At 46.0% G+C, this 144179-nt stretch overlaps 2 protein-coding genes and 4 long non-coding RNA genes across 7 annotated transcripts; all 6 read right to left on the reverse strand.

Moving 5' to 3' along the window:
• Window positions 1–10335: 10335 nt before the first annotated feature.
• On the reverse strand, window positions 10336–40988 carry LOC116958485 (mucin-2-like). Its single transcript, XM_076063335.1, has 14 exons — window positions 40151–40988; window positions 35119–35244; window positions 33265–33391; window positions 31756–31793; window positions 28069–31290; window positions 26966–27110; window positions 26225–26363; window positions 23679–23780; window positions 22791–22985; window positions 20503–20748; window positions 19723–19876; window positions 12855–12981; window positions 11346–11383; window positions 10336–10880 (listed from the first exon to the last, which is right to left on the reverse strand). The coding sequence occupies exons 5-14, from the start codon at window positions 28184–28186 to the stop codon at window positions 10336–10338; spliced, it is 1809 nt and encodes a 602-aa protein (XP_075919450.1). The 5' UTR covers window positions 28187–31290; window positions 31756–31793; window positions 33265–33391; window positions 35119–35244; window positions 40151–40988.
• A 10444-nt stretch (window positions 40989–51432) lies between these two features.
• LOC142922545 (uncharacterized) lies at window positions 51433–53180 on the reverse strand. Of its 2 annotated transcripts, XR_012940149.1 has the most exons (4): window positions 52891–53180; window positions 52618–52701; window positions 52188–52340; window positions 51433–51679 (listed from the first exon to the last, which is right to left on the reverse strand). It is a non-coding gene; the product is annotated as an uncharacterized LOC142922545 (long non-coding RNA). The 2 variants fall into 2 exon arrangements; XR_012940148.1 differs by having other exon boundaries at window positions 52618–53180.
• A 4614-nt stretch (window positions 53181–57794) lies between these two features.
• LOC142922546 (uncharacterized) lies at window positions 57795–61378 on the reverse strand. Its single transcript, XR_012940150.1, has 5 exons — window positions 61285–61378; window positions 60733–61167; window positions 59464–59980; window positions 58808–59324; window positions 57795–58297 (listed from the first exon to the last, which is right to left on the reverse strand). It is a non-coding gene; the product is annotated as an uncharacterized LOC142922546 (long non-coding RNA).
• Window positions 61379–67839: 6461 nt separating this feature from the next.
• LOC142922550 (mucin-6-like) lies at window positions 67840–77229 on the reverse strand. The gene is made up of 11 exons (XM_076063336.1): window positions 74598–77229; window positions 73768–73836; window positions 73544–73650; window positions 73083–73166; window positions 72646–72801; window positions 72014–72151; window positions 70496–70625; window positions 70028–70077; window positions 69873–69902; window positions 68947–69050; window positions 67840–67989 (listed from the first exon to the last, which is right to left on the reverse strand). Exons 4-11 carry the CDS (start codon window positions 73150–73152, stop codon window positions 67840–67842), a joined length of 828 nt encoding a protein of 275 aa, XP_075919451.1. The 5' UTR covers window positions 73153–73166; window positions 73544–73650; window positions 73768–73836; window positions 74598–77229.
• Window positions 77230–92535: 15306 nt separating this feature from the next.
• LOC142922547 (uncharacterized) lies at window positions 92536–96636 on the reverse strand. The gene is made up of 3 exons (XR_012940151.1): window positions 95998–96636; window positions 93160–95505; window positions 92536–92647 (listed from the first exon to the last, which is right to left on the reverse strand). It is a non-coding gene; the product is annotated as an uncharacterized LOC142922547 (long non-coding RNA).
• Window positions 96637–103715: 7079 nt separating this feature from the next.
• On the reverse strand, window positions 103716–107270 carry LOC142922549 (uncharacterized). Its single transcript, XR_012940152.1, has 3 exons — window positions 106685–107270; window positions 104717–105944; window positions 103716–104428 (listed from the first exon to the last, which is right to left on the reverse strand). It is a non-coding gene; the product is annotated as an uncharacterized LOC142922549 (long non-coding RNA).
• Between the last annotated feature and the right edge of the window lie 36909 nt (window positions 107271–144179).

A 144179-nucleotide genomic window follows, 5' to 3' on the forward strand; every position in this document is an offset into this window, starting at 1 on the left:
GTCTCACTGATTAACACTGAACCCTATGGGAGTCTCACTGATTAACACTGAACCCTGTGGGAGTCTCACTGATTAACACTGAACCCTGTGGGAGTCTCACTGATTAACACTGAACCCTTTGGGAGTCTCACTGATTAACACTGATCCCTGTGGGAGTCTCACTGATTAACAATGAACCCTGTGGGAGTCTCACTGATTAACACTGAACCCTATGGGAGTCTCAGTGATTAACACTGAACCCTATGGGAGTCTCACTGATTAACACTGAACCCTATGGGAGTCTCACTGATTAACACTGAACCCTGTGGGAGTCTCACTGATTAACACTGAACCCTGTGGGAGTCTCTTTGTCTGGCTCTGTGAGCCATCTCACCGCTCAGTGCTGAGGTAGGCTGTGACGTCATGGGGCGGGGCACGTGACACCAGGCAGGGAGGCGTCTGATTGGTCACCTGGCGGCTCACGCTGGGACCCAGGCGCGTGGTGAAGCCGTCGAAATACCTGGGGGGGGGGGGGGGGGAGAGTCACGCCCATCGTGAACCCAAACCACTAACTCACTAACTCACTCACCAACTCACTCACCTACTCACTCACCCACCCACCCAATCACCTACTCACTCACTCACCTACTCTCTCAGCCACTCACTCACTCATCTACTCACCCACCCACCCACTCACCCACCCACTCACTCAACCACTCACTCACCAACTCACTCACTCACTCACCCACTCACTCACCCATCCACTCACTCACTCATTCACCCACTCACTCACTCACCCACCCACCCACCCACTCACCCACTCACTCACCCACTCACCCACCCACTCACCCACTGACTCACCCACTAACTCACCCACTTACCCACCCACTCACCCACTCACCCACTCACTCACTCACCCACTAACCCACCCACCCACTCACTCACCCACCCAATCACCATCGTTTCAGGCCGGTCCCGAGAGAGAGTTTCACGGCGGAACAATAGACCAAGCTCCCCTCCCTTTCTTCCCGGTTCAGTTTATTATCCCCATATTATTTTTTCCTTTACTCACGGGGCGCCCGAGCAAGATTACGCCTCGAGCAACCCGTGAGTTCACGCCGGGTAACAACGACGTCGGCAGCAGCAGGAGTGCCGACGGGAACAACGAAACCACGCGCGCAGGTGTGTTGTAGCCGGCTACCATCATGGCTACACACACGAAACTGGAGAACCTCACACGGCAGCACGCGATCGTCGCGTTCCCTCCATCGGAGGTGTCCGTGGAGGCCGTCGCAACCGCAGTGGCGGGGCATGTGGGATGCTCCGCCGTCCTCGCAGCCCAGAGAGAAAACCGTGGCGTCACCGTCTACGTGGCGGAGGAGGGGATGGTGGCGCGCCTGGTGGAAGCGGGGCTGACCATTGGGGACGGTTTGTTCCTGACGTGTTCCCCGCTCGCGACGCCCGCAGTCCGGGTGGTGATTTCGGGCGCACCACCTTTCCTTCCAACCGCGGACATACAGAGGGATTTGCGGAGGTTCGGCACGATGGTGTCGAGGATTACAATGCTACCTTTACGCACGACGAACCCGAGGATGGCGCACGTGATGACACTGCAGCGCCATGCTTTTATGATTCTAAAGGGCGGTGACACTGAGCTGAATGTGACTCTTAAGTATAATATAAAAGGGCACATTTACATGGTGTATGCATCCTCAGCTTTGCCGCTATGCTTCGGGTGTGGTGGAGTCGGACACACCCGGAGACATTGCCAAAACAAGAAAAGCGGGAGCGACGCTCCTGCCGTACCACCCACACCGGCGCGTGAGGAGCAGAGGCAGCAAGAGAAGCTGGAGCAGCAGCAACAGCCGCAGCGGCAGAAGCAGCAGCAGCAACCGCAGCAGCAGCAGCTGCAGTAGCAAGAGGGGCAGCAGCAGCAACTGCAGCAGCAGCAAGAGGGGCAGCAGCAGCAGCAGTCCACCCGAGGTGAACCGCAGGAGCCGGCGCCCAGCTGCGGCGCGCCGGCCCCTGGGGACGACGCCGCGGGCTTTACCCTGGTCTGGAGGAAGAAGCGAAAGGCCAAGGAGGGCTCTGCAGTGGGGGATCGCGCCGGCGCTCCCTCGAAGCGGACGGCGGGAGCCGGGAGAGCTGCGTCGAAGGAGACCGTCGACGCCGAGGCGGTGCCGCAGGAGGAGGAGATGGACCTCGACGGCGGCTGCCTCGACTCGTCGGACGAGGACGAGAGCGCAGAACATGCGAAGGATCCGGCGGAGGGAGGGGACCGGCCACCTGCCGCGGAGGCGCCTGACGCCGCCGCGGCTCCTCAGGTTGGACCGCCGCCCCCCCCCCCCCCCCCCCCCGTGACGTGGCATCGGCGACGACGATGGCAGTGACAGCGGCCGCGGCGCCGGTGGAGGAGAGCCGCCCTGGACCTAGCGGAGTCTCGGCCCCAGGTGGCTCAGCGGAGGCGGTGGTGGCCGAAGCCAGTGCCGCATGCGGAGATGGCGACGACGACAACGAGCTGGAGGAGGAGGAGTTCGGGGAGTTCGACGGCATCGACGGAAGGGAATGCGCCAGGAGCTATGTGTCGGTCCCGGAGGAGAGGGAGATCCCCCTCGGGGAGATCCTCCGCTACCTCCGGGTCAATTACAGGAGGAAGAAGAAACCCTTGGAGACCTTCCCAGATTACATGGCCCTCCTGCAGGGTGCGCAGAAGATTGTTCGGAAGCCGGCAGAGTTCAGTTGCACTGAGCAAGAGCGCTACCATCTGAAGGCGCTGGTTACAATGCTGAGGACGCATTCCCGCGTCCGGCCTCAGAAAAAACCGGGCATCAATCTCCCCTAATACGTCATGGCCTCACACATTAGAGTGGTGAGCCTCAACTGCAATGGTGCTCGCAGTGATAAGAGGTGGCACCGTATCTGCCTGTTTCTCAAGGAGCAGAGAGCGGACGTGGCTCTCCTCCAGGAGACACATTTTGATGATGCGCTGCAAACCGCTCGACAGCCCCTGATGGGCAGCCAAAATTTCTTCAGCAACGGAGACGGCGGGCTTGCAGGGGTCGCGGCTGTGTTCGGCTCGAGCTTCTCCCCCAATTGCGTAGCCTTTAGGGAAGTTGTGAAGGGCCGCCTGATGACGGCGGAACTCAAGGTCAATGGCGTGTGACTGAAGTGCATCAATCTGTATGCACCAAGTAAGAGCCGAGAGAGGGGGGAGTTCTTCGCCGGCGCCCTGCGGTCCACTCTGGAGGCTGGCGTCGATGAGGACGTCGTCACCTTGGTCGCCGGCGATTATAACTGCACCCTTGCCCCGGCCCTGGATCGGAACGGCGATGAACCGCACCCGGAGACTGCGCGGCCGCTGGCCGACGTGGTGCAGTGCCTGGGTCTGGTGGACACGTGGCGGCTGCACCACCCGGGGCAGCGGCAGTACTCGTGGTGTCGCGTGACTCCCCAGGGGAGGGTAAGCCTTGCCAGGCTCGATCGGATTTACGTTAGTGCCGGCGCGGCCAGCCTGCTGGGCGACAGCACCATCACCCCGTCCGGTTTTTCAGACCATCACCTCGTGAGTGTGCGGCTGCGGTTCCCCGGGATAGAGCGCCGCAGCGCCTACTGGAAGCTGGACGTGCGGCTGTTGGACAATGAAGGGTTCAAGGCGACATTCAGGGCCTGTTGGGCTCGTTGGGAGGCCGGTAAAAGTGCCTTCGTCTCGGCACGGCAGTGGTGGGAGGACACAAAGGCCCAGGTCAGGGCCCTCTGCCTGCAGCTGCGGGGCCACTACGCGACCGTCGGGGCGGAGACAGAGCGACGGCTGGGGCGTGAGTTGCTGCTGCTCGAGGGAGAGTTGGGCTTGGTCCAAAGCGCGAGCGGCAGCGGCGGCGACCCTGATGACAAGGGGAGGGTACTGCTGGGGAAGCAGCGGCTTTTCCGAGCAGTCACGGACCAGCAACCCCACGACTTTTTTATGCGGGAATAGATTGCATCATTTAATGCACATGGACGCGCCCTCTAAATATTTTTTTGGGCTGGCAAAAAAACCCCCGGTCGGGAGGAGCATTTCGGGACTAAGGACCACGACAGGGGAGGAGGCCACGGAGGAGGGTGAGATTGCCAGGGTGGCGAGGGATTACTATGCTGGGCTTTTTAGCGAGGGCGTGGTAGATAACGAGGCTGTGCGGGATCTACTGGAAGGAGTCCCCGCTCTGGAGGTCTCGGATAGCGAGCGTCTCGACAGCCCCATCGCTCTGACCGAGCTCACCAACGCAGCGAATGGCCTCGCGACTGGCAGGGCCCCGGGGTTAGATGGTTTGCCGGTAGAGTTTTATAAAGTCTTCTGGAATGAGATTGCTCCCCACCTGCTCGAGGTGCTGGAAGAGAGCCTGCGAGAGGGAGAATTCCCGCTGAGCTGTAGGAGGGCCGTGATCATGCTGCTGCCCAGGAAGGGGGACTTGAGGCGCATTGAGAACTGACGGCCCGTCTCCCTCTTGTGCGTAGACTACAAGATCTTCGCCAAGGTCGCGGCGAATCGGCTCAAAGCGGTTGTGGGGAAACTGGTTGGCCCTGAACAGACTTATTGCATCCCTGGCCGGTGCATTTACGACAACATCAGCACGGTCAGGGATGCAATATCTCTGATTTTCATGGCAAGGAATCAGGCCTCCTCTTCATGGACTTAGAAAAGGCCTTTGATAGAATTGACCGCACGTACCTGGGGAAGCTGCTCACCTCTCTGGGTTTCGGACAGTTTTTTTTGCATATGTGAAGCTCCTGTATGAGGGCACGTATAGTCTGGTAAAGACAAATCAGTGGCTCGGTCCCCCCTTCCCTGTGACGAGAGGGATCAGGCAGGGGTGCCCGCTCTCAGGGCTCCTCTACGCCCTGAGCGTTGAGCCGCTGGTGCGCAGGCTGAAGGAAGTTTTACCTGGGCTCGCGGTTCCAGGCCCGGGGAACGTCGCTATAAAGGTGTCGGCCTATGCAGATGACGTGTGCGTGGTGGTCAGCGACGCACGAGACCTCTCAACGCTCTGCAGGGCTGTGGCGACATTCGAACGAGCGTCCGGCGCCAAGGTCAACTGGGAGAAAAGCGAGGCCCTCTGCCTGGGAGCGCTTGGCGTCGTGCGCTCTGTGCTCCTCCCCGGGGCAGTCACGTGGCAGGACGAGGGTGTGCGGTACCTGGGGGTTCACCTGAGCAGACCGCGGGCGGTTGAACGAAACTGGACTGAGCTGAAAGAAGCATTTGAGGCCAAGCTGTCGGCATGGACAAAGCTGGCCCCACTACTGTCCTTCAGGGGGCAGGTACTGGTGGGAAACAACCTGGTGGTGTCTGTTTTATGGCACCGGGCTAAAGTCCTTCAGCCCCCTGACTGGTTGCTCCGGGGGACGGGCCATTCGCTCGTCCACTTCGTCTGGTGCGGTAAGCACTGGATGAAGCCGGGCGTGCTCCACCTGCCGGTGCGAGAGGGCGGTCAGGGCCTGGTGGATGTCACCGCCAAAGTTATGTTTTTCAGGCTGCAGGCCGTGCGGCGCCTGTTGTACCAACGAGAGGGACCCCAGTGGACAGCGCTGGCCCTCAGCCTGTTGAGGGGTGCGGGCGGGCGCCTGGGGTACGACAGGGAGCTGGTCCTATTGGACTTGGACCTTGTTGACTATACGGGGCTGCCCGAGTACCATCGGAGCTTACTGGACGCGTGCCGGAGTCTTGCGTGGGACAGGGCGAAGCCGCGGGATGGCCTCGCACGGTTCCTGCGGGAGCCTCTGTTCTTTAATCGACTTTTTGCAGGGATTAGGGAGGAGAGGACGCTCGCCCTCCGCTTCACCGGGGCGGGGGTGCGGAGGGTGGGCGACCTCGTGAAGTGCCGCGACTGCCGCCTGGCGTGGAAAACCGCGGCGGAGGTGAGCGGCACTGCGGGACTCCGCACCATGCTCGCGGGGGAGAAGTTGCTGCGGGAGGCGCTCAAAGTAATGCGGGGGCTGTGCTTAGTGGTGTATGTGCCGGAGGACCGTGGCACCGAGGGACCCCCCACCCCGACCCCCCCCACCCACCTCTACCCCCCCCACCACCCCCCCCCCCACCCTTCCCGGGGCTCCTCCTCTCCTGCGCGCAGCCCCCCGGGCGCTACGATGCCGGAAAGCTGCTGCGGCTCGATCAATGCAAAGACGTGGCCCTCGAGGGCGCTCCGAAGAAGGCGCTCTACGAATGCTGCGTGAAAGCGCTCCACTGCACAGAGCTGGCGGACACGCCGGACATCAAATGGAGGGCTCATTTCCCCCCCATGACTGAGGCCCACCCCCAGTGGGAGTGTTTTTACAAGTCCCCCGTAACGAAGCGCTGCGGAGACCTCCAATGGAGGCTCGCGCACTGGACGCTGCCCTCTGCCGTGTGGCTCAGCAAGATCACCCCCGGGGCGTCGGACCTGTGCGAGTTCTGCGGCGCGGTCGAGGACCTGGCTCACCAATATCTGGAATGCCCACGGCTCGGCCCGCTGTTTCAGCTCCTGGGAACGTTTTTTGTGAAACTGGGGGTCCCCTTCTACAGGAGCCGTTTTGTCTGCGGGGTGCCTTACCTGACAAGCAGGTGGCACCACTTGGTGAACTTTGCCATCGCGCAGGCGAAAATGGCTATATACAAGACCCGCAAAAAGAAATTGCAGGGTGTCGCCGACAGCAGCTGCTCCGCGGTGGCGGTGCTGCGTGGACATCTTAAAGCGCGCATTCGGTTGGAATATGAATATCACGCCTCCGCCGAGGGCGCGCTGGCCGGCTTCCTTGAGCGGTGGGGGGCTGGCCAGGCCCTGTGTACCGTCACGGACGGCACGCTGACTTTTACTTTTTGAACGCTCCTGGTGCCCGCCCACACGTCATGCGAGCCGAGGCTCCTTCTGGCAGCGTGGGGCGAGCATGGACTTGTGTGGCGTTTTTTTTTGAGGATTGTGTTTTTTCTATTGTCTGTGCGCACGCAGGGATGAGTGGAGGTTGCGGTGTAACTCTCACTTCATCCGCGCTATGAAGTCCGTGCTTGTATGCACCAGTTGTGCCGTCGGTCGTGCGGGCGTTGACGTGCTTTACCGGTGTCGTTGTCATTTTTTGCTGTTTTTAGCTGGGACTACCCCCCCCCCCCCCATAAGCCTGGCGCGGATGACGCCCGGTCGCGCGCGTCGTTTGAGAAGGGGTTTTTTTTTCCGTGTACGGGATGCTGTAGGTGACCGCGTGTGTGCAGCCGCCCAGTGTCGTTTTTTTTTCCCCCCATCACCGTTGCTGCCTGGACTATGATCCAATGCACTGTGGCTCCACTGCAATAGCAGGTGGAAGCCTGAATAAAGGCAGTCAAAAGTCAAAGTCTCTCTCCCCGTGTCTCTCTCTCTCCCCGTGTCTCTCTCTCTCACCGTGTATCTCTCTCCCCGTGTCTCTCTCTCCCCGTGTCTGTCTCTCCGTGTCTCTCTCTCCCCGTGTCTCTCTCTCTCCCCGTGTCTCTCTCTCTCTCCCCGTGTCTCTCTCTCTCTCCCCGTGTCTCTCTCTCTCCCCGTGTCTCTCTCTCTCCCCGTGTCTCTCTCTCTCCCCGTGTCTCTCTCTCTCCCCGTGTCTCGCTCTCCCGTGTCTCTCTCTCCCCGTGTCTCTCTCTCCCCGTGTCTCTCTCCCCCCGTGTCTCTCTCTCCCCGTGTCTCTCTCTCCCCGTGTCTCTCCCCGTGTCTCTCTCTCCCCCCGTGTCTCTCTCTCTCCCCGTGTCTCTCTCTCTCCCCGTGTCTCTCTCTCCCCGTGTCTCTCTCTCCCCGTGTCTCTCTCTCCCCGTGTCTCTCTCTCCCCGTGTCTCTCTCTCCCCGTGTCTCTCTTTTTTTTACGATCAGAAGAAACAAGAAGATGCTCGGTGTAGTCGGCACTTTGCTCCGTTCATGATTTCGGGTTTTTTTTTAATGCTTTGCTTTATGTAACACCCCCCCCCCCCTTTTAAATGAAAGACCCAACATTTTTTTCTTTTTTCTTTCCCCTTTCCCTCTCACTCTACCCCCCTCTCTGCCCCCCTCTCTCTCTACCCCCCTCTCTGCCTCTCCTCTCTCTCTACCCCCTCTCTGCCCCCTCTCTTCCTACTCCATTTGGCTCTCTCTCGCTCTCTCTTTTTTCTTTGTAACTACGACAAGTGCTGCATCTGCACGCAGCCCTTCCCACAGTCAAACGGCCTCCGACGGGTAGCTTAGATCTGCATGCAGAGCTCTCCGTCATCTGCCACCGAGCACACGGCCTCCTCCAGCGCCCACTGCTCCTTGAAGGCCGGCACGGCGTGGGTCAGCCGCGCGTGGCGGAACTCCAGCCACACCCTGGCTCCGACCAGAGCGCGGAAGATGCCCAGGCTGCTGGCTGGACGTTGCCCCTCCAGAGCCACCTTCCTCGCCCTGTATATGGCGAACTTGGCGTAGCCGAACAGCACGTTGACCAGCCCCTGAAGATGTTGGGGTCCGTCGCCCTTCGGGTATCCAAAGATGAGGACCGTCGGGGAGAAGTGGAGGCTGAACCTTAGGAGGATGTTTCTCAGGACCTTGAACAGCGAGTCCAGGCTCTTGCACTCCACGTATTGGTGCGCCACCGTCTCCGCTTTACCGCAGAACCGGCACTCCGGGGACGTGTCGGTGAAGCGCGCCAGGGAGAAGGTGGTGGTGACGGTGCCGTGGGCGATGCTCCAGCTGAGGTCGCCGATGCGGTTGTACGTCGGTCTGCAGTAGAGTTGCCTCCAGCGAGGCCTCTCCGGAGAGACGCAGGGCAGGGCTTTCCTCCAGGCATGGTCCTTGTGGCTCCTCAGGGTGTCGTGTTGGTGGAACCGGACCATGTAGGAGTAGAGCACCTTCCTCTCTCCCCGTGTCTCTCTCTCTCCCTGTGTCTCTCTCTCTCCCCGTGTCTCTCTCTCTCCCCGTGTCTCTCTCTCCCGTGTCTATCTCTCCCCGTGTCTCTCTCTCCCCGTGTCTCTCCCCGTGTCTCTCTCTCTCCCCGTGTCTCTCTCTCTCCCCGTGTCTCTCTCTCCCCGTCTCTCTCTCTCCCCGTGTCTCTCTCTCCCCGTGTCTCTCTCTCCCCGTGTCTCTCTCTCCCCGTGTCTATCTCTCCCCGAGTCTCTCTCTCCCCGTGTCTCTCTCTCCCCGTGTCTCTCTCTCCCCGTGTCTCTCTCTCCCCGTGTCTCTCTATCCCCGTGTCTCTCTCTCCCCGTGTCTCTCTCTCCCCGTGTCTCTCTCTCCCCGTGTCTCTCTCTCCCCGTGTCTCTCTCTCCCCGTGTCTCTCTCTCCCCGTGTCTCTCCCCGTGTCTCTCTCCCCCCGTGTCTCTCTCTCCCCATGTCAATTACACACAGATACATACACAGATACATACAGATACAGATACACACAGACACACACACAGACACACACAGATACACAGACACACACATATACATACAGATACACACAGATACACACAGACACACACAGATACACACAGACACATATAGATACACATAGATACACACACAGCCACACACAGACACACACAGATACACACAGATACAGACAGATACACACAGATACAGACAGATACACACAGACACATACAGATAAACGTCTTCATTAACATAGTAGATTAAAACCAGCGTTCAGGGTTTGTGACTTGGTGCTCACATAATCGCAAACATTTAAGCAAGCAAACCAATTACTTTAAGAAACAAGAATAGACAATTTTGCATTCTCCATGTTTTTTCTTTATACGACTTAATCCCTCCGCCCCAGGAGTGATGGCACAGAGGTCACAGCGTTGAGTTGGTACCACTGTTCACCTGGGTTCGATTCCAGGCAGCTGCCTGTGGATATGTATATGGTCCTCAAGTGCAATTAATTTATTGACTGTCTGGTCACCAATGATTTATGCACTTGATTTAGCTCAATTCCAGCTGTGAGATAAAAAATGTCAGGTTGACTACCATGCAAATTACCTCACTCTCATTAGCAGAGCGAGTCGGAGGTTAAGGTGTGTAATATGTGTGTGGACATTAGAAATAGCTTCAAGGGATTTGTGAGGTCGCTTTATAATATCCGTTTTTGTGGGCTGTTTTCAAACACGAAGGACTGAACTTCTCTGGCAGAGTTCCATTCGTCTTCTGACGTGTCACCAATACTAAAATCAGGATAAACTGGGGGGGGGGGGGGGGGGGGAATTACACCAATAAATTTCCATCCTGAAACCCACCATCAAAGCATAAGTTACCTTCATCTGGCACTGGGGATGTCGGTGCTGTTGACAGAGGAGCAGTGGTTGCTGGAGAAATCAGCGAGCAGCAAAACCTGACCTTGTAGTTGTAGCAGAATGGCATGGTCTGATCCGTGTGTGAGCATTTCAACCCCACGTCCTTGTTACAAGTGATTGCCTGGCCCAACTCCTCCCAATGGTGTGTTCGGGTATTTGTCCGCACGGCAGTCGATGTTTTCCACCAAGAATTCCGGTGCGCAGACAACTTTCCCTGAGGCTATGACCTTCTGGTACGACTCCTCGTCGCCATCGTTGTCGGCGTCCGGAGAATGTTCGCTGTACCACTCAGACCAGCTTCCTGAGCAGGGCACTTGACTCACGCTCGTCGTCGCTGTTGGCTGCTGCACGGTGGCACCTTCAACCGGAGCGCCCACCGTGGTCGAACGTCCCTTGGGCGGTTGCATCGGAGCCACGTCGGGCACAGCTGTGCTCGAGCCGACGATGGGTGGCTCGGTTGGGAGCGGCGGTACGGCGGTGGTGGTGGTGGTGGCGTTGTTCACGTCGATGGGAGTTATCCCGCACTCCACGGAGTCTTCCACCTCCCCGAGTTGCAAGCAAGTTTTGGTGGTCGCGCAGTACTGATCGGGGTCTAATTCTCTTGATATGAAGGCGCCCAGCTCGTACAGTTGTTCGTGGTAACAGCATCCATCTGGATATAAAATATTAGTGAGCGTTATGGGGTCGGGGGGGGGGGGTTGTAATAACTGGCTTTTGAGCAATTGATTGCTCATTCCACTGCTAACACACTGCTGGGTGGACAGAGGCGAGGGGGGGTTTGAGAAACCTTCACCATATTTTCAACTTCTGCGCTGGGAGATTGAATCAAACTGGCAGCCTCTGGATTGCAAGCCCAGTATGCCAAGCATTACGCCGCAGCAGTACACCAATGTTGGTTTAATCGCACTGGTTATGCAATTCATTCGAGGGTGGCTACGTATTATGAAAGAGATCGCAATAATATCAGCTAATGACACGTATGCAAAAAGGTGATTTTGAGACAACAAAAGGTGACCATAGCCTCGGTCTTCCCATCGTGCCTGGGCATGTCACAGGCCATCTTAAAGAAAAGGTTCCCCCCTGTCCCTGACATGAAGGAATGGCTGTCCTTGGGTACCTGGTATTTCGCAAAGCAGCTCAGCATTGTCGCATGTGCTGCAGTCACACAGAGAAGACACACAACAAGGGCAATTATACAGGCACATGCCGTTGTATTTATAAAATAATGTTCAAAGTGAATGTGATACTGGAGAGAATGAGCACTCAAGCAGAGCACATGGATGGCCGTCGGTGTCCAGTGGAAGAGGTTCAGTAATTCCGCACAAACCGATGGCTTTTCAATCACCAGTGCGCATACTCATGCCGTCTGCTGCTGCATGCAGCTTAAATTATCACGCAAGCAATGTTCCGACCGAATGTTTTCAGTTTATCTTTTGTGTTGCAATTGCCGCGATTGGGGATTTACCTTGTGACCTACGTTGTAACAGGACTGTAAATTATCATAATATAAACTATCTACATAAATAAAGATATTTAACCTGTATGTATCAAAAACCTCTAGTGTACTTTCCGACAAGGTAGGAAGCTGAAATGTGCTACCCAGTAAACTTTTATGACACAAATAGCAGGAGAAACAATCTGAATATTCGAGATTTTTTTTTATTTTAAGGCCCCCAAATCTCTATTTTAAGCACTCAATAAACATGTTTGTTCGTGTCATTCAGCAGAAACCATTCAAAATATAACATTGCGGGTTTTTTTCTTTTGATAAAACGTTAAACAGCAATAAAATTCTATCTTTTATTGTTTTTGAGACATTTCGGATTCAAGTGGTTTTGAATGAAAAAATAACACATGTTATGATGTTCAAATCTGAATAATTCCAAAACGGTAAAAGATAGGAGCTTCCCCTCATAGAATATAAAGTTCATTTTTTTGTGTTCTTTCTAATAAAAAAAAAGAGCGTAATCTTTAAATTGAGCGATTTCTGATGGGTACGTCTTTAAATATAAGAAGTTGAATCAAGTTGTCAACACATTTGTGTTTTTTTTGCGGAAAATACCTAATTTTTTTAGTAGGTGTTAGTGTCTGATCGTAGATAAAAATTGTAAAAAAAAACATCAGGTTCATTTTTATATTTATTGAAAACTTGTGTCTGGCGAAGACAGGCTTAATGAACTAATTCTAATATAAACAATGATAATTATTTTTTCTTATTTTACCAGGTAAGGCTCACTGTACCTATTCAGCTCTTTTTCTTAGAAGCCACCTTGCCCACAAGTGAGAGCCCAACAAAGTGGCTTATCACGTGTCAATATATATCAGCCAAATCCTCTAAATGCGTGTTCCTTAATGTGGAGGGAAAAACCGGAGGACCCCGGGGAAAAATCAACGTGACCACGAGGAGAGAGACACGCAAACTCCAAATATAAAAGCGTCAGGGTCGGGATCGAACCCACGACCTCCTGCATAACAGGCGAGGCAGTCAACATCTCCTAGCCACCGTGCTAACCCATCGCACCACGGCAGCATCCGTGCATTCGGGACAGACGAAACATGTCAAATGGACGCGATGTTGATCCTTGAGCACGCGGTGTCAATGTGGGTGAAAGCAGAGGGATCTCACCAGATTTGGCAAGTCTTGACGATGTGGATCTGCTGCCTGGCCAGGATGACGTCATCCTCAACAAAGCAGCTGCAGTTGGTTTTTGGCACGCAGTATTGCGCGTCTGGCGGGCAGTGCGGGTAGCAGCCTGCAGCAAGAATAGCGGTGAATCGTCATCCCTACGGCTCGCACCAACACCAGGACTACCGTCACTACTAAGACCAAGGGGCCATCCATAAATGACGTCACGCGATTTTGGACGATTTTTGACCCCCCTACCCCCTTGTCACACGGCGTCACAAAAAGTCAGACCCCCCCCCCTCAAATATGACGTTACAAAGTTCTGCATTCTGATGTTGTAGGAGTGTTGTTATAACAATTCTATATTTATTTAAAGTTGCGCATTTTTATGTGACGTCACATTTCTCAAACCCCCCCCCCCGTCACACATCGTGACGTCATTTATGGACGGCCCCATAGCTCGCACCAACACCAGGACTACCGTCACTACTAAGACTAACACCAACCGCCATTCACCACTAGTGGCGGTTACATCACCACGGCACTTGTGCCATGCTAAGGGGCCATCCATAAATGACGTCACGCACCTGGGGGGGGGGTCAGACATTTGTGACGATGTGTGACGGGGGGGGGTTAGAAATATGACGTCACGTCAAAATGCGCAACTTAATTAAATAGACTTTTTAAGCAATGTTTTCTCCTACAACATCAGAGTGCAGCATCACATTAAATACGCACTACAATGACAATAGTTTAAAGCGATTTGAAGCATATTTTATTTTTGTGGGGGGTGGGGGGGCAGAGCTTTGTGACGTCATATTTGAGGGGGGGTCTGACTTTTTGTGACGCCGTGTGACTAAGGTGGGGGGGGGGGGGTGTTAAAAAAAATCGTCCAAAATCGCGCGACGTCATTTATGGATGGCCCCAAAGTGCACTTTGAGGTCACGTGAAGTGGCGAAGGCCCACTGGCAGGAGGTCACGGAACAGACCCAGGTGCCACGGGTTGAATGACTGGGATGAGTGGCAGATGCACCAACTGTGCTTCCCACTGCGCCACTGTTCTGCGTTTTAGCTGCTTGTTGTTGTGAGCGTCGCTCCTCTGCCCTCCTTTATTGCTGGAGGACGACTGCCGCCAACTCCCCAAGGAGCGTCCTTCTCGCGCCTCCCACAGGGGCCGATCTTGACACTGCTGCTGCTGTTGTTGTTTTCCTCGCACTTTCTGTTTATAGGTGGCGTCGTGTCGCCACTTTCGAAGGGTTTAGCCAGAGATCAATCTATTTAATTTTTGGTCCGTGTTTTAGGCAACTGAGAAAATGGGAGACGTCTTCTGGCGTTGCTTGGCACAAAGGGCAGCAGTTTGGGTCGTTTGGGTCGATTCGATTTTGGTAATCGGCGAGCATGGAGCAGTGACCTGCCGCTGCTCGTACCAGTTGTCGGTAAGTCCAATCAGCTCCACATCCTTCGGCTCCACATGAGTCCATCTTTTCTCTAGCCTGTGCCATGCCCGTTTAGTCCCATATATCTGGCCAAACAGATGCTCCTTGGGCATGTGGTGGCTTAGCATGCAGGCTACATAACCCAGCTAACGCAGCCAACCACTAACACCACCACTACCGCTATTAACATTGGCAACCAATGCCATCAGTACTGGCACCACCACTGCCACCACAACTATCACAATAATGGAGCGTTTTGTAAGGTTGCACTCAGGGTCAGCAGATCAGAGGAGGTGGACAAACGTATGCATTCAGAGGATGTTGATACTGACGATGATGACGACGATGACAATGATGACGACAAGAACGATTATGATGCTAATGAGTTGATAGTGATGATGCAGTCAAAACAAACCTTCGATGGGAGGCAGGGAACCTTGGTTCAGTTTCTGGAGGTGGCTGCAGGTGCTGGGAAGGGAACTGCATGGATTGCAGTGCCACGTGCATTCCGATTCCTCGTTGTAGAAGTCGCAGAAGACGGCTGAAGGTGGGGGGGGGGGGTGCGTCGCGCGGAGGGGAGAGGGATTAACAGAGGTAACATCATAAGAAACTCATCATTGGCATCGATCTCCGCGATGCCTGAAGGGTTGCACCACTAGCTCGGCACGACATCCAACGTTTCTCACCGCGCGCTAGGGGTTTCTTCAGGAATTTCATCTGCTAGAGAAGCTCGTAGCGCGCGAAGCAAAATGTCGGGAAAATCGTCCGGAGCAAAACGTGGAACGACCCGAAAAACACACCGTCAGGCTATGTGTGTGTGTGTGTGTTTGTTGAACTTCTTTCCCACCGTACGTAGCCAATCGTGCTAATCGGTGGTGTGGACTATACGGTAGACACCCTCTTAACGACGGCATTTGGTTCAACAAAACCGGTCATTAAGTGATTTGGTCGTTAAGCGAGTATAGTAAATACAGGCAAGTCCCCGGGTTACGGAAGGGTTAGGTTCCTGAGCAATATCCACAATCCGAATTTTCCGTATGTCGGAAACTGAACCATTTTCCCCGAAAATCACGATGAAATCCCACATCCGGAAATAGTTGTGCCTCCCCTACGGTTTGCACTCAGTGCTGTATCGTGCTGTTGTCCGTTTTCTATCACTACCCATGTCGTATCGCAGTACATACGCTCTGCACTTCTTATGATTCTTTCATTTGATCGAATATCTACCCTAACACTGCCCATAATTAAACTAATGGAACATAAACTGTATCCAATTGTTGATTTTAATATTCATTGTTAACAGAAAGCAGTCACTTCCGAATGTTTACCGTGCATTTGGCTAGACCTAGACTTCACATACAAAAAGACAAAGATCCCCCAGTATCGCCTTAACAGACTTCTAGGGCAAGTGCTGAGTCGCTGAGAGCAGAGTTGCTGTGTGCAGAGTGTCTGAGTGCGGAGTCTCTGTGTGCGAAGTCTCTGTGTGTGGAGTCGCTGTGTGCAGAGTCTCTGAGTGTGGAGTCGCTGTGTGCAGAGTCGCTGTGTGTGGAGTCGGTGAGTGCGGAGTCGCTGAATGTAGAGTCTCTGTGTGTGAAGTCGCTGAGTGCAGAGTCGCTGTGTGCAGAGTCGCTGAGTGTGAAGTCGCTGAGTGTGAAGTCGCTGAGTGCAGAGTCACTGTGTGCAGAGTCGCTGAGTGCGGAGTCGCTGTGTGTAGAGTCTCTGTGTGTGAAGTCGCTGAGTGTGGAGTCGCTGTGTGCAGAGTCGCTGAGTGTGAAGACGCTGTTTGCGGAGTCTCTGAGTGTGGAGTCGCTGTGTGCAGAGTCGCTGTGTGCAGAGTTTCTGAGTGCGGAGTCGCTGTGTGCAGAGTCGCTGAGTGTGAAGACACTGAGTGTGGAGTCGCTGTGTGCGGAGTCGCTGAGTGCGGAGTCGCTGAATGCGAAGTCTCTGAGTGCAGAGTCGCTGAGTGCGGAGTCGCTGAGTGCGGAGTCGCTGTGTGCGGAGTCGCTGTGTGCGGAGTCGCTGTGTGCAGAGTTGCTGTGTGTGGAGTCGCTGAGTGTGGAGTCGCTGTGTGCAGAGTCGCTGAGTGTGAAGACGCTGAGTGTGGAGTCGCTGTGTGCGGAGTCGCTGAGTGCGGAGTCTCTGAGTGTGGAGTCTCTGAGTGCAGAGTCTCTGAGTGTGGAGTCTCTGAGTGCGGAGTCTCTGAATGCGAAGTCTCTGAGTGCAGAGTCGCTGAGTGCGGAGTCGCTGAGTGTGGAGTCGCTGTGTGCAGAGTGTCTGAGTGCGGAGTCGCTGTGTGTGGAGTCTCTGAGTGCAGAGTCGCTGAGTGCGGAATCGCTGAGTGTGGAGTCGCTGTGTGCGGAGTCGCTGTGTGCAGAGTCTCTGAGTGTGGAGTCGCTGTGTGCAGAGACGCTGTGTGCAGAGTCTCTGAGTGCGGAGTCGCTGTGTGCAGAGTCGCTGAGTGTGAAGAAGCTGAGTGCAGAGTCTCTGAGTGCGGAGTCTCTGAGTACGGAGTCTCTGAATGCGAAGTCTCTGAGTGCAGAGTCGCTGAGTGCGGAGTCGCTGAGTGTGGAGTCGCTGTGTGCAGAGTCGCTGTGTGTGAAGACGCTGAGTGTGGAGTCGCTGTGTGCGGAGTCGCTGAGTGCGGAGTCTCTGAGTGCGGAGTCTCTGATTGCGAAGTCTCTGAGTGCAGAGTCGCTGAGTGCGGTGTCGCTGAGTGTGGAGTCGCTGTGTGCAGAGTCGCTGTGTGTGGAGTCGCTGAGTGTGGAGTCGCTGTGTGCAGAGTCGCTGAGTGTGAAGACGCTGTTTGCGGAGTCTCTGAGTGTGGAGTCGCTGTGTGCAGAGTCGCTGTGTGCAGAGTCGCTGAGTGTGAAGACGCTGAGTGTGGAGTCGCTGTGTGCGGAGTCGCTGAGTGCGGAGTCTCTGAGTGCGGAGTCGCTGAATGCGAAGTCTCTGAGTGCAGAGTCGCTGAGTGCGGAGTCGCTGTGTGCGGAGTCGCTGTGTGCGGAGTCGCTGTGTGCAGAGTCGCTGTGTGTGGAGTCGCTGAGTGTGGAGTCGCTGTGTGCAGAGTCGCTGAGTGTGAAGACGCTGAGTGTGGAGTCGCTGTGTGCAGAGTCGCTGAGTGTGAAGACGCTGAGTGTGGAGTCGCTGTGTGCGGAGTCGCTGAGTGCGGAGTCGCTGAGTGCGGAGTCTCTGAGTGCGGAGTCTCTGAATGCGAAGTCTCTGAGTGCAGAGTCGCTGAGTGCGGAGTCGCTGAGTGTGGAGTCGCTGTGTGCAGAGTGTCTGAGTGCGGAGTCGCTGTGTGTGGAGTCTCTGAGTGCAGAGTCGCTGAGTGCGGAATCGCTGAGTGTGGAGTCGCTGTGTGCGGAATCGCTGTGTGCAGAGTCTCTGAGTGTGGAGTCTCTGAGTGCGGAGTCGCTGTGTGCAGAGTCGCTGAGTGTGAAGAAGCTGAGTGTGGAGTCTCTGAGTGTGGAGTCTTTGAGTGCAGAGTCTCTGAGTGCGGAGTCTCTGAGTGCGGAGTCTCTGAATGCGAAGTCTCTGAGTGCCGAGTCGCTGAGTGCGGAGTCGCTGAGTGTGGAGTCGCTGTGTGCAGAGTCGCTGTGTGTGAAGACGCTGAGTGTGGAGTCGCTGTGTGCGGAGTCGCTGAGTGCGGAGTCTCTGAGTGCGGAGTCTCTGAATGCGAAGTCTCTGAGTGCAGAGTCGCTGAGTGCGGAGTCGCTGAGTGTGGAGTCGCTGTGTGCTGAGTGTCTGAGTGTGGAGTCGCTGTGTGCAGAGTCGCTGTGTGCGGAGTCGCTGTGTGTGGAGTCGCTGTGTGCAGAGTCTCTGAGTGCGGAGTCTCTGAGTGCGAAGTCTCTGAGTGCGGAGTCTCTGAGTGCGGAGTCTCTGAATGCGAAGTCTCTGAGTGCAGAGTCGCTGAGTGCGGAGTCGCTGAGTGTGGAGTCGCTGTGTGCTGAGTGTCTGAGTGTGGAGTCGCTGTGTGCAGAGTCGCTGTGTGCGGAGTCGCTGTGTGTGGAGTCGCTGTGTGCAGAGTCTCTGAGTGCGGAGTCTCTGAGTGCGGAGTCTCTGAGTGCGGAGTCTCTGAATGCGAAGTCTCTGAGTGCAGAGTCGCTGAGTGCGGAGTCGCTGAGTGTGGAGTCGCTGTGTGCTGAGTGTCTGAGTGTGGAGTCGCTGTGTGCAGAGTCGCTGTGTGCGGAGTCGCTGTGTGTGGAGTCGCTGTGTGCAGAGTCTCTGAGTGCGGAGTCGCTGAATGCGAAGTCTCTGAGTGCAGAGTCGCTGAGTGCGGAGTCGCTGAGTGCGGAGTCGCTGTGTGCGGAGTCGCTGTGTGTGGAGTCGCTGTGTGCAGAGTCGCTGTGTGTGGAGTCGCTGTGTGCAGAGTCGCCGTGTGCGGAGTCTCTGAGTGCGGAGTCCCTGTGTGCAGAGTCGCTGTGTGTGGAGTCGCTGTGTGCAGAGTCGCTGTGTGTGGAGTCGCTGTGTGTGGAGTCGCTGTGTGCAGAGTCGTTGAGTGTGAAGACGCTGAGTGTGGAGTCGCTGTGTGCAGAGTCGCTGAGTGCAGAGTCTCTGTGTGTAGAGTCGCTGAGTGCAAAGTCGCTGAGTGCAGAGTTGCTGAGTGCGGAGACGCTGAGTACGGAGTCGCTGTGTGCAGAGTCGCTGAGTGCGGAGACGCTGAGTGCGGAGACGCTGAGTGCAGAGTCGCTGAGTGTGGAACCGCTGATAGCAGAGCTGCTGAGTGCAAGATAGGTGGGGTGCAGAATAGACAAGAGCGGGGAGAAGTCAAGTGTATGTGACCGTAAAGAAAAGAGATATAGGAGTGCCTACAACTGGCGCGAGACAGCAGAAATAAAGTGTAAGCAGGTGACTTATTACTCCGTGTCGGTGTGAGGATTTTTTAAAGACACTAGACTATATAGCAGTGTACACTACACTACTATACACTACACTACTATATACTACACTGCTATCCACTAAACTACTATATACTACACTATACACAACACTACTATCTACTACACTATACACAACACTACTATATGCTACACATTTGGCTCTATGGAGGCCCGTGGTTAAGTGATTAGTTGTGAACAGGGGTGCTCGTTAAGAGGGGTTCTAATCTCCTGTGAAAACACATGCGGTGATTTTTTTAAATGGTCGCTGTCATCGTGGCCATCATCATCATTATCATCCTCGCTTCGGCAACCCAAAGCCCCCGGTCGGTCAGTCCGCATTTGCTGGGAAGTCGCTCCCTCTCACACGAACCGTCGTGTCGGGACAATGGCGCCGTGGGAGATGCGCTGAGCGGCTGAGCAAACCGTTCATTGCCCGAGGCCGAGCGGCCGGGTTTGAGGAGCAAAGAGGACAAACGAGCAGGCCGGTGAGTGGAGCGACCGTGACCACCTACCGCCCCCCCCCCCTCCCCCTGTCACATGCATTCCACTCACGGCAGCGGTCGGGAGTCCTCCACTTGATGCACACGCCGGCCTCGTTGCAGACCTGGGCGTACGCAGCCACCGCAGTGCAGAAGCACTCGCAGTCGCTGCCATCGCATGCGCACGAGTCGTGAATGCACGCCTCCAGGAACGGCGCATGGTCCACCTGGGTCAGGACAAGGGGAGCGAGGTGATATTGGAAATCCGCGATCAGTCGCCGACAGAAAGACAAGGGAGAGGCGCAGCCACGTCGGGTGTCGAGGACGTCCACAAAACAACAACAACCGCCGTTCACCACTAAGTGGCGGTGACGTCACCACGTCAGGTGAAGAAACGGGACTCTCCGGAAGACAGCGCTGTCTTCCGGACAGTCCTGTTTCTTCACCTGAGGAAGGCTACTTGTGTTGTGGCCAAAACGTCGTGAGAATTTATTCTGTTATTATTTTTTAATTATTATTTTATCTCCATTCTACGTGACTTTACCGAAAGAACCCAGAAGATGAATCCCTGCAGTCACGAAAGCTTTAAATCGAAATATAATTGTGGCTGTGTCGGGTGGTGGCGGATTTAACGACACATTTATATTCACACGATCTAGCCCAAAAAAAACCATATAGTTGTATGGTGCACACTACCATGGCCACGGGGAAACCACAGACAAGCAGGAAGGCAGCCAGAACCAGTGTCAACAATTGCCTAAGCTCTGTGGTCATATATTTGGGTGTCTATTTATATCATTGACCCCTCCACTTGCTCCTCATGCCTTCTCATCGTGGACCATCGACGACCCACGGGTAGTGGGTCGTGGCATGAGCTGAAGACGTCACTGGCGAGGACGTAACACTGGCGCAGCGCCCATGCTTGGCGGTGCGGATTCTGCTGGCAAGACTCCGCCGCCTCTGTCATGGCGGCGCAGCTCTCCTTTATCCTCCAACTGTTGCCGAACGCCAGCACGGACGCGGCCGTGGAGCCGTCGGCCGCTGTCAAGTCGTCGCTGTTGCGCCCATTGTAGTTGCCGCAGAGGCCGCACAGGGTGCTCTGGGGTGGGGTGTGGGGGGGGTCGGGAGCGGGGTGGCACCGAGCCGTGAGCGAAACGAAGCCGAGAGTTTACGACTCCCGGGCAGCCCAAAGGGGGTGACCCCCTCGGATTCGCGAGAGAAACTGTATCAACTTGAACTCGTTTGATCCTAATCTAATGATTATAATTATCCGGTGGCTTCCGGTGGGGAGGGAGGGTGCAGATTTTCATAAATGTCGGAAAATCACCAAACATCATAATTTAAAATAACCTCATTTTGGGCATTCTTGTATGACATAACTTTTTTTAGGTGTTGCCGTATGTTTTCAGCGTTTACTATCGTAGTGTAGTAGTATAGTAGTTTAGCATAATAGTGTAGTAGTAGTATAGCAGCATACTAAAGTAGTATAGTAGTGTAGTAGTAATGTAGTAGTATAATAGTGTAGCAGTATACTATAGTAGTGTGATGGGACTTTGTAGGATGAACGTTGAGAGATTTATAAGGGGCACGGGATGACCAATAAGGTCTGAATTGGTCTGTAATAAGGTAGGGCACTAATAAGGTGTTGACAGGTATGAATCTAAGATCGGCAGTTCATGCGCATGTGGAGGAGTAAAGTACGCAGCTCCGATCTCTTCCGGGACATCTCGCCGGTGTAGGACTTTCTAGAACTCCCCTCTAAGAGGCCGTTCCGTCGGCATGGTTATAAGCAACCATTTGCAGTGCTCCACAATTCTCTTTGTCCCTAACACCTCTCTTTGTCCGGGCAGTTGGCTCGGCAGTTGAGCGAGTGGCTCGCAATCGAAAGATTGCAAATCTCTGGTTGGGAGGTGACAACTCGGCCTCCATAATCCGTCTGGGATCTATATGCTGATTAAGACTCTTTGGGGAAGTCTGAATAATCATTTGAGTAGGATAAAAGTGTGGGTTTTTTTATTTAAAAAATACAGTGAGGGAAAATAGTATATGATCCCCTTCTGATGTTGTACGTTTGCCCACTGAAAAAGAAATGATCAGTCTATAATTTAAAAGTTAGGTTTATTTGAACAGTGAGAGACAGAATAACAACACCAAAATCCAGAAAAACGCATGTCAAAAATGTTATAAATTGATTTGCATTTTAATGAGGGAAATAAGTATTTGACCCCTCTGCAAAACATGACTTAGTACTTGGTGGCAAAACCCTTGTTGGCAATCACAGAGGTCAGACGTTTCTTGTAGTTGGCCACCAGGTTTGCACACATCTCCGGAGGGATTATGTCCCACTCCTCCTTGCAGATCTTCTCCAAGTCATTAAGGTTTCGAGGCTGACGTTTGGCAACTCGAACCTTCAGCTCCCTCCACAGATTTTCTATGGGATTAAGGTCTGGAGACTGGCTTATAATCTCTCGCTCACCTCCATCTAACAATAATAAGCGGAATAATTAGTATTATTCTACACGCACAGGTTTCGCTCTCCCCGTTGAAAAGACAGAACTCGGACACGCGATTAATAGTAGACGAGTGGGAAAGGAAGTAGGAAAATGATCCCGGTGCCAACAGCTGCCCAAGCCCTACGGACCTCGATGTGTTAATGTTTTTCAGCTAATTATTAAGTGCTTATACACATATACACAAAGACAACCCATGTGCCCGAGAGGGCAACAACAACAACACCACTACCCCATGCAGATCAAAACAGATGGCTATTAATCCACGTGCTCCACTGCCAACTCTTGGCGAGCCAGGGTGTGGATCCTCCTCAACGCCGCATCCTAGGGGAAGGGATATTCGCAACATCTGTGTGGTGATCCGCCAAACCCTCGCTGCTGCCTCCACGGAGCTTGATCACACCGCGGGGGAGGCAGCCACGTCCAGCAGCAGCATAGCAACCACCGTCCATTTCTATCTCCTGTACATTGCACCACCTTGGCTTTGGCCCTGACCGTGTACTTGGAGTCGACCTGTGACGAAGATGCTTGTGCGCTGGTCCCACGTGACCATGACGCCACCACCACCTCCAGCACCATCACCACCAACCACCACCAAAATCACCACCAACACCACCACCGCGACGCTGACCTTGTACTTGGAGTCGACCTTGACGAAGATGCTCGTGCGCCGGTCCCACATGACCATGATGCCGATGCCGGTCTGCACGATGCGGTAGAGCCCCACCGAGTGGATGGTCAGGTCATCCACCATCGCCGGGATCTCTCCGGCCACGGGCACCACCATCACCTCCCCGGCCACCATGTGAACCTCCACGTTGTAATCCTGTAGTGGACGAGGAAGGGAGAGAGGGAGGGAGAAGACGGAGGGAGGTGAGGGGGGGGGGGTTACAGAGGGAGGTGAGGGGAGGGAAAGTTTGAAGAGGGAGGGAGACGACAGAAAGAGCCCAGTGGCCAAGCACATTCGGCATGGACCCTGATGCCAGGGAATAAACTAAACTGGCGATGGGGGTGAGGGAACCTGTCGTCTAAACTTCCTGGACCTCCCCTGGCCCGTGGATACCGCGAACTTTTGCACTCCCTCGTTTGCACACTCAATTGCTATGCTAAGAACAAAGAGCCAGCGAAGACTTACTCTTTGGTTCTATTCGGTAAAGTCACGTAGGTAAAAAATAAAACAACAAAAATCACGACGTTTCGCCACAACACAAGCGGCCTTCATCACAAGCGGCCTTCATCAGGTGATGAAGGCCGCTTGTTTTGTGGCCGAAACGTCGTGATTTTTGTTGTTTTGTTTTTTACCTACGTGACTTTACCGAATAGAACCAAAGAGTATGGATCCTTGCAGTCACGAAAGCTTCAAATCTAGAACAGCATAGACTTATCGAAGAAACCAATCGACTCGCGCGTACACCGAGACGCGCAAGCTCATCAACTCGCAGCGCTTGGAAAGCTCGCGCTTAACCCAGCCCGCGTCGCAGCGCGGTCAGCCAGCCATTGGAGTGGCTCTTGACTTCACCTTGATGTAGAAGCGGATCGCCTTGGAGCAGCTCGAGTCCACAGCGCTGCAGCCCTTGCCGGTGATGATCTGAAAGTTGCCCTCGGCTGTGGAGCAGTAGTCCTGGTCGGCACAAAGCGAGCGCAATTAGGTGATCCATCCATCCAATCGTCGTGCATCCCTCCGTTCGTCCATAGGTAAATCCGTCCATTATGTGCGATCATTCTCCCCCACCCAGTTGTGGCGCTGCCTGCTGTAAAGTGTATAGTGTACTATACACTATACAGTAAACATTACTATACACCACTATACGCTACACTACACACTATACTATACACTACACTATACACCACTATACACTACACTACACACTATACTAGACACTACACTATACACTACACTATACACTACACTATACACTACACTATACATTACTATACACCACTATACACTACACTATACACTACATACTACACTATACAGTAAACATTACTCTACACTACTATACACTACACTACACACTACACTATACACTACTATACACTACTATACACTACACTACTATACACTACTATACACCACTACACTATACACTACCTTATACTACCACTACACACTGCCTTATACTATTATACACTACACAAGTATACTACACTACATACTACACTATATACTACACTATACACTACTGTACTACACTGCTATACACTACACTACTATACTACACTTTACACTATACACTACACTACATACTACACTTTACACTATGTACTACACTACACTATATACTATACTACATACTACACTTTACACTATGTACTACACTACACTATATACTACACTACATACTACACTTTACACTACATACTACACTACACTATATACTACACTACACTATATACTACACTACTATACACTACACTATACACTCCACTACTAAACACTACACTACTATACACTACACTTAACACTGCTATACACTGCACCACTGTACTACATATTCTTGGTTCTTTCGGTAAAGTCACGTAGAAGGGAAATAATAAAATAATAAAAGTATAAAATAATAAAATTATCACGACGTTTCGACTGCAACACAAGCAATCATCATCAGGTGTCAAAACCACAGCAAGAAAATTTGAAAGAAAAAACGCCACTTTTTTCAAATTTTCTTGCTGTGGGTTTCACACCTGTTGATTATTGCTTGTGTTGCAGTCGAAACGTCGTGAGAATTGTACTATTTTATAGTTTTATTGTTGTATTGTTTCCCTTCTATGTGACTTTACCGAAAGAACCAAGAATATGAATCCCTGCAGTCACGAAAGCTTTAAATAAATTTTTTACTATACTACACTTTAGACTATGTACTACACTGCACTATATACTACACTACATACTACACTTTAGACTGTGTACTACACTACACTATATACTACACTACATACTACACTTTACACTGTGTACTACACTACACTATATACTACACTACTATACACTACACTATATACTACACTTTACACTATGTACTACACTACACTATATACTACACTAAATACTACACTACACTATATACTACACTACTATACACTACACTACTATACACTACACTACTAAACACTACACTATACACTCACTACTATACACTACTAAACACTAGACTACTATTCACTACACTTAACACTGCTATACAATACACTACTATACTACACTTTACACTATGTACTACACTATATACTACACTACTATAGACTACACGATACACTACACTACTATACACTACACTACTAAACACTACATTACTATACACTACACTAAACACTACTATACACTACACCACCATACTACACTTTACGCTATGTACTACACTACACTATATACTACACTGCTATACACTACACTATATACTACACTACTATACACTACACTACTATACACTACACCACTATACACGACACTACTATACACTACACTATACACTACTAAACACTACACTACTATACACTACACTACAATACACTACACTAAACACTACTATACACTACACTATACACTACTATACACTACACCACTATACTACACTTTACACTATGTAATACACTACACTATACACTACACCACTATACACTACACTACTAAACACTACTATACACTACACCACTATACGCTACACTATACACTACTATACGCTACACCACTATACTACATTTCTTTTGAACTGCTTGTTGTGTTTAGTTTGTTGTCCTTACCCCGCACCTCCGATTAGCACGGTTGGCTAAGTACGGTGCGAAAGAAGTTCAACACACATGTAGAAATGTCGATGTTTGTAAGTCCCGACCAAAAACCAGTTTCCTCTCATGCACTTTGATCCTCTGGCTCTTCTTCTGCCCTTCACACCCCCCCCCCCCGGTTCATGCTTATTCTTCTTTGTGCGTGGCACCTCGAGATTTTATCGTGAAAGGCGCCTGATAGTCACAAATTATTGTTACGGATTCATTATGAATTAATGAATTCACTCGCCCGACGTCAGTCCGTGGCGTGCGTGAGCAAGGCGCGTCCGTTCTGGTGCCCACCTGCACGATGCTGGAGTCGCAGTTTCCGTCGAAGACGAACCTCTTGCCATCGAAGGTGATGTAGTGGCCGTCCCCGTACATGCGGCACGTGCCAGGGCGCTCGGCCGAGTTGCAGCTCCACGCGCCGCTGCCGCTCGTGCTGCACCCGCGCACGCGCGCGACGTCTCAAAGGGAGGGGGCGGCGAGCCCTTCAAACCCCTTAGCCCAATATTTTCTCTCGGAATAACAACATTTTTTATATCCCAACGGGTATTTGGTCAAGTCTAAGGAGACTCAAAAGTAGGTGGCTTCCGCGCCACCCGGATATGACGTCACAGGCCGGTCCCGGCTGCTTTCACAATGTCACGGATGCGCTCCTGGAAAACCCCGTCCTCGCAAATCGGATACCTTTAATTCTCCCATAAATGGCAGAAACAGTAGACGCGTCGCTTGCCCGTGTGTATTTTTCCTCCTTATCAGCCACATTCAACGGGGTTTAAACGGTACAAAATTCACCAACGCACTTAATAATTATACAAAAGCTCGCTGCGCCAAAATGACACTGGAAACTGGACCATGTCCAAACGTGCTCGGAGTCTTGTCGGAAGACGCGCCGTAATTCAAGTTTCTGCGTCCTAAACCTATGCAGGTGAAGAAATGCTGTTGTCTTTCCCCCCCCCCCCCACACAAAGCGGTAGCCATCTTAACGCGCAGCCACCAGGCTCGGGACAGCCGCGCCGCGCTAAGCCCCCACTTGCTCACCACACGTTGCAGTCCACCTTGATTGTATCCCCCTTGCCATAGACAATGCCGTGGTGCCGGCACGGGCAATCCTCCGCGGGATACAGTTGCCGTTGTCGTCTGGGATGAATCCATCCCCGCATGGGCAGTCCGATTCGCACGGCGGCTAAGACGGAGGCCGAGAAGTGGGGCAAACAACAGAGGAAGAGTAAGAAGCCGGGGATTCGCCTTTCGCTCCGAGCCATCCATCGCGCAATGCCTGTGCTACTAGTCTGGCCAAGAGGGCATCGAAGAAGGTCGCTTTTTCCTCTCCATGTCAAAGTCCGTCTTTAACGCCGAGCAATTATCACTGTCGCACGAAGGACACTTTTCGGCTAAGGTTTTCCCCTGCTGATGTCGTGGCTGTAGTGGAGTGCCCAGTGACTGCCTCACTGCTGCAGCAGAGAGAATTCGGAGTGAATCAAGTTGTCACGGGGGGCGATCGATGCTCCAGCACTCACCGATTCACTCCAGTCAGCTCCTGATTGCTCACCGGCAGTCAGTCGCCTGCTGGTCGCTCTTCTATCGCTACTACTACCGTGGTTACTCGTTCCCGTGAGCTTCACTCGCCCGTGTTGAAGACTCTATCTCTACTGGACACTAACCGTTTCGTCCCGTCCATACTGTGTTCAACCACCACCATCACACAGGTCAAAAAGCTTGTGCCCTGAAGCATACGATTATCACTGTTGCTAAGCACAGACCAAATAGCTTAAAAGCCAGTAAAGGACATTTGCTAAAGTCTGAATTCATATCCCACGGTTTAATACTTTATGTCCCCATGCTCAATGCATGACATGGGCAAAAGACAAAGCTACCCGAGTGGCATGGAACAGGTAGTAAGCCACTTTGGTCTGCGCTATTTCTAAAGAAGAGTAGCAAAGCGACGCTAACTTTATCCTCTTAAGCCCTCTTGTCGTGGCCAGCAGCCCTCAGACATTGGCTATTTAACTGCTGAATCATATTGCTGATGCTGCTACTGCTGCTGCTGCGATCATACAAGAGAGCATAGAACAGAACCCTCTGAGTGGTGGGTGAAAGCCAACCCCGTGGGCTGTGTCTAAGGGGGGGTCGAGTGTACTCACGCAGGGCAAGTTGATGGTCTGGCAGGTCCTCTCGCAGGCCTTCGTGTGGCTCCTGCCTCTCAGGGCGCTGCCATCGACCAGGAGTTGGAGGGCATTTTCGACCTCTGCCCAATGACATTTCACCATGGAGGACGTCAAATACAAAATATCCCGTGCCGCCATTCGCGAAAAGAGTAGCAGGCCAATGCGCACGCTGGGCACGTCAAAAACACAAATTTGCCAATTTCGAACACAAAAAAATTGACCGCAAATTACTCGATTAGCATCACAACGACAACAGCCGCTATTTGCCACTAAGTGGCGGTGACATCACCATGGCGCATGTGCCAGGCTATGTGCACGTTAAGGCCATCATGTGAGGTGTGTTGAACGCTAACCGCCGGCAGGAGGCCATGGGACAGACCCTCCTGGCACCATGAGAAACGGTGCGATTGCCAAAGGTGTTCGTGATTTAATTCTGTTCGTTGAGATGGGCCGAGGTTGCCCGGGAGGGAGGTAATTCTACTGTTGAGCGGTGCGAGGGAAGAAGCGGACAGAGAAGTGGACGTGACCTGCAGTGTGGTGAGTGGGTGGGTGGCTGAGTTGGGTGGTGAGTGTGGGGAGAGCGGCAGTGTGGCGGTTAGCGTGCTGCGCTATGGACCCGGCGACCCGAGTTTGATTCCCGCTCACGACCAATAACGCTGGTGAATATCTGAATCGGTCCTGGGCCTCTCCTAGGTCGACTCAGCTGTGCTGGCCTTGACCAGCCCCTGAAGATGTTGGGGTCCGTCGCCCTTCGGGTATCCAAAGATGAGGACCGTCGGGGAGAAGTGGAGGCTGAACCTTAGGAGGATGTTTCTCAGGACCTTGAACAGCGAGTCCAGGCTCTTGCACTCCACGTATTGGTGCGCCACCGTCTCCGCTTTACCGCAGAACCGGCACTCCGGGGACGTGTCGGTGAAGCGCGCCAGGGAGAAGGTGGTGGTGACGGTGCCGTGGGCGATGCTCCAGCTGAGGTCGCCGATGCGGTTGTACGTCGGTCTGCAGTAGAGTTGCCTCCAGCGAGGCCTCTCCGGAGAGACGCAGGGCAGGGCTTTCCTCCAGGCATGGTCCTTGTGGCTCCTCAGGGTGTCGTGTTGGTGGAACCGGACCATGTAGGAGTAGAGCACCTTCCTCTCTCCCCGTGTCTCTCTCTCTCCCTGTGTCTCTCTCTCTCCCCGTGTCTCTCTCTCTCCCCGTGTCTCTCTCTCCCCGTGTCTATCTCTCCCCGTGTCTCTCTCTCCCCGTGTCTCTCCCCGTGTCTCTCTCTCTCCCCGTGTCTCTCTCTCTCCCCGTGTCTCTCTCTCCCCGTCTCTCTCTCTCCCCGTGTCTCTCTCTCCCCGTGTCTCTCTCTCCCCGTGTCTCTCTCTCCCCGTGTCTATCTCTCCCCGAGTCTCTCTCTCCCCGTGTCTCTCTCTCCCCGTGTCTCTCTCTCCCCGTGTCTCTCTCTCCCCGTGTCTCTCTATCCCCGTGTCTCTCTCTCCCCGTGTCTCTCTCTCCCCGTGTCTCTCTCTCCCCGTGTCTCTCTCTCCCCGTGTCTCTCTCTCCCCGTGTCTCTCTCTCCCCGTGTCTCTCCCCGTGTCTCTCTCCCCCCGTGTCTCTCTCTCCCCATGTCAATTACACACAGATACATACACAGATACATACAGATACAGATACACACAGACACACACACAGACACACACAGATACACAGACACACACATATACATACAGATACACACAGATACACACAGACACACACAGATACACACAGACACATATAGATACACATAGATACACACACAGCCACACACAGACACACACAGATACACACAGATACAGACAGATACACACAGATACAGACAGATACACACAGACACATACAGATAAACGTCTTCATTAACATAGTAGATTAAAACCAGCGTTCAGGGTTTGTGACTTGGTGCTCACATAATCGCAAACATTTAAGCAAGCAAACCAATTACTTTAAGAAACAAGAATAGACAATTTTGCATTCTCCATGTTTTTTCTTTATACGACTTAATCCCTCCGCCCCAGGAGTGATGGCACAGAGGTCACAGCGTTGAGTTGGTACCACTGTTCACCTGGGTTCGATTCCAGGCAGCTGCCTGTGGATATGTATATGGTCCTCAAGTGCAATTAATTTATTGACTGTCTGGTCACCAATGATTTATGCACTTGATTTAGCTCAATTCCAGCTGTGAGATAAAAAATGTCAGGTTGACTACCATGCAAATTACCTCACTCTCATTAGCAGAGCGAGTCGGAGGTTAAGGTGTGTAATATGTGTGTGGACATTAGAAATAGCTTCAAGGGATTTGTGAGGTCGCTTTATAATATCCGTTTTTGTGGGCTGTTTTCAAACACGAAGGACTGAACTTCTCTGGCAGAGTTCCATTCGTCTTCTGACGTGTCACCAATACTAAAATCAGGATAAACTGGGGGGGGGGGGGGGGGGGAATTACACCAATAAATTTCCATCCTGAAACCCACCATCAAAGCATAAGTTACCTTCATCTGGCACTGGGGATGTCGGTGCTGTTGACAGAGGAGCAGTGGTTGCTGGAGAAATCAGCGAGCAGCAAAACCTGACCTTGTAGTTGTAGCAGAATGGCATGGTCTGATCCGTGTGTGAGCATTTCAACCCCACGTCCTTGTTACAAGTGATTGCCTGGCCCAACTCCTCCCAATGGTGTGTTCGGGTATTTGTCCGCACGGCAGTCGATGTTTTCCACCAAGAATTCCGGTGCGCAGACAACTTTCCCTGAGGCTATGACCTTCTGGTACGACTCCTCGTCGCCATCGTTGTCGGCGTCCGGAGAATGTTCGCTGTACCACTCAGACCAGCTTCCTGAGCAGGGCACTTGACTCACGCTCGTCGTCGCTGTTGGCTGCTGCACGGTGGCACCTTCAACCGGAGCGCCCACCGTGGTCGAACGTCCCTTGGGCGGTTGCATCGGAGCCACGTCGGGCACAGCTGTGCTCGAGCCGACGATGGGTGGCTCGGTTGGGAGCGGCGGTACGGCGGTGGTGGTGGTGGTGGCGTTGTTCACGTCGATGGGAGTTATCCCGCACTCCACGGAGTCTTCCACCTCCCCGAGTTGCAAGCAAGTTTTGGTGGTCGCGCAGTACTGATCGGGGTCTAATTCTCTTGATATGAAGGCGCCCAGCTCGTACAGTTGTTCGTGGTAACAGCATCCATCTGGATATAAAATATTAGTGAGCGTTATGGGGTCGGGGGGGGGGGGTTGTAATAACTGGCTTTTGAGCAATTGATTGCTCATTCCACTGCTAACACACTGCTGGGTGGACAGAGGCGAGGGGGGGTTTGAGAAACCTTCACCATATTTTCAACTTCTGCGCTGGGAGATTGAATCAAACTGGCAGCCTCTGGATTGCAAGCCCAGTATGCCAAGCATTACGCCGCAGCAGTACACCAATGTTGGTTTAATCGCACTGGTTATGCAATTCATTCGAGGGTGGCTACGTATTATGAAAGAGATCGCAATAATATCAGCTAATGACACGTATGCAAAAAGGTGATTTTGAGACAACAAAAGGTGACCATAGCCTCGGTCTTCCCATCGTGCCTGGGCATGTCACAGGCCATCTTAAAGAAAAGGTTCCCCCCTGTCCCTGACATGAAGGAATGGCTGTCCTTGGGTACCTGGTATTTCGCAAAGCAGCTCAGCATTGTCGCATGTGCTGCAGTCACACAGAGAAGACACACAACAAGGGCAATTATACAGGCACATGCCGTTGTATTTATAAAATAATGTTCAAAGTGAATGTGATACTGGAGAGAATGAGCACTCAAGCAGAGCACATGGATGGCCGTCGGTGTCCAGTGGAAGAGGTTCAGTAATTCCGCACAAACCGATGGCTTTTCAATCACCAGTGCGCATACTCATGCCGTCTGCTGCTGCATGCAGCTTAAATTATCACGCAAGCAATGTTCCGACCGAATGTTTTCAGTTTATCTTTTGTGTTGCAATTGCCGCGATTGGGGATTTACCTTGTGACCTACGTTGTAACAGGACTGTAAATTATCATAATATAAACTATCTACATAAATAAAGATATTTAACCTGTATGTATCAAAAACCTCTAGTGTACTTTCCGACAAGGTAGGAAGCTGAAATGTGCTACCCAGTAAACTTTTATGACACAAATAGCAGGAGAAACAATCTGAATATTCGAGATTTTTTTTTATTTTAAGGCCCCCAAATCTCTATTTTAAGCACTCAATAAACATGTTTGTTCGTGTCATTCAGCAGAAACCATTCAAAATATAACATTGCGGGTTTTTTTCTTTTGATAAAACGTTAAACAGCAATAAAATTCTATCTTTTATTGTTTTTGAGACATTTCGGATTCAAGTGGTTTTGAATGAAAAAATAACACATGTTATGATGTTCAAATCTGAATAATTCCAAAACGGTAAAAGATAGGAGCTTCCCCTCATAGAATATAAAGTTCATTTTTTTGTGTTCTTTCTAATAAAAAAAAAGAGCGTAATCTTTAAATTGAGCGATTTCTGATGGGTACGTCTTTAAATATAAGAAGTTGAATCAAGTTGTCAACACATTTGTGTTTTTTTTGCGGAAAATACCTAATTTTTTTAGTAGGTGTTAGTGTCTGATCGTAGATAAAAATTGTAAAAAAAAACATCAGGTTCATTTTTATATTTATTGAAAACTTGTGTCTGGCGAAGACAGGCTTAATGAACTAATTCTAATATAAACAATGATAATTATTTTTTCTTATTTTACCAGGTAAGGCTCACTGTACCTATTCAGCTCTTTTTCTTAGAAGCCACCTTGCCCACAAGTGAGAGCCCAACAAAGTGGCTTATCACGTGTCAATATATATCAGCCAAATCCTCTAAATGCGTGTTCCTTAATGTGGAGGGAAAAACCGGAGGACCCCGGGGAAAAATCAACGTGACCACGAGGAGAGAGACACGCAAACTCCAAATATAAAAGCGTCAGGGTCGGGATCGAACCCACGACCTCCTGCATAACAGGCGAGGCAGTCAACATCTCCTAGCCACCGTGCTAACCCATCGCACCACGGCAGCATCCGTGCATTCGGGACAGACGAAACATGTCAAATGGACGCGATGTTGATCCTTGAGCACGCGGTGTCAATGTGGGTGAAAGCAGAGGGATCTCACCAGATTTGGCAAGTCTTGACGATGTGGATCTGCTGCCTGGCCAGGATGACGTCATCCTCAACAAAGCAGCTGCAGTTGGTTTTTGGCACGCAGTATTGCGCGTCTGGCGGGCAGTGCGGGTAGCAGCCTGCAGCAAGAATAGCGGTGAATCGTCATCCCTACGGCTCGCACCAACACCAGGACTACCGTCACTACTAAGACCAAGGGGCCATCCATAAATGACGTCACGCGATTTTGGACGATTTTTGACCCCCCTACCCCCTTGTCACACGGCGTCACAAAAAGTCAGACCCCCCCCCCTCAAATATGACGTTACAAAGTTCTGCATTCTGATGTTGTAGGAGTGTTGTTATAACAATTCTATATTTATTTAAAGTTGCGCATTTTTATGTGACGTCACATTTCTCAAACCCCCCCCCCGTCACACATCGTGACGTCATTTATGGACGGCCCCATAGCTCGCACCAACACCAGGACTACCGTCACTACTAAGACTAACACCAACCGCCATTCACCACTAGTGGCGGTTACATCACCACGGCACTTGTGCCATGCTAAGGGGCCATCCATAAATGACGTCACGCACCTGGGGGGGGGGGTCAGACATTTGTGACGATGTGTGACGGGGGGGGGTTAGAAATATGACGTCACGTCAAAATGCGCAACTTAATTAAATAGACTTTTTAAGCAATGTTTTCTCCTACAACATCAGAGTGCAGCATCACATTAAATACACACTACAATGACAATAGTTTAAAGCGATTTGAAGCATATTTTATTTTTGTGGGGGGTGGGGGGGCAGAGCTTTGTGACGTCATATTTGAGGGGGGGTCTGACTTTTTGTGACGCCGTGTGACTAAGGTGGGGGGGGGGGGGGGGTGTTAAAAAAAATCGTCCAAAATCGCGCGACGTCATTTATGGATGGCCCCAAAGTGCACTTTGAGGTCACGTGAAGTGGCGAAGGCCCACTGGCAGGAGGTCACGGAACAGACCCAGGTGCCACGGGTTGAATGACTGGGATGAGTGGCAGATGCACCAACTGTGCTTCCCACTGCGCCACTGTTCTGCGTTTTAGCTGCTTGTTGTTGTGAGCGTCGCTCCTCTGCCCTCCTTTATTGCTGGAGGACGACTGCCGCCAACTCCCCAAGGAGCGTCCTTCTCGCGCCTCCCACAGGGGCCGATCTTGACACTGCTGCTGCTGTTGTTGTTTTCCTCGCACTTTCTGTTTATAGGTGGCGTCGTGTCGCCACTTTCGAAGGGTTTAGCCAGAGATCAATCTATTTAATTTTTGGTCCGTGTTTTAGGCAACTGAGAAAATGGGAGACGTCTTCTGGCGTTGCTTGGCACAAAGGGCAGCAGTTTGGGTCGTTTGGGTCGATTCGATTTTGGTAATCGGCGAGCATGGAGCAGTGACCTGCCGCTGCTCGTACCAGTTGTCGGTAAGTCCAATCAGCTCCACATCCTTCGGCTCCACATGAGTCCATCTTTTCTCTAGCCTGTGCCATGCCCGTTTAGTCCCATATATCTGGCCAAACAGATGCTCCTTGGGCATGTGGTGGCTTAGCATGCAGGCTACATAACCCAGCTAACGCAGCCAACCACTAACACCACCACTACCGCTATTAACATTGGCAACCAATGCCATCAGTACTGGCACCACCACTGCCACCACAACTATCACAATAATGGAGCGTTTTGTAAGGTTGCACTCAGGGTCAGCAGCTCAGAGGAGGTGGACAAACGTATGCATTCAGAGGATGTTGATACTGACGATGATGACGACGATGACAATGATGACGACAAGAACGATTATGATGCTAATGAGTTGATAGTGATGATGCAGTCAAAACAAACCTTCGATGGGAGGCAGGGAACCTTGGTTCAGTTTCTGGAGGTGGCTGCAGGTGCTGGGAAGGGAACTGCATGGATTGCAGTGCCACGTGCATTCCGATTCCTCGTTGTAGAAGTCGCAGAAGACGGCTGAAGGTGGGGGGGGGGGGTGCGTCGCACGGAGGGGAGAGGGATTAACAGAGGTAACATCATAAGAAACTCATCATTGGCATCGATCTCCGCGATGCCTGAAGGGTTGCACCACTAGCTCGGCACGACATCCAACGTTTCTCACCGCGCGCTAGGGGTTTCTTCAGGAATTTCATCTGCTAGAGAAGCTCGTAGCGCGCGAAGCAAAATGTCGGGAAAATCGTCCGGAGCAAAACGTGGAACGACCCGAAAAACACACCGTCAGGCTATGTGTGTGTGTGTGTGTTTGTTGAACTTCTTTCCCACCGTACGTAGCCAATCGTGCTAATCGGTGGTGTGGACTATACGGTAGACACCCTCTTAACGACGGCATTTGGTTCAACAAAACCGGTCATTAAGTGATTTGGTCGTTAAGCGAGTATAGTAAATACAGGCAAGTCCCCGGGTTACGGAAGGGTTAGGTTCCTGAGCAATATCCACAATCCGAATTTTCCGTATGTCGGAAACTGAACCATTTTCCCCGAAAATCACGATGAAATCCCACATCCGGAAATAGTTGTGCCTCCCCTACGGTTTGCACTCAGTGCTGTATCGTGCTGTTGTCCGTTTTCTATCACTACCCATGTCGTATCGCAGTACATACGCTCTGCACTTCTTATGATTCTTTCATTTGATCGAATATCTACCCTAACACTGCCCATAATTAAACTAATGGAACATAAACTGTATCCAATTGTTGATTTTAATATTCATTGTTAACAGAAAGCAGTCACTTCCGAATGTTTACCGTGCATTTGGCTAGACCTAGACTTCACATACAAAAAGACAAAGATCCCCCAGTATCGCCTTAACAGACTTCTAGGGCAAGTGCTGAGTCGCTGAGAGCAGAGTTGCTGTGTGCAGAGTGTCTGAGTGCGGAGTCTCTGTGTGCGAAGTCTCTGTGTGTGGAGTCGCTGTGTGCAGAGTCTCTGAGTGTGGAGTCGCTGTGTGCAGAGTCGCTGTGTGTGGAGTCGGTGAGTGCGGAGTCGCTGAATGTAGAGTCTCTGTGTGTGAAGTCGCTGAGTGCAGAGTCGCTGTGTGCAGAGTCGCTGAGTGTGAAGTCGCTGAGTGTGAAGTCGCTGAGTGCAGAGTCACTGTGTGCAGAGTCGCTGAGTGCGGAGTCGCTGTGTGTAGAGTCTCTGTGTGTGAAGTCGCTGAGTGTGGAGTCGCTGTGTGCAGAGTCGCTGAGTGTGAAGACGCTGTTTGCGGAGTCTCTGAGTGTGGAGTCGCTGTGTGCAGAGTCGCTGTGTGCAGAGTTTCTGAGTGCGGAGTCGCTGTGTGCAGAGTCGCTGAGTGTGAAGACACTGAGTGTGGAGTCGCTGTGTGCGGAGTCGCTGAGTGCGGAGTCGCTGAATGCGAAGTCTCTGAGTGCAGAGTCGCTGAGTGCGGAGTCGCTGAGTGCGGAGTCGCTGTGTGCGGAGTCGCTGTGTGCGGAGTCGCTGTGTGCAGAGTTGCTGTGTGTGGAGTCGCTGAGTGTGGAGTCGCTGTGTGCAGAGTCGCTGAGTGTGAAGACGCTGAGTGTGGAGTCGCTGTGTGCGGAGTCGCTGAGTGCGGAGTCTCTGAGTGTGGAGTCTCTGAGTGCAGAGTCTCTGAGTGTGGAGTCTCTGAGTGCGGAGTCTCTGAATGCGAAGTCTCTGAGTGCAGAGTCGCTGAGTGCGGAGTCGCTGAGTGTGGAGTCGCTGTGTGCAGAGTGTCTGAGTGCGGAGTCGCTGTGTGTGGAGTCTCTGAGTGCAGAGTCGCTGAGTGCGGAATCGCTGAGTGTGGAGTCGCTGTGTGCGGAGTCGCTGTGTGCAGAGTCTCTGAGTGTGGAGTCGCTGTGTGCAGAGACGCTGTGTGCAGAGTCTCTGAGTGCGGAGTCGCTGTGTGCAGAGTCGCTGAGTGTGAAGAAGCTGAGTGCAGAGTCTTTGAGTGCGGAGTCTCTGAGTACGGAGTCTCTGAATGCGAAGTCTCTGAGTGCAGAGTCGCTGAGTGCGGAGTCGCTGAGTGTGGAGTCGCTGTGTGCAGAATCGCTGTGTGTGAAGACGCTGAGTGTGGAGTCGCTGTGTGCGGAGTCGCTGAGTGCGGAGTCTCTGAGTGCGGAGTCTCTGATTGCGAAGTCTCTGAGTGCAGAGTCGCTGAGTGCGGTGTCGCTGAGTGTGGAGTCGCTGTGTGCAGAGTCGCTGTGTGTGGAGTCGCTGAGTGTGGAGTCGCTGTGTGCAGAGTCGCTGAGTGTGAAGACGCTGTTTGCGGAGTCTCTGAGTGTGGAGTCGCTGTGTGCAGAGTCGCTGTGTGCAGAGTCGCTGAGTGTGAAGACGCTGAGTGTGGAGTCGCTGTGTGCGGAGTCGCTGAGTGCGGAGTCTCTGAGTGCGGAGTCGCTGAATGCGAAGTCTCTGAGTGCAGAGTCGCTGAGTGCGGAGTCGCTGAGTGCGGAGTCGCTGTGTGCGGAGTCGCTGTGTGCGGAGTCGCTGTGTGCAGAGTCGCTGTGTGTGGAGTCGCTGAGTGTGGAGTCGCTGTGTGCAGAGTCGCTGAGTGTGAAGACGCTGAGTGTGGAGTCGCTGTGTGCAGAGTCGCTGAGTGTGAAGACGCTGAGTGTGGAGTCGCTGTGTGCGGAGTCGCTGTGTGCGGAGTCGCTGAGTGCGGAGTCTCTGAGTGCGGAGTCTCTGAATGCGAAGTCTCTGAGTGCAGAGTCGCTGAGTGCGGAGTCGCTGAGTGTGGAGTCGCTGTGTGCAGAGTGTCTGAGTGCGGAGTCGCTGTGTGTGGAGTCTCTGAGTGCAGAGTCGCTGAGTGCGGAATCGCTGAGTGTGGAGTCGCTGTGTGCGGAATCGCTGTGTGCAGAGTCTCTGAGTGTGGAGTCTCTGAGTGCGGAGTCGCTGTGTGCAGAGTCGCTGAGTGTGAAGAAGCTGAGTGTGGAGTCTCTGAGTGTGGAGTCTTTGAGTGCAGAGTCTATGAGTGCGGAGTCTCTGAGTGCGGAGTCTCTGAATGCGAAGTCTCTGAGTGCCGAGTCGCTGAGTGCGGAGTCGCTGAGTGTGGAGTCGCTGTGTGCAGAGTCGCTGTGTGTGAAGACGCTGAGTGTGGAGTCGCTGTGTGCGGAGTCGCTGAGTGCGGAGTCTCTGAGTGCGGAGTCTCTGAATGCGAAGTCTCTGAGTGCAGAGTCGCTGAGTGCGGAGTCGCTGAGTGTGGAGTCGCTGTGTGCTGAGTGTCTGAGTGTGGAGTCGCTGTGTGCAGAGTCGCTGTGTGCGGAGTCGCTGTGTGTGGAGTCGCTGTGTGCAGAGTCTCTGAGTGCGGAGTCTCTGAGTGCGAAGTCTCTGAGTGCGGAGTCTCTGAGTGCGGAGTCTCTGAATGCGAAGTCTCTGAGTGCAGAGTCGCTGAGTGCGGAGTCGCTGAGTGTGGAGTCGCTGTGTGCTGAGTGTCTGAGTGTGGAGTCGCTGTGTGCAGAGTCGCTGTGTGCGGAGTCGCTGTGTGTGGAGTCGCTGTGTGCAGAGTCTCTGAGTGCGGAGTATCTGAGTGCGGAGTCTCTGAGTGCGGAGTCTCTGAATGCGAAGTCTCTGAGTGCAGAGTCGCTGAGTGCGGAGTCGCTGAGTGTGGAGTCGCTGTGTGCTGAGTGTCTGAGTGTGGAGTCGCTGTGTGCAGAGTCGCTGTGTGCGGAGTCGCTGTGTGTGGAGTCGCTGTGTGCAGAGTCTCTGAGTGCGGAGTCGCTGAATGCGAAGTCTCTGAGTGCAGAGTCGCTGAGTGCGGAGTCGCTGAGTGCGGAGTCGCTGTGTGCGGAGTCGCTGTGTGTGGAGTCGCTGTGTGCAGAGTCGCTGTGTGTGGAGTCGCTGTGTGCAGAGTCGCCGTGTGCGGAGTCTCTGAGTGCGGAGTCCCTGTGTGCAGAGTCGCTGTGTGTGGAGTCGCTGTGTGCAGAGTCGCTGTGTGTGGAGTCGCTGTGTGTGGAGTCGCTGTGTGCAGAGTCGTTGAGTGTGAAGACGCTGAGTGTGGAGTCGCTGTGTGCAGAGTCGCTGAGTGCAGAGTCTCTGTGTGTAGAGTCGCTGAGTGCAAAGTCGCTGAGTGCAGAGTTGCTGAGTGCGGAGACGCTGAGTGCGGAGTCGCTGTGTGCAGAGTCGCTGAGTGCGGAGACGCTGAGTGCGGAGACGCTGAGTGCAGAGTCGCTGAGTGTGGAACCGCTGATAGCAGAGCTGCTGAGTGCAAGATAGGTGGGGTGCAGAATAGACAAGAGCGGGGAGAAGTCAAGTGTATGTGACCGTAAAGAAAAGAGATATAGGAGTGCCTACAACTGGCGCGAGACAGCAGAAATAAAGTGTAAGCAGGTGACTTATTACTCCGTGTCGGTGTGAGGATTTTTTAAAGACACTAGACTATATAGCAGTGTACACTACACTACTATACACTACACTACTATATACTACACTGCTATCCACTAAACTACTATATACTACACTATACACAACACTACTATCTACTATACTATACACAACACTACTATATGCTACACATTTGGCTCTATGGAGGCCCGTGGTTAAGTGATTAGTCGTGAACAGGGGTGCTCGTTAAGAGGGGTTCTAATCTCCTGTGAAAACACATGCGGTGATTTTTTTAAATGGTCGCTGTCATCGTGGCCATCATCATCATTATCATCCTCGCTTCGGCAACCCAAAGCCCCCGGTCGGTCAGTCCGCATTTGCTGGGAAGTCGCTCCCTCTCACACGAACCGTCGTGTCGGGACAATGGCGCCGTGGGAGATGCGCTGAGCGGCTGAGCAAACCGTTCATTGCCCGAGGCCGAGCGGCCGGGTTTGAGGAGCAAAGAGGACAAACGAGCAGGCCGGTGAGTGGAGCGACCGTGACCACCTACCGCCCCCCCCCCCTCCCCCTGTCACATGCATTCCACTCACGGCAGCGGTCGGGAGTCCTCCACTTGATGCACACGCCGGCCTCGTTGCAGACCTGGGCGTACGCAGCCACCGCAGTGCAGAAGCACTCGCAGTCGCTGCCATCGCATGCGCACGAGTCGTGAATGCACGCCTCCAGGAACGGCGCATGGTCCACCTGGGTCAGGACAAGGGGAGCGAGGTGATATTGGAAATCCGCGATCAGTCGCCGACAGAAAGACAAGGGAGAGGCGCAGCCACGTCGGGTGTCGAGGACGTCCACAAAACAACAACAACCGCCGTTCACCACTAAGTGGCGGTGACGTCACCACGTCAGGTGAAGAAACGGGACTCTCCGGAAGACAGCGCTGTCTTCCGGACAGTCCTGTTTCTTCACCTGAGGAAGGCTACTTGTGTTGTGGCCAAAACGTCGTGAGAATTTATTCTGTTATTATTTTTTAATTATTATTTTATCTCCATTCTACGTGACTTTACCGAAAGAACCCAGAAGATGAATCCCTGCAGTCACGAAAGCTTTAAATCGAAATATAATTGTGGCTGTGTCGGGTGGTGGCGGATTTAACGACACATTTATATTCACACGATCTAGCCCAAAAAAAACCATATAGTTGTATGGTGCACACTACCATGGCCACGGGGAAACCACAGACAAGCAGGAAGGCAGCCAGAACCAGTGTCAACAATTGCCTAAGCTCTGTGGTCATATATTTGGGTGTCTATTTATATCATTGACCCCTCCACTTGCTCCTCATGCCTTCTCATCGTGGACCATCGACGACCCACGGGTAGTGGGTCGTGGCATGAGCTGAAGACGTCACTGGCGAGGACGTAACACTGGCGCAGCGCCCATGCTTGGCGGTGCGGATTCTGCTGGCAAGGCTCCGCCGCCTCTGTCATGGCGGCGCAGCTCTCCTTTATCCTCCAACTGTTGCCGAACGCCAGCACGGACGCGGCCGTGGAGCCGTCGGCCGCTGTCAAGTCGTCGCTGTCGCGCCCATTGTAGTTGCCGCAGAGGCCGCACAGGGTGCTCTGGGGTGGGGTGTGGGGGGGGTCGGGAGCGGGGTGGCACCGAGCCGTGAGCGAAACGAAGCCGAGAGTTTACGACTCCCGGGCAGCCCAAAGGGGGTGACCCCCTCGGATTCGCGAGAGAAACTGTATCAACTTGAACTCGTTTGATCCTAATCTAATGATTATAATTATCCGGTGGCTTCCGGTGGGGAGGGAGGGTGCAGATTTTCATAAATGTCGGAAAATCACCAAACATCATAATTTAAAATAACCTCATTTTGGGCATTCTTGTATGACATAACTTTTTTTAGGTGTTGCCGTATGTTTTCAGCGTTTACTATCGTAGTGTAGTAGTATAGTAGTTTAGCATAATAGTGTAGTAGTAGTATAGCAGCATACTAAAGTAGTATAGTAGTGTAGTAGTAATGTAGTAGTATAATAGTGTAGCAGTATACTATAGTAGTGTGATGGGACTTTGTAGGATGAACGTTGAGAGATTTATAAGGGGCACGGGATGACCAATAAGGTCTGAATTGGTCTGTAATAAGGTAGGGCACTAATAAGGTGTTGACAGGTATGAATCTAAGATCGGCAGTTCATGCGCATGTGGAGGAGTAAAGTACGCAGCTCCGATCTCTTCCGGGACATCTCGCCGGTGTAGGACTTTCTAGAACTCCCCTCTAAGAGGCCGTTCCGTCGGCATGGTTATAAGCAACCATTTGCAGTGCTCCACAATTCTCTTTGTCCCTAACACCTCTCTTTGTCCGGGCAGTTGGCTCGGCAGTTGAGCGAGTGGCTCGCAATCGAAAGATTGCAAATCTCTGGTTGGGAGGTGACAACTCGGCCTCCATAATCCGTCTGGGATCTATATGCTGATTAAGACTCTTTGGGGAAGTCTGAATAATCATTTGAGTAGGATAAAAGTGTGGGTTTTTTTATTTAAAAAATACAGTGAGGGAAAATAGTATATGATCCCCTGCTGATGTTGTACGTTTGCCCACTGAAAAAGAAATGATCAGTCTATAATTTAAAAGTTAGGTTTATTTGAACAGTGAGAGACAGAATAACAACACCAAAATCCAGAAAAACGCATGTCAAAAATGTTATAAATTGATTTGCATTTTAATGAGGGAAATAAGTATTTGACCCCTCTGCAAAACATGACTTAGTACTTGGTGGCAAAACCCTTGTTGGCAATCACAGAGGTCAGACGTTTCTTGTAGTTGGCCACCAGGTTTGCACACATCTCCGGAGGGATTATGTCCCACTCCTCCTTGCAGATCTTCTCCAAGTCATTAAGGTTTCGAGGCTGACGTTTGGCAACTCGAACCTTCAGCTCCCTCCACAGATTTTCTATGGGATTAAGGTCTGGAGACTGGCTTATAATCTCTCGCTCACCTCCATCTAACAATAATAAGCGGAATAATTAGTATTATTCTACACGCACAGGTTTCGCTCTCCCCGTTGAAAAGACAGAACTCGGACACGCGATTAATAGTAGACGAGTGGGAAAGGAAGTAGGAAAATGATCCCGGTGCCAACAGCTGCCCAAGCCCTACGGACCTCGATGTGTTAATGTTTTTCAGCTAATTATTAAGTGCTTATACACATATACACAAAGACAACCCATGTGCCCGAGAGGGCAACAACAACAACACCACTACCCCATGCAGATCAAAACAGATGGCTATTAATCCACGTGCTCCACTGCCAACTCTTGGCGAGCCAGGGTGTGGATCCTCCTCAACGCCGCATCCTAGGGGAAGGGATATTCGCAACATCTGTGTGGTGATCCGCCAAACCCTCGCTGCTGCCTCCACGGAGCTTGATCACACCGCGGGGGAGGCAGCCACGTCCAGCAGCAGCATAGCAACCACCGTCCATTTCTATCTCCTGTACATTGCACCACCTTGGCTTTGGCCCTGACCGTGTACTTGGAGTCGACCTGTGACGAAGATGCTTGTGCGCTGGTCCCACGTGACCATGACGCCACCACCACCTCCAGCACCATCACCACCAACCACCACCAAAATCACCACCAACACCACCACCGCGACGCTGACCTTGTACTTGGAGTCGACCTTGACGAAGATGCTCGTGCGCCGGTCCCACATGACCATGATGCCGATGCCGGTCTGCACGATGCGGTAGAGCCCCACCGAGTGGATGGTCAGGTCATCCACCATCGCCGGAATCTCTCCGGCCACGGGCACCACCATCACCTCCCCGGCCACCATGTGAACCTCCACGTTGTAATCCTGTAGTGGACGAGGAAGGGAGAGAGGGAGGGAGAAGACGGAGGGAGGTGAGGGGGGGGGGGGTTACAGAGGGAGGTGAGGGGAGGGAAAGTTTGAAGAGGGAGGGAGACGACAGAAAGAGCCCAGTGGCCAAGCACATTCGGCATGGACCCTGATGCCAGGGAATAAACTAAACTGGCGATGGGGGTGAGGGAACCTGTCGTCTAAACTTCCTGGACCTCCCCTGGCCCGTGGATACCGCGAACTTTTGCACTCCCTCGTTTGCACACTCAATTGCTATGCTAAGAACAAAGAGCCAGCGAAGACTTACTCTTTGGTTCTATTCGGTAAAGTCACGTAGGTAAAAAATAAAACAACAAAAATCACGACGTTTCGCCACAACACAAGCGGCCTTCATCACAAGCGGCCTTCATCAGGTGATGAAGGCCGCTTGTTTTGTGGCCGAAACGTCGTGATTTTTGTTGTTTTGTTTTTTACCTACGTGACTTTACCGAATAGAACCAAAGAGTATGGATCCTTGCAGTCACGAAAGCTTCAAATCTAGAACAGCATAGACTTATCGAAGAAACCAATCGACTCGCGCGTACACCGAGACGCGCAAGCTCATCAACTCGCAGCGCTTGGAAAGCTCGCGCTTAACCCAGCCCGCGTCGCAGCGCGGTCAGCCAGCCATTGGAGTGGCTCTTGACTTCACCTTGATGTAGAAGCGGATCGCCTTGGAGCAGCTCGAGTCCACAGCGCTGCAGCCCTTGCCGGTGATGATCTGAAAGTTGCCCTCGGCTGTGGAGCAGTAGTCCTGGTCGGCACAAAGCGAGCGCAATTAGGTGATCCATCCATCCAATCGTCGTGCATCCCTCCGTTCGTCCATAGGTAAATCCGTCCATTATGTGCGATCATTCTCCCCCACCCAGTTGTGGCGCTGCCTGCTGTAAAGTGTATAGTGTACTATACACTATACAGTAAACATTACTATACACCACTATACGCTACACTACACACTATACTATACACTACACTATACACCACTATACACTACACTACACACTATACTAGACACTACACTATACACTACACTATACACTACACTATACACTACACTATACATTACTATACACCACTATACACTACACTATACACTACATACTACACTATACAGTAAACATTACTCTACACTACTATACACTACACTACACACTACACTATACACTACTATACACTACTATACACTACACTACTATACACTACTATACACCACTACACTATACACTACCTTATACTACCACTACACACTGCCTTATACTATTATACACTACACAAGTATACTACACTACATACTACACTATATACTACACTATACACTACTGTACTACACTGCTATACACTACACTACTATACTACACTTTACACTATACACTACACTACATACTACACTTTACACTATGTACTACACTACACTATATACTATACTACATACTACACTTTACACTATGTACTACACTACACTATATACTACACTACATACTACACTTTACACTACATACTACACTACACTATATACTACACTACACTATATACTACACTACTATACACTACACTATACACTCCACTACTAAACACTACACTACTATACACTACACTTAACACTGCTATACACTGCACCACTGTACTACATATTCTTGGTTCTTTCGGTAAAGTCACGTAGAAGGGAAATAATAAAATAATAAAAGTATAAAATAATAAAATTATCACGACGTTTCGACTGCAACACAAGCAATCATCATCAGGTGTCAAAACCACAGCAAGAAAATTTGAAAGAAAAAACGCCACTTTTTTCAAATTTTCTTGCTGTGGGTTTCACACCTGTTGATTATTGCTTGTGTTGCAGTCGAAACGTCGTGAGAATTGTACTATTTTATAGTTTTATTGTTGTATTGTTTCCCTTCTATGTGACTTTACCGAAAGAACCAAGAATATGAATCCCTGCAGTCACGAAAGCTTTAAATAAATTTTTTACTATACTACACTTTAGACTATGTACTACACTGCACTATATACTACACTACATACTACACTTTAGACTGTGTACTACACTACACTATATACTACACTACATACTACACTTTACACTGTGTACTACACTACACTATATACTACACTACTATACACTACACTATATACTACACTTTACACTATGTACTACACTACACTATATACTACACTAAATACTACACTACACTATATACTACACTACTATACACTACACTACTATACACTACACTACTAAACACTACACTATACACTCACTACTATACACTACTAAACACTAGACTACTATTCACTACACTTAACACTGCTATACAATACACTACTATACTACACTTTACACTATGTACTACACTATATACTACACTACTATAGACTACACGATACACTACACTACTATACACTACACTACTAAACACTACATTACTATACACTACACTAAACACTACTATACACTACACCACCATACTACACTTTACGCTATGTACTACACTACACTATATACTACACTGCTATACACTACACTATATACTACACTACTATACACTACACTACTATACACTACACCACTATACACGACACTACTATACACTACACTATACACTACTAAACACTACACTACTATACACTACACTACAATACACTACACTAAACACTACTATACACTACACTATACACTACTATACACTACACCACTATACTACACTTTACACTATGTAATACACTACACTATACACTACACCACTATACACTACACTACTAAACACTACTATACACTACACCACTATACGCTACACTATACACTACTATACGCTACACCACTATACTACATTTCTTTTGAACTGCTTGTTGTGTTTAGTTTGTTGTCCTTACCCCGCACCTCCGATTAGCACGGTTGGCTAAGTACGGTGCGAAAGAAGTTCAACACACATGTAGAAATGTCGATGTTTGTAAGTCCCGACCAAAAACCAGTTTCCTCTCATGCACTTTGATCCTCTGGCTCTTCTTCTGCCCTTCACACCCCCCCCCCCCCCGGTTCATGCTTATTCTTCTTTGTGCGTGGCACCTCGAGATTTTATCGTGAAAGGCGCCTGATAGTCACAAATTATTGTTACGGATTCATTATGAATTAATGAATTCACTCGCCCGACGTCAGTCCGTGGCGTGCGTGAGCAAGGCGCGTCCGTTCTGGTGCCCACCTGCACGATGCTGGAGTCGCAGTTTCCGTCGAAGACGAACCTCTTGCCATCGAAGGTGATGTAGTGGCCGTCCCCGTACATGCGGCACGTGCCAGGGCGCTCGGCCGAGTTGCAGCTCCACGCGCCGCTGCCGCTCGTGCTGCACCCGCGCACGCGCGCGACGTCTCAAAGGGAGGGGGCGGCGAGCCCTTCAAACCCCTTAGCCCAATATTTTCTCTCGGAATAACAACATTTTTTATATCCCAACGGGTATTTGGTCAAGTCTAAGGAGACTCAAAAGTAGGTGGCTTCCGCGCCACCCGGATATGACGTCACAGGCCGGTCCCGGCTGCTTTCACAATGTCACGGATGCGCTCCTGGAAAACCCCGTCCTCGCAAATCGGATACCTTTAATTCTCCCATAAATGGCAGAAACAGTAGACGCGTCGCTTGCCCGTGTGTATTTTTCCTCCTTATCAGCCACATTCAACGGGGTTTAAACGGTACAAAATTCACCAACGCACTTAATAATTATACAAAAGCTCGCTGCGCCAAAATGACACTGGAAACTGGACCATGTCCAAACGTGCTCGGAGTCTTGTCGGAAGACGCGCCGTAATTCAAGTTTCTGCGTCCTAAACCTATGCAGGTGAAGAAATGCTGTTGTCTTTCCCCCCCCCCCCCACACAAAGCGGTAGCCATCTTAACGCGCAGCCACCAGGCTCGGGACAGCCGCGCCGCGCTAAGCCCCCACTTGCTCACCACACGTTGCAGTCCACCTTGATTGTATCCCCCTTGCCATAGACAATGCCGTGGTGCCGGCACGGGCAATCCTCCGCGGGATACAGTTGCCGTTGTCGTCTGGGATGAATCCATCCCCGCATGGGCAGTCCGATTCGCACGGCGGCTAAGACGGAGGCCGAGAAGTGGGGCAAACAACAGAGGAAGAGTAAGAAGCCGGGGATTCGCCTTTCGCTCCGAGCCATCCATCGCGCAATGCCTGTGCTACTAGTCTGGCCAAGAGGGCATCGAAGAAGGTCGCTTTTTCCTCTCCATGTCAAAGTCCGTCTTTAACGCCGAGCAATTATCACTGTCGCACGAAGGACACTTTTCGGCTAAGGTTTTCCCCTGCTGATGTCGTGGCTGTAGTGGAGTGCCCAGTGACTGCCTCACTGCTGCAGCAGAGAGAATTCGGAGTGAATCAAGTTGTCACGGGGGGCGATCGATGCTCCAGCACTCACCGATTCACTCCAGTCAGCTCCTGATTGCTCACCGGCAGTCAGTCGCCTGCTGGTCGCTCTTCTATCGCTACTACTACCGTGGTTACTCGTTCCCGTGAGCTTCACTCGCCCGTGTTGAAGACTCTATCTCTACTGGACACTAACCGTTTCGTCCCGTCCATACTGTGTTCAACCACCACCATCACACAGGTCAAAAAGCTTGTGCCCTGAAGCATACGATTATCACTGTTGCTAAGCACAGACCAAATAGCTTAAAAGCCAGTAAAGGACATTTGCTAAAGTCTGAATTCATATCCCACGGTTTAATACTTTATGTCCCCATGCTCAATGCATGACATGGGCAAAAGACAAAGCTACCCGAGTGGCATGGAACAGGTAGTAAGCCACTTTGGTCTGCGCTATTTCTAAAGAAGAGTAGCAAAGCGACGCTAACTTTATCCTCTTAAGCCCTCTTGTCGTGGCCAGCAGCCCTCAGACATTGGCTATTTAACTGCTGAATCATATTGCTGATGCTGCTACTGCTGCTGCTGCGATCATACAAGAGAGCATAGAACAGAACCCTCTGAGTGGTGGGTGAAAGCCAACCCCGTGGGCTGTGTCTAAGGGGGGGTCGAGTGTACTCACGCAGGGCAAGTTGATGGTCTGGCAGGTCCTCTCGCAGGCCTTCGTGTGGCTCCTGCCTCTCAGGGCGCTGCCATCGACCAGGAGTTGGAGGGCATTTTCGACCTCTGCCCAATGACATTTCACCATGGAGGACGTCAAATACAAAATATCCCGTGCCGCCATTCGCGAAAAGAGTAGCAGGCCAATGCGCACGCTGGGCACGTCAAAAACACAAATTTGCCAATTTCGAACACAAAAAAATTGACCGCAAATTACTCGATTAGCATCACAACGACAACAGCCGCTATTTGCCACTAAGTGGCGGTGACATCACCATGGCGCATGTGCCAGGCTATGTGCACGTTAAGGCCATCATGTGAGGTGTGTTGAACGCTAACCGCCGGCAGGAGGCCATGGGACAGACCCTCCTGGCACCATGAGAAACGGTGCGATTGCCAAAGGTGTTCGTGATTTAATTCTGTTCGTTGAGATGGGCCGAGGTTGCCCGGGAGGGAGGTAATTCTACTGTTGAGCGGTGCGAGGGAAGAAGCGGACAGAGAAGTGGACGTGACCTGCAGTGTGGTGAGTGGGTGGGTGGCTGAGTTGGGTGGTGAGTGTGGGGAGAGCGGCAGTGTGGCGGTTAGCGTGCTGCGCTATGGACCCGGCGACCCGAGTTTGATTCCCGCTCACGACCAATAACGCTGGTGAATATCTGAATCGGTCCTGGGCCTCTCCTAGGTCGACTCAGCTGTGCTGGCCTTGCTGACAGTACTTACCCAACAACAGCACATTAAGGCTATGTGGGGGGTCTTTTTTGTCTTTGAATTAGTAAGCGAGCGAACGAGTTGGTTGAGTGAGTGAGTGAGAAAGTTAACAAGTGAGCGAGTGAGTTGTGAGCCGTGGTGGTGGTGGTTGATGCGGTCTGTGAGGGCAGGCAAACTTACGGAGGGGGCTTTCACGTCGCATTCTTCCGCCTGCGGTCACGCGGGGATACAGAGAGCGCCAGACATCGGTGAGAACCTCGCGTGGTGGCAGTGTGGTCAATGGTATCGTTTGTGGTGTTGGTGGTGGGGGGGGGGATTGGCGCTGCAGGACTCACCGAGCATGGTGATGGGGTTTTCGCACCTGAGAACTCCGTACTCGCAAGCACTGCCAAGGAGACACATCAACATGGCGTGGTTAAAGCTCTCATGTGTACTAATTCACCCCCCCCCCCTCCCCTCCCTGGGAAAGTGACATGACCCGGCTAGAAAAAAAAGCCAGAAATCGATTATTTCAATTGTTGGTAAGGACAATCCTTAGAGCAAGCCAAGGCACGTGCAAATGGCGCGGCGATGTCGCGTCATTTGCACGTGTTATTTAGTGAATGTCACGCCGCCACAAAGGCATCATTTGCCCAGGCCCCTGGCCCTGCTTGGCAGATGTTTCAGCTATAGCTCGGCACTTGCTAACGGCCAGTGGGGGGAAAAAAATCCCACCTATACCGCGAAGGGTCACTCTGCTCTGGCTCGGCTCAGATGCGGCAGTGGAAAAGGCCCATGAAGGCGACCATTCATACCAGGCTAGATCGCCGACCCAGTAGAATTTCCCAGGCGGGACAATGTCGTGACCTGTGTAGCATGGGCACTCGATGCCCGGAACACACTCTCCCTCGTGGTCCATGAAAGTCCCCTCTGCACACACACAGCCTGTGGGTTACAGAGAGAGGGAGAAGGTCAGAGGAGGAGGGCCAGAGAGCGGTGCCAATGTAGAGGCTCAGTTTCAGTTTCTTTATTTTGGTATAGCCCTGTGAGCCATTCGGCTCTTGAATCGGGTGCAACCACAACAAACAAAAAAACAAAAACACGAACAAGAAAAACATCTTAAAGTGACTATGTGTGACTGTGCAAACAGAAAATCCATGAAAAAAACAGCAAAAATATTCCTGAGAAAAGCACCGTACACCAACGCTGTGTGCAAAAAATCCCAGTGGGATGCAAGTCAAACAACAACAACAACCACAAGACAACTTAGATTAAGGCCATCAGTCTAACTCCGTACTACAACAAAAACAAACATGTCCAAACCCAAAAACTTTTCGAAATCACGAAAAATAAAGCCATAATTGCAACGTAACAGTGATCATAGGGACTATGACCGGATTTTTACAATAAACTACATAAATAACATGTAACACCAAATCCTAGAGCCATAGCTGGCTGCATGAGTTACTCCACAACAACAGAAGCATCAGTCGGAGTATCAAATTTTTCAATGCACCTTTAAGATCAGCACGCTAAATCAAAATACAGAAAATACTTTGCTGCGTCATTGGGAGCGAAAACATTTTATTTCATTTTACGCCAATGAATAGCAGTGGCAGCTAGGGGTGTACAACTCCTCTAGAGCAGTTTTGAGAGAAGATCTCATTGGTAGCGATTCAAGTTGCAGTTTATTGGCAATAGCATTCCAGACCCTGGGGACATCAATAGCAAAGGCCCTTCCTCCAGTTTTTGTACGGCAATAGGGAATTTGAAGCTGGTATATGAGCGAAGACCTGAGGCCAAATTTGTTCTTTGAAACAGAGAGGAGATCCAGAAGCTAGTCTGTGGATTTTTTTGTAAGTACATCGTGAATAATTAAGATCTGGTGCACAAGCCGTCGAACATTAAGAGATGTTACGTTTGACCCAATGTAGATATCACAGTGGTGAGACCTATATGAGCAGTTCAATGTAAATCTTAAGGCCGAGTGACAAATTGAGTCAAGCGTCTTCAGTACAGTACTTGGGGCTGATTTATACACGATGTCACAGTAGTCAAGTAGAGGCAGTATGGTAGCGTTTATCAATTCCAAACGAAACATTGGGGGGAAGCAGTGCTTGTGTCGATACAGAAAATCTAATTTTAAACAATGGAGCGAGTTTGTGAAATCCGACCCACGGCAACCACCCCCCCCCCTCTGGCCCACCCAACTACCCAGCAGTGTCAATGAGTTAAGTCTGTCGGGCAGGTTACAAAGCAGTGGGTAAACGAGCATAATATGAATGTGATGATAATATAGGACCCTGCCTAATATAGGACCTTGGTTCTGGCTCCTTGTTGCTAGAGGTTGGAGGTGGGGGTGTCTTGTCCTTCGATCCAGTTGGTTCTTGAGGAGGAGGGCCACTCTCTTCAGGAGCTGGCTTTGTTGGCTTTTCCTCAACCGGGGGTTTCGGTGTCACTATGAAAGAAAAGCAAGGGATGGATGTTGACAGAATTAAGATTGCTCATGCATTCTCAATAACTCCTTGTAAAATGTTGTAAACAACCTTCAGACGATACTTTTAATCTGCATCTCAAATGAGTTACTTGGAAGTGTTCCAAAATAATGTACAGCTTTGCCAATCCACTGTTCAATTAAAGCCTCCCCAAGTTGTCTGGGTTTGTGGGATTGTTTGACCGCGCTTCATCATTTTCTTTAGTGTGAGTGTGGGAATCATGGACGGGGAATCATGGACGGGGAAGCATGGAAGTACAGCACAATAAAGGGTTCTGGCATTCTGCCCTCTGTATTCCACATTGTAAATATTCAGCCTTATGACATCGATTATGCAGGTAGTCACCCATCTAAAATCATCCATGCGTCACCATGTTTAGTTTCTAGCATCTAACGAATTCAGTCACATTCTGTGTGATTTGAACCTAAGCACTATACATCCTGTATATATACTCTGACAAAATGAACACACCTGGCCCTTCTGCGGGCGATGGTCCTGGCTCCTTGTTGCTAGAGGTTGGAGGGTGGGGTGACTTCTCCTTCGATGGAGTTGGTTCTGGAGGAGGTCCACTTTCTTCTGATGCTGCCTTTGTTGGCTTTTCCTCAACCGGGGGTTTCGGTGTTACTTTGAAAGAAGAGAAAGGGATAGATCTTGAAAGAATGTACATTTAAAAGACGTGGGAGCATGGACGTACAGCACAAAAAATTAGTTTAGCATTCAGACCTCTGCAGCCTAAAACTTTCAGTTTATAAATCATGTTAACTGCCGTGGTCACTCATTCATACCATCCAGTTACAATCATACTTCGCCTCTGAGATCTAAAAATGTAGTCGCATTTTGCGTGAATTGATTATGAGTATTATACATCCTGTGTATATATATTCTTAGAGCATGGACACACCTGACCCTTCTGGGTTTGAGGGTCCTGGCTCCTTGATGCCAGAGGTTGGAGGTGCGGGTATCTTGTCCATCGATGCAGTTGGTTCTGGGGGAATAGTGCAAACCTCACTGATTGGCTGTGCCAGGTGGTGGTGCATTTAAAGACACATTTACCTGATCTAAAAAAACCTCAATTTTGAATGATGGCATTTAATATATTATCCATGTGATTTTGCAACTAATTCCAGAATGGTATCTGGGCTTGCTTTAGATGGAGTTGGTGCAGGGGGTTCACCTGCTCTGGAGCAGCAGAATCTGACCTTGTAGTTGTAACATGGCAAATAGTCCTGATCGTTATTAGAGCATTTCAAGCCTGTGGTCTGGTCACAAGTGATCGTCTGGCCTAATTCCTCCCATGGGGTATTCGGGAATCTTTCTGCTTTGCAGTAAAATTTTTCCACTGATGAGTCAGGCAGACAGACCTCTCTCCCCGAGTCTATAATCTTTTGGTAGGATTCCTCATCTCCGCCATTTTCTTCATCAGGATATTGATCATCGTACCAGTCAGACCAGCCTAAAGCACAATCTTCTGTAAACATGGAACATTCATCAGTGATGAAATTCAAACAGATTATGGAAAATATTTAAACCATATGTATGCATTAAAACAGGCCTCAAGACTATCTTACCACACTCCAATCCTTACCTTGTTTGGTGGGTGTTTCATTTGGTTTTGTAGCCTCAATGGGTTGCTGTGTTGCAGGCACAATCAATTCTGCAAAAAATATAAGTGAATTATGGTGTGTATCGCGTAAAATAATACACATAATCATCATCACTGAATATTACATCTCCCAAAATAATGTTTGTTAGGACAGGTAAGCAGTTATGAGTTTCTATTGATTGCATTGAAGTGGACCCATCCAAATGTTGGGTTTACAAATTGAAATGGATGCTGCATCATTTGACCAAATGGCTGCCTTTTTACAACATTCGATTTTGTTAAAAACGTTCTAAACATTGACTCATAGAGACGCATGGAATGGGGGAATAATAACTTCAGAAAATTAGTATCTGGAGCACTGTTAACATCAGCAATTGGGAAATTAGCCAGGTGTAGTGTGTGTATTAAATACGTGTATACCTGTAGCATGATGTTTATCTATGTAGCTTGCATACACGGGCAATGTATTTTACTTGAATTTGTTTACTTTTCAAACGTATATTATTTTAACGTGGATTATAACCTATCATGTGAAGTCACAAAACGTGTTTAATCTAATTTAAAGTGTTTTTGATCTCACGTGTTTCGAATATATTCATAAGTCAAATATTAGAAAAACTGCCCAAGCATTATGCTTATTTCCCAAAGTATCGGTTTTCAATGTTGAGTAAAAGCTGTCTTTGATCTCAATAAAGGTACAATACTTCTGATTGGTGGAATGTTTACAAGGTGAAGGACGGTCATGTTACTGACGTGATTTATTTTAACTAGAAGATAATTGATGTTGTTCATGTTCCCATTGTCATAGTTACCTTCACCGATAGTGATGATCTCTTTAGGCACTGGTGGGGACTTTGGTTTCCTTTTCGTTGTTTCCGGAGCAGCTGCTGTTGGTGGTTTCTCAGGGGCCCCTTTGGTTGGGGCCTGAGTAATGGGTGGTGGAGGGGGGCCACCTGATTTGGAGCAGCAGAATCTGACCTTGTAGTTGTAACATATAAACATGCCTTGATCGTCATGAGAGCATTTCAGGCCTGTGCTCTTGTCACATGTGATCGTCTGGCCCAATTCCTGCCATGGGGTATTAGGGAATCTCTCTGCTTTGCAGTCATTTTTTTCCACTGATGAGCCAGGCAGACAAACCACTTTCCCTGAGGTTATGACCTTCTCGTATGATTCATCATCTCCACCATTTTCTTCATCAGGATATTGATCATCGTACCACTCAGACCAGCCTGTAGCACAGTCTTCTTCTGCAAAGATACATTCTCAATCAGTCTTCAAACGGTTACAATGTATATATGAACTCCATTTCTCTAAGATAATGTTCTGACAGATATAAAATGCATCATACCTATGAATGCGCCGTTGGTAGGAGTGTACAGCGAAATATGTATTTACGTACAGCAAGGATACAGTGAGCCTCTTAATCATGAAAGGACTGTACATAGAGCTGCCGAATTTTCGTTGAGTATCAACCCGAAAGACTGATGAGCTGCAATACCCCTTCTGTTAGCACCACCTTCTTTTACGAAGATACGGTCACTCAATAACTCTGACACAGAGTGACCTACTGCTTCGTAAGTTCCTCCTATTCTGCTACCAACCCAGCCTAGAGTCTGTGAGTCATACCCTCTTCCAGTAAATGAGCCAAGGTTGGGACCAGAACACTGTAAAGTGGTACAAAAGCCCAAATTAAAATCCTTCAGGACACTAGCATAGTCTTTTTGCAACCGGGAATGTCCCGGCACAACCAGAACAACTGGTTGCTTTGACTGAACATATGATGTATTCATAATAAAGGTTTTTGGGTTAGATCGCGTTATTTATAAATGTGTGGTAACCCTCCACCACCCGACACGGCCAATCAGCAAAAAGTGTCACGTTGAGAAAAGACAAATAGTTCACTACTTTAGCCCACCGGTGTGTTGAAGAGTGAATCCACAACATTTACAGTTTGAGTACGACGTTTCGCTGGTAATTACATCCAGCATCATCAGGGAATTCGCCAGAATGGCAAAGCCCTCACTTGATCCCGGTCTTAAATAGAGCAGCAGGGTGACGTCATCTTTTAACTCATTCAGGTGCAGTGATTTGAGGCAGAGGGGGGGGTATTGTAATTATATAATCGATTGGTAATCAGTCAATGGTTATGATTAGTAATGAGTTGTAGATTAGTATTAGTTACGTGTGTTTGTGTGATTATATGCTATGTTAGTAATACGTTCATTAGTATGTGTTTCCCCTATAAGGAATTGTAATATGTATTATTTAATAATACGCTTCCAAGCCGCACTAATCCTGTAGCTGATCCTAAGTAGTGTACCTTTATTATGAATCATAGTGGACGCGAAAGCCTACGTGTTAAACTGATATGATTGTATGTAATATATTATCCACATGTGATCTTGCAACTAATTCCACCATGGTACTTGGGCCTGGAGTTGGGGGTGATGGTTCTGGCTCCTTGCTGCTGGAGGTTGGAGGTGCGGGTGTCTTGTCCTTCGATCCAGTTGGCTCTGGAGGAGGAGCGCCACTCTTTTCAGAAGCTGGCTTTGTTGGCTTTTCCTCTACCGGGGGTTTCGGTGTCACTTTGAAAGAAAAGCAAGGGATCGATGTTGACAGAATGTAGATTCATATTCTTAGTTTTTTCGGTAAAGTCACGTTGAAGAGAAACAACAGAATAACAAAATATATATAAAACAATAAAAAATTCTCACGACGTTTCGACCATAACTCAAACGGTCATCATCAGGTGTGTCGGTTTGCATAAATGTATTTTTAAAACGGCATATTTATTTATTTATATTTTAAAAAAATAACGTTTGCGTCACGCGCAACGATTGGCAGTTTGCCCAGGACTAGTCCATCTATTTTTTGAAAAGAGGAGGGGGGAGACGAATTTTTTATGTATGCTGTCTGAAAGCCACTGTAAGCGTGAACAATCAATCAAGAACTGAAATGATTTATCAAATCTTTCCAATGATTGCTAAGATAGAATCCATCTTCTCGGTTGAAATTGTCTCTGTGCATGTATATGTGGATAGCCTCATGAACGAATCTCTCATGGAAGCCAGATGGCTTACAAAGAACCTCCGTCTTGGAAAAGTCAATGGCATGTGAGCCTACTGAATTAGAACAATGATCTGCTACGGCCGAGGTGTTGGTCCTACCGTGTTTAAGGTCTGCTTTATGTTCACGAATGCGGTCCGAGATATGGCGTTTGGTTTCTCCAATGTAACTACTACCACAGAGGCAACTTAGTTTGTAGACACCAGGGTATTGTATGTCCGGAATCACATCTTTTACAGACGGAACCAGATCACGGATTTTATGTAATGTGTTGAAACGGACCTGGATCTTGTGTTTATTCAAGGTTTTGGAGATCTTTTTTGTGATCCCAGCAATGTAGGGTAAAGTGATGGTTTTGAAAGGCTCCTCAAGAGGGTTCTTCTTCATGGTTTGAGTGATAGCTTTGCGGATTGTATAGTCGGAGTAACCATTAGCCCTAAGAGCTTGGTGTACGTGCTTGAGTTCACTGCTTATGTGTTCCTGGTCGGATATGCATTGGGCTCTATGATACAGAGTCTTGATGAGAGAATTCTTCTGTGATGGATGGTGGTGGGAATCCGGTTTCAGATAAGCATCCGTATGGGTAGCTTTCCTGTAGACAGAGTGGCTCATTGAACCATCAGGTCTCTTTTTAATTAGGACATCCAAAAAAGGTATCTTGCCATCTATTTCGACTTCCATGGTAAATCTGATGGCTGGGTGTATGGAATTGATGTGGTCGAAGAATTGGTCTAGAGCAGGCCGGCCATGTGGTCCGTTTCAACACATTACATAAAATCCGTGATCTGGTTCCGTCTGTAAAATATGTGATTCCGGACATACAATACCCTGGTGTCTACAAACTAAGTTGCCTCTGTGGTAGTAGTTACATTGGAGAAACCAAACGCCATATCTCGGACCGCATTCGTGAACATAAAGCAGACCTTAAACACGGTAGGACCAACACCTCGGCCGTAGCAGATCATTGTTCTAATTCAGTAGGCTCACATGCCATTGACTTTTCCAAGACGGAGGTTCTTTGTAAGCCATCTGGCTTCCATGAGAGATTCGTTCATGAGGCTATTCACATATACAAGCACAGAGACAATTTCAACCGAGAAGATGGATTCTATCTTAGCAATCATTGGAAAGATTTGATAAATCATTTCAGTTCTTGATTGATTGTTCACGCTTACAGTGGCTTTCAGACAGCATACATAAAAAATTCGTCTCCCCCCTCCTCTTTTCAAAAAATAGATGGACTAGTCCTGGGCAAACTGCCAATCGTTGCGCGTGACGCAAACGTTATTTTTTAATATATAAATAAATAAATATGCCGTTTTAAAAATACATTTATGCAAACCGACACACCTGATGATGACCGTTTGAGTTATGGTCGAAACGTCGTGAGAATTTTTTATTGTTTTATATATATTTTGTTATTCTGTTGTTTCTCTTCAATGTGACTTTACCGAAAAAACTAAGAATATGAATTACTGCAGTCACGAAAGCTTTAAATCAGAATGTAGATTGTTTAGACGTGGGAGCATGGATATACAGAACAATAAAGGTGCGTGGCATTCTGCCCTCTGCAGCCACATTGTTAAACATTAGCCTATGATATCTGTTACACAAGTAGTCACCCATCCCAACCTCATCCAGGTGCAAGTCTAATTCGATTATGAGATCTAACATATTAAGTCGCATTGTGTAATCTGATCCTAAGTAGTATACAGCCGTTATATTTATAAATAATCTTGCAAAATGAACACACCTGGCCCTTCTGGGGGTGATGGTTCTGGCTCCTTGTTGCTGGAGGTTGGAGGTGGGGGTGGCTTCTCCTTCGATGCAGTTGGTTCTTGAGGAGGAGGGCCACTCTTATCAGGAGCTGGCTTTGTTGGCTTTTCTTCAACCGGGGGTTTCGGTGTCACTTGGAAAGAAAAGCAAGGGATGGATGTTGATAGAATGAAGATTGTGCATGCATTCCCAATTACCCCTTGCAAATAGTTGTAAACAACCTTCAGATGATACTTTTAATCTGCATTTCAAATGAGTTACTGGAAAGTGTTCCAAAATAATGTACAGGTTTGCCAATCCACTGTTCAATTAAAGCCTCCCCACGCTGTCTGGTTTTGTGAGGTTATTTGACCGTGCTTCATCATTCTCTTTAGTGCGAGTGTGGGAATTATAGACAGGGAAGCATGGAAGTACAGCACAATAAAGGGTTCTGGCATTCTGCCCTCTGTAGTCCACATTGTAAATATTCAGCCTTATGACATCAATTATGCAGATAAATAATCTTGCAGGTAGTCGCCCATCTAAAATCATTAATGCGTCACCATGTTTTGTTTCTAGCATCTACCGAATTCAGTCACAATCTGTGTGATTTGATCCTAAGCAGTATACATCCTGTATATATATTCTTACAAAATGAACACACCTGGACCTTCTGCGGGCGATGGTTCTGGCTCCTTGTTGCTAGAGGTTGGAGGTGGGGGTGACTTCTCCTTCGATGGAGTTGGTTTTGCAGGAGGAGGGCCACTTTCTTCTGATGCTGCCTTTGTTGGCTTTTCCTCAACCGGGGGTTTCGGTGTTACTTTGAAAGAAGAGAAAGGGATAGATCTTGAAAAAATGTACATTTAAAAGACGTGGGAGCATGGCCATACAGCACAATAAATGAGTTTAGCATTCAGACCTCTGCAGCCTAAAACTTTCAGTTTATGAATCATGTTAGCGTAAGTGGTCACCAATTCATACCATTCAGTTACAATCATACTTCCTCTCTGAGATCTAAAAATGTAGTCGCATTTTGCGTGATTTGATTCTGAGCAATATACATCCTGTGTATATATATTCTTAGAACATGAACACACCTGGCCCTTCTGGGTTTGAGTGTCCTGGCTCCTTGATGCCAGAGGTTGGAGGTGCGGGTGTCTTGTCCTTCGATGCAGTTGGTTCTGTAGGAAAAGTGCAAACCTCACTGATTGGCTGTGCCAGGTGGCGGTGCATTTAAATACACATTTACCTGATCCAACAAAAAATGATGGCATTTAATATATTGTCGATGTGATTTTGCAACTAATTCCAGAATGGTACCTGGGCTTGCTTTAGATGGAGTTGGTGCAGGGGGTCCACCTGCTCTGGAGCAGCAGAATCTGATCTTGTAGTTGTAACATGGCAAATAGTCCTGATCGTTATTAGAGCATTTCAAGGCTGTGCTCTGGTCACAAGTGATCGTCTGGCCCAATTCTTCCCATGGGGTATTCGGGAATCTTTCTGCTTTGCAGTCAATTTTTCCACTGATGAGTCAGGCAGACAGACCTCTCTCCCCGAGTCTATAATCTTTTGGTAGGATTCCTCATCTCCGCCATTTTCTTCATCAGGATATTGATCATTGTACCAGTCAGACCAGCCTAAAGCACAATCTTCTGCAAATATAGAACATTAATCAGTGATGAAATTCAAACAGATTATGGAAAATATTTAAGCCATATGTATGCATTAAATCAGGCCTCAAGACTATCTTTCCACACTCCAATCCTTACCTTGTTTGGTGGGTGTTCATTTGGTTTTGTAGCCTCAATTGGTTGCTGTGTTGCAGGAGCAATCAATTCTGCAAAAAATATACATGAATTATGGTGTGTAATGCAAAAAATAATACACATCATCATCACTGAATATTACATCTCCCAAAATAATGTTTGTTAGGACAGGTAAGTAGTTATGAGTTTTTATTGATTTCATTGAAGTGGACCCATTAAAATGTTGGGTTTACAAACTGAAATGGATGCTGCATCATTTGACCAAATGGCTGCCTTTTTACGTTTGATTTTGTTAAAAACGTTCTAAACATTGACTCATAGGGATGCATGGAATAGGGGAACAATAACTTCAGAAAATTAATATCTGGAGCACTGTGTTAACATCAGCAATTGGGAAATTAGCCAGGTGTAGTGTGTGTATTAAATACGTGTATACCTGTAGCATGATGTTTATCTATATATGTTGCATGGGCAATGTATTTTACTTGAATTCGTTTACTTTTCAAACATCTATTATTTTAACGTGGATTATAACCTATCATGTGCCGTCACAAAACGTGTTTAATCTAATTTAAAATGTTTTTGATCTCACGTGTTTCGAATATATTCATAAGTCAAATATTAGAAAAAACTGCCCAAGCATTATGCTTATTTCCCAAAATATCGGTTTCAATGTTAAGTAAAAGCTGTCTTTGATCTCAATAAAGGTGCAATACTTCTGATTGGTGAAATGTTTACAAGGTGAAGGCCGGTAATGTTACTAACGTGATTAATTTAACTAAAAGATAATTGATGTTGTTGATGTTCCCATTGTCATAGTTACCTTCACCGATAGTGATGGTCTCTTTAGGCACTGGTGGGGACTTTGGTTTCCTTTTCGTTGTTTCCGGAGCAGCTGCTGTTGGTGGTTTCTCAAGGGCCCCTTTGGTTGGGGCCTGAGTAATGGGTGGTGGAGGGGGGCCACCTGATTTGGAGCAGCAGAATCTGACCTTGTAGTTGTAACATATAAACATGCTTTGATCATCATTAGAAAATTTCAGGCCTGTGCTCTGGTCACAAGTGATCGTCTGGCCTAATTCCTCCCATGGGGTATTTGGGAATCTTTCTGCTTTGCAGTAAAATTTTTCCACTGATGAGTCAGGCAGACAGACCTCTCTCCCCGAGTCTATAATCTTTTGGTAGGATTCCTCATCTCCGCCATTTTCTTCATCAGGATATTGATCATCGTACCAGTCAGACCAGCCTAAAGCACAATCTTCTGTAAACATAGAACATTCATCAGTGATGAAATTCAAACAGATTATGGAAAATATTTAAACCATAAGTATGCATTAAAACAGGCCTCAAGACTATCTTACCACACTCCAATCCTTACCTTGTTTGGTGGGTGTTTCATTTGGTTTTGTAGCCTCAATTGGTTGCTGTGTTGCAGGAACAATCAATTCTGCAAAAAATATAAGTGAATTATGGTGTGTATCGCGTAAAATAATACACATCATCATCACTGAATATTACATCTCCCAAAATAATGTTTGTTAGGACAGGTAAGCAGTTATGAGTTTCTATTGATTGCATTGAAGTGGACCCATCCAAATGTTGGGTTTACAAATTGAAATGGATGCTGCATCATTTGACCAAATGGCTGCCTTTTTACAACATTCGATTTTGTTAAAAACGTTCTAAACATTGACTCATAGAGACGCATGGAATGGGGGAATAATAACTTAAGAAAATTAGTATCTGGAGCACTGTTAACATCAGCAATTGGGAAATTAGCCAGGTGTAGTGTGTGTATTAAATACGTGTATACCTGTAGCATGATGTTTATCTATATAGGTTGCATGGGCAATGTATTTTACTTGAATTCGTTTACTTTTCAAACATCTATTATTTTAACGTGGATTATAACCTATCATGTGCCGTCACAAAACGTGTTTAATCTAATTTAAAATGTTTTTGATCTCACGTGTTTCGAATATATTCATAAGTCAAATATTAGAAAAAACTGCCCAAGCATTATGCTTATTTCCCAAAATATCGGTTTCAATGTTAAGTCAAAGCTGTCTTTGATCTCAATAAAGGTGCAATACTTCTGATTGGTGAAATGTTTACAAGGTGAAGGCCGGTAATGTTACTAACGTGATTAATTTAACTAAAAGATAATTGATGTTGTTCATGTTCCCATTGTCATAGTTACCTTCACCAATAGTGATGGTCTCTTTAGGCACTGGTGGGGACTTTGGTTTCCTTTTCGTTGTTTCCGGAGCAGCTGCTGTTGGTGGTTTCTCAAGGGCCCCTTTGGTTGGGGCCTGAGTAATGGGTGGTGGAGGGGGGCCACCTGATTTGGAGCAGCAGAATCTGACCTTGTAGTTGTAACATATAAACATGCTTTGATCATCATTAGAAAATTTCAGGCCTGTGCTCTTGTCACATGTGATCGTCTGGCCCAATTCCTGCCATGGGGTATTAGGGAATCTCTCTGCTTTGCAATCTATTTTTTCCACTGATGAGTCAGGCAGACAGACCACTTTCCCTGAGGCTATGACCTTCTGATAAGATTCCTCATCTCCGCCATTTTCTTCATCCGGATATTGCTCATCGTACCAGTCAGACCAGCCTGGAGTACAGCCTTCTGCAAAAATACATTCTTTATCAGTCTTCAAACGGTTACTATGTTTATATCAACTACATTTCTATAAGGTAATGTTCTGACAGATATCAAATGCATCATACCTACGAATGTGCCGTTGGTAGGAGTGTACAGCGAAATATGTATTTACATGCAGTAAGTATAGTGAGTCTCTTCATCATGAATGGACAGTACATAGAGCTGCCGAATTTTCATTGAGTGTCAACCCGAAAGGCTGGTGAGCTTCCATACCCCTTCTGTTAGCACCACCTACTTTTTGCGAAGATACGGTCGCTCGATTACTCTGACACAGGCTGACCTACTAATCCGTGAGTTCCTCCTATTCTGCTACCAACCCAGCCTAGAGTCTGTGAGTCATAACCTGTTCCAGTAAATGAGCCAAGTTTGGGACCAGAACACTGTAAAGTAGGACAAAAGCCCAAATTTAGAATGCTTCAGGACACTAGCATAGCCTTTTTGAAACCGGGAATGTCCCGGCACAACCAGAACATTTGGTTGCTTTGACTGAAAATAAGATTGTATGTAATATGTTATCCACATTTGATCTTGCAACTAATTCCACCATGGTACCTGGGCCTGGAGTTGGGGGTGATGGTTCTGGCTCCTTGCTGCTGGAGGTTGGAGGTGGGGGTGTCTTGTCCTTCGATCCAGTTGGTTCTGCAGCAGGAGCGCCACTCTCTTCTCGAGCTGGCTTTGTTGGCTTTTCCTCTACCGGGGGTTTGGGTGTCACTTTGAAAGAAAAGCAAGGGATGGATGTTGACAGAATTCAGATTACTCATGCATTTTCAGTTGAACCTTGTAAAATGTTGTAAGCAACCTTCAGACGATACTTAAAATCTGCATTACGAATAAGTTACTGGAAAGTGATACTAAATAATGTAGAGATCTTTGCCAATACACTGTTCAATTAAAGCCTACCCACGGTGTCTGGCTGGGGGGGTTATTTGACGATGCTTCATCATCCTCTTCAGTGCGAGTTATTGACCGAGGAATGGGGAGCATGGAAGTACAGCATAATAAAGAGGTGTGGCATTCTGCTCTGTGCAGTCCATATTGTAAATATTCAGTCGATGACATCTGTTACACAGATTGTTACCTATCCAAAAACTATCCAGGAGCAAGTCTTAATTATTTCATGAGATCTAACAAATTAAGTCACGTTGTTTGATTTGATCCTAAGCAGTATACGTCCTGTATATATATAATCTTACAAAAGGAACACACCTGGCCCTTCTGGGGGTGATGGTTCTGGCCCCTTGTTGCTGGAGGTTGGAGGTGCGGGTGTCTTGTCCTTCGATGCAGTTGGATCTGGAAGAGGAGCGCAAACCTTACTAATTGGCTGTGTCGGGTGGTAGCGGAGTTAAAAACTAATTTATATTTATGCGATCTAACCCAGAAAACATCATGGATATGATGATATCAATATATTAACCATGTGCTTTGCAACTAATATTACCAATGTACCTGGGCTTCGTGAAGATGGACTTGGTGCAGGAGGTCCACCTGCTCTGGAGCAGCAGAATCTGACCTTGTAGTTGTAACATGGCAGTCCTCCTTGATCCTCATTTACACATTTCAGTCCTTTATTCTTGTCACAAGTTATTGTCTGGCCCAATTCCTGCCATGGGGTATTGGGGAATCTCTCTGCTTTGCATTCAATGTTTTGCACTGGTGAGTCAGGCAGACAAACCACTTTCCCTGAGGCTATGACCTTCTGGTAAGATTCCTCATCTCCGCCATTTTCTTTATCAGGATATTGCTCATCGTACCAATAAGACCAGCCTGGAGTACAGTCTTCTGCAAAGATACATTTTAAATCAGCCTTCAAACGATTACTATATATATCAACTCCTTTTTCTCCATGGTGATGTTCTGACAGCTAGAATTTTTATCGAAACTATGAATGCTCCATTGCTATGAGCGTAATACAAACTTTGAATATCATTTTGCACAGGAAGTATACAATGAGTCTCTTCATCCTGAGTTAACCGTACGTAAACCTTTAGAATGTTGTAGAGGCTCAAAGCTAAAGAACAGTGAGCTGCCAACTCCTTCTGTTAGCATGACCCACTTTTACATAGATACGCTGCCTTAATCACCAGCACTGCCCACATAGTTGGTAGTTTCACGTGGTAACAAGGTGACCTACTGCTCGGTAAGTTACTCCTATTCCGCTACGAACACAGCCTAGAGTTCATTAGTCCCACCCTGTTCCAGTAAAATGAGCCAAGTATGGGACCAGAAGACTATAAAGCAGGACAAAATCACACTTTTACAATGCTTCAGGACCCTACAATAGACTTTTGTAACCGGCAATGTCCCGACCCTACCGGAGCATATGGTGGCTTGAATTGAACATATGATTGCATTTAATATATTATCCATATTTGATTTTGCAACTAATTCCAATATGGTACCTGGGCCTGGAGTTGGGGGTGATGGTTCTGGCTCCTTGTTGCTGGAGGTTGGAGGTGGGGGTGTCTTGTCCTTCGCTCCAGTTGGTTCTTGAGGAGGAGCGCCACTCTCTTCAGGAGCTGGCTTTGTTGGCTTTTCGTCAACCGGGGGTTTGGGTGTCACTTGGAAAGAAAAGCAAGGGATGGATGTTGACAGAATTTAGATTGCTCATGAATTTTCAGTTGAACCTTGTAAAATGTTGTAAGCAACCTTCAGTCGATATTTTCAATTTGCATTACGAATAATTTACTTGAAAGTTATACTAAATCATGTATAGCTGTTTGCCAATACAATGCTCAATTAAATCCTCCCCATGGTGTCTGCGTTGGGGGAGTTATTTTACCATCCTTCATCATGCGCTTCAGTGGGGTTTATTGAACGTCCGATGAGGGAACATGGAAGTACATCACAATTAAGAGGTGTGGCATTCTGCTCTGTGAAGTCTATATTGTAAATATTCAGCCTATGACATCTTCTTCTTTGGTTCTTTCGGTAAAGTAACGTAGAATGATAATAAAATAATAAATTGATAAAATAAAATAACACAATAATATTCTCACGACGTTTCGGCCACAACACAAGCGGCCTTCATCAGGTGAAGGGGGCGAGACTGTCTGGTAGGACAGCGCTGGAGTGAAAGAGCCACGTTCAGATACGGACTTTAAGCTGTGTGAGAGGAACAAAGCGCCTTGACAAAGGAATTAGCATATAATTTAGCATTGAAATGGCTGAATGATTAGCTTGTGACTGGTCACAGAAATAGCTATGTTAAAAGTTAAAGCATACACACCCGCAGAGGCACCCATTGTTAAAGGGATTAGCATAGAATTTAGCATTGAAATAGCTAAGTTAAGGCATACACATCTTGACAATGGAATTAGCATAGAATTTAGCATTGAGATAGCTGAGTGATTAGCTTGTACCTGCTGCAGAAACAGAGCTTGTACCTGCTTTAGAAATAGCTACGTTAAAGTCAGAGCATACACATTCACCGAGGCCCTTAGTACAAATCAAACAGGAGAATTTAGCATTGAAATAACTAGGCGAATCCAGCATTGAAACAACTGAGTGATTAGCTAGTGACTGGTCACAGAAATGACTACACATCTGAGCTATTCACAGTACTATATAGTGAACCAATAAAAACTAAAATATAAATTACCTTCATGTTATCAATAAACTCTATATTCTCCAATCAGCTAAGCTACCAACAATAAGTCGTTATATATCACAATGCTATATGGCGAAAAAATGGGTGGATTCTTACCCTCAAATTTCAGCACCACGGATAGCTACGGGCCCCGTTCAGACGGACGAGTTCGTCCATGGTCGGAACAGAGGAGGGGGAGAGAGACAGCTGCGAGGCCCTAGTATACTCCATGTTGTAAAACTATACCATTAACCGTGGTGTGAGAGGTATTAAGAGGCAATGCTGGCGAAAGAGCTGCGGTCTGAAGGTCATCGTAAAAATACAATTAATTAAGAACAGAAATGATTTAAAACATCTTTCCAGTGGTTACTAAGCCTGAATCCATCTTCTCGGTTGAAATTGTCTCTGTGCTTGTATATGTGAATGGCCTCATGAACGAATCTCTCATGGTAGCCAGTTGGTTTGCAAAGAACCTCCGTCTTGGAGAAGTCAATGTCATGTGAGCCCACTGAATTATAACAGTGATCTGCCACGGCAGAGGAGTTCGTCCTACCGTGTTTCAAGTCTGCTTTGTGTTCGCGGATGCGGTCCGAGATATGTCTTTTGGTTTCTCCAATGTAGCTACTACCACAGAGGCACTTTAGTTTGTAAATGCCCGGGTACTGTATGTCTGGAACAGCATCTTTTACAGATGGAACTAAATCACGGATTTTATGTACTGTGTTGAATCGGACCTGGATCTTGTGTTTGTTCAGGATTTTGGAGATCTTTTTAGTGACCCCTGCAATGTAGGGTAAGGTGATGGTTTTGAGTGGCTCCACAAGAGGATCCTTCTTCATGACTGGAGTGATGGCTTTGCGGATTGTGTAGTCGGAGTAGCCATTAGCCCTGAGAGCCTGGTGTACGTGCTTGAGCTCACTGGTAATGTGTTCCTGGTCAGAAATGCATTGGGCTCTATGGTATAGAGTCTGATGAGGGAGTTCTTCTGGGATGGATGGTGGTGGGAATCCGGTTTCAAGTAAGCATCTGTATGGGTAGCTTTCCTGTAGACAGAGTGGCTCATTGAACCATCATGTCTCCTTTTAATTAAGACATCCAAAAAGGGTAGTTTGCCATCTTTTTCGACCTCCATGGTAAATCTGATGGCTGGGTGTATGGAATTGATGTGGTCGCGGAATTGGTCTAGAGCAGACCAAATAGGAGACTCAAAAGTAGGTGGCTTCCGCGCCACCCGGATATGACGTCACAGGCCGGTCCCGGCTGCTTTCACAATGTCACGGATGCGCTCCTGGAAAACCCCGTCCTCGCAAATCGGATACCTTTAATTCTCCCATAAATGGCAGAAACAGTAGAAGCGTCGCTTGCCCGTGTGTATTTTTCCTCCTTATCAGCCACATTCAACGGGGTTTAACCGGTACAAAATTCACCAACGCACTTAATAATTATACAAAAGCTCGCTGCGCCAAAATGACACTGGAAACTGGACCATGTCCAAACGTGCTCGGAGTCTTGTCGGAAGACGCGCCGTAATTCAAGTTTCTGCGTCCTAAACCTATGCAGGTGAAGAAATGCTGTTGTCTTTCCCCCCCCCCCCCCCCCCCCACATAAAGCGGTAGCCATCTTAACGCGCAGCCACCAGGCTTGGGACAGCCGCGCCGCGCTAAGCCCCCACTTGCTCACCACACGTTGCAGTCCACCTTGATTGTATCCCCCTTGCCATAGACAATGCCACGGTGCCGGCACGGGCAATCCTCTGGCGGGATACAGTTGCCGTTGTCGGCTGGGATGAGTCCATCCCCGCATGGGCAGTCCGATTCGCACGGCGGCTAAGACGGAGGCCGAGAAGTGAGGCAAACAACAGAGGAAGAGTAAGAAGCCGGGGATTCGCCTTTCGCTCCGAGCCATCCATCGCGCAATGCCTGTGCTACTAGTCTGGCCAAGAGGGCATCGAAGAAGGTCGCTTTTTCCTCTCCATGTCAAAGTCCGTCTTTAACGCCGAGCAATTATCACTGTCGCACGAAGGACACTTTTCGGCTAAGGTTTTCCCCTGCTGCTGTCGTGGCTGTAGTGGAGTGCCCAGTGACTGCCTCACTGCTGCAGCAGAGAGAATTCGGAGTGAATCAGTTGTCACGGGGGGCGATCGATGCTCCAGCACTCACCGATTCACTCCAGTCAGCTCCTGATTGCTCACCGGCAGTCAGTCGCCTGCTGGTCGCTCTTCTATCGCTACTACTACCATGGTTACTCGTTCCCGTGAGCTTCACTCGCCCGTGTTGAGGACTCTATCTCTACTGGACACTAACCGTTTCGTCCCGTCCATACTGTGTTCAACCACCACCATCACACAGGTCAAAAAGCTTGTGCCCTGAAGCATACGATTATCACTGTTGCTAAGCACAGACCAAATAGCTTAAAAGCCAGTAAAGGACATTTGCTAAAGTCTGAATTCATATCCCACGGTTTAATACTTTATGTCCCCATGCTCAATGCATGACATGGGCAAAGGACAAAGCTACCCGAGTGGCATGGAACAGGTAGTAAGCCACTTTGGTCTGCGCTCTTTCTAAAGAAGAGTAGCAAAGCGACGCTAACTTTCTCCTCTTAAGCCCTCTTGTCGTGGCCAGCAGCCCTCAGACATTGGCTATTTAACTGCTGAATCATATCGCTGATGCTGCTACTGCTGCTGCTGCGATCATACAAGAGAGCATAGAACAGAACCCTCTGAGTGGTGGGTGAAAGCCAACCCCGTGGGCTGTGTCTAAGGGGGGGTCGAGTGTACTCACGCAGGGCAAGTTGATGGTCTGGCAGGTCCTCTCGCAGGCCTTCGCGTGGCTCCTGCCTCTCAGGGCGCTGCCATCGACCAGGAGTTGGAGGGCATTTTCGACCTCTGCCCAATGACATTTCACCATGGAGGACGTCAAATACAAAATATCCCGTGCCGCCATTCGCGAAAAGAGTAGCAGGCCAATGCACACGCTGGGCACGTCAAAAACACAAATTTGCCAATTTCGAACACAAAAAAATTGACCGCAAATTACTCGATTAGAATCACAACGACAACAGCCGCTATTTGCCACTAAGTGGCGGTGACATCACCATGGCGCTTGTGCCAGGCTATGTGCACGTTAAGGCCATCATGTGAGGTGTGTTGAACGCTACCCGCCGGCAGGAGGCCATGGGACAGACCCTCCTGGCACCATGAGAAACGGTGCGATTGCCAAAGGTGTTCGTGATTTAATTCTGTTCGTTGAGATGGGCCGAGGTTGCCCGGGAGGGAGGTAATTCTACTGTTGAGCGGTGCGAGGGAAGAAGCGGACAGAGAATTGGACGTGACCTGCAGTGTGGTGAGTGGGTGGGTGGCTGAGTTGGGTGGTGAGTGTGGGGAGAGCGGCAGTGTGGCGGTTAGCGTGCTGCGCTATGGACCCGGCGACCCGAGTTTGATTCCCGCTCACAACCAATAACGCTGGTGAATATCTGAATCGGTCCTGGGCCTCTCCTAGGTCGACTCAGCTGTGCTGGCCTTGCTGACAGTACTTACCCAACAACAGCACATTAAGGCTATGTGGGGGGTCTTTTTTGTCTTTGAATTAGTAAGCGAGCGAACGAGTTGGTTGAGTGAGTGGGTGAGAAAGTTAGCAAGTGAGCGAGTGAGTTGTGAGCCGTGGTGGTGGTGGTGGTTGATGCGGTCTGTGAGGGCAGGCAAACTTACGGAGGGGGCTTTCACGTCGCATTCTTCCGCCTGCGGTCACGCGGGGATACAGAGAGCGCCAGACATTGGTGAGAACCTCGCGTGGTGGCAGTGTGGTCAATGGTATCGTTTGTGGTGTTGGTGGTGGGGGGGGGGATTGGCGCTGCAGGACTCACCGAGCATGGTGATGGGGTTTTCGCACCTGAGAACTCCGTACTCGCAAGCACTGCCAAGGAGACACATCAACATGGCGTGGTTAAAGCTCTCATGTGTACTAATTCACCCCTCCGCACCCCCCCCCCTCCCCTCCCTGGGAAAGTGACATGGCCCGGCTAGAAAAAAAAGCCAGAAATCGATTATTTAAATTGTTGGTAAGGACAATCCTTAGAGCAAGCCAAGGCACGTGCAAATGGCGCGGCGATGTCGCGTCATTTGCACGTGTTATTTAGTGAATGTCACGCCGCCACAAAGGCATCATTTGCCCAGGCCCCTGGCCCTGCTTGGCAGATGTTTCAGCTATAGCTCGGCACTTGCTAACGGCCAGTGGAGGGAAAAAAATCCCACCTATACCGCGAAAGGTCACTCTGCTCTGGCTCGGCTCAGATGCGGCAGTGGAAAAGGCCCATGAAGGCAACCATTCATACCAGGCTAGATCGCCGACCCAGTAGAATTTCCCAGGCGGGACAATGTCGTGACCTGTGTAGCATGGGCACTCGATGCCCGGAACACACTCTCCCTCGTGGTTCATGAAAGTCCCCTCTGCACACACGCAGACTGTGGGTTACAGAGAGAGGGAGAAGGTCAGAGGAGGAGGGCCAGAGAGCGGTGCTAATGTAGAGGCTCAGTTTCAGTTTCTTTATTTTGGTATAGCCCTGTGAGCCATTCGGCTCTTGAATCGGGTGCAACCACAACAAACAAAAAAACAAAAACACAAACAAGAAAAACATCTTAAAGTGACTATGTGTGAATGTGCAAACAGAAAATCCATGAAAAAAACAGCAAAAATATTCCTGAGAAAAGCACCGTACACCAATCCTGTGTGCAAAAAAATCCCAGTGGGATGCAAGTCAAACAACAACAACAACCACAAGACAACTTAGATTAAGGCCATCAGTCTAACTCCGTACTACAACAAAAACAAACATGTCCAAACCAAAAAACTTTTCGAAATCACGAAAAATAAAGCCATAATTGCAACGTAACAGTGATCATAGGGACTGTGACCGGATTTTTACAATAAACTACATAAATAACATGTAACACCAAATCCTAGAGCCATAGCTGGCTGCATGAGTTACTCCACAACAACAGAAGCATAAGTCGGAGTATCAAATTTTTCAATGCACCTTTAAGATCAGCACGCTAAATCAAAATACAGATAATACTTTGCTGCGTCATTGGGAGCAAAAACATTTTATTTCATTTTACGCCAATGAATAGCAGTGGCAGCTAGGGGTGTACAACTCCTCTAGAGCAGTTTTGAGAGAAGATCTCATTGGTAGCGATTCAAGTTGCAGTTTATTGGCAATAGCATTCCAGACCCTGGGGGCATCAATAGCAAAGGCCCTTCCCTCCAGTTTTTGTACGGCAATAGGGAATTTGAAGCTGGTATATGAGCGAAGACCTGAGGTCAAATTTGTTCTTTGAAACAGAGAGGAGATCCAGAAGCTAGTCTGCGGATTTTTTTGTAAGTACATCGTGAATAATTAAGATCTGGTGCACAAGCCGTCGAACATTAAGAGATGTTACGTTTGACCCAATGTAGATATCACAGTGGTGAGACCTATATGGACAGTTCAATGTAAATCTTAAGGCCGAGTGACAAATTGAGTCAAGCTTCTTCAGTACAGTACTTGGGGCTGATTTATACACGATGTCACAGTAGTCAAGTAGAGGCAGTATGGTAGCGTTTATCAATTCCAAACGGAACATTGGGGGGAAGCAGTGCTTGTGTCGATACAGAAAATCTAATTTTAAACAATGGAGCGAGTTTGTGAAATCTGACCCACGGCAACCACCCCCCCCCTCCCTCTGGCCCACCCAACTACCCAGCAGTGTCAATGAGTTAAGTCTGTCGGGCAGGTTACAAAGCAGTGGGTAAACGAGCATAATCGTAATAATATGAATGTGATGATAATATAGGACCCTGCCTAATATAGGACCTTGGTTCTGGCTCCTTGTTGCTGGAGGTTGGAGGCGGGGGTGTCTTGTCCTTTGATCCAGTTGGTTCTTGAGGAGGAGGGCCACTCTCTTCAGGAGCTGGCTTTGTTGGCTTTTCCTCAACGGGGGTTTCGGTGTCACTATGAAAGAAAAGCAAGGGATGGATGTTGACAGAATGAAGATTGCTCATGCATTCTCAATAACTCCTTGTAAAATGTTGTAAACAACCTTCAGACGATACTTTTAATCTGCATCTCAAATGAGTTACTGGGAAGTGTTCCAAAATAATGTACAGCTTTGCCAATCCACTGTTCAATTAAAGCCTCCCCACGTTGTCTGGGTTTGTGGGATTGTTTGACAGCGCTTCATCATTTTCTTTAGTGTGAATGTGGGAATCATGGATGGGGAAGCATGGAAGTACAGCACAATAAAGGATTCTGGCATTCTGCCCTCTGTATTCCACATTGTAAATATTCAGCCTTATGACATCGATTATGCAGGTAGTCACCCATCTAAAATCATCCATGCGTCACCATGTTTAGTTTCTAGCATCTAACGAATTCAGTCACATTCTGTGTGATTTGAACCTAAGCACTATACATCCTGTATATATACTCTGACAAAATGAACACACCTGGCCCTTCTGCGGGCGATGGTCCTGGCTCCTTGTTGCTAGAGGTTGGAGGTTGGGGTGACTTCTCCTTCGATGGAGTTGGTTCTGGAGGAGGAGGTCCACTTTCTTCTGATGCTGCCGTTGTTGGCTTTTCCTCAACCGGGGGTTTCGGTGTTACTTTGAAAGAAGAGAAAGGGATAGATCTTGAAAGAATGTACATTTAAAAGACGTGGGAGCATGGACGTACAGCACAAAAAATGAGTTTAGCATTCAGACCTCTGCAGCCTAAAACTTTCAGTTTATAAATCATGTTAACTGCCGTGGTCACTCATTCATACCATCCAGTTACAATCATACTTCGTCTCTGAGATCTAAAAATGTAGTCGCATTTTGCGTGATTTGATTATGAGTATTATACATCCTGTGTATATATATATATTCTTAGAGCATGGACACACCTGACCCTTCTGGGTTTGAGGGACCTGGCTCCTTGATGCCAGAGGTTGGAGGTGCGGGTATCTTGTCCATCGATGCAGTTGGTTCTGGGGGAACAGTGCAAACCTCACTGATTGGCTGTGCCAGGTGGTGGTGCATTGAAATACACATTTACCTGATCTAAAAAAAACCTCAATTATGAATGATGGCATTTAATATATTATCCATGTGATTTTGCAACTAATTCCAGAATGGTATCTGGGCTTGCTTTAGATGGAGTTGGTGCAGGGGGTCCACCTGCTCTGGAACAGCAGAATCTGACCTTGTAGTTGTAACATGGCAAATAGTCCTGATCGTTATTAGAGCATTTCAAGCCTGTGCTCTGGTCACAAGTGATCGTCTGGCCTAATTCCTCCCATGGGGTATTCGGGAATCTTTCTGCTTTGCATTAAAATTTTTCCACTGATGAGTCAGGCAGACAGACCTCTCTCCCCGAGTCTATAATCTTTTGGTAGGATTCCTCATCTCCGCCATTTTCTTCATCAGGATATTGATCATCGTACCAGTCAGACCAGCCTAAAGCACAATCTTCTGTAAACATAGAACATTCATCAGTGATGAAATTCAAACAGATTATGGAAAATATTTAAACCATATGTATGCATTAAAACAGGCCTCAAGACTATCTTACCACACTCCAATCCTTACCTTGTTTGGTGGGTGTTTCATTTGGTTTTGTAGCCTCAATTGGTTGCTGTGTTGCAGGAACAATCAATTCTGCAAAAAATATAAGTGAATTATGGTGTGTATCGCGTAAAATAATACACATAATCATCATCACTGAATATTACATCTCCCAAAATAATGTTTGTTAGGACAGGTAAGCAGTTATGAGTTTCTATTGATTGCATTGAAGTGGACCCATCCAAATGTTGGGTTTACAAATTGAAATGGATGCTGCATCATTTGACCAAATGGCTGCCTTTTTACAACATTCGATTTTGTTAAAAACGTACTAAACATTGACTCATAGAGACGCATGGAATGGGGGAATAATAACTTAAGAAAATTAGTATCTGGAGCACTGTTAACATCAGCAATTGGGAAATTAGCCAGGTGTAGTGTGTGTATTAAATACGTGTATACCTGTAGCATGATGTTTATCTATGTAGCTTGCATACACGGGCAATGTATTTTACTTGAATTTGTTTACTTTTCAAACCTCTATTATTTTAACGTGGATTATAACCTATCATGTGAAGTCACAAAACGTGTTTAATCTAATTTAAAGTGTTTTTGATCTCACGTGTTTCGAATATATTCACAAGTCAAATATTAGAAAAACTGCCCAAGCATTATGCTTATTTCCCAAAGTATCGGTTTTCAATGTTGAGTAAAAGCTGTCTTTGATCTCAATAAAGGTACAATACTTCTGATTGGTGGAATGTTTACAAGGTGAAGGACGGTCATGTTACTGACGTGATTTATTTTAACTAGAAGATAATTGATGTTGTTCATGTTCCCATTGTCATAGTTACCTTCACCGATAGTGATGATCCCTTTAGGCACTGGTGGGGACTTTGGTTTCCTTTTCGTTGTTTCCGGAGCAGCTGCTGTTGGTGGTTTCTCAGGGGCCCCTTTGGTTGGGGCCTGAGTAATGGGTGGTGGAGGGGGGGCACCTGATTTGGAGCAGCAGAATATGACCTTGTAGTTGTAACATATAAACATGCCTTGATCGTCATGAGAGCATTTCAGGCCTGTGCTCTTGTCACATGTGATCGTCTGGCCCAATTCCTGCCATGGGGTATTAGGGAATCTCTCTGCTTTGCAGTCATTTTTTTCCACTGATGAGCCAGGCAGACAAACCACTTTCCCTGAGGCTATGACCTTCTCGTATGATTCATCATCTCCACCATTTTCTTCATCAGGATATTGATCATCGTACCACTCAGACCAGCCTGTAGCACAGTCTTCTTCTGCAAAGATACATTCTCAATCAGTCTTCAAACAGTTACAATGTATATATGAACTCCATTTCTCTAAGATAATGTTCTGACAGCTATAAAATGCATCATACCTATGAATGCGCCATTGGTAGGAGTGTACAGCGAAATATGTATTTACGTACAGCAAGGATACAGTGAGCCTCTTAATCATGAAAGGACTGTACATAGAGCTGCCGAATTTTCGTTGAGTATCAACCCGAAAGATTGATGAGCTGCAATACCCCTTCTGTTAGCACCACCTTATTTTACGAAGATACGGTCGATCAATAACTCTGACACAGAGTGACCTACTGCTTCGTAAGTTCCTCCTATTCTGCTACCAACCCAGCCTAGAGTCTGTGAGTCATACCCTCTTCCAGTAAATGAGCCAAGGTTGGGACCAGCACACTGTAAAGTAGTACAAAAGCCCAAATTAAAATGCTTCAGGACACTAGCATAGTCTTTTTGCAACCGGGAATGTCCCGGCACAACCAGAACAACTGGTTGCTTTGACTGAACATGTGTTAAACTGATATGATTGTATGTTATATATTATCCACATGTGATCTTGCAACTAATTCCACCATGGTACCTGGGCCTGGAGTTGAGGTTGATGGTTCTGGCTCCTTGCTGCTGGAGGTTGGAGGTGGGGGTGTCTTGTCCTTCGATCCAGTTGGCTCTGGAGGAGGAGCGCCACTCTCTTCAGGAGCTGGCTTTGTTGGCTTTTCCTCAACCGGGGTTTTGGGTGTCACTTTGAAAGAAAAGCAAGGGATGGATGATGACAGAATGTAGATTGTTTAGACGTGGGAGCATGGATATACAGAACAATAAAGGTGCGTGGCATTCTGCCCTCTGCAGCCACATTGTTAAACATTAGCCTATGATATCTGTTACACAAGTAGTCACCCATCCCAACCTCATCCAGGTGCAAGTCTAATTCGATTAAAAGATCTAACATATTAAGTCGCATTGTGTAATCTGATCCTAAGTATTATACAGCCATTATATTTATATATAATCTTGCAAAATGAACACACCTGGCCCTTCTGGGGGTGATGGTTCTGGCTCCTTGTTGCTGGAGGTTGGAGGTGGGGGTGGCTTGTCCTTCGATGCAGTTGGTTCTTGAGGAGGAGGGCCACTCTTATCAGGAGCTGGCTTTGTTGGCTTTTCTTCAACCGGGGGTTTCGGTGTCACTTGGAAAGAAAAGCAAGGGATGGATGTTGATAGAATGAAGATTGCGCATGCATTCCCAATTACCCCTTGCAAATAGTTGTAAACAACCTTCAGACGATACTTTTAATCTGCATTTCAAATGAACTACTTGAAAGTGTTCCAAAATAATGTACAGTTTTTTCCAATCCGCTGTTCAATTAAAGCCTCCCACGCTGTCTGGGTTTGTGGGGTTATTTAACCGTGCTTCATCATTCTCGTTAGTGCGAGTGTGGGAATTATCGATAGCGAAGCATGGAAGTACAGCACAATAAAGGGTTCTGGCATTCTGCCATCTGTAGTCCACATTGTAAATAGTCAGCCTTATGACATCAATTATGCAGGTAGTCACCCATCTAAAATAATTCACGCGTCACCATGTTTAGTTTCTAGCATATACCGAATTCAGTCACAATCTGTGCGATTTGATCCTAAGCAGTATTCATCCTGTATATATATACTCTTACAAAATGAACACACCTGGACCATCTGAGGGTGATGGTTCTGGCTCCTTGTTGCTAGAGGTTGGAGGTGGGGGTAACTTCTCCTTCGATCAGAATCAGAATCAGAAAGGGTTTTATTCGCCATGAAAGCTCACACCGACACGGAATTTACTTTGGCAGGATGGTGCATACATTCAACATATAGGAATCTAAAATCTTAAATAAGTTTTAAACAAGTCTTACTGTAATAATAAGGGTTAAAAGTCTAACTAACACCAAGGGGCTGAAGTATATCAAATTGAATAAATATCGAATATAAAATAGCTTTAAGATATAATTTAAAAATAAAAAATACAAATAGGTTAACATAGTTAATATCGGCAAGGTGTCATTATGTAGATAAAATGTTAAAATCGGTGTAAGCCCTTGGCCTTGTTTAACAGGCCAGCAGCAGATGGGAAGAAACTGTTTTTATGGCGTGAGGTTTTGGTCCTGATGGACCGAAGCCTTCTGCCGGAGGGGAGTAGCTGAAACAGAGAGTGTCCAGGGTGGGAGGAATAGGCCATAATCTTCCTCGCTCGCCTCATGGTCCTTGTCGTGTGCAGGTCCTCGAGGGTTGGTAGATTGCAGGCAATTACCTTCTCAGCAGTGTGGATGATACGCTGCAGTCTGCTCTTGTCCTTGGCAGTGGCAGCAGCGTACCAGACGGTTATGGAGGAGGTGAGGATGGATTCAATGATCGCTGTATAGAATTGCACCATCATTGTCTTTGGTAGGTTGAATTTCTTCAGCTGCCGTAGAAAGTACATCCTCTGTTGAGCTCTCTTGGTGAGGGAGCTGATGTTCAGTTCCCACTTGAGGTCCCGGGAGAGAATAGTGCCCAGGAAGTGGAAGGACTCTATAATTTTGACTGGGGAGTCTAACAGGGTGATGGGGGTGAGTGGGGCTGTATTCTTCCTGAAGTCCACAACCATCTCAACTGTCTTTAGAGCATTTAGCTCTAAGTTGTTCTGGCTACACCAGGTCACCAGGTTGTCAGCTTCCCACCTATAGTCAGACTCATCCCCACCAGAGATCAGCCCAATGAGGGTGGTGTTGTCCGCAAACTTCAAGAGTTTGACGGACAGATGATTGGAGGTGCAGCTGTTGGTATACAGGGAGAAGAGCAGTGGGGAAAGGACGCAGCCCTGAGGAGTTCCGGTGCTGATGGACCTGGAGTCAGAGACTTGTGTTCCCAGCTTAACGCACTGCTTCCTGTCAGACAGGAAGTCTGTGATCCACCTGCAGGTGGAGTAGGGCACGTTCAGCTGGAAGAGCTTGTCCTGAAGCAGGGCAGGGATGATGGTGTTGAAGGCAGAGCTGAAGTCCACAAACAGGATCCTGGCGTAGGATGCTGGGGCGTCCAGATGCTGTAGGGTGAAGTGGAGGGCCATGTTAACTGCGTCGTCCACAGACCTGTTGGCTCTGTAGGCAAACTGAAGGGGGTCCAGAAGAGGGTCTGTGATGGCTTTGAAGTGTGCCAGGACCAGGCGCTCAAAAGACTTCATTACCACAGATGTAAGGGCGACCGGTCTGTAATCATTTAGTCCTGTTGGCCTTAGCTTTTTGGGCACAGGGATGATGGTGGAGGACTTGAGACAGGCTGGTACATGGCATGTCTCCAGGGAGGTGTTAAAGATGTTGGGGAACACCGGAGACAGCTGGTCAGCGCAGTGCCTGAGGGTGGCTGGAGAGACAGAGTCTGGCCCGGCTGCTTTGAGTGGATTCTGCCTCTTGAAAAGTCTATTAACTTCTCCCTCCTGAAAGGAGAGAGTCGTCTCTGTAGTATGGGTGGGGGATGGGGCCTCTTGGGTGGGAAGGGGTGGTTCAGGACAGTTCAATTGTCTTTCAAATCTACAGTAGAACTCGTTCAGGTCGTTGGCTAGGCGGGAGTCGTTAGTGGTGTGGGGGGCTCTGGGTTTGTAGTTGGCGATCTGCCTGAGCCCTCTCCAAACAGAAGCAGCGTCGTTAGTAGAGAACTGGTGTTTTAGTCTCTCTGAGTACAGTCGTTTAGCCTCTCTCACCGCTTTGCTAAACCTGTTCTTCGACTCCTTGAATCTGTCTCTATCTCCACTCCTAAACGCTTCCTCCTTCTCCAACCTCAACCTTCTGAGCTTTGCTGAGAACCAGGGCTTATTGTTGTTAAAGTTCACCCTGGTACGTGTTGGGATACAGCAGTCCTCACAGAAGCTGATGTAGGACGTCACAGCCTCTGTGAGTTCATCCAGACTATTGGTAGCAGTCGTGAACATATCCCAGTCAGTACAGTCTAAGCATGCCCGCAAATCTTCCACAGCCTCACTGGTCCACTGTTTAGATGTCCTCACAGCAGGTTTACAGAGTTTTAGTTTCTGCCTGTATGCAGGAATCAGGTGGACCATGGCATGGTCAGAGTGTCCTAGTGCTGCTCAGGGGACGGCGTGGTAGGCTCTACTGACTGTAGTGTAGCAGTGATCCAGAGTGTTCCCTTCTCTGGTTCGGCATTTAATGAATTGTATGTATTTGGGGAGTTCGTGGCTGAGATTACCTTTGTTAAAGTCGCCAAGTACGATAACCAACGAATCTGGATTTGCTCGCTCCACACTCAGAATCTGATCGGCGAGCATGCGTTGGGCCTCTTTAACCTGAGGACAAGGCGGCAAATAAACTCCGACCAAAATGAGCGACGCGAACTCGCGAGGCGAGTAAAACGGTTTACAAGTTATAAAAATTGATTCAAGGAGTGGAGAACAATGTTGCAGAATCACTGTGACATCTACACACCAGCCACTGTTAATGTAAAAACAAATACCACCGCCTTTCGTCTTGCCGGAGAGTGCTATGTCACGATACAATCTTACAAGATAGAATCCTGCTAGTTGTAGCGAGGTGTCCGGAATCAAATCACACAGCCATGTCTCCGTGAAGCACAAAACAGAAGATGAAAGAAAGTCTTTGTTTTTTACCATCAGTAGCTGAAGTTCATCCATTTTGTTGTACAGTGAACGTACGTTGGAGAGGAAAAAGCTCAGGAGCACTGTTCGGATCCCGCGTCTGCGTAGCCGTACTAGAGCCCCCGACCGTTTACCCTTTGGGCGGCGTTTCGCTGCTTGAGCAAAGCCTAGTGCGGCATTTACTAAAAAGCCTACTAATTATGTCGCTGGAAGCAGAAAAGTAGGAATTAAATCCACAGGAGTTGTTTCCCTGATATTTAAAAGTTCGTCTCTTGTTAGAGAACTCCGAAAATCTTGGCAAAACACTGAATTGACAGACAAAACAAGACAAAACAGGGCGCACCGACCGGCTGAGGCTACCATCATCCGCGCCATCTTCGCACCAGCACGGGTGTGCTGAACAGCAGGCCCCTCTCACCAGCACAGCTATGATGAACAGCAGGCCCTTCTCACCAGCACGGGTGTGATGAACAGCAGGCCGCTCAACAGCAGGCCCCTCTCACCAGCACCGGTGTGATGAACAGCAGGCCTCTCTCACCAGCACGGTTGTGTTGAACAGCAGGCCCGTCTCACTAGCACGGGTGTGATGAACAGCAAGCCTCTCTCACCAGCACGGGTGTGTTGAACAGCAGGCCCCTCTCACCAGCACGGGTGTGATGAACAGCAGGCCTCTCTCACCAGCATGGGTGTGTTGAACAGCAGGCCCCTCTCAAGACAAAACTGGACAAAACAGGGCGCACCATCCGGCGGAAGCTGCCATCATCGGCGCCATCTATGGGATGGAGTTGGTTGTGGAGGAGGAGGGCCACATTCTTCTGGTTGTGGAGGAGGAGGGCCACTTTCTTCTGAGACGTGGGAGCATGGACGTACAGCACAATAAATGAGTTTAGCATTCAGACCTCTGCAGCCTAAAACTTTCAGTTTATGAATCATGTTAGCGGAAGTGGTCACCCATTCATACCATTCCGTTACAATCATGCTTCGTCTCTGAGATCTAAAAATGTAGTTGCATTTTGCGTGAATTGATTCTGAGCAATTTACATCTTGTGTATATATATTCTTAGAACATGTACACACCTGGCCCTTCTGGGTTTGAGGGTCCTGGCTCCTTGATGCCAGAGGTTGGAGGTGCGGGTGTCTTGTCCTTCGATGCAGTTGGTTCTGAGGGAAGAGTGCAAACCTCAATGATTGGCTGTGCCAGGTGGTGGTGCATTTAAATACACATTTACCTGATCTAACCCAAAAAAACTAAATTATGAATGATGGCATTTAATATATTATCCATGTGATTTTGCAACTAATTCTAGAAAGGTACCTGGGCTTGCTTTAGATGGAGTTGGTTCAGGGGGTCCACCTGCTCTGGAGCAGCAGAATCTGACCTTGTAGTTGTAACATGGCAGTCCTCCTTGATCCTCATTAACACATTTCAGTCCTTACTTTCTTGTCACAAGTGATTGTCTGGCCAATTCCTGGCATGGGGTATAAGGGAATCTCTCTGCTTTGCATTCAGTGTTTTGCACCGGTGAGTCAGGCAGACAAACCACTTTCCCTGAGGCTATGACCTTCTGATAAGATTCCTCATTTCCGCCATTTTCTTCATCAGGATATTGCTCATCGTACCAGTCAGACCAGCCTGGAGTACAGTCTTCTGCAAAGATACATTCTTAATCAGTCTTCAAACGGTTACTATGCATATATCAACTACATTTAAATAAGGTAATGTTCTGACAGCTATAAAATGCATCAAACCTATGAATGCGCCATTGGTAAGAGTGTATAGCGAAATATGTATTTACATACAGCAAGTATACAGTGGGCCTCTTCATCATGAATGGACTGTACATAGAGCTGCCGAATTTTCATTGAGTATCAACCCAAAAAACTGGTGAGCTGCCATACCCCTTCTGTTAGCACCACCTACGTTTACGAAGATACGGTCGCTCAATTACTCTGACACAGGCTGACCTACTGCTCCGTAAGATCCTCCTATTCTGCTACCAACCCAGCCTAGAATCTGTTAGTCATACCCTGTTCCAGTAAATCAGCCAAGTTTGGGACCAGAACACTGTAAAGTAGGACAAAAGCCCAAATTTAAAATGCTTCAGGACACTAGCATAGCCTTATTGAAACCGGGAATGTCCCGGCACAACCAGAACAACTGGTTGCTTTGACTGAACATATGATGTATTCATAATAAAGGTTTTTGGGTTATATCACGTTATTTATAAATGTGTGGTAACCCTCCACCACCCGACACGGCCAATCAGCAAAAAAGTGTCACGTTGAGAAAAGACAAATAGTTCACTACTTTAGCCCACCGGTGTGTTGAAGAGTGAATCCACAACATTTACAGTTTGAGTACGACGTTTCGCTGGTAATTACATCCAGCATCATCAGGGAATTCGCCAGAATGGTAAAGCCCTCACTTGATCCCGGTCTTAAATAGAGCAGCAGGGTGACGTCATCTTTTAACTCATTCAGGTGCAGTGATTTGAGGCAGAGGGGGGGGTATTGTAATTATATAATCGATTGGTAATCAGTCAATGGTTATGATTAGTAATGAGTTGTAGATTAGTATTAGTTATGTGTGTTATTGTGATTATATGCTATGTTAGTAATACGTTCATTAGTATGTGTTTCCCCTATAAGGAATTGTAATATGTATTATTTAATAATACGCTTCCAAGCCGCACTAATCCTGTAGCTGATCCTAAGTAGTGTACCTTTATTATGAATCATAGTGGATGCGAAAGCCTACGTGTTAAACTGATATGATTGTATGTAATATATTATCCACATGTTATCTTGCAACTAATTCCACCATGGTACCTGGGCCTTGAGTTGGGGGTGATGGTTCTGGCTCCTTGCTGCTGGAGGTTGGAGGTGCGGGTGTCTTGTCCTTCGATCCAGTTGGCTCTGGAGGAGGAGCGCCACTCTTTTCAGGAGCTGGCTTTGTTGGCTTTTCCTCTACTGGGAGTTTCGGTGTCACTTTGAAAGAAAAGCAAGGGATCGATGTTGAAAGAATGTAGATTGTTTAGACGTGGGAGCATGGATATACAGAACAATAAAGGTGCGTGGCATTCTGCCCTCTGCAGCCACATTGTTAAACATTAGCCTATGATATCTGTTACACAAGTAGTCACCCATCCCAACCTCATCCAGGTGCAAGTCTAATTCGATTATGAGATCTAACATATTAAGTCGCATTGTGTAATCTGATCCTAAGTAGTATACAGCTGTTATATTTATAAATAATCTTGCAAAATGAACACACCTGGCCCTTCTGGGGGTGATGGTTCTGGCTCCTTGTTGCTGGAGGTTGGAGGTGGGGGTGGCTTCTCCTTCGATGCAGTTGGTTCTAGAGGAGGAGGGCCACTCTTATCAGGAGCTGGCTTTGTTGGCTTTTCTTCAACTGGGGGTTTCGGTGTCACTTTGAAAGAAAAGCAAGGGATGGATGTTGATAGAATGAAGATTGTGCATGCATTCCCAATTACCCCTTGCAAATAGTTGTAAACAACCTTCAGACGATACTTTTAATCTGCATTTCAAATGAGTTACTGGAAAGTGTTCCAAAATAATGTACAGGTTTGCCAATCCACTGTTCAATTAAAGCCTCCCCACGCTGTCTGGTTTTGTGAGGTTATTTGACCGTGCTTCATCATTCTCTTTAGTGCGAGTGTGGGAATTATAGACAGGGAAGCATGGAAGTACAGCACAATAAAGGGTTCTGGCATTCTGCCCTCTGTAGTCCACATTGTAAATATTCAGCCTCATGACATCAATTATGCAGATAAATAATCTTGCAGGTAGTCGCCCATCTAAAATCATTCATGCGTCACCATGTTTTGTTTCTAGCATCTACCGAATTCAGTCACAATCTGTGTGATTTGATCCTAAGCAGTATACATCCTGTATATATATATATTCTTACAAAATGAACACACCTGGACCTTCTGCGGGCGATGGTTCTGGCTCCTTGTTGCTAGAGGTTGGAGGTGGGGGTGACTTCTCCTTCGATGGAGTTGGTTTTGCAGGAGGAGGGCCACTTTCTTCTGATGCTGCCTTTGTTGGCTTTTCCTCAACCGGGGGTTTCGGTGTTACTTTGAAAGAAGAGAAAGGGATAGATCTTGAAAAAATTTACATTTAAAAGATGTGGGAGCATGGCCGTACAGCACAATAAATGAGTTTAGCACTCAGACCTCTGCAGCCTAAAACTTTCAGATTATGAATCATGTTAGCAGAATTGGTCACCAATTCATACCATTCAGTTACAATCATACTTCGTCTCTGAGATCTAAAAATGTAGTCGCATTTTGCGTGATTTGATAATGAGTATTATACATCCCGTGTATATATATTCTTAGAGCATGGACACACCTGACCCTTCTGGGTTTGAGTGTCCTGGCTCCTTGATGCCAGAGGTTGGAGGTGCGGGTGTCTTGTCCTTCGATGCAGTTGGTTCTGTAGGAAGAGTGCAAACCTCACTGATTGGCTGTGCCTGGTGGTGGTGCATTTAAATACACATTTACCTGATATAACCCAAAAAAACTCAATTACGAATGATGGCATTTAATATATTATCCATGTGATTTTGCAACTAATTCCAGAATGGTACCTGGGCTTGCTTTAGATGGAGTTGGTGCAGGGGGTCCAGCTGCTCTGGAGCAGCAGAATCTGACCTTGTAGTTGTAACATGACAGTCCTCCTTGATCCTCATTGACACAATTCAGTCCTTTATTCTTGTCACAAGTTATTGTCTGGCCCAATTCCTGCCATGGGGTATTAGGGAATCTCTCTGCTTTGCATTCAATGTTTTGCACTGGTGAGTCAGGCAGACAAACCACTTTCCCTGAGGCTATGACCTTCTGATAAGATTCCTCATCTCCGCCATTTTCCTTATCAGGATATTGCTCATCGTACCAGTCAGACCAGCCTGGAGTACAGTCTTCTGCAAAGATACATTCTTAATCAGTCGTCAAACGGTTACTATATATATCAACTACATTTAAATAAGGTAATGTTCTGACAGCTATAAAATGTATCATACCTGTGAATGCGCCGTTGGTAGGAGTGTATAGCGAAATATGTATTTACATACAGCCAGTATACAGTGGGCCTCTTCATCATGAATGGACTGTACATAGAGCTGCCAAATTTTCGTTGAGTATCAACCCGAAAGACTGATGAGCTGCAATACCCCTTCTGTTAGCACCACCTTCTTTTGCGAAGATACGGTCGCTCAATAACTCGGACACAGACTGACCTACTGCTCCGTAAGTTCCTCCTATTCTGCTACCAACCCAGCCTAGAATCTGTTAGTCATACCCTGTTCCAGTAAATCAGCCAAGTTTGGGACCAGAACACTATAAAGTAGGACAAAAGCCCAAATTTAAAATGCTTCAGGACACTAGCATAGCCTTTTTGAAACCGGGAATGTCCCGGCACAACCAGAACAACTGGTTGCTTTGACTGAACATATGATGTATTCATAATAAAGGTTTTTGGGTTAGATTGCGTTATTTATAAATGTGTGGTAACCCTCCACCACCCGACACGGCCAATCAGCAAAAAAGTGTCACGTTGACAAAAGACACATAGTTCACTACTTTAGCCCACCGGTGTGTTGAAGAGTGAATCCACAACATTTACAGTTTGAGTACGACTTTTCGCTGGTAATTACATCCAGCATCATCAGGGAATTCGCCAGAATGGTAAAGCCCTCACTTGATCCCGGTCTTAAATAGAGCAGCAGGGTGACGTCATCATTTAACTCATTCAGGTGCAGTGATTTGAGGCAGAGGGGGAGGGTATTGTAATTATATAATCGATTGGTAATCAGTCAATGGTTATGATTAGTAATGAGTTGTAGATTAGTATTAGTTATAATATGTGTAATTGTGATTATATGCTATGTTAGTAATACGTTAATTAGTATGTGTTTCCCCTATAAAGAATTGCAATATGTATTATTTAATAATACGCTTCCAAGCCGCACTAAGCCTGTAGCTGATCCTAAGTAGTGTACCTTTATTATGAATAATATTGGACGCGAAAGCCTACGTGTTAAACTGATATGATTGTATGTAATATATTATCCACATGTGATCTTGCAACTAATTCCACCATGGTACCTGGGCCTGGAGTTGGGCTTGATGGTTCTGCCTCCTTGTTGCTGGAGGTTGGAGGTGGGGGTGGCTTGTCCTTCGATGCAGTTGGTTCTTGAGGAGGAGAAAAACTCTTATCAGGAGCTGGCTTTGTTGGCTTTTCTTCAACTGGGGGTTTCGGTGTCACCTTGAAAGAAAAGCAAGGGATGGATGTTGATAGAATGAAGATTGTGCATGCATTCCCAATTACCCCTTGCAAAAAGTTGTAAACAACCTTCAGACGATACTTTTAGTCTGCATTTCAAATGAGTTACTGGAAAGTGTTCCAAAATAATGTACAGTTTTTCCAATCCGCTGTTCAATTAAAGCCTCCCATGCTGTCTGGGTTTGTGGGGTTATTTCACCGTGCTTCATCATTCTCGTTAGTGTGAGTGTGGGAATTATAGACAGCGAAGCATGGAAGTACAGCACAATAAAGGGTTCTGGCATTCTGCCCTCTGTAGTCCACATTGTAAATATTCAGCCATATGACATAGATAATGCAGGTAGTCGCACATCTAAAATCATTCATGCGTCAACATGTTTAGTTTCTAGCATCTACCGAATTCAGTCACAATCTGTGATTTGATCCTAAGCAGTATACATCCTGTATATATATATACTCTTTCAAAATGAACACACCTGGACCTTCTGAGGGCGATGGTTCTGGCTCCTTGTAGCTAGATGTTGGAGGTGGGGGTGACTTCTCCTTCGATGGAGTTGGTTCTGGAGGAGGAGGGCCACTTTCTTCTGGAGCTGCCTTTGTTGGCTTTTCCTCAACCGGGAGTTTCGGTGTTACTTTGAAAGCAGAGAAAGGGATAGATCTTGAAAGAATGTACATTTAAAAGACGTGGGAGCATGGATGTACAGCAAAATAAATGAGTTTAGCATTCAGACCTCTGCAGCCTAAAACTTTCAGTTTATGAATCATGTTAGCGGAAGTGGTCACCCATTCATACAATTCAGTTACAATCATACTTTGTCTCTGAGATTTAAAAATGTAGTCGCATTTTGCGTGATTTCATTCTGAGCAATATACATCCTTTGCGCTGTTTTTGAGTTGTACGCCTTTTGGCGTCTTCTGGTCCAACACCAATGGAGACTAGGCTCTAAGAAAAGCTGTCTCGGGTGTGGACCAATCAAATTCAAGCACAGTGCATATTATTATCAGAGTTGTCTTTTTAGTTTGCATTTTGACTGCTTGTGTTGTGGTTATTGCAAACATGATGCCTTGAATAAAGGTGTCAGTTTTTGTGCCAGTTAAAAGGGTAAAACCTATTCCTATATCTCGTTTCTGGCAAAGGAGGTGTCATAATGTAAATGCTCACCCCGAGCCCTCAATATTCTGATAGTGCGCTGTTTTTGAGTTGTACGCCTTTTGACGTCTTCTGGTCTAACACCAATGGAGACTAGGCTCTAAGAAAAGCTGTCTCGGGTGTGGACCAATCAAATTCAAGGACAGTGCATATTATTATCAGAGTTGTCTTTTTTGTTTGCATTTTGACTGCTTGTGTTGTGGTTATTGCAAACATGATGCCTTGAATAAAGGTGTCAGTTTTTGTGCCAGTTAAAAGGGTAAAACCTATTCCAATATACATCCTGTGTATATATTTGAGGGTCCTGGCTCCTTGATGCCAGAGGTTGGAGGTGCGGGTGTCTTGTCCTTTGATGCAGTTAGTTCTGTAGGAAGAGTGCAAACCTCATTGATTGGCTGTGCCTGGTGGTGGTGCATTTAAATACACATTTACATGATATAACCCAAAAAAACTCAATTACGAATGATGGCATTTAATATATTATCCATGTGATTTTGCAACTAATTTCAGAATGGTAGCTGGGCTTGCTTTAGATGGAGTTGGTGCAGGGGGTCCAGCTGCTCTGGAACAGCAGAATATGACCTTGTAGTTGTAACATGGCAGTCCTCCTTGATCCTCATTGACACATTTCAGTCCTTTATTCTTGTCACAAGTTATTGTGTGGCCCAATTCCTGCAATGGGGTATTAGGGAATCTCTCTGCTTTGCATTCAATGTTTTGCACCGGTGAATCAGGCAGACAAACCACTTTCCCTGAGGCTATGACCTTCTGGTAAGATTCCTCATCTCCGCCATTTTCTTCATCAGGATATTGCTAATCATACCAGTCAGACCAGCCTGGAGTACAGTCTTCTGCAAAGATACATTCTTAATCAGTCTTCAAACGGTTACTATGTATATATCAACTACATTTAAATAAGGTAATGTTTTGACAGCTATAAAATGCATCATACCTATGAATGCGCCGTTGGTAGGAGTGTACAGCGAAAAATGTATTTTCTTACAGCAAGCATATAGTGAGTCTTCATCATGAATGGACTGTACACAGAGCTGCCGAATTTTCATTGAGTATCAACCCGAAAGACTGGTGAGCTGCCATACCCCTTCTGTTAGCACCACCTACTTTTACGAATATGCGGTCGCTCAATTACTCTGACACAGGCTGACCTACAGCTCCGTAAGTTCCTCCTATTCTGCTACCAACCCAGCATAGAATCTGTTAGTCATAACATGTTCCAGTAAATCAGCCTAGTTTGAATCTAGAACACTGTAAAGTAGGAGAAAAGCCCAAATTAAAATGCTTCAGGACACTAGCATAGCCTTTTTGAAACTGGGAATATCCCGGCACAACCAGAACATATGGTTGCTTTGACTGAACATATGATTGTATGTAATATATTATCCACATGTGATCTTGCAACTAGATTTAAAGCTTTCGTGACTGCTAGGATCCATACTCTTTGGTTCTATTGGGTAAAGTCACGTAGGTGAAAATAAAATAACAAAAAAATAACAAAAATTCACGACGTTTCGGCCACAACACAAGCGGCCTTCATCAGGTGAAGAGACGAGACTGTCTGGAGGACAGCGCTGGAGTGGAAGAAGCCACGCTCAGATCACGACCTTTAAGATGTGTGAGAAGAAAAACACCAAGCACCTTGACAAAGGAATTAGCATATAATTTAGCATTGAAATGGCTCATTGAAATAGCTAAGTTAAAGTATACACATCCGCAGAGGTACCCCTTGACAAAGGAATTAGCATAGAATTTAGCATTGAAATAGCTGAGTGATTAGCTTGTAACTGGTCACAGAAATAGCTATGTTAAAGTTAGAGCATATACATTCACCGAGGCACCTAGTACTCATCAAACAGGAGAATTTAGCGAAACACAACCACGCTCAGACAGCGGACCTTTAAACTGTGTGCGAGCAAACAAGGTGTTCTGACAAAGAAATTAGCATAAAAATTAGCATTTGATTGGCGGATTTTTGGAAAGAGGTGGTGTACGTGCCGGTGGACTTGCCATTTGGCGCGGGGCGGGGGGAAGGGGGGGAGGGGGAGTTTACCTATTGATGGTGTGAAAAGGGAATTTATAAGAGCTGCGAAAGTTTGGGGTACCACTACTTGAAAAATATACTGTACCATTGAAATTAGTTTAATGTTTAGTTCGATTTAGAACATCTTTCCAATGGTTGCTTAATTTGAAACCATCCTCTCGGTTGAAATTGTGTCTGTGTTTGTAGATCTGAATTGCTTCATGAACAAATCTCTGATAAAAGCCCGTGGGTTTGCAAAGAACCTTGGTATCAGAGAAAATTATATCGTGATCCCCCACAGCGTTGTAACAGTGATCAGCCACGACAGAAGAATTCGTTTTGCCATGTTTCAAATCTGATTTGTGCTCGCGAATTCGGTCAGAGACATGTCGCTTTGTCTCACCGATATAGCAATCACCGCAGGTACAACTCAATTTGTAAACCCCGGGGTACTGTCAATTAGGAATGACATCCTTCACGGATGGGATCAGATCACGAATTTTGTGTACTGTATTGAACCGGACCTGGATCTTGTGTTTGTTCAGAATTTTGGAAATCTTTTTAGTAACGCCTGCTATATGTGGAAGTGTGATGTTTTGACCGGAGTATCAAGTGGTTGTTTCTGTATGGAGGGAGAGACAGTTTGGCGGATGGTACGGTCAGAGTGACCATTCCTTTTGAGGGCCAGGTGTACATGTTTCAATTCACTGGTCAGGTGGTGTTGGTCCGAAATGCAATGAGCCCTATGGTATAAAGTTTTGATGAGAGAATTATTTTGGGCTGGGTGGTGGTGGGAATCAGGTTTCAAGTAGGAATCTGTGTGGGTGGGTTTCCTGTAAACAGAATGCCCCAATGAGCCATCAGGTCTCCTCTCAAACAGAACATCTAAGAATGGTAGCTTGCCATCTTTCTCCACTTCCATGGTGAACTTGATGGCGGGATGTCTGGAATTGATGTGGTGTAGGAAAAGGTTCAGAGCTGGGAGGCCATGTGGCCAAATGACAAAAGTGTCATCCACATATCTCTTCCACAGGGAAGGTCTGAAGGTGGAAGTCTGGATGGCGTCTGATTCAAATTTCTCCATGAAAATATTGGCTATCACTGGTGATAAGGGGGATCCATGGGGGGACCCTCATTTTGTTTGTAGAAGGAGCCATTCCAAGTGAAGTAGGTATTGTTGAGGCAGTGCCTAACCACTGCAGGTGTGTCGGGGTCTAGTCCATGTTGGACCAAATTTTCAATTATTTCAGTGGTATCAGGTAATGGGACCTTGGTGAACAAAGAGACCACATCGAAGCTGACAAGGATATCGTCAGGGGACAGAACAACGTCTTTGACCATAGAGACCAATTGGGCTGAGTTAAGTACTGCTGAGGTGGTCTTGCCAGTGAAAGGCAGCAAGGTATCTGACAGAAAACGGGCTAGTCTATAGGTAGGGGAGTTGATCGTGGATACAATGGGTCGAAGTGGGGTGCCTTCTTTATGAATCTTGGGAAGACCATAGAATCTAGGGGGTCTTGCAGCAGAAGGTTTTAGGGTGGGACGTTTAGTTGGGTCGATTAGAGAGATCGAACTTGTGATGATCTTGTTGGTTTTTATCGCTAAAAAGGAATGGTCACTCTGACCGTACCATCCGCCAAGCTGTCTCTCCCTCCATACAGAAACAACCACTTGATAATCCGGTCAAAACCATCACACTTCCACATATAGCAGGCGTTACTAAAAAGATTTCCAAAATTCTGAACAAACACAAGATCCAGGTCCGGTTCAATACAGTACACAAAATTCGTGATCTGATCCCATCCGTGAAGGATGTCATTCCTGATTGACAGTACCCCGGGGTTTACAAATTGAGTTGTACCTGCGGTGATTGCTATATCGGTGAGACAAAGCGACATGTCTCTGACCGAATTCGCGAGCACAAATCAGATTTGAAACACGGCAAAACAAATTCTTCTGCCGTGGCTGATCACTGTTACAACGCTGTGGGGGATCACGATATAATTTTCTCCGATACCAAGGTTCTTTGCAAACCCACGGGCTTTTATCAGAGATTTGTTCATGAAGCAATTCAGATCTAAAAACACAGACACAATTTCAATGAGAGGATGGTTTCAAATTAAGCAACCATTGGAAAGATGTTCTAAATCGAACTAAACATTAAACTAATTTCAATGGTACAGTATATTTTTCAAGTAGTGGTACCCCAAACTTTCGCAGCTCTTATAAATTCCCTTTTCACACCATCAATAGGTAAACTCCCCCTCCCCCCCGCCCCGCGCCAAATGGCAAGTCCACCGGCATGTACACCACCTCTTTCCAAAAATCCGCCAATCAAATGCTAATTTTTATGCTAATTTCTTTATCAGAACACCTTGTTTGCTCGCACACAGTTTAAAGGTCCGCTGTCTGAGCGTGGTTGTGTTTCGCTAAATTCTCCTGTTTGATGAGTACTAGGTGCCTCGGTGAATGTATATGCTCTAACTTTAACATAGCTATTCTGTGACAAGCTACAAGCTAATCACTCAGCTATTTCAATGCTAAATTCTATGCTAATTCCTTTGTCAAGGAGTACCTCTGCGGATGTGTATACTTAGCTATTTCAATGAGCCATTTCAATGCTAAATTATAGGCTAATTCCTTTGTCAAGGCGCTTGGTGTTTTTCTTCTCACACAGCTTAAAGGTCGTGATCTGAGCGTGGCTTCTTCCACTCCAGCGCTGTCCTCCAGACAGTCTCATCCCTTCACCTGATGAAGGCCGCTTGTGTTGTGGCCGAAACGTCGTGAATTTTTGTTAATTTTTTTTGTTATTTTATTTTCACCTACGTGACTTTAACCAATAGAACCAAAGAGTATCTTGCAACTAATTCCACCATGGTACCTGGGCCTGGAGTTGGGGGTGATGGTTCTGGCTCCATGCTGCTGGAAGTTGGAGGTGGGGGTGTCTTGTCCTTCGATCCAGTTGGCTCTAGAGGAGGAGCACCACTCTCTTCAGGAGCTGGCTTTGTTGGCTTTTCCTCTAAAGGGGGTTTCGGTGTCACTTTGAAAGAAAAGCAAGGGATCGATGTTGACAGAATGTAGATTGTTTAGACGTGGGAGCATGGATATACAGAACAATAAAGGTGCGTGGCATTCTGCCCTTTCCAGCCATATTGTAAAAAAATTGCCTATGATATCTGTTACACAAGTAGTCACCCATCCCAACCTCATCCAGGTGCAAGTCTAATTCGATTATGAGATCTAACATATTAAGTCGCATTGTGTAATCTGATCCTAAGTAGTATACAGCTGTTATATTTATAAATAATCTTGCAAAATGAACACACCTGGCCCTTCTGGGGGTGATGATTCTGGCTCCTTGTTGCTGGAGGTTGGAGGTGGGGGTGGCTTCTCCTTCGATGCAGTTGGTTCTAGAGGAGGAGGGCCACTCTTATCAGGAGCTGGCTTTGTTGGCTTTTCTTCAACTGGGGGTTTCGGTGTCACTTTGAAAGAAAAGCAAGGGATGGATGTTGATAGAATGAAGATTGTGCATGCATTCCCAATTACCCCTTGCAAATAGTTGTAAACAACCTTCAGACGATACTTTTAATCTGCATTTCAAATGAGTTACTGGAAAGTGTTCCAAAATAATGTACAGGTTTGCCAATCCACTGTTCAATTAAAGCCTCCCCACGCTGTCTGGTTTTGTGAGGTTATTTGACCGTGCTTCATCATTCTCTTTAGTGCGAGTGTGGGAATTATAGACAGGGAAGCATGGAAGTACAGCACAATAAAGGGTTCTGGCATTCTGCCCTCTGTAGTCCACATTGTAAATATTCAGCCTTATGACATCAATTATGCAGATAAATAATCTTGCAGGTAGTCGCTCATCTAAAATCATTCATGCGTCACCATGTTTTGTTTCTAGCATCTACCGAATTCAGTCACAATCTGTGTGATTTGATCCTAAGCAGTATACATCCTGTATATATATATTCTTACAAAATGAACACACCTGGACCTTCTGCGGGCGATGGTTCTGGCTCCTTGTTGCTAGAGGTTGGAGGTGGGGGTGACTTCTCCTTCGATGGAGTTGGTTTTGCAGGAGGAGGGCCACTTTCTTCTGATGCTGCCTTTGTTGGCTTTTCCTCAACCGGGGGTTTCGGTGTTACTTTGAAAGAAGAGAAAGGGATAGATCTTGAAAAAATTTACATTTAAAAGACGTGGGAGCATGGCCGTACAGCACAATAAATGAGTTTAGCATTCAGACCTCTGCAGCCTAAAACTTTCAGATTATGAATCATGTTAGCGGAATTGGTCACCAATTCATACCATTCAGTTACAATCATACTTCGTCTCTGAGATCTAAAAATGTAGTCGCATTTTGCGTGATTTGATAATGAGTATTATACATCCCGTGTATATATATTCTTAGAGCATGGACACACCTGACCCTTCTGGGTTTGAGTGTCCTGGCTCCTTGATGCCAGAGGTTGGAGGTGCGGGTGTCTTGTCCTTCGATGCAGTTGGTTCTGTAGGAAGAGTGCAAACCTCACTGATTGGCTGTGCCTGGTGGTGGTGCATTTAAATACACATTTACCTGATATAACCCAAAAAAACTCAATTACGAATGATGGCATTTAATATATTATCCATGTGATTTTGCAACTAATTCCAGAATGGTACCTGGGCTTGCTTTAGATGGAGTTGGTGCAGGGGGTCCAGCTGCTCTGGAGCAGCAGAATCTGACCTTGTAGTTGTAACATGGCAGTCCTCCTTGATCCTCATTGACACAATTCAGTCCTTTATTCTTGTCACAAGTTATTGTCTGGCCCAATTCCTGCCATGGGGTATTAGGGAATCTCTCTGCTTTGCATTCAATGTTTTGCACTGGTGAGTCAGGCAGACAAACCACTTTCCCTGAGGCTATGACCTTCTGATAAGATTCCTCATCTCCGCCATTTTCTTCATCAGGATATTGCTCATCGTACCAGTCAGACCAGCCTGGAGTACAGTCTTCTGCAAAGATACATTCTTAATCAGTCGTCAAACGGTTACTATATATATCAACTACATTTAAATAAGGTAATGTTCTGACAGCTATAAAATGTATCATACCTGTGAATGCGCCGTTGGTAGGAGTGTATAGCGAAATATGTATTTACATACAGCCAGTATACAGTGGGCCTCTTCATCATGAATGGACTGTACATAGAGCTGCCGAATTTTCGTTGAGTATCAACCCGAAAGACTGGTGAGCTGCAATACCCCTTCTGTTAGCACCACCTTCTTTTGCGAAGATACGGTCGCTCAATAACTCGGACACAGACTGACCTACTGCTCCGTAAGTTCCTCCTATTCTGCTACCAACCCAGCCTAGAATCTGTTAGTCATACCCTGTTCCAGTAAATCAGCCAAGTTTGGGACCAGAACACTATAAAGTAGGACAAAAGCCCAAATTTAAAATGCTTCAGGACACTAGCATAGCCTTTTTGAAACCGGGAATGTCCCGGCACAACCAGAACAACTGGTTGCTTTGACTGAACATATGATGTATTCATAATAAAGGTTTTTGGGTTAGATTGCGTTATTATAAATGTGTGGTAACCCTCCACCACCCGACACGGCCAATCAGCAAAAAAGTGTCACGTTGACAAAAGACACATAGTTCACTACTTTAGCCCACCGGTGTGTTGAAGAGTGAATCCACAACATTTACAGTTTGAGTACGACTTTTCGCTGGTAATTACATCCAGCATCATCAGGGAATTCGCCAGAATGGTAAAGCCCTCACTTGATCCCGGTCTTAAATAGAGCAGCAGGGTGACGTCATCATTTAACTCATTCAGGTGCAGTGATTTGAGGCAGAGGGGGAGGGTATTGTAATTATATAATCGATTGGTAATCAGTCAATGGTTATGATTAGTAATGAGTTGTAGATTAGTATTAGTTATAATATGTGTTATTGTGATTATATGCTATGTTAGTAATACGTTAATTAGTATGTGTTTCCCCTATAAAGAATTGCAATATGTATTATTTAATAATACGCTTCCAAGCCGCACTAAGCCTGTAGCTGATCCTAAGTAGTGTACCTTTATTATGAATAATATTGGACGCGAAAGCCTACGTGTTAAACTGATATGATTGTATGTAATATATTATCCACATGTGATCTTGCAACTAATTCCACCATGGTACCTGGGCCTGGAGTTGGGCTTGATGGTTCTGCCTCCTTGTTGCTGGAGGTTGGAGGTGGGGGTGGCTTGTCCTTCGATGCAGTTGGTTCTTGAGGAGGAGGGAAACTCTTATCAGGAGCTGGCTTTGTTGGCTTTTCTTCAACTGGGGGTTTCGGTGTCACCTTGAAAGAAAAGCAAGGGATGGATGTTGATAGAATGAAGATTGTGCATGCATTCCCAATTACCCCTTGCAAAAAGTTGTAAACAACCTTCAGACGATACTTTTAGTCTGCATTTCAAATGAGTTACTGGAAAGTGTTCCAAAATAATGTACAGTTTTTCCAATCCGCTGTTCAATTAAAGCCTCTCACGCTGTCTGGGTTTGTGGGGTTATTTCACCGTGCTTCATCATTCTCGTTAGTGCGAGTGTGGGAATTATAGACAGCGAAGCATGGAAGTACAGCACAATAAAGGGTTCTGGCATTCTGCCCTCTGTAGTCCACATTGTAAATATTCAGCCATATGACATAGATAATGCAGGTAGTCGCACATCTAAAATCATTCATGCGTCAACATGTTTAGTTTCTAGCATCTACCGAATTCAGTCACAATCTGTGATTTGATCCTAAGCAGTATACATCCTGTATATATATACTCTTTCAAAATGAACACACCTGGACCTTCTGAGGGCGATGGTTCTGGCTCCTTGTAGCTAGATGTTGGAGGTGGGGGTGACTTCTCCTTCGATGGAGTTGGTTCTGGAGGAGGAGGGCCACTTTCTTCTGGAGCTGCCTTTGTTGGCTTTTCCTCAACCGGGAGTTTCGGTGTTACTTTGAAAGCAGAGAAAGGAATAGATCTTGAAAGAATGTACATTTAAAAGACGTGGGAGCATGGATGTACAGCAAAATAAATGAGTTTAGCATTCAGACCTCTGCAGCCTAAAACTTTCAGTTTATGAATCATGTTAGCGGAAGTGGTCACCCATTCATACAATTCAGTTACAATCATACTTTGTCTCTGAGATTTAAAAATGTAGTCGCATTTTGCGTGATTTCATTCTGAGCAATATACATCCTTTGCGCTGTTTTTGAGTTGTACGCCTTTTGGCGTCTTCTGGTCCAACACCAATGGAGACTAGGCTCTAAGAAAAGCTGTCTCGGGTGTGGACCAATCAAATTCAAGCACAGTGCATATTATTATCAGAGTTGTCTTTTTAGTTTGCATTTTGACTGCTTGTGTTGTGGTTATTGCAAACATGATGCCTTGAATAAAGGTGTCAGTTTTTGTGCCAGTTAAAAGGGTAAAACCTATTCCTATATCTCGTTTCTGGCAAAGGAGGTGTCATAATGTAAATGCTCACCCCGAGCCCTCAATATTCTGATAGTGCGCTGTTTTTGAGTTGTACGCCTTTTGACGTCTTCTGGTCTAACACCAATGGAGACTAGGCTCTAAGAAAAGCTGTCTCGGGTGTGGACCAATCAAATTCAAGGACAGTGCATATTATTATCAGAGTTGTCTTTTTTGTTTGCATTTTGACTGCTTGTGTTGTGGTTATTGCAAACATGATGCCTTGAATAAAGGTGTCAGTTTTTGTGCCAGTTAAAAGGGTAAAACCTATTCCAATATACATCCTGTGTATATATTTGAGGGTCCTGGCTCCTTGATGCCAGAGGTTGGAGGTGCGGGTGTCTTGTCCTTTGATGCAGTTAGTTCTGTAGGAAGAGTGCAAACCTCATTGATTGGCTGTGCCTGGTGGTGGTGCATTTAAATACACATTTACATGATATAACCCAAAAAAACTCAATTACGAATGATGGCATTTAATATATTATCCATGTGATTTTGCAACTAATTTCAGAATGGTAGCTGGGCTTGCTTTAGATGGAGTTGGTGCAGGGGGTCCAGCTGCTCTGGAACAGCAGAATATGACCTTGTAGTTGTAACATGGCAGTCCTCCTTGATCCTCATTGACACATTTCAGTCCTTTATTCTTGTCACAAGTTATTGTGTGGCCCAATTCCTGCAATGGGGTATTAGGGAATCTCTCTGCTTTGCATTCAATGTTTTGCACCGGTGAATCAGGCAGACAAACCACTTTCCCTGAGGCTATGACCTTCTGGTAAGATTCCTCATCTCCGCCATTTTCTTCATCAGGATATTGCTAATCATACCAGTCAGACCAGCCTGGAGTACAGTCTTCTGCAAAGATACATTCTTAATCAGTTTTCAAACGGTTACTATGTATATATCAACTACATTTAAATAAGGTAATGTTTTGACAGCTATAAAATGCATCATACCTATGAATGCGCCGTTGGTAGGAGTGTACAGCGAAAAATGTATTTTCTTACAGCAAGCATATAGTGAGTCTTCATCATGAATGGACTGTACACAGAGCTGCCGAATTTTCATTGAGTATCAACCCGAAAGACTGGTGAGCTGCCATACCCCTTCTGTTAGCACCACCTACTTTTACGAATATGCGGTCGCTCAATTACTCTGACACAGGCTGACCTACAGCTCCGTAAGTTCCTCCTATTCTGCTACCAACCCAGCATAGAATCTGTTAGTCATAACATGTTCCAGTAAATCAGCCTAGTTTGAATCTAGAACACTGTAAAGTAGGAGAAAAGCCCAAATTAAAATGCTTCAGGACACTAGCATAGCCTTTTTGAAACTGGGAATATCCCGGCACAACCAGAACATATGGTTGCTTTGACTGAACATATGATTGTATGTAATATATTATCCACATGTGATCTTGCAACTAGATTTAAAGCTTTCGTGACTGCTAGGATCCATACTCTTTGGTTCTATTGGGTAAAGTCACGTAGGTGAAAATAAAATAACAAAAAAATAACAAAAATTCACGACGTTTCGGCCACAACACAAGCGGCCTTCATCAGGTGAAGAGACGAGACTGTCTGGAGGACAGCGCTGGAGTGGAAGAAGCCACGCTCAGATCACGACCTTTAAGCTGTGTGAGAAGAAAAACACCAAGCGCCTTGACAAAGGAATTAGCATATAATTTAGCATTGAAATGGCTCATTGAAATAGCTAAGTTAAAGTATACACATCCGCAGAGGTACCCCTTGACAAAGGAATTAGCATAGAATTTAGCATTGAAATAGCTGAGTGATTAGCTTGTAACTGGTCACAGAAATAGCTATGTTAAAGTTAGAGCATATACATTCACCGAGGCACCTAGTACTCATCAAACAGGAGAATTTAGCGAAACACAACCACGCTCAGACAGCGGACCTTTAAACTGTGTGCGAGCAAACAACGTGTTCTGACAAAGAAATTAGCATAAAAATTAGCATTTGATTGGCGGATTTTTGGAAAGAGGTGGTGTACGTGCCGGTGGACTTGCCATTTGGCGCGGGGCGGGGGGAAGGGGGGGAGGGGGAGTTTACCTATTGATGGTGTGAAAAGGGAATTTATAAGAGCTGCGAAAGTTTGGGGTACCACTACTTGAAAAATATACTGTACCATTGAAATTAGTTTAATGTTTAGTTCGATTTAGAACATCTTTCCAATGGTAGCTTAATTTGAAACCATCCTCTCGGTTGAAATTGTGTCTGTGTTTGTAGATCTGAATTGCTTCATGAACAAATCTCTGATAAAAGCCCGTGGATTTGCAAAGAACCTTGGTATCGGAGAAAATTATATCGTGATCCCCCACAGCGTTGTAACAGTGATCAGCCACGGCAGAAGAATTCGTTTTGCCATGTTTCAAATCTGATTTGTGCTCGCGAATTCGGTCAGAGACATGTCGCTTTGTCTCACCGATATAGCAATCACCGCAGGTACAACTCAATTTGTAAACCCCGGGGTACTGTCAATTAGGAATGACATCCTTCACGGATGGGATCAGATCACGAATTTTGTGTACTGTATTGCATCGGACCTGGATCTTGTGTTTGTTCAGAATTTTGGAAATCTTTTTAGTAACGCCTGCTATATGTGGAAGTGTGATGTTTTGACCGGAGTATCAAGTGGTTGTTTCTGTATGGAGGGAGAGACAGTTTGGCGGATGGTACGGTCAGAGTGACCATTCCTTTTGAGGGCCAGGTGTACATGTTTCAATTCACTGGTCAGGTGGTGTTGGTCCGAAATGCAATGAGCCCTATGGTATAAAGTTTTGATGAGAGAATTATTTTGGGCTGGGTGGTGGTGGGAATCAGGTTTCAAGTAGGAATCTGTGTGGGTGGGTTTCCTGTAAACAGAATGCCCCAATGAGCCATCAGGTCTCCTCTCAAACAGAACATCTAAGAATGGTAGCTTGCCATCTTTCTCCACTTCCATGGTGAACTTGATGGCGGGATGTCTGGAATTGATGTGGTGTAGGAAAAGGTTCAGAGCTGGGAGGCAATGTGGCCAAATGACGAAAGTGTCATCCACATATCTCTTCCACAGGGAAGGTCTGAAGGTGGAAGTCTGGATGGCGTCTGATTCAAATTTCTCCATGAAAATATTGGCTATCACTGGTGATAAGGGGGATCCATGGGGGGACCCTCATTTTGTTTGTAGAAGGAGCCATTCCAAGTGAAGTAGGTATTGTTGAGGCAGTGCCTAACCACTGCAGGTGTGTCAGGGTCTAGTCCATGTTGGACCAAATTTTCAATTATTTCAATGGTATCAGGTAATGGGACCTTGGTGAACAAAGAGACCACATCGAAGCTGACAAGGATATCGTCAGGGGACAGAACAACGTCTTTGACCATAGAGACCAATTGGGCTGAGTTAAGTACTGCTGAGGTGGTCTTGCCAGTGAAAGACAGCAAGGTATCTGACAGAAAACGGGCTAGTCTATAGGTAGGGGAGTTGATCGTGGATACAATGGGTCGAAGTGGGGTGCCTTCTTTATGAATCTTGGGAAGACCATAGAATCTAGGGGGTCTTGCAGCAGAAGGTTTTAGGGTGGGACGTTTAGTTGGGTCGATTAGAGAGATCGAACTTGTGATGATCTTGTTGGTTTTTATCGCTAAAAAGGAATGGTCACTCTGACCGTACCATCCGCCAAGCTGTCTCTCCCTCCATACAGAAACAACCACTTGATAATCCGGTCAAAACCATCACACTTCCACATATAGCAGGCGTTACTAAAAAGATTTCCAAAATTCTGAACAAACACAAGATCCAGGTCCGGTTCAATACAGTACACAAAATTCGTGATCTGATCCCATCCGTGAAGGATGTCATTCCTGATTGACAGTACCCCGGGGTTTACAAATTGAGTTGTACCTGCGGTGATTGCTATATCGGTGAGACAAAGCGACATGTCTCTGACCGAATTCGCGAGCACAAATCAGATTTGAAACACGGCAAAACAAATTCTTCTGCCGTGGCTGATCACTGTTACAACGCTGTGGGGGATCACGATATAATTTTCTCCGATACCAAGGTTCTTTGCAAACCCACGGGCTTTTATCAGAGATTTGTTCATGAAGCAATTCAGATCTAAAAACACAGACACAATTTCAATGAGAGGATGGTTTCAAATTAAGCAACCATTGGAAAGATGTTCTAAATCGAACTAAACATTAAACTAATTTCAATGGTACAGTATATTCTTCAAGTAGTGGTACCCCAAACTTTCGCAGCTCTTATAAATTCCCTTTTCACACCATCAATAGGTAAACTCCCCCTCCCCCCCGCCCCGCGCCAAATGGCAAGTCCACCGGCATGTACACCACCTCTTTCCAAAAATCCGCCAATCAAATGCTAATTTTTATGCTAATTTCTTTGTCAGAACACCTTGTTTGCTCGCACACAGTTTAAAGGTCCGCTGTCTGAGCGTGGTTGTGTTTCGCTAAATTCTCCTGTTTGATGAGTACTAGGTGCCTCGGTGAATGTATATGCTCTAACTTTAACATAGCTATTTCTGTGACCAGCTACAAGCTAATCACTCAGCTATTTCAATGCTAAATTCTATGCTAATTCCTTTGTCAAGGAGTACCTCTGCGGATGTGTATACTTTAACTTAGCTATTTCAATGAGCCATTTCAATGCTAAATTATAGGCTAATTCCTTTGTCAAGGCGCTTGGTGTTTTTCTTCTCACACAGCTTAAAGGTCGTGATCTGAGCGTGGCTTCTTCCACTCCAGCGCTGTCCTCCAGACAGTCTCGTCCCTTCACCTGATGAAGGCCGCTTGTGTTGTGGCCGAAACGTCGTGAATTTTTGTTAATTTTTTTTGTTATTTTATTTTCACCTACGTGACTTTAACCAATAGAACCAAAGAGTATCTTGCAACTAATTCCACCATGGTACCTGGGCCTGGAGTTGGGGGTGATGGTTCTGGCTCCATGCTGCTGGAAGTTGGAGGTGGGGGTGTCTTGTCCTTCGATCCAGTTGGCTCTGGAGGAGGAGCACCACTCTCTTCAGGAGCTGGCTTTGTTGGCTTTTCCTCTAAAGGGGGTTTCGGTGTCACTTTGAAAGAAAAGCAAGGGATCGATGTTGACAGAATGTAGATTGTTTAGACGTGGGAGCATGGACATACAGAACAATAAAGGTGCGTGGCATTCTGCCCTTTCCAGCCATATTGTAAAAAAATTGCCTATGATATCTACTACACAAGTAGTCACCCATCCCAACCTCATCCAGGTGCAAGTCTCATTCGATTATGAGATCTAACACATTAAGTCGCATTGTGTAATCTGATCCTAAGTAGTATATAGCCGATATATATAATCTTGCAAAATGAACACACCTGGCCCTTCTGGGGGTGTTGGTTCTGGCTTCTTCTTGCTGGAGGTTGGAGGAACGGGTGTCATGTCCTTCGATGCAGTTGGTTCTGGAAGAGGAGCGCCACTCTCTTCAGGAACTGGCTTTGTTGGCTTTTCCTCAACCGGGTGTTTCGGTGTTACTTTGAAAGAAAAGCAAGGGATGGACGTTGAAAGAATGTACATTTAAAAGACGTGGGAGCATGGACATGAAGCACAATAAATGGATATAACATACTGCCCTCTGCAGAGTATAACTTGCAATTTATGAATCAAGTTAGCGGAAGTGGTCACCAATTCAAACCATTCATTTAAAATCATACTTCGTCTCTGAGATCTAAAAATGTAGTCGCATTTTGCGTGATTTAAATCTGAGCAATATACATCCTGTGTATATATATATATATATTCTTAGAGCATGGACACACCTGGCCCTTCTGGGTGTGAGGGTCCTGGCTCCTTGATGCCAGAGGTTGGAGGTGCGGGTGTCTTGTCCTTCGATGCAGTTGGTTCTGGAGGAAGAGTGCAAACCTCACTGATTGGCTGTGCCAGGTGGATGTGCATTTAAATACACATTTACCTGATCTAACCCAAAAAAACTAAATTATGAATGATGGCATTTAATATATTATCCATGTGATTTTGCAACTAATTCTAGAATGGTACCTGGGCTTGCTTTAGATGGAGTTGGTTCAGGGGGTCCACCTGCTCTGGAGCAGCAGAATCTGACCTTGTCGTTGTAACATGGCAGTCCTCCTTGATCCTCATTAACACATTTCAGTCCTTTATTCTTGTCACAAGTGATTGTCTGGCCCAATTCCTGCCATGGGGTATTAGGGAATCTCTCTGCTTTGCATTCAATGTTTTGCACTGGTGAGTCAGGCAGACAAACCACTTTCCCTGAGGCTATGATCTTCTGGTAAGATTCCTCATCTCCGCCATTTTCTTCATCAGGATATTGCTCATCGTACCAGTCAGACCAGCCTGGAGTACAGTCTTCTGCAAATATACATTCTTAATCAGTCTTCAAACGTATATATCAACTACATTTCTAAAAGGTAATGTTCTGACAGCTATAAAATGCATCATACCTATGAATGTGCCGTTGGTAGGAGTGTACAGCAAAATATGTATTTACATACAGCAAGTATAGTGAGTCTCTTCATCATGAATGGACTACATAGAGCTGCCGAATTTTCGTTGAGTATCAACCCAAAAGGCTGGTGACCTTCCATAACCCTTCTGTTAGCACCACCTACTTTGTGCGAAGATACGGTCGCTCGATTACTCTGACACAGGCTGACCTACTAATCCGTGAGTTCTTCCTATTCTGCTACCAACCCAGCCTAGAGTCTGTGAATCATACCCTGTTCCAGTAAATGAGCAAAGTTTGGGACACTGTAAAGTAGGACAAAAGCCCAAATTGAGAATGCTTTAGGACACTACCATAGCCTTTTTGAAACCGGGAATGTCCCGGCACAACCAGAACATTTGGTTGCTTTGACTGAACATATGATTGTATGTAATATATTATCCACATGTGATCTTGCAACTAATTCCACCATGGTACCTGGGCCTGGAGTTGGGGGTGATGGTTCTGGCTCATTGATGCCGGAGGTTGGAGGTGGGGGTGTCTTGCCCTTCGATCCTGTTGGTTCTGCAGGAGGAGCGCCACTCTCTTCTGGAGCTGGCTTTGTTGGCTTTTCATCTACCGGGGGTTTGGGTGTCATTTTGAAAGAAAAGCAAGGGATGGATGTTGACAGAATTCAGATTACTCATGCATTTTCAGTTGAACCTTGTAAAATATTGTAAGCAACCTTCAGACGATACTTAAAATCTGCATTACGAATAAGTTACTGGAAAGTGATACTAAATAATGTACAGATCTTTGCCAATACACTGTTCAATTAAAGCCTACCCACGGTGTCTGGGTTGGGGGGGTTATTTGACGATGCTTCATCATCCTCTTCAGTGCGGGTTATTGACCGAGGAATGGGGAGCATGGAAGTACAGCATAATAAAGAGGTGTGGCATTCTGCTCTGTGCAGTCCATATTGTAAATATTCAGCCGATGACATCTGTTACACAGATTGTTACCTATCCAAAAACTATCCAGGAGCAAGTCTTAATTAGTTCATGAGATCTAACAAATTAAGTCACGTTGTTTGATTTGATCCTAAGCTGTATACTTCCTGTATATATAATCTTACAAAATGAACACACCTGGCCCTTCTGAGGGTGAGGGTTCTGGCTCCTTGATGCCTGATGTTGGAGGTGGGGGTGTCTTATCCTTCGGTGCAGTTGGTTCTTGAGGAGGAGCGCCACTCTCTTCAGGAGCTGGCTTTGTAGGCTTTTCCTCAACCGGTGGTTTTGGTGTTACTTTGGAAGAAAAGTAAGGGATTGGGTGTTGACAGAATTTACATTGCATTTACTTGGGAACTTGTAAGTACAGCAAAACAAAGGAACATGGTCTCCTGCCCTCTGCAGCCTATAACATGCAGTCTATAACAAATCTTACGGATATGGTAACCCATTCCTGACTTCCAGGGCAACCCTATTTCGTTTCTGAGATCTGGGAAATGCTTGCACATTCCGTGCTATTTGATTGTAAGTATTATACATCTAGTATAAAGATATATACATAAAAAAGTAGCAACATTTACACACCTTGCCCTTCTGGGGGTGATGGTTCTGGCTCCTTGTTGCTGGAGGTGGGGTGTCTTGTCCTTCAATCCAGTTGGCTCTGGAGGAGCGCCACTCTCTTCTGGAGCTGGCTTTGTTGGCTTTTCCTCTACCGGGGGTTTGGGTGTCACTTTGAAAGAAAAGCAAGGGATGGATGTTGACAGAATTCAGATTACTCATGCATTTTCAGTTGAACCTTGTAAAATATTGTAAGCAACCTTCAGACGATACTTAAAATCTGCATTACGAATAAGTTACTGGAAAGTGATACTAAATAATGTACAGATCTTTGCCAATACACTGTTCAATTAAAGCCTACCCACGGTGTCTGGGTTGGGGGGGTTATTTGACGATGCTTCATCATCCTCTACAGTGCGGGTTATTGACCGAGGAATGGGGAGCATGGAAGTACAGCATAATAAAGAGGTGTGGCATTCTGCTCTGTGCAGTCCATATTGTAAATATTCAGCCGATGACATCTGTTACACAGATTGTTACCTATCCAAAAACTATCCAGGAGCAAGTCTTAATTAGTTCATGAGATCTAACAAATTAAGTCACGTTGTTTGATTTGATCCTAAGCTGTATACTTCCTGTATATATAATCTTACAAAATGAACACACCTGGCCCTTCTGAGGGTGAGGGTTCTGGCTCCTTGATGCCTGATGTTGGAGGTGGGGGTGTCTTATCCTTCGGTGCAGTTGGTTCTTGAGGAGGAGCGCCACTCTCTTCAGGAGCTGGCTTTGTAGGCTTTTCCTCAACCGGTGGTTTTGGTGTTACTTTGGAAGAAAAGTAAGGGATTAGGTGTTGACAGAATTTACATTGCATTTACTTGGGAACTTATAAGTACAGCAAACAAAGGAAAATGGTCTCCTGCCCTCTGCAGCCTATAATATGCAGTCTATAACAAATCTTACGGATATGGTAACCCATTCCTGACTTCCAGGGCAACCCTATTTCGTTTCTGAGATCTGGGAAATGCTTGCGCATTCCGTGCTATTTGATTGTAAGTATTATACGTCAGGTATAAAGATATATAAATAAAAAACTAGCAACATTTACACACCTTGCCCTTCTGGGGGTGATGGTTCTGGCTCCTTGTTGCTGGAGGTGGGGGTGTCTTGTCCTTCAATCCAGTTGGCTCTGGAGGAGCACCACTCTCTTCTGGAGCTGGCTTTGTTGGCTTTTCCTCAACCGGGGGTTTTGGTGTCACTTTGAAAGAAATGCAAGAAATAGGATGTTGACAGAATGTGCATTCCATTGACTTGGAAGCATGGAAGTACAGCACAAATAAAGGAATGTGATAAATTTCTCTCTGCAGCCTATTACATGAAGTCTATAACACCGCATATTACGAATGGGGTCACTCATTCCTGCCATCCAGGGCAACCCTATTTGGTTTCTGAGATCTGAGAAATGAATGCGCATTCTGTGCTATTTGATCAATAGTATTATACAGCTGGTATAAATATATTCATACAAAACTAGCAACAATAACAAAACTGGGCATAGAACAAACCTTTTATATCATTACGCACAGAAAGTATACAATGAGTAGCTTCATCCCGAATAAACTGTATGAAACGCTTCAGAATGTTATGGAGGATCAACACTAAAGCACAGTGAGCTGCAAACCCCTTCTGTCAGCACCACCTACTTTTACGTAGTTTTGCTGCCTGAATTACCAGCACTGCCCACATAGTTGGTAGTGTCACTCTGAAACAGCCTGACCTACTGCTCGGTAAGTTACTCCAATTCTGCTACAAACCAAGCCTAGAGTCCATTAGTCCCACCCTGTTCCAGTAAAATGAGCCAAGTGTGGATCCTACGGTAGCCTTTTGTAACTGGCAATGACCTGACCCTACCAGAGCATATGGTTGCTTTCATTGAACATTCGATTGCATTTAATATATTATCCATATGTAACTTTGCAACAAATTCCACCATGGTACCTGGGCCTGGAGTTTGGGGTGATGGTTCTGGCTCCTTGCTGCTGGAGGTTGGAGGTGGGGGTGTCTTGTCCTTCGATCCACTTGGCTCTGGAGGAGGAGCGCCACTCTCTTCAGCAGCTGGCTTTGTTGGCTTTTCCTCAACTGGGGGTTTCGGTGTCACTTTGGAAGAAAAGCAAGGGATGGGTGTTGACAGAATGCAGATTCTAGATTTGAAGCTATCATGACTGCAAGAATTAATACTCTTTGGTTTTATTCGGTAAAGTGACGTTGGTAAAAAAAAACTAAATAAAATAAAAGAAACAATTAAAACACGACGTTTCGGCCACAACACAAGTGGCCTTCTTCAGGTGAAGGAACAGAACTGTCGGGATGACAGAGCTTCAAGTACTTCAAGTACTATCGTCCCGACAGTTCTGTTCCCTCACCTGAAGAAGGCTACTTGTGTTGTGGCCAAAACGTCGTGTTTTAATTGTACTTTCGTCCCGACAGTTCTGTTCCTTCACCTGAAGAAGGCCATTTGTGTTGTGGCCGAAACGTCGTGTTTCAATTGTTTCTTTAATTTTAATTTGTTTTTTTTTTTACCTACGTGACTTTACCGAATAAAACCAAAGAGTAAGAATGCAGATTGTTTAGACGTGGGAGCAAGGACATACAAAACAATAAAGGCGTGTGGCATTCTGCCCTCTGCAGCCATATTGTAAAAATTTAGCCTATGATATCTGTTACACAAGTAGTCACCCATTCAAAACTCATCCAGGTGCAAGTCTAATTCGATTATGAGATCTAACACATGAAGTCGCATTGTGTAATATGATCCTAAGTAGTATACAGCCTGCATATCTTCTTCTAACCTATAAAAGGCATTTTTTGTCTGTCCGTATGTCTGTCCGTATGTCTGTCCGTATGTCTGTCCGTCCGTCTGCGTACGCTGGCTTGCGGGGGATTTGGCTCTCGGACCGTGGGGATCGCGTAGAAAAAAAATTTGCCGGGCGGCACGCCCCAGGCCCCGCGGTGGGAATAGGCTATTCCGTTTTTCCATCCCTAAACTTTAAAGTGGTTAAAATCGCGTTTTGGTGCGATGTATCTATATTTATTTATTTATTTCGACCGCCTCGCTGCTGCGCATGCGCGAAACGCTGACGCGACTTGCCCCTGGCAACGCACAGCGATTAAATAGTATTATTATTTTAGCGCGGGGGAGGGTGGGTGGGATAGCGGCCCAGCCCCCAGCCTCGGCCGGCCGTGCAATCTAGGCGAGGCCGGGGCCTCTGAAAGGGACTAGGCCTCGTCACGGCAATCTGTCAGGTGAGTACTTTGTGCTAAAGAGTCGATAAATATATATTGCTACTAGCGGGGAAATATATTTTAAAACGTCTGAAAACTTACAAATGAAAAGATAACTCATTAATTTAAAATAAAATATAACCCGATCGCGCCAATACTCGATTCTTTAAATCGCGCAAAGAAATCGAATGTTGTCGATTCCTTTGGAATCGTCTTGAAGCGACGACGCGCAACAGACATAGTTTATATCCTTAGTTTTTTCGGTAAAGTCACGTTGAAGGGAAACAACAAAATAATAAAATATATATAAAACAATAAAAAATTCTCACGACGTTTCGACCATAACTCAAACGGTCGTCTTCAGGTGTGTTGAAGACGACCGTTTGAGTTATGGTCGAAACGTCGTGAGAATTTTTTTATTGTTTTATATATATTATTATTTTGTTGTTTCCCTTCAACGTGACTTTACCGAAAAAACTAAGAATATGAATTACTGCAGTCACGAAAGCTTTAAATCAAAATCATAGTTTATAGTTCATTTATTTGGTATAGCCCTGTGAGCCATTCGGCTCTTGAATCGGGTGCAACCGCAACAAACAAAAAATATTAACAAGAAAACATCTTAAAGTGTTTATGTGACTGTGCAAACAGAAAATACAGGAAAAAATATCAAAATATTCCTGAAATAGCACCGTACACCAACGCTGTGTGCAAAAATCCCAGTGGGATGCAAGTCAAATAACAACAACCACAAGACAACTAAGATTAAGGCCATCAGTCTAACTCCGTACTACAATAAACAAAAACATGGCCAAAACAAAAAAAACTTTTCGAAATCACCAAAATAAAAGCCATAAATCCAATGTAACAGTGATCATAGGGACTGTGACCGAATTTTTAACAATAAACTACATAAATAAATTATAAGACCAAAATCTAGAGCCATATTTTAGGCCACTGAATAGCAGTGGCAGCTAGGGTTGTACAACTCCTCTAGAGCAGTTTTGAGTGAAGATCTCATAGGTAGTGATTCAAATTGCAGTTTATTGGCAATAGCATTCCAGAACCTGGGGGCATCAATAGCAAAGGCCCTTCCTCCAGTTTTTGTACGGCAATAGGGAATGTGAAGCTGGTAAATGAGCGAAGACCTGAGGTCAAATTTGTTCTTTGAAACAGAGAGGAGATCCAGTAGGTAGTCTGCGGAATTTTTTGTAAGTACATCGTGAATAAATAAGATCTGGTGCACAAGCCATCGAACATTAAGAGATGTTAAGTTTTACCCAATGTAGAGATCACAGTGAGATCACAGAGATCACATAATGGATAAACCAGCAAATCTTTAAAAAAAGTATTACAACGCTGTATGCTCAAATCCCAGTGTGATGCAAGTGAAACAATACCAACCATAAGATAGATTAACCCTATGTTTTCGAAATCACCAAAAAAGCTTCAAAAACAATTTTACAACAGTAATCATAGGAACTGCGATTCTCATTTAACAATAAACGATATAAATAGCATGTACAACCAAACTAGCAGCCATAGCTGGCAGCATGCCACTCCCAGTGTATGATGTGTGAGTCAGCGCATGATGAGTGAGTGTATGATGAGTGAATGGGTCAGTGGTTGTGTGAGTGAGTGTATGATAATATAATTTGGTTGCATGTCGGCAAGTATGCTAAACATCTTCTTTGGTTCTTTCGGTAAAGTCACGTAGAATGAGAATAAAATAATAAAATAACACGATAAAATTCTCACGACGTTTCGGCCACAATGCAAGCGGCCATCTTCAGGTGAAAGGAACAGACATTTCGAACAGACACATATTCACAACTTTTCCTTTCATATATAAGATAGATAGAGTCAGCATGTACTATTGTAGTGAAAGCTGTAATCATAGCAGGAACCACCATAGTCGGTATGCACTGCTGTAGTCATAGCAGGATACCACCACAGTCAGCATGCAATGCTGTAGTCATAGCAGGTACCACCACAGCAGTATCCAATGCTGAAATAGCAGGTACCACCACAGCAGTATGCACTGCTGTAATCATAGCAGGTGCCACCACAGCAGTATGCACTACTGAAATCATAGCAGGTACCACCACAGCAGTATGCACTGCTGTAATCATAGCAGGTACCACCACAGCAGTATGCACTGCTGTAATCATAGCAGGTACCACAACAGGAGTATGCACTGCTGTAATCATAGCAGGTACCACCACAGCAGTATGCACTGCTGTAATCATAGCAGGTACCACCACAGTAGGGTGTATTCATAGCAGGTACCACCACAGTCAGTATGCACTGCTGTAATCATAGCAGGTACCATCACAATATGCACTGCTGTAATAATAGCAGGTACCACCACAATCAGTATGCACTGCTGTAATAATAGCAGGTACCACCACAATCAGTATGCACTGCTGTAATCATAGCAGGTACCACCACAATCAGTATGCACTGCTGTAATCATAGCAGATACCACCACAATCATTATGCACTGCTATAATAATAGCAGGTACCACCGGTCGGTATGCACTGCTGTAATCATAGCAGGTAGCACCACAGTATGCAGTGCTGTAGTGATAGTAGATACTCCTATCGAGTTGGTAGATACTGCTATATCGAGTTAGTAGATACTAAAACAGTCGGTATATACCACTACAGTCATTAAATACTGCTACAGTTAGCAAATACTACTACACAGTCAGTAGATACTACTACGGTCAGTAACTACTGCTATAGAGTCAGTAGTTACTACTATACATTTAGTAGATACTGCTTTAGAGTTAGTAGTTACTACTATAGTCAGTGGATACTACTATAGAGTCAGCAGATACTACTAGACAGTCGTTACTACTGTAGAGTCGGTAGATACTACTGTAGGCCCAGTAAATACTGCTACGGTCAGTAGTTATTACAGTCACTAAATACTACTACACAGTCAGTAGCTACTACTGGCTCAGTAGATACAGTCATTAGATACAACTACAGAGTCAACAGATACTACTTCCTCTGTTTTATGTAGGGTATATATACCTACGCAGGGGTAAAGATATTTTTGAGGGGGGGGGGTCGACAATTTTCAGAAACCTTTTAGATAAACTATTTACCCCCCACTTTCTATAACTTTCTGGACTTGTGCAAGCTTCTTATAATTTCGTTGGTGGAGAAATGGACAAACGGCCCACAGGGCTTTCATAACAGCTTACTATCTGTGTATGTAAATGTACGGTTTTAAAGAGAAGTTTTGAAATAGATTTTTTTACCCGGGCTACACCGGGTACTTACCGCTAGTATATATATAATCTTACAAAATGAACACACCTGGCCCTTCTGGAGGTGATGGTTCTGGCTCATTGATGCCGGAGGTTGGAGGTGGGGGTGTCTTGTCCTTCGATGCAGTTGGTTCTGTAGGAAGAGTGCAAACCTCACTGATTGGCTGTGCCAGGTGGTGGTGCATTTAAGTACACATTTACCTGATCCAACAAAAAAAATTATGGCATTTAATATATTATCCATGTGATTTTGCAACTAATTCCAGAATGGTACCTGGGCTTGCTTTAGATGGAGTTGGTGCAGGGGGTCCACCTGCTGTGGAGCAGCAGAATCTGACCTTGTAGTTGTAACATGGCAGTCCTCCTTGATCCTCATTGACACATTTCAGTCCTTTATTCTTGTCACAAGTTATTGTCTGGCCCAATATCTGCCATGGGGTATTGGGGAATCTCTCGGCTTTGCATTCAATGTTTTGCACCGGTGAGTCAGGCAGACAAACCACTTTCCCTGAGGCTATGACCTTCTGGTAATATTCCTCATCTCCGCCATTTTCTTCATCAGGATATTGCTCATGGTACCAGTCAGACCAGCCTGGAGTACAGTCTTCTGCAAAGATACATTCTTAATCAGTCTTCAAACGGTTACTATGTATATATCAACTACATTTCTGTAAGATAATGTTCTGACAGCTATAAAATACATCATACCTATTAATGTGCAGTTTGTAGGAATGTATAGCGAAATATGTATTTACGTACAGCAAGCATACAGTGAGTCTTCATCATGAATGGACTGTACATAGAGTTACTGAATTTTCGTTGAGTATCAACCCGAAATCCTGGTGAGCTGCCATACCCCTTCTGTTAGCACCCCCTACTTTTAGGAAGATACGGTCGCTCAATTACTCTGACACAGGCTGATCTACTGCTCCGTAAGTTCCTCCTATTCTGCTACCAACCCAGCCTAGAGTCTGTGAGTCATACCCTGTTCCAGTAAATAAGCCAAGTTTGGGACCAGAACACTGTAAAGTAGGACAAAAGCCCACATTTAAAATGCTTCAGGACACTAGCATAGCCTTTTTGAAACCGGGAATGTCCCGGCACAACCAGAACATATGGTTGCTTTGACTGAACATGTGATTGTATGTAAAATATTATCCACATGTGATGTTGCAACTAATTCCACCATGGTACCTGGGCCTGGAGTTGGGGGTGATGGTTCTGGCTCCTTGCTGCTGGAGGTTGGAGGTGGGGGTGTCTTGTCCTTCGATCCAGTTGGCTCTGGAGGAGGAGCGCCACTCTCTTCAGGAGCTGGCTTTGTTGGCTTTTCCTCTACCGGGGGTTTTGGTGTCACTTTGAAAGAAAAGCAAGGGATGGACGTTGACATAATGTAGATTGTTTAGACGTGGGAGCATGGACATACAGAACAATAAAGGTACGTGGCATTCTGCCCTCTCCAGCCACATCGTTAAACATTAGCCTATGATATCTATTACACAAGTAGTCACCCATCCCAACCTCATCCAGGTGCAAGTCTAATTCGATTATGAGATCTAACACATGAAGTCGCATTGTGTAATATGATCCTAAGTAGTATACAGCCTGCATATCTTCTTCTAACCTATAAAAGGCATTTTTTGTCTGTCCGTATGTCTGTCCGTCCGTCTGCGTACGCTCGCTTGCGGGGGATTTGGCTCTCGGACCGTGGGGATCGCGTAGAAAAAAAAATTGCCGGGCGGCACGCCCCAGGCCCTGCGGTGGGAATAGGCTATTCCGTTTTTCCATCCCTAAACTTTAAAGTGGTTAAAATCGCGTTTTGGTGCGATTTATCTATATTTATTTATTTATGCCGACCGGCTCGCTACTGCGCCGGCGCGTAACTCTAACGCGAGTTGCCCCTGGCAACGCACAGCGATTAAATAGTATTATTGTAGCGCGGGGGGGGGGCGGGGGATAGCGGCCCAGCCCCCAGCCTCGGCCGGCCGTGCAATCTAGGCGAGGCCGGGGGCTCTGCACGGGACTAGGCCTCGTCACGGCAATCTGTCAGGTGAGTACTTTGTGCTAAAGAGTCGATAAATATATATTGCTACTAGCGGGGAAATATATTTAAAAACGTCTGAAAACTTAAAAACATAACATACAAATGAAAAGATAACTCATTAATTTAAAATCAAATATAACCCGATCGCGCCAATAATCGATTCTTTAAATCGCGCAAAGAAATCGAAGGTTGTAGATTCCTTTGGAATCGTCTTGAAGCGACGACACGCAACAGACATCATAGTTCATAGTTCATTTATTTGGTATAGCCCTGTGAGCCATTCGGCTCTTGAATCGGGTGCAACCATAACAAACAAAAAACATGAACAGGAAAACATCTTAAAGTGATTATGTGACTGTGCAAACAGAAAATACAGGAAAAAAATATCAAAATATTCCTGAAATTGCACCGTACACCAACGCTGTGTGCAAAAATCCCAGTGGGATGCAAGTCAAATAACAACAACAACAACCACAAGACAACTAAGATTAAGGCCATCAGTCTAACTCCGTACTACAAAAAACAAAAACATGGCCAAAACAAAAAAAACTTTTCGAAATCACCAAAATAAAAGCCATAAATCCAATGTAACAGTGATCATAGGAACTGTGACCGAATTTTTAACAATAAACTACATAAATAAATTATAAGACCAAAATCTAGAGCCATATTTTAGGCCACTGAATAGCAGTGGCAGCTAGGGTTGTACAACTCCTCTAGAGCAGTTTTGAGTGAAGATCTCATAGGTAGTGATTCAAGTTGCAGTTTATTGGCAATAACATTCCAGACCCTGGGGGCATCAATAGCAAAGGCCCTTCCTCCAGTTTTTGTACGGCAATAGGGAATGTGAAGCTGGTAAATGAGCGAAGACCTGAGGTCAAATTTGTTCTTTGAAACAGAGAGGAGATCCAGTAGGTAGTCTGCGGATTTTTTTGTAAGTACATCGTGAATAAATAAGATCTGGTGCACAAGCCATCGAACATTAAGAGATGTTAAGTTTGACCCAATGTAGAGATCACAGTGAGATCACAGAGATCACAATGGATAAACCAGCAAATCTTAAAAAAAGTATTACAATGCTGTATGCTCAAATCCCAGTGTGATGCAAGTGAAACAATACCAACCATAAGATAGATTAACCCTATGTTTTCGAAATCACCAAAAAAGCTTCAAAAACAATTTTACAACAGTAATCATAGGAACTGCGATTCTCATTTAACAATAAACGATATAAATAGCATGTACGACCAAACGAGCAGCCATAGCTGGCAGCATGCCACTCCCAGTGTATGATGTGTGAGTCAGCGCATGATGAGTGAGTGTATGATGAGTGAATGGGTCAGTGGTTGTGTGAGTGAGTGTATGATAATATAATTTGGTTGCATGTCGGCAAGTATGCTAAACATCTTCTTTGGTTCTTTCGGTAAAGTCACGTAGAATGAGAATAAAATAATAAAATAACACGATAAAATTCTCACGACGTTTCGGCCACAATGCAAGCGGCCGTCTTCAGGTGAAAGGAACAGACATTTCGAACAGACACATATTCACAACTTTTCCTTTCATATATAAGATAGATAGAATCAGCATGTACTATTGTAGTGAAAGCTGTAATCATAGCAGGAACCACCATAGTCAGTATGCACTGCTGTAGTCATAGCAGGATACCACCACAGTCAGCATGCAATGCTGTAGTCATAGCAGGTACCACCACAGCAGTATGCAATGCTGTAAAAACAGGTACTACCACAGCAGTATACACTGCTGTAATCATAGCAGGTGCCACCACAGCAGTATGCACTGCTGAAATCATAGCAGGTACCACAACAGCAGTATGCACTGCTGTAATCATAGCAGGTACCACCACAGCAGTATGCACTGCTGTAATCATAGCAGGTACCACAACAGGAGTATGCACTGCTGTAATCATAGCAGGTACCACCACAGCAGTATGCACTGCTGTAATCATAGCAGGTACCACCATAGCACGGTGTATTCATAGCAGGTACCACCACAGTCAGTATGCACTGCTGTAATCATAGCAGGTACCATCACAATATGCACTGCTGTAATAATAGCAGGTACCACCACAATCAGTATGCACTGCTGTAATCATAGCAGGTACCACCACAATCAGTATGCACTGCTGTAATCATAGCAGGTACCACCACAATCAGTATGCATTGCTATAATAATAGCAGGTACCACCAGTCGGTATGCACTGCTGTAATCATAGCAGGTAGCACCACAGTATGCAGTGCTGTAGTGATAGTAGATACTGCTATCGAGTTGGTAGATACTGCTATATCGAGTTAGTAGATACTAAAACAGTCGGTATATACCACTACAGTCATTAAATACTGCTACAGTTAGCAAATACTACTACACAGTCAGTAGATACTACTACGGTCAGTAACTACTGCTATAGAGTCAGTAGTTACTACTATACATTTAGTAGATACTGCTTTAGAGTTAGTAGTTACTACTATAGTCAGTGGATACTACTATAGAGTCAGCAGATACTACTAGACAGTCGTTACTACTGTAGAGTCGGTAGATACTACTGTAGGCCCAGTAAATACTGCTACGGTCAGTAGTTATTACAGTCACTAAATACTACTACACAGTCAGTAGCTACTACTGGCTCAGTAGATACCGTCATTAGATACAACTACAGAGTCAACAGATACTACTTCCTCTGTTTTATGTAGGGTATATATACCTACGCAGGGGTAAAGATATTTTTGAGGTGGGGGTCGACAATTTTCAGAAACCTTTTAGATAAACTATTTACCCCCCACTTTCTATAACTTTCTGGACTTGTGCAAGCTTCTTATAATTTCGTTGGTGGAGAAATGGACAAACGGCCCACAGGGCTTTCATAACAGCTTACTATCTGTGTATGTAAATGTACGGTTTTAAAGAGAAGTTTTGAAATAGATTTTTTTGCCCGGGCTACGCCGGGTACTTACCGCTAGTATATATATAATCTTACAAAATGAACACACCAGGCCCTTCTGGAGGTGATGGTTCTGGCTCATTGATGCCGGAGGTTGGAGGTGGGGGTGTCTTGTCCTTCGATGCAGTTGGTTCTGTAGGAAGAGTGCAAACCTCACTGATTGGCTGTGCCAGGTGGTGGTGCATTTAAGTACACATTTACCTGATCCAACAAAAAAAATGACGGCATTTAATATATTATCCATGTGATTTTGCAACTAATTCCAGAATGGTACCTGGGCTTGCTTTAGATGGAGTTGGTGCAGGGGGTCCACCTGCTGTGGAGCAGCAGAATCTGACCTTGTAGTTGTAACATGGCAGTCCTCCTTGATCCTCATTGACACATTTCAGTCCTTTATTCTTGTCACAAGTTATTGTCTGGCCCAATTCCTGCCATGGGGTATTGGGGAATCTCTCGGCTTTGCATTCAATGTTTTGCACCGGTGAGTCAGGCAGACAAACCACTTTCCCTGAGGCTATGACCTTCTGGTAAGATTCCTCATCTCCGCCATTTTCTTCATCAGGATATTGCTCATGGTACCAGTCAGACCAGCCTGGAGTACAATCTTCTGCAAAGATACATTCTTAATCAGTCTTCAAACGGTTACTATGTATATATCAACTACATTTCTATAAGATAATGTTCTGACAGCTATAAAATGCATCATACCTATTAATGTGCAGTTTGTAGGAATGTATAGCGAAATATGTATTTACGTACAGCAAGCATACAGTGAGTCTTCATCATCAATGGACTGTACATAGAGTTACTGAATTTTCGTTGAGTATCAACCCGAAATCCTGGTGAGCTGCCATACCCCTTCTGTTAGCACCCCCTACTTTTAGGAAGATACGGTCGCTCAATTACTCTGACACAGGCTGATCTACTGCTCCGTAAGTTCCTCCTATTCTGCTACCAACCCAGCCTAGAGTCTGTGAGTCATACCCTGTTCCAGTAAATAAGCCAAGTTTGGGACCAGAACACTGTAAAGTAGGACAAAAGCCCACATTTAAAATGCTTCAGGACACTAGCATAGCCTTTTTGAAACCGGGAATGTCCCGGCACAACCAGAACATATGGTTGCTTTGACTGAACATGTGATTGTATGTAAAATATTATCCACATGTGATGTTGCAACTAATTCCACCATGGTACCTGGGCCTGGAGTTGGGAGTGATGGTTCTGGCTCCTTGCTGCTGGAGGTTGGAGGTGGGGGTGTCTTGTCCTTCGATCCAGTTGGCTCTGGAGGAGGAGCGCCACTCTCTTCAGGAGCTGGCTTTGTTGGCTTTTCCTCTACCGGGGGTTTCGGTGTCACTTTGAAAGAAAAGCAAGGGATGGACGTTGACATAATGTAGATTGTTTAGACGTGGGAGCATGGACATACAGAACAATAAAGGTACGTGGCATTCTGCCCTCTCCAGCCACATCGTTAAACATTAGCCTATGATATCTATTACACAAGTAGTCACCCATCCCAACGTCATCCAGGTGCAAGTCTAATTCGATTATGAGATCTAACACATGAAGTCGCATTGTGTAATATGATCCTAAGTAGTATACAGCCTGCATATCTTCTTCTAACCTATAAAAGGCATTTTTTGTCTGTCCGTATGTCTGTCCGTCCGTCTGCGTACGCTCGCTTGCGGGGGATTTGGCTCTCGGACCGTGGGGATCGCGTAGAAAAAAAATTTGCCGGGCGGCACGCCCCAGGCCCCGCGGTGGGAATAGGCTATTCCGTTTTTCCATCCCTAAACTTTAAAGTGGTTAAAATCGCGTTTCGGTGCGATTTATCTATATTTATTTATTTATGCCGACCGGCTCGCTGCTGCGCCGGCGCGAAACTCTAACGCGAGTTGCCCCTGGCAACGCACAGCGATTAAATAGTATTATTGTAGCGCGGGGGGGGCGGGGGATAGCGGCCCAGCCCCCAGCCTCGGCCGGCCGTGCAATCTAGGCGAGGCCGGGGGCTCTGCACGGGACTAGGCCTCGTCACGGCAATCTGTCAGGTGAGTACTTTGTGCTAAAGAGTCGATAAATATATATTGCTACTAGCGGGGAAATATATTTAAAAACGTCTGAAAACTTAAAAACATAACATACAAATGAAAAGATAACTCATTAATTTAAAATCAAATATAACCCGATCGCGCCAATAATCGATTCTTTAAATCGCGCAAAGAAATCGAAGGTTGTAGATTCCTTTGGAATCGTCTTGAAGCGACGACACGCAACAGACATCATAGTTCATAGTTCATTTATTTGGTATAGCCCTGTGAGCCATTCGGCTCTTGAATCGGGTGCAACCACAACAAACAAAAAACATGAACAAGAAAACATCTTAAAGTGATTATGTGACTGTGCAAACAGAAAATACAGGAAAAAAATATCAAAATATTCCTGAAATAGCACCGTACACCAACGCTGTGTGCAAAAATCCCAGTGGGATGCAAGTCAAATAACAACAACAACAACCACAAGACAACTAAGATTAAGGCCATCAGTCTAACTCCGTACTACAATAAACAAAAACATGGCCAAAACAAAAAAAACTTTTCGAAATCACCAAAATAAAAGCCATAAATCCAATGTAACAGTGATCATAGGGACTGTGACCGAATTTTTAACAATAAACTACATAAATAAATTATAACACCAAAATCTAGAGCCATATTTTAGGCCACTGAATAGCAGTGGCAGCTAGGGTTGTACAACTCCTCTAGAGCAGTTTTGAGTGAAGATCTCATAGGTAGTGATTCAAGTTGCAGTTTATTGGCAATAGCATTCCAGACCCTGGGGGCATCAATAGCAAAGGCCCTTCCTCCAGTTTTTGTACGGCAATAGGGAATGTGAAGCTGGTAAATGAGCGAAGACCTGAGGTCAAATTTGTTCTTTGAAACAGAGAGGAGATCCAGTAGGTAGTCTGCGGAATTTTTTGTAAGTACATCGTGAATAAATAAGATCTGGTGCACAAGCCATCGAACATTAAGAGATGTTAAGTTTGACCCAATGTAGAGATCACAGTGAGATCACAGAGATCACATAATGGATAAACCAGCAAATCTTAAAAAAAGTATTACAACACTGTATGCTCAAATCCCAGTGTGATGCAAGTGAAACAATACCAACCATAAGATAGATTAACCCTATGTTTTCGAAATCACCAAAAAAAGCTTCAAAAACAATTTTACAACAGTAATCATAGGAACTGCGATTCTCATTTAACAATAAACGATATAAATAGCATGTACGACCAAACTAGCAGCCATAGTTGGCAGCATGCCACTCCCAGTGTATGATGTGTGAGTCAGCGCATGATGAGTGAGTGTATGATGAGTGAATGGGTCAGTGGTTGTGTGAGTGAGTGTATGATAATATAATTTGGTTGCATGTCGGCAAGTATGCTAAACATCTTCTTTGGTTCTTTCGGTAAAGTCACGTAGAATGAGAATAAAATAATAAAATAACACGATAAAATTCTCACGACGTTTCGGCCACAATGCAAGCGGCCGTCTTCAGGTGAAAGGAACAGACATTTCGAACAGACACATATTCACAACTTTTACTTTCATATATAAGATAGATAGAGTCAGCATGTACTATTGTAGTGAAAGCTGTAATCATAGCAGGAACCACCATAGTCAGCATGCAATGCTGTAGTCATAGCAGGTACTACCACAGCAGTATGCAATGCTGTAATAGCAGGTACCACCACAGCAGTATGCACTGCTGTAATCATAGCAGGTGCCACCACAGCAGTATGCACTGCTGAAATCATAGCAGGTACCACAACAGCAGTATGCAGTGCTGTAATCATAGCAGGTACCACCACAGCAGTATGCACTGATGTAATCATAGCAGGTACCACAACAGGAGTATGCACTGCTGTAATCATAGCAGGTACCACCACAGCAGTATGCACTGCTGTAATCACAGCAGGTACCACCACAGCACGGTGTATTCATAGCAGGTACCACCACAGTCAGTATGCACTGCTGTAATCATAGCAGGTACCATCACAATATGCACTGCTGTAATAATAGCAGGTACCACCACAATCAGTATGCACTGCTGTAATCATAGCAGGTACCACCACAATCAGTATGCACTGCTGTAATCATAGCAGGTACCACCACAATCAGTATGCACTGCTATAATAATAGCAGGTGCCACCAGTCGGTATGCACTGCTGTAATCATAGCAGGTAGCACCACAGTATCCAGTGCTGTAGTGATAGTAGATACTGCTATCGAGTTGGTAGATACTGCTATATTGAGTTAGTAGATACTAAAACAGTCGGTATATACCACTACAGTCATTAAATACTGCTACAGTTAGCAAATACTACTACACAGTCAGTAGATACTACTACGGTCAGTAACTACTGCTATAGAGTCCGTAGTTACTACTATACATTTAGTAGATACTGCTTTAGAGTTAGTAGTTACTACTATAGTCAGTGGATACTACTATAGAGTCAGCAGATACTACTAGACAGTCGTTACTACTGTAGAGTCGGTAGATACTACTGTAGGCCCAGTAAATACTGCTACGGTCAGTAGTTATTACAGTCACTAAATACTACTACACAGTCAGTAGCTACTACTGGCTCAGTAGATACAGTCATTAGATACAACTACAGAGTCAACATATACTACTTCCTCTGTTTTATGTAGGGTATATATACCTACGCAGGGGTAAAGATATTTTTGAGGTGGGGGTCGACAATTTTCAGAAACCTTTTAGATAAGCTATTTACCCCCCACTTTCTATAACTTTCTGGACTTGTGCAAGCTTCTTATCATTTCGTTGGTGGAGAAATGGACAAACGGCCCACAGGGCTTTCATAACAGCTTACTATCTGTGTATGTAAATGTACGGTTTTAAAGAGAAGTTTTGAAATAGATTTTTTTGCCCGGGCTACGCCGGGTACTTACCGCTAGTATATATATAATCTTACAAAATGAACACACCTGGCCCTTCTGGAGGTGATGGTTCTGGCTCATTGATGCCGGAGGTTGGAGGTGGGGGTGTCTTGTCCTTCGATGCAGTTGGTTCTGTAGGAAGAGTGCAAACCTCACTGATTGGCTGTGCCAGGTGGTGGTGCATTTAAGTACACATTTACCTGATCCAACAAAAAAAATGACAGCATTTAATATATTATCCATGTGATTTTGCAACTAATTCCAGAATGGTACCTGGGCTTGCTTTAGATGGAGTTGGTGCAGGGGGTCCACCTGCTGTGGAGCAGCAGAATCTGACCTTGTAGTTGTAACATGGCAGTCCTCCTTGATCCTCATTGACACATTTCAGTCCTTTATTCTTGTCACAAGTTATTGTCTGGCCCAATTCCTGCCATGGGGTATTGGGGAATCTCTCGGCTTTGCATTCAATGTTTTGCACCGGTGAGTCAGGCAGACAAACCACTTTCCCTGAGGCTATGACCTTCTGGTAAGATTCCTCATCTCCGCCATTTTCTTCATCAGGATATTGCTCATGGTACCAGTCAGACCAGCCTGGAGTACAGTCTTCTGCAAAGATACATTCTTAATCAGTCTTCAAACGGTTACTATGTATATATCAACTACATTTCTATAAGATAATGTTCTGACAGCTATAAAATGCATCATACCTATTAATGTGCAGTTTGTAGGAATGTATAGCGAAATATGTATTTACGTACAGCAAGCATACAGTGAGTCTTCATCATGAATGGACTGTACATAGAGTTACTGAATTTTCGTTGAGTATCAACCCGAAATCCTGGTGAGCTGCCATACCCCTTCTGTTAGCACCCCCTACTTTTAGGAAGATACGGTCGCTCAATTACTCTGACACAGGCTGATCTACTGCTCCGTAAGTTCCTCCTATTCTGCTACCAACCCAGCCTAGAGTCTGTGAGTCATACCCTGTTCCAGTAAATAAGCCAAGTTTGGGACCAGAACACTGTAAAGTAGGACAAAAGCCCACATTTAAAATGCTTCAGGACACTAGCATAGCCTTTTTGAAACCGGGAATGTCCCGGCACAACCAGAACATATGGTTACTTTGACTGAACATGTGATTGTATGTAAAATATTATCCACATGTGATGTTGCAACTAATTCCACCATGGTACCTGGGCCTGGAGTTGGGGGTGATGGTTCTGGCTCCTTGCTGCTGGAGGTTGGAGGTGGGGGTGTCTTGTCCTTCGATCCAGTTGGCTCTGGAGGAGGAGCGCCACTCTCTTCAGGAGCTGGCTTTGTTGGCTTTTCCTCTACCGGGGGTTTCGGTGTCACTTTGAAAGAAAAGCAAGGGATGGACGTTGACATAATGTAGATTGTTTAGACGTGGGAGCATGGACATACAGAACAATAAAGGTACGTGGCATTCTGCCCTCTCCAGCCACATCGTTAAACATTAGCCTATGATATCTATTACACAAGTAGTCACCCATCCCAACGTCATCCAGGTGCAAGTCTAATTCGATTATGAGATCTAACACATGAAGTCGCATTGTGTAATATGATCCTAAGTAGTATACAGCCTGCATATCTTCTTCTAACCTATAAAAGGCATTTTTTGTCTGTCCGTATGTCTGTCCGTCCGTCTGCGTACGCTCGCTTGCGGGGGATTTGGCTCTCGGACCGTGGGGATCGCGTAGAAAAAAAATTTGCCGGGCGGCACGCCCCAGGCCCCGCGGTGGGAATAGGCTATTCCGTTTTTCCATCCCTAAACTTTAAAGTGGTTAAAATCGCGTTTCGGTGCGATTTATCTATATTTATTTATTTATGCCGACCGGCTCGCTGCTGCGCCGGCGCGAAACTCTAACGCGAGTTGCCCCTGGCAACGCACAGCGATTAAATAGTATTATTGTAGCGCGGGGGGGGCGGGGGATAGCGGCCCAGCCCCCAGCCTCGGCCGACCGTGCAATCTAGGCGAGGCCGGGGGCTCTGCACGGGACTAGGCCTCGTCACGGCAATCTGTCAGGTGAGTACTTTGTGCTAAAGAGTCGATAAATATATATTGCTACTAGCGGGGAAATATATTTAAAAACGTCTGAAAACTTAAAAACATAACATACAAATGAAAAGATAACTCATTAATTTAAAATCAAATATAACCCGATCGCGCCAATAATCGATTCTTTAAATCGCGCAAAGAAATCGAAGGTTGTAGATTCCTTTGGAATCGTCTTGAAGCGACGACACGCAACAGACATCATAGTTCATAGTTCATTTATTTGGTATAGCCCTGTGAGCCATTCGGCTCTTGAATCGGGTGCAACCACAACAAACAAAAAACATGAACAAGAAAACATCTTAAAGTGATTATGTGACTGTGCAAACAGAAAATACAGGAAAAAAATATCAAAATATTCCTGAAATAGCACCGTACACCAACGCTGTGTGCAAAAATCCCAGTGGGATGCAAGTCAAGTAACAACAACAACCACAAGACAACTAAGATTAAGGCCATCAGTCTAACTCCGTACTACAATAAACAAAAACATGGCCAAAACAAAAAAAACTTTTCGAAATCACCAAAATAAAAGCCATAAATCCAATGTAACAGTGATCATAGGGACTGTGACCGAATTTTTAACAATAAACTACATAAATAAATTATAACACCAAAATCTAGAGCCATATTTTAGGCCACTGAATAGCAGTGGCAGCTAGGGTTGTACAACTCCTCTAGAGCAGTTTTGAGTGAAGATCTCATAGGTAGTGATTCAAGTTGCAGTTTATTGGCAATAGCATTCCAGACCCTGGGGGCATCAATAGCAAAGGCCCTTCCTCCAGTTTTTGTACGGCAATAGGGAATGTGAAGCTGGTAAATGAGCGAAGACCTGAGGTCAAATTTGTTCTTTGAAACAGAGAGGAGATCCAGTAGGTAGTCTGCGGAATTTTTTTTAAGTACATCGTGAATAAATAAGATCTGGTGCACAAGCCATCGAACATTAAGAGATGTTAAGTTTGACCCAATGTAGAGATCACAGTGAGATCACAGAGATCACATAATGGATAAACCAGCAAATCTTAAAAAAAGTATTACAACGCTGTATGCTCAAATCCCAGTGTGATGCAAGTGAAACAATACCAACCATAAGATAGATTAACCCTATGTTTTCGAAATCACCAAAAAAAGCTTCAAAAACAATTTTACAACAGTAATCATAGGAACTGCGATTCTCATTTAACAATAAACGATATAAATAGCATGTACGACCAAACTAGCAGCCATAGTTGGCAGCATGCCACTCCCAGTGTATGATGTGTGAGTCAGCGCATGATGAGTGAGTGTATGATGAGTGAATGGGTCAGTGGTTGTGTGAGTGAGTGTATGATAATATAATTTGGTTGCATGTCGGCAAGTATGCTAAACATCTTCTTTGGTTCTTTCGGTAAAGTCACGTAGAATGAGAATAAAATAATAAAATAACACGATAAAATTCTCACGACATTTCGGCCACAATGCAAGCGGCCGTCTTCAGGTGAAAGGAACAGACATTTCGAACAGACACATATTCACAACTTTTACTTTCATATATAAGATAGATAGAGTCAGCATGTACTATTGTAGTGAAAGCTGTAATCATAGCAGGAACCACCATAGTCGGTATGCACTGCTGTAGTCATAGCAGGATACCACCACAGTCAGCATGCAATGCTGTAGTCATAGCAGGTACCACCACAGCAGTATGCAATGCTGTAATAGCAGGTACCACCACAGCAGTATGCACTGCTGTAATCATAGCAGGTGCCACCACAGTAGTATGCACTGCTGAAATCATAGCAGGTACCACAACAGCAGTATGCAGTGCTGTAATCATAGCAGGTACCACCACAGAAGTATGCACTGATGTAATCATAGCAGGTACCACAACAGGAGTATGCACTGCTGTAATCATAGCAGGTACCACCACAGCAGTATGCACTGCTGTAATCACAGCAGGTACCACCACAGCACGGTGTATTCATAGCAGGTACCACCACAGTCAGTATGCACTGCTGTAATCATAGCAGGTACCATCACAATATGCACTGCTGTAATAATAGCAGGTACCACCACAATCAGTATGCACTGCTGTAATCATAGCAGGTACCACCACAATCAGTATGCACTGCTGTAATCATAGCAGGTACCACCACAATCAGTATGCACTGCTATAATAATAGCAGGTGCCACCAGTCGGTATGCACTGCTGTAATCATAGCAGGTAGCACCACAGTATCCAGTGCTGTAGTGATAGTAGATACTGCTATCGAGTTGGTAGATACTGCTATATTGAGTTAGTAGATACTAAAACAGTCGGTATATACCACTACAGTCATTAAATACTGCTACAGTTAGCAAATACTACTACACAGTCAGTAGATACTACTACGGTCAGTAACTACTGCTATAGAGTCCGTAGTTACTACTATACATTTAGTAGATACTGCTTTAGAGTTAGTAGTTACTACTATAGTCAGTGGATACTACTATAGAGTCAGCAGATACTACTAGACAGTCGTTACTACTGTAGAGTCGGTAGATACTACTGTAGGCCCAGTAAATACTGCTACGGTCAGTAGTTATTACAGTCACTAAATACTACTACACAGTCAGTAGCTACTACTGGCTCAGTAGATACAGTCATTAGATACAACTACAGAGTCAACAGATACTACTTCCTCTGTTTTATGTAGGGTATATATACCTACGCAGGGGTAAAGATATTTTTGAGGGGGGGGTCGACAATTTTCAGAAACCTTTAGATAAACTATTAGATAAACTATTTACCCCCCACTTTCTATAACTTTCTGGACTTGTGCAAGCTTCTTATCATTTCGTTGGTGGAGAAATGGACAAACGGCCCACAGGGCTTTCATAACAGCTTACTATCTGTGTATGTAAATGTACGGTTTTAAAGAGAAGTTTTGAAATAGATTTTTTTGCCCGGGCTACACCGGGTACTTACCGCTAGTATATATATAATCTTACAAAATGAACACACCTGGCCCTTCTGGAGGTGATGGTTCTGGCTCATTGATGCCGGAGGTTGGAGGTGGGGGTGTCTTGTCCTTCGATGCAGTTGGTTCTGTAGGAAGAGTGCAAACCTCACTGATTGGCTGTGCCAGGTGGTGGTGCATTTAAGTACACATTTACCTGATCCAACAAAAAAAATGACGGCATTTAATATATTATCCATGTGATTTTGCAACTAATTCCAGAATGGTACCTGGGCTTGCTTTAGATGGAGTTGGTGCAGGGGGTCCACCTGCTGTGGAGCAGCAGAATCTGACCTTGTAGTTGTAACATGGCAGTCCTCCTTGATCCTCATTGACACATTTCAGTCCTTTATTCTTGTCACAAGTTATTGTCTGGCCCAATTCCTGCCATGGGGTATTGGGGAATCTCTCGGCTTTGCATTCAATGTTTTGCACCGGTGAGTCAGGCAGACAAACCACTTTCCCTGAGGCTATGACCTTCTGGTAAGATTCCTCATCTCCGCCATTTTCTTCATCAGGATATTGCTCATGGTACCAGTCAGACCAGCCTGGAGTACAGTCTTCTGCAAAGATACATTCTTAATCAGTCTTCAAACGGTTACTATGTATATATCGACTACATTTCTATAAGATAATGTTCTGACAGCTATAAAATGCATCATACCTATTAATGTGCAGTTCGTAGGAATGTATAACGAAATATGTATTTACGTACAGCAAGCATACATTGAGTCTTCATCATGAATGGACTGTACATAGAGTTACTGAATTTTCGTTGAGTATCAACCCGAAATCCTGGTGAGCTGCCATACCCCTTCTGTTAGCACCCCCTACTTTTAGGAAGATACGGTCGCTCAATTACTCTGACACAGGCTGATCTACTGCTCCGTAAGTTCCTCCTATTCTGCTACCAACCCAGCCTAGAGTCTGTGAGTCATACCCTGTTCCAGTAAATCAGCCAAGTTTGGGACCAGAACACTGTAAAGTAGGACAAAAGCCCACATTTAAAATGCTTCAGGACACTAGCATAGCCTTTTTGAAACCGGGAATGTCCCGGCACAACCAGAACACATGGTTGTTTTGACTGAACATGTGATTGTATGTAAAATATTATCCACATGTGATGTTGCAACTAATTCCACCATGGTACCTGGGCCTGGAGTTGGGGGTGATGGTTCTGGCTCCTTGCTGCTGGAGGTTGGAGGTGGGGGTGTCTTGTCCTTCGATCCAGTTGGCTCTGGAGGAGGAGCGCCACTCTCTTCAGGAGCTGGCTTTGTTGGCTTTTCCTCTACCGGGGGTTTCGGTGTCACTTTGAAAGAAAAGCAAGGGATGGGCGTTGACATAATGTAGATTCATAATAAAGGTTTTTGGGTTAGATCGCGTTTATTTATAAATGTGTCGTAACCCTCCACCACCCGACACGGCCAATCAGCAAAAAAAGTGTCACGTTGACAAAAGACAAATAATTCACTACTTTAGCCCACCGGTGTGTTGAAGAGTGAATCCACAACATTTACAGTTTGAGTACGACGTTTCGCTGGTAAATACATCCAGCATCATCGGGCAATTCGCCAGAATGGTAAAGCCCTCGCTTGCTCCCGGTTTTATATAGAGCAGCAGGGTGACGTCATCACTTAACTCATATCAGGTGCAGTGATTAGAGGCGGAGGGGGGGGTATTGTAATTATATAATCGATTAGTACTCAGTCATTGGTTATGATTAGCAATGAGTTGTAGATTAGTAATTCTTTAAATCAAAATGTAATGTGTATTATTTAATAATACGCTTCCAGGCCGCACTAAGCGAAAGCCTACGTGTTAAATAATGTAGATTGTTTAGACGTGGGAGCATGGACATACAGAACAATAAAGGTACGTGGCATTCTGCCCTCTCCAGCCACATCGTTAAACATTAGCCTATGATATCTGTTACACAAGTAGTCACCCATCCCAACCTCATCCAGGTGCAAGTCTAATTCGATTATGAGATCTAACACATGACGTCGCATTGTGTAATATGATCCTAAGTAGTATACAGCCTGCATATCTTCTTCTAACCTATAAAAGGCATTTTTTGTCTGTCCGTATGTCTGTCCGTCCGTCTGCGTACGCTCGCTTGCGGGGGATTTGGCTCTCGGACCGTGGGGATCGCGTAGAAAAAAAATTTGCCGGGCGGCACGCCCCAGGCCCCGCGGTGGGAATAGGCTATTCCGTTTTTCCATCCCTAAACTTTAAAGTGGTTAAAATCGCGTTTTGGTGCGATTTATCTATATTTATTTATTTATGCCGACCGGCTCGCTGCTGCGCATGCGCGAAACGCTAACGCGAGTTGCCCCTGGCAACGCACAGCGATTAAATAGTATTATTGTAGCGCGGGGGGGCGGTGGATAGCGGCCCAGCCCCCAGCCTCGGCCGGCCGTGCAATCTAGGCGAGGCCGGGGGCTCTGCACGGGACTAGGCCTCGTCACGGCAATCTGTCAGGTGAGTACTTTGTGCTAAAGAGTCGATAAATATATATTGCTACTAGCGGGGAAATATATTTAAAAACGTCTGAAAACTTAAAAACATAACATACAAATGAAAAGATAACTCATTAATTTAAAATCAAATATAACCCGATCGCGCCAATAATCGATTCTTTAAATCGCGCAAAAAAATCGAAGGTTGTAGATTCCTTTGGAATCGTCTTGAAGCGACGACACGCAACAGACATCATAGTTCATTTATTTGGTATAGCCCTGTGAGCCATTCGGCTCTTGAATCGGGTGCAACCACAACAAACAAAAAACATGAACAAGAAAACATCTTAAAGTGATTATGTGACTGTGCAAACAGAAAATACAGGAAAAAAATATCAAAATATTCCTGAAATAGCACCGTACACCAACGCTGTGTGCAAAAATCCCAGTGGGATGCAAGTCAAATAACAACAACAACCACAAGACAACTAAGATTAAGGCCATCAGTCTAACTCCGTACTACAATAAACAAAAACATGGCCAAAACAAAAAAAAACTTTTCGAAATCACCAAAATAAAAGCCATAAATCCAATGTAACAGTGATCATAGGAACTGTGACCGAATTTTTAACAATAAACTACATAAATAAATTATAACACCAAAATCTAGAGCCATATTTTAGGCCACTGAATAGCAGTGGCAGCTAGGGTTGTACAACTCCTCTAGAGCAGTTTTGAGTGAAGATCTCATAGGTAGTGATTCAAGTTGCAGTTTATTGGCAATAGCATTCCAGACCCTGGGGGCATCAATAGCAAAGGCCCTTCCTCCAGTTTTTGTACGGCAATAGGGAATGTGAAGCTGGTAAATGAGCGAAGACCTGAGGTCAAATTTGTTCTTTGAAACAGAGAGGAGATCCAGTAGGTAGTCTGCGGAATTTTTTGTAAGTACATCGTGAATAAATAAGATCTGGTGCACAAGCCATCGAACATTAAGAGATGTTAAGTTTGACCCAATGTAGATATCACAGTGAGATCACAGAGATCACATAATGGATAAACCAGCAAATCTTAAAAAAAGTATTACAACGCTGTATGCTCATATCCCAGTGTGATGCAAGTGAAACAATACCAACCATAAGATAGATTAACCCTATGTTTTCGAAATCACCAAAAAAAGCTTCAAAAACAATTTTACAACAGTAATCATAGGAACTGCGATTCTCATTTAACAATAAACGATATAAATAGCATGTACGACCAAACTAGCAGCCATAGTTGGCAGCATGCCACTCCCAGTGTATGATGTGTGAGTCAGCGCATAATGAGTGAGTGTATGATGAGTGAATGGGTCAGTGGTTGTGTGAGTGAGTGTATGATAATATAATTTGGTTGCATGTCGGCAAGTATGCTAAACATCTTCTTTGGTTCTTTCGGTAAAGTCACGTAGAATGAGAATACAATAATAAAATAACACGATAAAATTCTCACGACGTTTCGGCCACAATGCAAGCGGCCGTCTTCAGGTGAAAGGAACAGACATTTCGAACAGACACATATTCACAACTTTTACTTTCATATATAAGATAGATAGAGTCAGCATGTACTATTGTAGTGAAAGCTGTAATCATAGCAGGAACCACCATAGTCGGTATGCACTGCTGTAGTCATAGCAGGATACCACCACAGTCAGCATGCAATGCTGTAGTCATAGCAGGTACCACCACAGCAGTATGCAATGCTGTAATAGCAGGTACCACCACAGCAGTATGCACTGCTGTAATCATAGCAGGTGCCACCACAGCAGTATGCACTGCTGAAATCATAGCAGGTACCACAACAGCAGTATGCAGTGCTGTAATCATAGCAGGTACCACCACAGCAGTATGCACTGATGTAATCATAGCAGGTACCACAACAGGAGTATGCACTGCTGTAATCATAGCAGGTACCACCACAGCAGTATGCACTGCTGTAATCACAGCAGGTACCACCACAGCACGGTGTATTCATAGCAGGTACCACCACAGTCAGTATGCACTGCTGTAATCATAGCAGGTACCATCACAATATGCACTGCTGTAATAATAGCAGGTACCACCACAATCAGTATGCACTGCTGTAATCATAGCAGGTACCACCACAATCAGTATGCACTGCTGTAATCATAGCAGGTACCACCACAATCAGTATGCACTGCTATAATAATAGCAGGTGCCACCAGTCGGTATGCACTGCTGTAATCATAGCAGGTAGCACCACAGTATCCAGTGCTGTAGTGATAGTAGATACTGCTATCGAGTTGGTAGATACTGCTATATCGAGTTAGTAGATACTAAAACAGTCGGTATATACCACTACAGTCATTAAATACTGCTACAGTTAGCAAATACTACTACACAGTCAGTAGATACTACTACGGTCAGTAACTACTGCTATAGAGTCCGTAGTTACTGCTATACATTTAGTAGATACTGCTTTAGAGTTAGTAGTTACTACTATAGTCAGTGGATACTACTATAGAGTCAGCAGATACTACTAGACAGTTGTTACTACTGTAGAGTCGGTAGATACTACTGTAGGCCCAGTAAATACTGCTACGGTCAGTAGTTATTACAGTCACTAAATACTACTACACAGTCAGTAGCTACTACTGGCTCAGTAGATACAGTCATTAGATACAACTACAGAGTCAACAGATACTACTTCCTCTGTTTTATGTAGGGTATATATACCTACGCAGGGGTAAAGATATTTTTGAGGGGGGGGTCGACAATTTTCAGAAACCTTTAGATAAACTATTAGATAAACTATTTACCCCCCACTTTCTATAACTTTCTGGACTTGTGCAAGCTTCTTATCATTTCGTTGGTGGAGAAATGGACAAACGGCCCACAGGGCTTTCATAACAGCTTACTATCTGTGTATGTAAATGTACGGTTTTAAAGAGAAGTTTTGAAATAGATTTTTTTGCCCGGGCTACACCGGGTACTTACCGCTAGTATATATATAATCTTACAAAATGAACACACCTGGCCCTTCTGGAGGTGATGGTTCTGGCTCATTGATGCCGGAGGTTGGAGGTGGGGGTGTCTTGTCCTTCGATGCAGTTGGTTCTGTAGGAAGAGTGCAAACCTCACTGATTGGCTGTGCCAGGTGGTGGTGCATTTAAGTACACATTTACCTGATCCAACAAAAAAAATGACGGCATTTAATATATTATCCATGTGATTTTGCAACTAATTCCAGAATGGTACCTGGGCTTGCTTTAGATGGAGTTGGTGCAGGGGGTCCACCTGCTGTGGAGCAGCAGAATCTGACCTTGTAGTTGTAACATGGCAGTCCTCCTTGATCCTCATTGACACATTTCAGTCCTTTATTCTTGTCACAAGTTATTGTCTGGCCCAATTCCTGCCATGGGGTATTGGGGAATCTCTCGGCTTTGCATTCAATGTTTTGCACCGGTGAGTCAGGCAGACAAACCACTTTCCCTGAGGCTATGACCTTCTGGTAAGATTCCTCATCTCCGCCATTTTCTTCATCAGGATATTGCTCATGGTACCAGTCAGACCAGCCTGGAGTACAGTCTTCTGCAAAGATACATTCTTAATCAGTCTTCAAACGGTTACTATGTATATATCGACTACATTTCTATAAGATAATGTTCTGACAGCTATAAAATGCATCATACCTATTAATGTGCAGTTCGTAGGAATGTATAACGAAATATGTATTTACGTACAGCAAGCATACATTGAGTCTTCATCATGAATGGACTGTACATAGAGTTACTGAATTTTCGTTGAGTATCAACCCGAAATCCTGGTGAGCTGCCATACCCCTTCTGTTAGCACCCCCTACTTTTAGGAAGATACGGTCGCTCAATTACTCTGACACAGGCTGATCTACTGCTCCGTAAGTTCCTCCTATTCTGCTACCAACCCAGCCTAGAGTCTGTGAGTCATACCCTGTTCCAGTAAATCAGCCAAGTTTGGGACCAGAACACTGTAAAGTAGGACAAAAGCCCACATTTAAAATGCTTCAGGACACTAGCATAGCCTTTTTGAAACCGGGAATGTCCCGGCACAACCAGAACACATGGTTGTTTTGACTGAACATGTGATTGTATGTAAAATATTATCCACATGTGATGTTGCAACTAATTCCACCATGGTACCTGGGCCTGGAGTTGGGGGTGATGGTTCTGGCTCCTTGCTGCTGGAGGTTGGAGGTGGGGGTGTCTTGTCCTTCGATCCAGTTGGCTCTGGAGGAGGAGCGCCACTCTCTTCAGGAGCTGGCTTTGTTGGCTTTTCCTCTACCGGGGGTTTCGGTGTCACTTTGAAAGAAAAGCAAGGGATGGGCGTTGACATAATGTAGATTCATAATAAAGGTTTTTGGGTTAGATCGCGTTTATTTATAAATGTGTCGTAACCCTCCACCACCCGACACGGCCAATCAGCAAAAAAAGTGTCACGTTGACAAAAGACAAATAATTCACTACTTTAGCCCACCGGTGTGTTGAAGAGTGAATCCACAACATTTACAGTTTGAGTACGACGTTTCGCTGGTAAATACATCCAGCATCATCGGGCAATTCGCCAGAATGGTAAAGCCCTCGCTTGCTCCCGGTTTTATATAGAGCAGCAGGGTGACGTCATCACTTAACTCATATCAGGTGCAGTGATTAGAGGCGGAGGGGGGGGTATTGTAATTATATAATCGATTAGTACTCAGTCATTGGTTATGATTAGCAATGAGTTGTAGATTAGTAATTCTTTAAATCAAAATGTAATGTGTATTATTTAATAATACGCTTCCAGGCCGCACTAAGCGAAAGCCTACGTGTTAAATAATGTAGATTGTTTAGACGTGGGAGCATGGACATACAGAACAATAAAGGTACGTGGCATTCTGCCCTCTCCAGCCACATCGTTAAACATTAGCCTATGATATCTGTTACACAAGTAGTCACCCATCCCAACCTCATCCAGGTGCAAGTCTAATTCGATTATGAGATCTAACACATGACGTCGCATTGTGTAATATGATCCTAAGTAGTATACAGCCTGCATATCTTCTTCTAACCTATAAAAGGCATTTTTTGTCTGTCCGTATGTCTGTCCGTCCGTCTGCGTACGCTCGCTTGCGGGGGATTTGGCTCTTGGACCGTGGGGATCGCGTAGAAAAAAAATTTGCCGGGCGGCACGCCCCAGGCCCCGCGGTGGGAATAGGCTATTCCGTTTTTCCATCCCTAAACTTTAAAGTGGTTAAAATCGCGTTTTGGTGCGATTTATCTATATTTATTTATTTATGCCGACCGGCTCGCTGCTGCGCATGCGCGAAACGCTAACGCGAGTTGCCCCTGGCAACGCACAGCGATTAAATAGTATTATTGTAGCGCGGGGGGGCGGTGGATAGCGGCCCAGCCCCCAGCCTCGGCCGGCCGTGCAATCTAGGCGAGGCCGGGGGCTCTGCACGGGACTAGGCCTCGTCACGGCAATCTGTCAGGTGAGTACTTTGTGCTAAAGAGTCGATAAATATATATTGCTACTAGCGGGGAAATATATTTAAAAACGTCTGAAAACTTAAAAACATAACATACAAATGAAAAGATAACTCATTAATTTAAAATCAAATATAACCCGATCGCGCCAATAATCGATTCTTTAAATCGCGCAAAAAAATCGAAGGTTGTAGATTCCTTTGGAATCGTCTTGAAGCGACGACACGCAACAGACATCATAGTTCATTTATTTGGTATAGCCCTGTGAGCCATTCGGCTCTTGAATCGGGTGCAACCACAACAAACAAAAAACATGAACAAGAAAACATCTTAAAGTGATTATGTGACTGTGCAAACAGAAAATACAGGAAAAAAATATCAAAATATTCCTGAAATAGCACCGTACACCAACGCTGTGTGCAAAAATCCCAGTGGGATGCAAGTCAAATAACAACAACAACCACAAGACAACTAAGATTAAGGCCATCAGTCTAACTCCGTACTACAATAAACAAAAACATGGCCAAAACAAAAAAAAACTTTTCGAAATCACCAAAATAAAAGCCATAAATCCAATGTAACAGTGATCATAGGGACTGTGACCGAATTTTTAACAATAAACTACATAAATAAATTATAACACCAAAATCTAGAGCCATATTTTAGGCCACTGAATAGCAGTGGCAGCTAGGGTTGTACAACTCCTCTAGAGCAGTTTTGAGTGAAGATCTCATAGGTAGTGATTCAAGTTGCAGTTTATTGGCAATAGCATTCCAGACCCTGGGGGCATCAATAGCAAAGGCCCTTCCTCCAGTTTTTGTACGGCAATAGGGAATGTGAAGCTGGTAAATGAGCGAAGACCTGAGGTCAAATTTGTTCTTTGAAACAGAGAGGAGATCCAGTAGGTAGTCTGCGGAATTTTTTGTAAGTACATCGTGAATAAATAAGATCTGGTGCACAAGCCATCGAACATTAAGAGATGTTAAGTTTGACCCAATGTAGATATCACAGTGAGATCACAGAGATCACATAATGGATAAACCAGCAAATCTTAAAAAAAGTATTACAACGCTGTATGCTCAAATCCCAGTGTGATGCAAGTGAAACAATACCAACCATAAGATAGATTAACCCTATGTTTTCGAAATCACCAAAAAAAGCTTCAAAAACAATTTTACAACAGTAATCATAGGAACTGCGATTCTCATTTAACAATAAACGATATAAATAGCATGTACGACCAAACTAGCAGCCATAGTTGGCAGCATGCCACTCCCAGTGTATGATGTGTGAGTCAGCGCATGATGAGTGAGTGTATGATGAGTGAATGGGTCAGTGGTTGTGTGAGTGAGTGTATGATAATATAATTTGGTTGCATGTCGGCAAGTATGCTAAACATCTTCTTTGGTTCTTTCGGTAAAGTCACGTAGAATGAGAATAAAATAATAAAATAACACGATAAAATTCTCACGACGTTTCGGCCACAATGCAAGCGGCCGTCTTCAGGTGAAAGGAACAGACATTTCGAACAGACACATATTCACAACTTTTACTTTCATATATAAGATAGATAGAGTCAGCATGTACTATTGTAGTGAAAGCTGTAATCATAGCAGGAACCACCATAGTCGGTATGCACTGCTGTAGTCATAGCAGGATACCACCACAGTCAGCATGCAATGCTGTAGTCATAGCAGGTACCACCACAGCAGTATGCAATGCTGTAATAGCAGGTACCACCACAGCAGTATGCACTGCTGTAATCATAGCAGGTGCCACCACAGCAGTATGCACTGCTGAAATCATAGCAGGTACCACAACAGCAGTATGCAGTGCTGTAATCATAGCAGGTACCACCACAGCAGTATGCACTGATGTAATCATAGCAGGTACCACAACAGGAGTATGCACTGCTGTAATCATAGCAGGTACCACCACAGCAGTATGCACTGCTGTAATCACAGCAGGTACCACCACAGCACGGTGTATTCATAGCAGGTACCACCACAGTCAGTATGCACTGCTGTAATCATAGCAGGTACCATCACAATATGCACTGCTGTAATAATAGCAGGTACCACCACAATCAGTATGCACTGCTGTAATCATAGCAGGTACCACCACAATCAGTATGCACTGCTGTAATCATAGCAGGTACCACCACAATCAGTATGCACTGCTATAATAATAGCAGGTGCCACCAGTCGGTATGCACTGCTGTAATCATAGCAGGTAGCACCACAGTATCCAGTGCTGTAGTGATAGTAGATACTGCTATCGAGTTGGTAGATACTGCTATATCGAGTTAGTAGATACTAAAACAGTCGGTATATACCACTACAGTCATTAAATACTGCTACAGTTAGCAAATACTACTACACAGTCAGTAGATACTACTACGGTCAGTAACTACTGCTATAGAGTCCGTAGTTACTGCTATACATTTAGTAGATACTGCTTTAGAGTTAGTAGTTACTACTATAGTCAGTGGATACTACTATAGAGTCAGCAGATACTACTAGACAGTTGTTACTACTGTAGAGTCGGTAGATACTACTGTAGGCCCAGTAAATACTGCTACGGTCAGTAGTTATTACAGTCACTAAATACTACTACACAGTCAGTAGCTACTACTGGCTCAGTAGATACAGTCATTAGATACAACTACAGAGTCAACAGATACTACTTCCTCTGTTTTATGTAGGGTATATATACCTACGCAGGGGTAAAGATATTTTTGAGGGGGGGGTCGACAATTTTCAGAAACCTTTAGATAAACTATTAGATAAACTATTTACCCCCCACTTTCTATAACTTTCTGGACTTGTGCAAGCTTCTTATCATTTCGTTGGTGGAGAAATGGACAAACGGCCCACAGGGCTTTCATAACAGCTTACTATCTGTGTATGTAAATGTACGGTTTTAAAGAGAAGTTTTGAAATAGATTTTTTTACCCGAGCTACGCCGGGTACTTACTTATAATTTCGTTGGTGGAGAAATGGACAAACGGCCCACAGGGCTTTCATAACAGCTTACTATCTGTGTATGTAAATGTACGGTTTTAAAGAGAAGTTTTGAAATAGATTTTTTTTGCCCGGGCTACGCCGGGTACTTACCGCTAGTATATATATAATCTTACAAAATGAACACACCTGGCCCTTCTGGAGGTGATGGTTCTGGCTCATTGATGCCGGAGGTTGGAGGTGGGGGTGTCTTGTCCTTCGATGCAGTTGGTTCTGTAGGAAGAGTGCAAACCTCACTGATTGGCTGTGCCAGGTGGTGGTGCATTTAAGTACACATTTACCTGATCCAACAAAAAAAATGATGGCATTTAATATATTATCCATGTGATTTTGCAACTAATTCCAGAATGGTACCTGGGCTTGCTTTAGATGGAGTTGGTGCAGGGGGTCCACCTGCTGTGGAGCAGCAGAATCTGACCTTGTAGTTGTAACATGGCAGTCCTCCTTGATCCTCATTGACACATTTCAGTCCTTTATTCTTGTCACAAGTTATTGTCTGGCCCAATATCTGCCATGGGGTATTGGGGAATCTCTCGGCTTTGCATTCAATGTTTTGCACCGGTGAGTCAGGCAGACAAACCACTTTCCCTGAGGCTATGACCTTCTGGTAAGATTCCTCATCTCCGCCATTTTCTTCATCAGGATATTGCTCATGGTACCAGTCAGACCAGCCTGGAGTACAGTCTTCTGCAAAGATACATTCTTAATCAGTCTTCAAACGGTTACTATGTATATATCAACTACATTTCTATAAGATAATGTTCTGACAGCTATAAAATGCATCATACCTATTAATGTGCAGTTTGTAGGAATGTATAGTGAAATATGTATTTACGTACAGCAAGCATACAGTGAGTCTTCATCATGAATGGACTGTACACAGAGTTACTGAATTTTCGTTGAGTATCAACCCGAAATCCTGGTGAGCTGCCATACCCCTTCTGTTAGCACCCCCTACTTTTAGGAAGATACGGTCGCTCAATTACTCTGACACAGGCTGATCTACTGCTCCGTAAGTTCCTCCTATTCTGCTACCAACCCAGCCTAGAGTCTGTGAGTGATACCCTGTTCCAGTAAATAAGCCAAGTTTGGGACCAGAACACTGTAAAGTAGGACAAAAGCCCACATTTAAAATGCTTCAGGACACTAGCATAGCCTTTTTGAAACTGGGAATGTCCCGGCACAACCAGAACATATGGTTGTTTTGACTGAACATGTGATTGTATGTAAAATATTATCCACATGTGATGTTGCAACTAATTCCACCATGGTACCTGGGCCTGGAGTTGGGGGTGATGGTTCTGGCTCCTTGCTGCTGGAGGTTGGAGGTGGGGGTGTCTTGTCCTTCGATCCAGTTGGCTCTGGAGGAGGAGCGCCACTCTCTTCAGGAGCTGGCTTTGTTGGCTTTTCCTCTACCGGGGGTTTCGGTGTCACTTTGAAAGAAAAGCAAGGGATGGGCGTTGACATAATGTAGATTCATAATAAAGGTTTTTGGGTTAGATCGCGTTTATTTATAAATGTGTCGTAACCCTCCACCACCCGACACGGCCAATCAGCAAAAAAAGTGTCACGTTGACAAAAGACAAATAATTCACTACTTTAGCCCACCGGTGTGTTGAAGAGTGAATCCACAACATTTACAGTTTGAGTACGACGTTTCGCTGGTAAATACATCCAGCATCATCGGGCAATTCGCCAGAATGGTAAAGCCCTCGCTTGCTCCCGGTTTTATATAGAGCAGCAGGGTGACGTCATCACTTAACTCATATCAGGTGCAGTGATTAGAGGCGGAGGGGGGGGTATTGTAATTATATAATCGATTAGTACTCAGTCATTGGTTATGATTAGCAATGAGTTGTAGATTAGTAATTCTTTAAATCAAAATGTAATGTGTATTATTTAATAATACGCTTCCAGGCCGCACTAAGCGAAAGCCTACGTGTTAAATAATGTAGATTGTTTAGACGTGGGAGCATGGACATACAGAACAATAAAGGTACGTGGCATTCTGCCCTCTCCAGCCACATCGTTAAACATTAGCCTATGATATCTGTTACACAAGTAGTCACCCATCCCAACCTCATCCAGGTGCAAGTCTAATTCGATTATGAGATCTAACACATGACGTCGCATTGTGTAATATGATCCTAAGTAGTATACAGCCTGCATATCTTCTTCTAACCTATAAAAGGCATTTTTTGTCTATCCGTATGTCTGTCCGTCCGTCTGCGTACGCTCGCTTGCGGGGGATTTGGCTCTCGGACCGTGGGGATCGCGTAGAAAAAAAATTTGCCGGGCGGCACGCCCCAAGCCCCGCGGTGGGAATAGGCTATTCCGTTTTTCCATCCCTAAACTTTAAAGTGGTTAAAATCGCGTTTTGGTGCGATTTATCTATATTTATTTATGCCGACCGGCTCGCTGCTGCGCATGCGCGAAACGCTAACGCGAGTTGCCCCTGGCAACGCACAGCGATTAAATAGTATTATTGTAGCGCGGGGGGGCGGTGGATAGCGGCCCAGCCCCCAGCCTCGGCCGGCCGTGCAATCTAGGCGAGGCCGGGGGCTCTGCACGGGACTAGGCCTCGTCACGGCAATCTGTCAGGTGAGTACTTTGTGCTAAAGAGTCGATAAATATATATTGCTACTAGCGGGGAAATATATTTAAAAACGTCTGAAAACTTAAAAACATAACATACAAATGAAAAGATAACTCATTAATTTAAAATCAAATATAACCCGATCGCGCCAATAATCGATTCTTTAAATCGCGCAAAAAAATCGAAGGTTGTAGATTCCTTTGGAATCGTCTTGAAGCGACGACACGCAACAGACATCATAGTTCATTTATTTGGTATAGCCCTGTGAGCCATTCGGCTCTTGAATCGGGTGCAACCACAACAAACAAAAAACATGAACAAGAAAACATCTTAAAGTGATTATGTGACTGTGCAAACAGAAAATACAGGAAAAAAATATCAAAATATTCCTGAAATAGCACCGTACACCAACGCTGTGTGCAAAAATCCCAGTGGGATGCAAGTCAAATAACAACAACAACCACAAGACAACTAAGATTAAGGCCATCAGTCTAACTCCGTACTACAATAAACAAAAACATGGCCAAAACAAAAAAAAACTTTTCGAAATCACCAAAATAAAAGCCATAAATCCAATGTAACAGTGATCATAGGGACTGTGACCGAATTTTTAACAATAAACTACATAAATAAATTATAACACCAAAATCTAGAGCCATATTTTAGGCCACTGAATAGCAGTGGCAGCTAGGGTTGTACAACTCCTCTAGAGCAGTTTTGAGTGAAGATCTCATAGGTAGTGATTCAAGTTGCAGTTTATTGGCAATAGCATTCCAGACCCTGGGGGCATCAATAGCAAAGGCCCTTCCTCCAGTTTTTGTACGGCAATAGGGAATGTGAAGCTGGTAAATGAGCGAAGACCTGAGGTCAAATTTGTTCTTTGAAACAGAGAGGAGATCCAGTAGGTAGTCTGCGGAATTTTTTGTAAGTACATCGTGAATAAATAAGATCTGGTGCACAAGCCATCGAACATTAAGAGATGTTAAGTTTGACCCAATGTAGATATCACAGTGAGATCACAGAGATCACATAATGGATAAACCAGCAAATCTTAAAAAAAGTATTACAACGCTGTATGCTCAAATCCCAGTGTGATGCAAGTGAAACAATACCAACCATAAGATAGATTAACCCTATGTTTTCGAAATCACCAAAAAAAGCTTCAAAAACAATTTTACAACAGTAATCATAGGAACTGCGATTCTCATTTAACAATAAACGATATAAATAGCATGTACGACCAAACTAGCAGCCATAGTTGGCAGCATGCCACTCCCAGTGTATGATGTGTGAGTCAGCGCATGATGAGTGAGTGTATGATGAGTGAATGGGTCAGTGGTTGTGTGAGTGAGTGTATGATAATATAATTTGGTTGCATGTCGGCAAGTATGCTAAACATCTTCTTTGGTTCTTTCGGTAAAGTCACGTAGAATGAGAATAAAATAATAAAATAACACGATAAAATTCTCACGACGTTTCGGCCACAATGCAAGCGGCCGTCTTCAGGTGAAAGGAACAGACATTTCGAACAGACACATATTCACAACTTTTACTTTCATATATAAGATAGATAGAGTCAGCATGTACTATTGTAGTGAAAGCTGTAATCATAGCAGGAACCACCATAGTCGGTATGCACTGCTGTAGTCATAGCAGGATACCACCACAGTCAGCATGCAATGCTGTAGTCATAGCAGGTACCACCACAGCAGTATGCAATGCTGTAATAGCAGGTACCACCACAGCAGTATGCACTGCTGTAATCATAGCAGGTGCCACCACAGCAGTATGCACTGCTGAAATCATAGCAGGTACCACAACAGCAGTATGCAGTGCTGTAATCATAGCAGGTACCACCACAGCAGTATGCACTGATGTAATCATAGCAGGTACCACAACAGGAGTATGCACTGCTGTAATCATAGCAGGTACCACCACAGCAGTATGCACTGCTGTAATCACAGCAGGTACCACCACAGCACGGTGTATTCATAGCAGGTACCACCACAGTCAGTATGCACTGCTGTAATCATAGCAGGTACCATCACAATATGCACTGCTGTAATAATAGCAGGTACCACCACAATCAGTATGCACTGCTGTAATCATAGCAGGTACCACCACAATCAGTATGCACTGCTGTAATCATAGCAGGTACCACCACAATCAGTATGCACTGCTATAATAATAGCAGGTGCCACCAGTCGGTATGCACTGCTGTAATCATAGCAGGTAGCACCACAGTATCCAGTGCTGTAGTGATAGTAGATACTGCTATCGAGTTGGTAGATACTGCTATATCGAGTTAGTAGATACTAAAACAGTCGGTATATACCACTACAGTCATTAAATACTGCTACAGTTAGCAAATACTACTACACAGTCAGTAGATACTACTACGGTCAGTAACTACTGCTATAGAGTCCGTAGTTACTGCTATACATTTAGTAGATACTGCTTTAGAGTTAGTAGTTACTACTATAGTCAGTGGATACTACTATAGAGTCAGCAGATACTACTAGACAGTTGTTACTACTGTAGAGTCGGTAGATACTACTGTAGGCCCAGTAAATACTGCTACGGTCAGTAGTTATTACAGTCACTAAATACTACTACACAGTCAGTAGCTACTACTGGCTCAGTAGATACAGTCATTAGATACAACTACAGAGTCAACAGATACTACTTCCTCTGTTTTATGTAGGGTATATATACCTACGCAGGGGTAAAGATATTTTTGAGGGGGGGGTCGACAATTTTCAGAAACCTTTAGATAAACTATTAGATAAACTATTTACCCCCCACTTTCTATAACTTTCTGGACTTGTGCAAGCTTCTTATCATTTCGTTGGTGGAGAAATGGACAAACGGCCCACAGGGCTTTCATAACAGCTTACTATCTGTGTATGTAAATGTACGGTTTTAAAGAGAAGTTTTGAAATAGATTTTTTTTGCCCGGGCTACGCCGGGTACTTACCGCTAGTATATATATATAATCTTACAAAATGAACACACCTGGCCCTTCTGGAGGTGATGGTTCTGGCTCATTGATGCCGGAGGTTGGAGGTGGGGGTGTCTTGTCCTTCGATGCAGTTGGTTCTGTAGGAAGAGTGCAAACCTCACTGATTGGCTGTGCCAGGTGGTGGTGCATTTAAGTACACATTTACCTGATCCAACAAAAAAAATGATGGCATTTAATATATTATCCATGTGATTTTGCAACTAATTCCAGAATGGTACCTGGGCTTGCTTTAGATGGAGTTGGTGCAGGGGGTCCACCTGCTGTGGAGCAGCAGAATCTGACCTTGTAGTTGTAACATGGCAGTCCTCCTTGATCCTCATTGACACATTTCAGTCCTTTATTCTTGTCACAAGTTATTGTCTGGCCCAATATCTGCCATGGGGTATTGGGGAATCTCTCGGCTTTGCATTCAATGTTTTGCACCGGTGAGTCAGGCAGACAAACCACTTTCCCTGAGGCTATGACCTTCTGGTAAGATTCCTCATCTCCGCCATTTTCTTCATCAGGATATTGCTCATGGTACCAGTCAGACCAGCCTGGAGTACAGTCTTCTGCAAAGATACATTCTTAATCAGTCTTCAAACGGTTACTATGTATATATCAACTACATTTCTATAAGATAATGTTCTGACAGCTATAAAATGCATCATACCTATTAATGTGCAGTTTGTAGGAATGTATAGTGAAATATGTATTTACGTACAGCAAGCATACAGTGAGTCTTCATCATGAATGGACTGTACACAGAGTTACTGAATTTTCGTTGAGTATCAACCCGAAATCCTGGTGAGCTGCCATACCCCTTCTGTTAGCACCCCCTACTTTTAGGAAGATACGGTCGCTCAATTACTCTGACACAGGCTGATCTACTGCTCCGTAAGTTCCTCCTATTCTGCTACCAACCCAGCCTAGAGTCTGTGAGTGATACCCTGTTCCAGTAAATAAGCCAAGTTTGGGACCAGAACACTGTAAAGTAGGACAAAAGCCCACATTTAAAATGCTTCAGGACACTAGCATAGCCTTTTTGAAACTGGGAATGTCCCGGCACAACCAGAACATATGGTTGTTTTGACTGAACATGTGATTGTATGTAAAATATTATCCACATGTGATGTTGCAACTAATTCCACCATGGTACCTGGGCCTGGAGTTGGGGGTGATGGTTCTGGCTCCTTGCTGCTGGAGGTTGGAGGTGGGGGTGTCTTGTCCTTCGATCCAGTTGGCTCTGGAGGAGGAGCGCCACTCTCTTCAGGAGCTGGCTTTGTTGGCTTTTCCTCTACCGGGGGTTTCGGTGTCACTTTGAAAGAAAAGCAAGGG

The sequence above is a fragment of the Petromyzon marinus genome, unplaced genomic scaffold (assembly GCF_048934315.1).
Source record: "Petromyzon marinus isolate PM22_M1 ecotype Great Lakes invasive population unplaced genomic scaffold, UKy_Petmar_22M1.pri1.0 PM_Scaffold_10, whole genome shotgun sequence".
Taxonomy (NCBI): domain Eukaryota; kingdom Metazoa; phylum Chordata; class Hyperoartia; order Petromyzontiformes; family Petromyzontidae; genus Petromyzon; species Petromyzon marinus.

Bases quoted from the DNA above. Each gene is read 5' to 3' on its own strand.
- LOC142922550 (XM_076063336.1), bottom strand. From the start codon at position 73,152: ATGGACAAGATACCCGCACCTCCAACCTCTGGCATCAAGGAGCCAGGT. The intron at 72,802-73,082 runs GTGTGTCCATGC...CTTCTTTCAAAG, and splicing joins CTCAAACCCAGAAGGGTCAG to TAACACCGAAACCCCCGGTT. The intron at 70,078-70,495 runs GTATGAATGGTT...TCTCCTTGGCAG, and splicing joins TGGGTCGGCGATCTAGCCTG to TGCTTGCGAGTACGGAGTTC.
- LOC116958485 (XM_076063335.1), bottom strand. From the start codon at position 28,186: ATGTCATTGGGCAGAGGTCGAAAATGCCCTCCAACTCCTGGTCGATGG. The intron at 23,781-26,224 runs GTGGGCACCAGA...TGTGCCGACCAG, and splicing joins GCGACTCCAGCATCGTGCAG to GACTACTGCTCCACAGCCGA. The intron at 10,881-11,345 runs GTACCCAAGGAC...TTTTATATCCAG, and splicing joins GCTGCTTTGCGAAATACCAG to ATGGATGCTGTTACCACGAA.